Below are 144,179 nucleotides of genomic sequence, written 5' to 3'. Positions count from 1 at the left end.
TAGTTGTGACCAGATTGAGTCTGTAGTAAAAGAGGAGATTTAAGAGTCTGAAGAGATCATGAAATTTTAAACTGAAATAAGTTGAAAAAGGTAGAAGAAGGCAGAAGAAAAAGGAAGGGCAGTTATACAAGGTTTTCAGTGATCCAAATGTGAGGACTTGTAGGTAGGAATAGGTTGTGTAGAGGAGATGTATGGAGAATAATAATGAAGTTTCTGATTTGGACTGGGTTTTATAGGTGTGCACATTAGATGTAAACATACATATTAAGATGGAAAATTATTTCTTTTTCCTTTTTCCTTCTTTTATTTTTGTCTTTTCCTCCTTCCTTTGCCTTCTTTCCCACCATATCTTACATACCATTTAATCTTTCTGTTTGTATTTTATTTTCCACCTGATTTCCCAATAAGAATTTGAAGTGGTTAATAGTTACAGTTGTTCTCTTTGTGTTGTTCTAACATTTCTAATGCTATGTTATCATCTTTTTTTGTTTTGTTTTGTTTTGTTTTTCTCCCATAGTTTTGTAGCACTGTCAAATTGTCTTGGGAAATTAAGAACCCAATCTTGGTTTGTATTCCTAAACATTAGCATTATCTCATATGCATATGGATAAATTGATATTAAAATAATTATCATGAGCAATAACCAATTTATTACACCTTAGTATAACTTACTTCCAGTTACCTCATTAAAAATCTCATACAACAAAAATTTTATATGTAAGAAAGATTTGTATTCATGGATGGTTTTAGATACCATCAAATATTTTAAGTCATAATGTGCAAAGAACAAAACAAACAAAATAAAACAAAAACAGAAATGATCTTAGGAACATTGCCTTGGTAATCAAAACCTTGACCATTTATATGTTTTAAAATCATTGACAAATAAAAAAAAACTTGCATTGTCTAGTTTTTCTTTTGGATTCATTTAAAATGTGATTTATTCATTTCATCTATTAGTTCAAAAAGGGGGAATTTGATTTGCTGTGGCCCAGTGCCACTGAAAAGAGAGATGTGCCAAGAGTGTAACTTACTTGATAGATACATAGTATTAAACTAGATGAAAAAAATCAACATGTTTATTTTTCATCAAGCTAAGTTCAGTGGAAATATTCTATGTAATGTAATATATCATCATGGGATGTCATCTTGAGAAGGTCAATTTAAATAAGAAAGAGAAACTTGCAGCCTAGATGAAAACCACAACCCGCCTCCAAAGAAATATAAGACTATAAATTGTGTTTGAATGGAGGAATGTCTGATAATTGCTTTCATTAGGTAATTTCTGGGATACTATGGCAACTCTAGACTGTTTTTGTTGGGGGAAGTGGGGAGCTTAATTTGGTCTGCATAATGCTAGTTTCCTGCAAGGAAAAAACCCAGTTAAAGGGACATAAACATACTTTAAGTGTCCTCATATGTGCTCCCAGGGCACAAGAACTTTATTTAGCATAACCTTACCACTCATAACTGCAACCAGGGCTGGACTTACTTAGAGAAATATTGGAGATTTTCCAGGTGACTGGTTGGTTAACTGGCCCTCCTTTGGGGATATGGTAGGAGAAGTAAAGGAAGGAAGATCAGTTTCCTGATGTTCCTGAAAACTATTTAGAAATATGGCATGGTGGGAATTTACCAACTTTTCCTTTGGGTATTATTGTAAATAATTGAATGATCCAGGTTTTTCTAGAGTCCAAGTGATGCCAGGAAATAAATTTAGCAGTGGAAGGAACAGATATTTTCTTCTCTATATAATTTGGCACAATGCTTAAACCAATTAACATCCACAGAGAAGAAAGCTGAATAAATAAAACAACTTTTATAAGGTACAATGTCTTTAAAAGTAAAATACTAAGAAAAATTATGCAACATAATTTACACTTGTTAAGTTGTATAATTTAAGGAAACCTTCAGGGTTAATATGATGCATTAAAATTCTGTGATGTCAATAAAAAGTTAAAAACAAAATCCTATATTAATACTTCTTTCACAAGCAGGTGTTGTAAAGAGTTACTCAGAGGTTTTGAGAATAAACAAAGAAAGTATTATGCATAATAATCATGTCATGAAATAAATGTGTTTTGTTTAGAAAAGATCTTTCATCTTCAAAGGTTTTAAAAGTCACAGCAGGATAAAAATGTCATAGTTTTTGTGCACAAATCCTTTCTTGTACTTTAATTTAGAAAGCTATTTTCTTTTCCCCAAAAACATATAAGCACCCTTCATATGTTAAGCCTTGAAGGTGTGAAGTATTTTCAGTTAAATATCTCCAGTTGGGCTACATACTTATTCACAAAGCAAACACTCTTAAATTTTTATACATCAAATATTATATAAAATTTCTAGAAAATTAGTAAATAGTAATTTTTTTCAACAAACATTCAATGAGACTTTACTAAGATACCTGGTATAGGGGATGCAAACCCAGATCCTGGAGATTCAAAGGTAAAAGATGAACAATACCTATTCTTTGCCATGGAGATACTAATTCAGGAATTCAAGCTGTGTAATATTCATTTTCTCTGAATTCTAACTCTATCTGTTGCTATGATTTAGTCATTTTCATCCAGATGTCTTATGTTAACTCAAATTCAAATATACAAAATTAAGCTATATATTTCCTTCATATCTGTCAATAGTAACCACCCCTCCTCTTCATGTCCATATTTTGAAGAAAAACCTTCTCAAATAGCTTAGTTGAAAATCTCACATTCTTTTGATTTCTCTTCCTCTCCTTTATCCTTTTATCTGCTCATTTGATTTCTTTCCTTATCCTTTTTAAATTCACCTAGTCATTCGAAAATCCTGATATTTCTATTTTTAAACTACTTATTTATATTCTATTCATTCATTCATTCCAGAGGAAGTAGCTTGGTAGACAGTATATTGATCCTGAGCACGTTTTTTATTTAATTTTTAGAATTATATATAAAAATTTCAGTATTTTGAAGATATTATAAATTATATAGAATTTAAAATGTTTTGCTTTCCAGTTGTTCGATACTACTATGTAGAAAAGAATATTGATCTTTTCTAAGTTGATTGAGTTCTAAGAGTTGATTTGTAGATGTTTAGGGATTTCATACAAAGACAAATATGTCACTTGTGAATAAGAATAGTTTCTTTGCTTTTTTCTTTTTCTCCCTATGGAAAAGTCTTTCATTTCTTTTTCTTTTTTTTTTTTTTGGTCTTATTGCACTGGCTGTACTTTATGTACTTTATGTACTTTCAGTACATTATTGAGTAGGTGTGATAGGAATGAACATCTTCATAGAGTTCTTAATGTTATGCCTATTCAACTTTCACTGTAAAATATGATGTGATTATAGATTTTTGTAGATGTTCTTTTTCAGATAGAGGCAGGTTTTTTTTTCTATACTTAGTTTTCTTAAAAAATTATTTAAATCAAAGATACATGTTGAATTTTATCAAATGTGTTTTTTGCATGTATTGATTCAATCATGAGGTTTTTCTTTTTTATTCTATTAATATGGTAAATTATATTGGTTGATTTTCAAATGATGAACTGGCTTTACATTACTGAGATAAACCCTACTTGCTCATGATGTATATTTCTTTTACATACTACTGGGTTTAACTTACCAATATTTCGTAGAACATTTTTTTTCTCTATGAAGTTTTATTTTCTTGTAATCTCTGTCTGGTTTTGCTATCAAGCCAATTTGCCTTACAAATTAATTAGAGTGTTTTCACTCTTATTTTCTGAAAGAGATTTTGTGGAACTGGTGGTCATTTTAACTTTAAATGTTTGACAGAATTTATCAGTGATACAGGCTGGGACAGAATTTCATTTTAGAAAGACTTTCAAGTATGAATTCTATTTGTTTTATCTATGTCTTCATGTATTTATCTTATAATTTAGGTTATCTACTTCTTTTAACATGAGTTTTGATAGCTTGTATTTTTCACCAGATTGACACATTTTATCTAAGTTGTTGAGTATATGTGCATAGAGTTGTCTATATTTACTGTCTTTTCAATGTCTATTGATCACTAGTGTTATTTCCTCTTTCTTTTTTAATTTTTTAAAAAGATTTTATTTATTTACTTGGCAGACAAAGATCACAAGTAGGCAAAGAGGCAGACAGAGAAAGAGAGGAGGAAGCAGACTCCCTGCTGAGCAGAGACCACCCCCCCCCAACCCCTTCCGACACTGGGCTCCGTCCCAGAACCCTGGCATCATGACCTGAGCTGAAGTCAGAGGCTTTAACCCACTGAGCTACCCAGGTGCGCCCTCTTTCTATTTTTTTTTTTAAAGATTTTATTTATTTATTTGACAGACAGAGATCACAAGTAGGCAGGGGAGAGGGAGAAGCTTCCTTCCCTCTTGGGCAGAGAGCCTGATGCAGGGCTCAATGCGGGGCTCGATCCCAGGACCCTGAGACCATGACCTGAGCCAAAGGCAGAAGCTTTAACCCACTGAAGCACTCAGTAGTCCCTATATTTTTTTAATGGTAAATTACTTCTTCTTCTTTTTTGGTCAGTCTGGCTAAAGGCTTATCAAGTTATTGGTCTCTTCAATAAACCAGCTTTACATTTCATTATTTTTTCTATTATCAGCCTGTTTTCAAATGTGTTGATTTCTTCTTTTGTTTTTATTACCCCTTCCCTTCTGCTGTTTAGTATTAGATTGCTCTTCTTTATGAAGTTATATAAGGTGGAACTTTTATTATTCATTTGAAACTTTTTCTCTTCCAAAGTAAGCATTAATGGCTATATATTTTCTTTTTCTTCTTCTTCTTTTTAAGATTTTATTTATTTATTTGACAGAGAGAGAGAGACATCACAAGTAAGCAGGCGGTGGGAGGGGGAGCAGGCTCCCTGCTAAGCAGAGAGCTTTATGTGGGGCTCAGTCTCAGGACCCTGAGATCATGACCTGAGCTGAAGGCAGAGGCTTAACACACTGAACTACCCAGGTGCCCCATAATGGCTATATATTTTCATATAGGTTTTTCTTTAGTAGCATCATTCAAAACACTTTTATATCCCCCAGATTTTGATGTCATATTTTAATTTTGGTTCACTGAAAAATATTTTCTAATTTCCCTTGAGCTTTCTTTATTTATAAATTATTTAGTAGTATGATGTTTAAGTTATAATAATTGAGGAATTAATTTCTAGCTTAAATCTGTTATTCTTGAAAACATACTTTGAATAATTCCTAACATGTTAAATTTAATAAAGCTTGCCTTGTAATTTACAATATAGGGTACAAGTGCATGTAAAAAGAATTTCACTCTCTTTAGGTGACATGTTCTATATGGTATTGTTAAAATATTTTATATTTTTACTGATTTCCTTCTATTTCTTTTACCAATTACTGAGATAAGTGTGTTAGAGTCTTTAAGTATAATTTAACCTTTATCTATTTATTCATTCCCTCCTATCTGTTTTGTTTTATATATTTTGAAACTCTATTATTAGGTGCATACACACAAGATTTTCATATTTCTTGAAAATGACAACTGACCCTTGTTGTTATGTAGTATTATTCTTTATTCCTAATGATTGTTTTTTGACTTTTTGATGCTCTGGTTGTTGTTCTGAGGTTTGCTTTGTCTTCAGCTTTTTTTTTTTTCTTTTTATAAATTGCATTTGCAAGCTATGCATTTTTTCATCTTTTTATTTTAAACTTTCATTACCATTATGTTTCTAGTATTTTTTTTTAAGATTTTATTTATTTATTTGATACAGAAAAAGAGAGTAAGCACAAGCAAGGGTTTCTGGAGAGGGAGAGAGAGAAGCTGACTTCCTACTGAGCAGGGAGCTGATGCAGGGCTCAAACCCAGGACCCCAGGATCATGACTTGAGCTGTAGGCAGATTCTCAACAAACTGAGCCACCCAGGCACCTCTCTACTGGTTTCCTTATAGGCAACATATTGCTGAATCCAGTTTTCTTTTTTAACTGATCTGAAACATGTCTTATAATCTATGTGTTAAAAATCATTTAGTTTTAATGTGAGTACTTATATGATTGGATTTATATGTACCATTTTATTATTAGCCTTCTCTTTGTTCCTCTAGTTTTCATTTCATTACTTGTTTTTCTTTTCCCGCCTTTCTTTGAATCTTTTGAATAATTTAAACACAATTCATTGAATTTTTTTTTTTCTTTTACTGTGTATGTGTGTGTGTGTGTGTGAATATGTGTGTGTGTGTGTTTATGTTTTCTCTAGATATTAAAAAACATAATTTGGGAACATTGTAACATACATAGTAATAAATATATATTTGTATAAAAATAATTTTATGTGATATTTCTAAAATATTAGTTGATATGTCTTCTTTGCTTAGAGTAATTACACATTTCAAAAAGTTGAACAAAGAATACTTATGACCACATGCATTTATACTTACAAACAAAAACTTTGTATAAGGCTTTATAATGATGAATTTTATAAAAAATATTTTTAAAGGCACTTTGGTGTATATATTTTAAGTAAACTTTAAATTCAGTGGGCTTGAAACTTTATGGAAAAAATTTTCACATTTGATTTTTAATTTTCACAAAATTAAGATTCTATTAAATTATAAAACTAACCAATAGTGCATTGCATGCTTATATTGTACCCATACAAGTGATCTCAATGTGATCAGTACTATATTTAGCTTGTTTCATTAAATTATTTAAGGAATATGAACTTTAGTTCTTATAAAATTTAGTTCTTATTATAAATTAGAAACACAGAAAAACACTTCAATAAAAAATAAAGAAAAAAGAAACAATTTTGGACTTTGTAAAAAAATCAAGCCCATGTTACAGTTCTCCCATGCTTACAGTTGTTTTCTTTTCCGCATATAAAGTGACCACCAGAACTAGAGCTTCACAGACTAAGAGTAGTGACATTGCTAGTGATCAATGGATAGAAAAATAAGCATTCAAACTAAATATTGATTATTGAGGCCAGAGATATTATAATAGCAAAAATAGTCCAGGACTACTGGATCAAAATATAAAGTAACTTGAAAGAGTTAAGTGTAAACATGTAAAGATAATTGTGCTATTAATGCTATAGACATAATCACTAATATGTTAAGATGATGATAATGATGATGATATAACATAGCCATAATGGAATTTTATATTTTCTATTTCTTATTAACATATAGAAAAGCAAAATGAAATGTTTTTACAATTTAAACATTTATATTTAAATAAAATATTTTAAAAATAAGTAAAAAGATCAGATTTCAAGAAGTTGATACCAGCCAAGAAACTCCACTCATTTTGATACCTTTCATGGTCTATTCCAATAATCTGTCCCTATCTTATAAAGATTTGTGTGTGAATAAGTACTAGATAATAAACAATGGTTTACATTCATTAAAGATACACCAATAAGATTTTGTTACACAAAACAATTTTTGAATTAAAATAAGTGATTTTTGGTTTAAAATGTTTTCAAACACCTTTTTAAAAAGTTTTTATTTAAATCCCAGCTACATACAATGTAATATTAGTTTCAGGTATATAACGTAGTGATTCAACACTTTCATACAACATTCAGTCTGGTAGGGCTTACTGTTTTTGTTTATTTATATATTTATTTAATTTGAGTCTTTTTCAAGTTTTTATTTATATTCCAGTTAGTTAACATACAGTGTGACATTTGTTTCAGGTGTAGAATTCAGTGACTCATCACTTACATACAATACCCAGTGCTCATCACCAATATGGCCTACTGTTTTTTTAAATCATTGCTAAGAATAAACCCATAATAACCCAAAATAATTGGTTCTTTCTACCGGTCTATTTATTTCAGTTATATGTGTGATTTTACTTTTAAGATCCTGTCAGATCCTAATTGGAATGATCATTTATGTTTCTGAAAATGGAAACTTTATGACTCACATAAAACACTCTGGAAAAAGAAGTAATATAACAAACAAATACACCACCATTGCAGGCTAGATATCTTTCCCCCTCCCTTCTAATAGTTTCTCTTTGAGGAGAAGTCTTCTGTTTAATGAACAAACTAGCAGATACTAAAGAGTATACTTTTTCCTCCTGTTGCCTCTTGTTCTATCTGAGTCAAACTTTGTTCACTGAATCACTGTGAACAGCTTGGCACCAGGGAGTATTAACTTTTTGGTAATGCTTCTCTTCCTCTTTCCTTAATAAAACAAATAAAAGACATGCATTGCAGTAGAATAGTTTCTGATATAGAGAGGACTATACTAATAATACTAGAAAGGCTGAAACTCAAGCACCTATGTTCAACTCCATTTTGGTACAGGAAAACTGTCTTCCATGAGCCCCGAGCTTCTCTTCTTGTTCTTGCTATGTGCTGGGAATGCCAAGACTTGACTATGCTCTTTTCCTGGATTTCTCAGGGCTGAGTTTGTAGTGAGCAATCTTTTGGGATGGGATTAAATCTATCTCCAGGCACAGAGCAACCTTTCTTCCATTTATTAAAAAAGGGCTAGAGCCTCCATATTCTTTCTGCAAAGCAACCCACTGTAGGTATAGATATCCTTTATGGACTTTGCTGTGGATAGAATCAGGTCCTCCCAAAAGTGTTGAAGCTCTAACCCCCAATGTGACTATACATCTGGAGATCAGGTCTTTAGAAGATAATTATGGTTAAATGAAGTCATAAGATAAAATTTGGTGCTTATCAGGAGATGAGAAAAATATCTTTCTCTCTGCACCATGTGAGGACACAGGGAGAAGGAAAGCCAGGAAGAGAGCTCTAAGCAGACAATCACCATGCTGGCATCTTGAGTTTGGATTTCCCAGCTGCCCAGAGTATGAGAAGGTAAGTTTCTAGGATTTAAAACTTTTTTATTTTTTTTTTAAATTTTTATTTTATTATAACAGTCTGAGCAGAATAATATGAACCTTTGTGTTGGTCCTGTGGAATTTGAACATCAGGGCTGTGGGGAACTGCCCAAGAAAAAAAATGAAGCTCTATTACTTTTGCTGTGATTAATACAATCTTTTATATCTGACTCAGGAATCTAATGTCTTTAACCAATATCCTTGAAATAATAACAGGTTAACTTGTTAACTTGCAAGGAGGATAAAACTTTGGACCCAACACACTGTTTTCCATTAGGATGCCCACTTTCAACCTAAAGCAATCAGCTAGTAAGTGCTAAAAATGATGATGATGATATGAGGATGGTGATGGTAGAATCCTCCTGTCCCAGCAGCTATGACTACAGCCACGATCCTGCATAATGCACCTTATTCAGCAATTTTTACATATTATCCTAATAAATCATAACAGCAACCCTACAAAGTAACTAACATTAAATAAGGGCTTAGCTTATCCAATTCATATTTTTTAATAGATCATTCTGACTACAAGGTAAACAATGGAATCAGAGTAAATTGAGCAGCTCTTGAAATAGTCCAAGTAAAATGTAGTAGAAATTCCAACTTGTGCTTTTAGGATTATTTTTACAATAAATGGATTAATACATGATACTGCATTGTTTTAAATAGTTTTAAATATTTGTGAGATGCCCAGAGTCCAGTTATAATGCAGAAAATTTAATATACTCAATTCACGTTACTTATTTTACTTCGTTGTTCAAGGTTTCAGAATTTATTGCTCTTCTTTGATTTACTTAGGTTAATCCCATATAAATCAAATTAAGTTAAAGTCCTGACCATGCTATATCCAAAGCTTGAACTCGTATTTTTGAGTGGTGTTATAGTCATCTACATTTACTCTGATGAATGGAATCTGAATTCTCAGCAAGTGACCCACGATGACTGCCAATAAGGTTGATCCAAGTAATTAGAATATATTTATTATAATGATGTAGTTTCAGCCCTTTAAAAAATGTTTTCATAGGAATTTTTTTTTCATTTCCAAAATGTATATGTACTTGGGTATTAGCATACATTAAACTTATGTAAGGAAATGTGTTAATTTCTAGTCTTTCTCAAGGAATCACAGCTATGGCCAAACCCTCCCCATTCCTCTCAAACTGACTAGATTTTTCCCTCTTGTCATATTGTTTTTATACAGGCTGTGGAGAATGAATGAGTCTCTGATTTTCAGTTTTCCACACTTTCCTCAGGTTAAAGGGTTATGCTAATCTCTATTTCTAAGTGACTATTTTCTATTCTCCTTGTGTGGCCAGAAGGCAGTAGTAGGTATTTACAAAGTCACCTGCCCAAGAGGGCTTTGACCTCTTTACACATCTTGTAAATTCTTTCCTTTGGCTTTCTAGAAGCGCCTTCTCCCTGGCCCCCTTGTTTATTCCCCACTTCAGTACTTCACAGTTTAATACACAAGTGTAAGGCTCTTTGAATCAACCACCTGCTCCCTATGACTCCTACACCAAATTTTGCAAGGAACATTTAGTCTCTGTGGTGTTTTTTTTTTTTTAATTGCTTTTTAAGGAGATTTATTTGCAAGAAATCTGTAGAAAAGTTTAGCAAAGAACGGAGTAGCACAAGCTATTCATTCTGTTTTTGTTCTGAAACATGTCACCAAAAACTCACTGATAAATACTAAAAGCAAACCTAATGTTTTAAGTGAAAAAGTGGTTTCTTGAAAGTTGTGTCAATTTCTAGGAGAAAATTATTCACTGATTATATTTTATTTTTATATATACATTGTGGGGATTAAATTTTTCATAGTATTTTTATTAAAAATTACTTTGATAAATAAACTGAAAAAACTTAATGTTAATTTTTGCCAAAACTAATGTTGCTTTATTTATATTTTATTATTTATTATTTTATTATGTTTTAAGCTGTTGAGGACATTTATCATGTATTCCTATGGTCTATAATTTGAAAGGGATCCACTCACTTTAGTATTTATTAGTTAGGGATTGATTCATTATGATCTGCTAACCAAGTCCAATTCAGTTTCTTGTTCTGCCTATTCATTTGTTTTTCTCCTTTGTGGAAATATATATCTAAAAAACAGTTATGAATTTTTATTCTGTAGTCTATCTCTGTGCTCTGATCATCTGCATTAAAAGATCAATAGGATATGGCCTCAGGACAGTCAACTCTACTATTTCATTAACATAGTTTCAAGATGGGAGACTAGTATTAATATTGTCTACCTAATTGGTGTATTGGGAAAACTAATTAGTTAATAATTGCAAAGACAATTTAAATAGTCTATTTTTTCCCCAAGAAATGCACACATAATAAAGGAAATGCAAACAATCCTTCAAACCACAAGCCACACTGTATTTAAAAAGCTAAGATATTCAATCTAAAAGTTATCTGTCAGAATTTTTCTTTAATGAATAATTCAAATTTAATCCATTAATATTAACCTTTTCATTTTAAATATAGCCTGATGTCAAATATATATCAAACAAAAACCCTTTAGAGTTAGTATGCCCTTTGACCAGAATTTTTGCTTCAAGAAATTTATTCTAAGGAAATCATAATGAGTATGTGTTAAGGTCTAATGACAAGAATATAGATCAAAACTGAATGTAAAATAGTGAAAAATAAATAAATAAAATTTTCAACAATAGGGAAAGCTAAATAAATTATATTACAGTCATAAGTCCAAATACTCCTCAAACATTGGAAATCATAGAAATATTTTACTATAAAAATTCATTTAGCATATTGTTAGTAAAATAGTTATAAAGAATCTGATTACATTAAAATATATATTAAGTGATATGATACCTAGTGTCTGCTTTAAAACATACTACTATAAAAATAATAAGTACGAGGATAGATAAATCAATATTGGGAAAGGTGTTTGTGATGGAGTTGAGTGAATGAGCACCAGGGGGGTTATTACACTATTCTTTTCGTTCTATGTGTGCTTGAAATAAATTTATATAATAAAAATTAAATTTAAGTGACTTCTGTTTAGGAATAATTAGAAGTGAGTTTGCAAATTTATGTATTAATTTTAGAAAAAATGAATCAATACTTATTTTTGCTTAATTTTAAAGTGTATGTATGCATATACACATTTATACACATGTAAAGATTTATGTTTCTACTCATAAGTTTGAAATACGATGGGACCATTCATATTCTTTTATATATTTTTATATTCTTTTATATTTTTCCATACATATACTTTTTTATTAACATATAGTGTATTTGCTTCAGGGTACAGATCTCTGAATCATCAGTCCTACACAATTCACAGCACTCACCACAGCACATGCCCTCCCTAATGTCCATAATCCAACCACCCCACCCCTCCCGTTTTACCCTTAGCAACCCTCAGTTTGTTTCCTGAGATTAAGAGTCTCTTATGATTTGTCTCCCTTCCAAATCCCATCTTGCTTTCCATATATTGAAGAGAAATTTTGTATCAGCATTAGTTAAATTTAGAACAGTTGTTATGAAGACATATGGAGTATAGTAACAAATTATTTTTCTATCATATCAGGACTTTAAGTATGAAAACCTTTAGTTTACTAATTACCCACATGGTCAGAAATCACTGACTTTGTCTAGGACAGAGGATTTTAATAAATAATTCTTTCAGGAATTTGTGAATATGTTTTATTGATTGTGGAATCAATAGATCATTTCTAATGAATCTAGCATGTTTAATGAATAAAGGTTTGATCCAAATATTACATCTAAAGCAGTGAGACATTTATATTCCAGAAGGCAGGATCACTTAAACCCTGATTAGTTAACAGACTGTATTCATGAGAACAGTGTATTGATTTCAATGGCTTTATTGATTTTCAGTCTGTTGAACCTAGGCACCTTGCAAATTTATGGGCCGACTTCATTGACTGTGTTTTGATGTAATATATAGTTGTTTTTAGAAAGTACTATAAAAAGTTTCTGGCATCTGACCTTTCTTATACAAGATCATTAACCTGTAATTTTTTATTATTTACGAAGTTCTTTCATAGAGGAATAATAAAATCAGTCATTTTAAGTTCTGCTATGTATAAAAGGGAAAACCAAAAGCTAGGCACTACTGAAAAAATCAAATATATTTAAAAGACATTTTCCTTAAGAATTTAGTTTATTTGAAATATAACTTTCTAGATGAGAGACTTGACTACGAGAACTGAAGTCAGCCCTGCCCATGCCGCGCTCTGACCCCGGTGGGTTAGTTGGCCAAAACTAGCCAAGTATTACGAAGACATGGATCTGGTAAGTATTTTTCTTTAAAGTCACAGCATTTCCTGTTGTGTCTCACAGAATTATTTCAATTCTTTCAGATCAAATTTGCTGAGTTTCCTGTAAAATTTTGATTCTGAATATTTTGATACTGTGAATTCAATTGAAATATGTCACATAGTGACATATATTAACTAATTCTACTTTTATTATCTCCTGTATTTGGAATCACATAAAGTGTTTAAAAATTATAAAAAAAAATGTTTCTTTGACCAGTCATATCATTATCAACGATGTCTAGAATGATTAATAAGATTATTTGAAGTCCCTGTGTTTCACTTGATCTTTCTTCCAAACTTAAAGTTGAAATTTTTTTATTTGCTTTTAGTGGCCTTGAGTATAGATATATCTGTTCAAATTTAGCCTATGATCCCATTAAAAAAAAGTTCTGTATCTATTTTCATTCATGACATCAATACTGGATATCTCAGTAGTATTTTATTTTTTGTATTTGAATAAACTTCTGTTCATTTCATGTCTTTAATATCTTCCAGTAAAATTAATTTCTTCCCCTCTGTGTTCTTACCCAACTAGTTAATACAAGTGTTAAACTGGACAGTACTGTGGTTTGCTGACAGATTTCCTCTTCTGGATTGACACTGATCTATGAATCAATCAAGAAATAAAGACAAAACAAATATCTATTGACAGTCTAATATATGCCAGGATTTTGCTCCATGATTAGCTTAGCACCTAAGGACTTTATTGTTGAATTTTGCTACTTGGGTTAGAATTCAATTGCCTGTTACTAGCTGCATGACTTTGATCAATGATTTAAATTTTCTATACATTGTTTCCCCAAGTATAAATTATATAACTACTAGTTACAAGTAAACACTTGTAGGATTATTTTTACAATAAATGGATTAATACATCTGAACCACTAGAACAGTGTTAGTCATAGTAAACCTCAATACATACTAACTATTGCTCTGTCATACCTCTTAAAATTTATAGTAATATTTTAGTATTTAAATATCATGTAATTTCATTATTTTCAAAATTATATTTATATTTTATGCATGGTCAAATACTAACACAAAGCAGTATAAAATGAAAAGAGAGACCCGTTCCCCTCTTAAACCACTAGTTACAGTCTCCAAAGATAACAGCCACTTACACTTTCTTGGGCAAGGCTCAGATGCAGTCTATGCATATTTATACACACACACACACACATAGCATGCATATACTATGCATATATACTTCCTCTTTTCTTTCTAACACAAATTAGAGCATACACATAGAGGCCGGCCTATATTTTATCATTATTTCACTTAATATATCTTTACAGTTCTTTTTTAAAAAGATTTTATTTATTTGAGAGAGAGGGGGAAGGTTCGGGGGTGGGGAGCTCAGAGGGAGGAGCAGACTTCACGCTGAGCAGGGAGCCTGATGTGGGGCTTGATCTCATGACTCCTGGATCATGATGTGAGCCCAGGGCAGATGCTTAATAGACTAAGTCACCCAGGCACCCCTATCTTTACAGTTTTATATTTTACCATAATAAAGAGGACTCATTCTTACTGATAGCAGCCTTGTGTAAATTTAACTAGCCTCTTTATTTATAGATTTTTAAGTTGTTTCTTTCTTTTTTTAACCTAATTAATGTGATAATATGTGTATATGTATTTGAATACATGGGTAAATATATCTGTTGGACAAATTCATTCAGTTGGACTCTCTGGTTTACTGAGGGGTATCTTTTAAATGTCTTATAGATACTGTTAGATTCTGCCGTTTAAAGGCTTTTCATTTTACATAGTCAGATGTGTCTTTGTATGACTTCTTCTTCCATGATTGTCATTTTTTAGTAATTGCTCATGTTTTCTCTAACACTTTTTCATTTTGTTATTTTATACTTAAATTTTTTACTGTTTTTTACTGTTAGCCTACTGTTACAATATAAATATAATAAAAGTAAATATATAAAATATAATAAAAGTATAAATTTTTATCAATGGTATGTGATTATGTGTATTAATGCAAACATATTAAAGACATTATATTTTAACAGCATATCTATATTGTTTTTTCATTTATATGTTTTTTCATTTATATGTTATAATTTCTATGAGATATTCTGCCGTTTAAAGGCTTTTCATTTTACATAGTCAGATGTGTCTTTGTATGACTTCTTCTTCCATGATTGTCATTTTTTAGTAATTGCTCATGTTTTCTCTAACACTTTTTCATTTTGTTATTTTATACTTAAATTTTTTATTCATTAGAAACTTTCTTTGGCATAAACTATAAGTGAAGAACCAAGCTTTTATTTTCAAAATAAAAATATTAGTGGACTTGATGGTGTTTACTCCACTGTTTTGAAATATTATTTTTATCATTAACAAAATACTAAATATTTTCATGTCTCTCTATTTGGTTCAAGTGATCTGTCTATTCTCAAGCCAGGCCCTTAGTTTTAGACTGCTATAATTCTTTAAATTATAATATATAATTCAGATAATCCCCATTCATTACTCATCATTTTTCAAAATTTTTCTAATTATTCTCACACACCCTTAGTATTAGCTTCTTTTATCTTTCCAAAAAGATGCTGCTGACATTTTTATTAAGATTTAATGAAAGAGTATTTTAATTTTTAATAGACCACTTTAGTTTAATAAATAGAGAGCATGATGGGATAATATAATTATTTTTACTTTTGAAATAGAAAAACTATTTTTACATATTAGGTTTATTAGGTTTACAATTAGCCATCTTACTAAGTCTTCCTGTGGTTTCTAAGGCTTTTTAAAGTTAATTTGTTCATGTTTTCATCTATATAATCATATAATATTTAAATTGATAATGTTCCTCTTGTTTTTCAATTTTATACTCAGATTTTATTCTATTCTCCCTTAAATTGTCTATAGCTATTATAATGTTAAACAGTCATTGTTCTAGAAGTTTCTTTGTGTTGTTTCTGATTTTAATGTCATTTGTCATATAAATGGTTTTCAAACTTTAGCATGCAACAATTTATTTGGAAGGCTTGTGACAACAGATTGCCGGACCCCACAATCAGGAGTAGGGAGAGATACAAGCATTTGTCTTTCTAACAAATACCCAGGTGTATCTGAAGTTGCTGGCTCATAGGCTAGACTTAGAGAATTGCTTAATATTATCATGCTATTACGTATAAACATAATGCAGGAATTTTTGTTTGAAATATACTTGTATTTTGACTATATTAAGAGATCATGTACTCTTTCTTATTAAGAGTTTTGTCAGAAGTAAAGGTGGAAGTTTTCCAAATCCCTTTGAAAACTCATGGATCTGACAAAGTTTTTTTTTTTTAATTTTTCCCAATAATATGATGAATTTCTATAATAGCTATTCTAAAATTAAAACATATGCAAGAAACTGATGATAGCATTTTACTTTTTTAATATGCTACAACTACACTATAATTAACATATTGTTTAGAAACATTCTTTTAATTTCATTAAATTTTTATTCCTTTTTCTGACTTGTGTATTAATATTTTAATTGTCCCATAAATATAATTTGAGAAATTTTCTTTTGTATATATGCTCTGGAAGAATAAAATTCAGAGTAAAATTATTAGTTTCTTGAAGTTTTGATAGAAATCACAGAGAAGATCATCTGGGTCTGCCAGTCTTTGGAGAGACTTTGGAACTACACCAAATTTTGCCCATGTCATTGTTATTTTTTGTTGATAAAATTTGATAATTTTTATATTCCTGGAAAAAGAAGTTCTTTTCTTTTCTTTTTTTTGGGGGGGGGAATTAACAACATACTTTTAAATAACACATGCTCTAACCTGCCTAACTGAACATAATATGAATAAATAAATAAATAAAATTTAAATATTTAATTTAATTTAAAATTTTAATTTAATTTAATTTAAATATTTAAATATTTTAAAATATGTTGAACTAAATGGAAATCAAACTGCAACTTATCAAAATTTGTGGGATAAAAATAAAGCAGTCCTTAAAATTAAATTTATTGGATCAAATGTATATATGAGAAAAGGGGAAATATCTAAAATGAATAATCCAAGACTTTATTTTATAAAACTAGAGTAAAACATATATATCTATACATACACATACATACATATATACCTAAAGCAAGCAGAAGAAGTATAACAATAAATATTAAAGTGGGAGTCAATGAAAGAAGAAACAAGATATATATAGAGAGAAAAATCAACAGAAGCGAAAGTTCAATAATATTGATATATCCCTATCCAGGCTAACCAAGAAAAAGAAGAAATTAAATTTATCAGAAATTAAGGAGCCATTCCTACTGATATCATGGACATTAAATAAGAACAACACTTTTCTCACAAATTTGATAACCTATATGAAATGGGCCAGTCTCTTGAAAGACACAATCTGCCAAAATTCATGCAAGGAAAAATAGGTAACCTGAAAGACCCACATCTATCAGAGGAATCAAATCATTGTCAATAACCTTCCACAGAAGAAATGACCAGTCTCATGGTTTGACTGGTGAATTCTATAAAAAAATTAAGGAGAAAAAAAAATATATATGTATATATATATAATTTTTTCCCCTATAATCTCCTCTAGGAAACAGAACAGGGAGCAGTTTCTAACTTAGTCAGTGAAGGCAACATTACCCTAATAATAAAACTAAGTAAAACCATTATAAAAAAGAAAAGTACATACCTATTCCTTATTTATATTGGTACAAAAATCCTCAGCAAAACATTAGCAAATCAAATCAAAGTATAAAATTTATACACCACAGGCTAGTGGTATTTACTCCAAGTATGTGAGTTGGTTCAGCTTCCAAAAGTCAAATATTCTAATCTATGACACTACAGGCTAAAGAAGAAAAAGCAGATGATAATATTAATAGATGCTAAAAAATCATTTGACATTATTCCAAACCTTTCACATAAGAAGCTAAGCACACTAGGAATGAAGAGGAAATTCTTCAACTTTATCAATAACATATAAAAAAAAAGCCTACAACTAACATGATACTCAGTAATGCTAATTTCTCTATAATATCCAGAAAAAGCTATAATATTTAGAATAAATCCTATATCCATTCCTATTCAACATCATATGGTGAGCACTAGCCAATGAGTTTAGAGAAAGAAATATTCATGTTGGAAAAGAAGAAATAAAACTATTTTTTTTGCAGTTGGCATAATTGTCAATGTAGAAAATCCCCAAAATTCAACAACAAAAAACCCTAGCACTAAGAGTTGTTTATGGGAAAGTTGCAATATTAAAGACTAATATGCAAGTCAATTGCTTTTTTATGACAGCATTGACTGATAGGAATTTGAAAGTAAAAACAAAATGTCATGTATATTAACATCACAAAACTGTAAGTATAATTTGTTAGAAACTGTAATTAGATAAATCCAAGAATGTCTAAATAAATTGAGAGATATTTCACGCTTATGAATAAGGAGACTCAATATTATTAAGATGTCAGTCCTTCCCAACTACACCTATAGATTCAACAAAATTGAAATCCTAGCAAGTTATTTTGTGGATATGAAAAAAACAATTTTAAAGTGTGTATGGAAAGACAAAGATCCAAGTAGTCAACAGAATACTAAGGAAGAACAAAGTCAGAGGACTGACACTACCGTACTTCAAAACATACTGTAAAGATGTTAATAAGAACAATGTGTATTGGTGATCAAATACACAAACCAAGTGAACAGAATGGAGTTCAGAAATAGACCCACACAAATACAATCAAATGATCTTTGACAAAGAAGCAAAGGCAATTCATTGGAGGACACTAAAGGAGTCTACATATACCTTTCCAAGAAGTGTAGGGAAAATTGGATAGCCAAATGAAAAAAAAAAAGTGTATATATTCAGATCTCACAGCTTTTAGAAAAAATTAACTCAAAATGGAATATAGAGCTATATATAAAATTCAAGAGTATAGAGCTTTGGAGGATAATAAAGAAGAATTATTTTTTTTAAAAGACTTTGTTTATTTGTCAGAGAGAGAGGGAGTGAGAAAGGGGGAGCAAGCAAGCTCCCCCAAGCAAGGGGAGCAGCAGACAGAGCAGGCAGAGGGATAAGCAGGCTCTTTGCTGAACACAGAGCCCAATGCAGGACTTGATCCCAGAACCTTGGGATCATGACCTGAACCAAAGGCAGACACTAAGCAATTGAGCCACCCAGGCATCCCCAAAAATTTAAGTGATTTTGGGGTTGGTGGTAATTTTTTAGATACAACAGCAAAATAACCATCCATAAAATAAACAATTTAAAAATTATATTTCAATAAAAATAAAAAATTTTCTGCTAAAGACACTCTTAAGAAAATGAAAGAGAAAACAGACTAGAAGAACATATTTGCAAAAGGCACATCTGATAAATGACTGTTACCTAAAATATACAAGGAACTCTTAAAAAAGTCAACAATAAGAAAACAATTTAGTTAAAAATTGAGTAAGAGATCTGAACAGCATATGAAAGCCGATATCATATGTCATCAGGGAAAAGAAAATTAAAACAACAATGTTTAGGTATCACTAAACATCTATTAGAATGGCTACAATTTTTAAAAAATGGCAATAGTGAATGCTAATAAGATTGTGTAGCAACAGAAATTCTCATTCGTTGTTGCTGGGAATGGAAAATGGCCAATCACTTTTGAAGATAGTTTAGCAGTTACTTGCAAAGTTTCACATAGCCTTATTGTATGATCCAGCATTGTTGTCATGGATATTTACACAAAGGAGTTGAAAATGGAAGTCTGCACAAAACCTGCACACAAATGTTTGCTCGTAATTGCCAAAATCAGAAGCAACAACAATGTTCCTCAATAGTTGAATGGATAAAACAAGCTGATTCTTCTGCACAATGCAATGTTATTCAGTGACAAAACAAAAAGCAAAAAACAAAAAACTACCAAACTATGAAAAATAAGAAGAACCTTAAATGTACATTGCTAAGTGAAAGAAGCAAGTCTGAAATATCACCTACCATATGATTCTATTTATATAGCACTCTAGAAAAGATAAAACTATAGAAACATTTGAAATGCATGCTAGAAGCTTGGGAAAGGAAGTGAGGATAAAACGTGGGATTTTTAACCTGGTAAAATAATTCTGTATCATACTGTAAAGATGGATATAAAAACATATACTTGTCAAAACCAATAGACTAGCACAGCACAAAAGGTGAACCCTGGTGTGAACTATGGGATTTAGTTAATTTTTAAAAATACATATAATTAAAATTCTACATGGGAAAGTACTTACAATACTTTTTGTAAAAGTATGTGTGTATGTACTTGTACATGAATTAAAAATATTCATGCACGTATAGTTAATGTAATCTTAAAGGGGGTTGGGGTTATTTTCTTACACCCTTTCTTATGCTTCGTTCTTTTTCCTGTTATTATTTCATTTTTTGATCACAAAATAGACTAAGCTTATTAAACTACCAAAATAAATGCTAATTTTTATAAAAGATTTATTTATTTTGAGTAAGAGAGAATGCATGTGAGTGGGAAAAGAGGCAAAAGGAAAGGGAGAGAGAGAATCTCAAGCAGACTCTGTGTTGGATTTGGAGCCCCATGTGGGGCTCAATCTCAAGACCCTGAGATTATGAACAGAGCCAAATTCGGGAGTTGGACGCTTGACAAACTGAGATACACTTATGCCCCCCAAATCAAGTAAATTTCAGTATTCAGTAAAATATACTGGGCATAGAGTCAGTTACTAGTTTGTAAAGTGTATTAACGGGCACCTAACAGTGGATCTGCTATGGACTAATTCAAAAGGTATGTTGCTTCTGTAATATTTATCTTCTCCTTGAATGGGCTATTAATGAATGGGCTTGTTCCTACGATCATGATATTAAAGGGAATCAAAAGGCACTCTTTTATATTTTCTCAGTTCAATATATTTATTATTTCTGTGAATAGTCTTCATTTCACTTTTATGTAGCAGTTCAGTTGAGATTGATACAATTATTTTTTAGTCATTATTTAATAGTGTATGATCAGGTGACAGGCTCTTCTGATATTTTCTGGGTTTCTGGATGTGAAATATTTCTGCATAATTTTTATGGCTTGTAAGAAGTGACTTGTTCTAAGAAAGTCAACACTGCCATATTTGTTCGATGCTACTATTTTTATAAATTAATAGCTTTGTACTAATTTTACTTGACAAACCATTTTTTGTTTCATTACACGTAGAATAAAATCCAGATAAAGAAATCTTTTGTTTTCGGCGTTATTTAATTGCTAACAACAGATCAAATAGTTTCATGTGCAGGTGTATTTGTTTTTCATATTTCATCACCCCTGAGGGAGGGGCACAAGTGAAGTCTTATGACATTTCTACAGTGTGTTATTTATACTCCCACTGGATACCATTCTTCCTATTTTACTTTACTCAACTATCTTCTAACACATTTAGATAGTTTAATAGTTCTTACATGATTTAGTAACTCTCTTTTTGACTGAATCGGGACAATTTTAACTCCAGTATTGAGGAAGAACCAAATATTCCCTTTTTTGGCTAACCAGTACACATATGTTAGCTATCTAATGTAGCTGCTTTGTTGTACATATTATGATATCTCCTAAAGAATAAAATAATTAAGTATCTTAGGATGAGGTATTACCATTGTTATGCTGGTAAATTTTTTTTAAAGATTTTATTTATTTATTTGACAGATGGAGATCACAAGTACTCAGACAGGCAGGTAGAGGGAGAGAGGAGGAAGCAGGCTCCCTGCTGAGCAGAGAGCCAGATGCAAAGGGGGGCTTGATCCCAGGTCCCTGGGATCTTGACCTGAGCCAAAGGCAGATGTTTTAACCCACTGAGCCACCCAGGTGCCCCAATGCTGGCACATTTTTAACAACGAGCTCTCTTAAAGGAAAAAAAGAAAAAACAAACAAGCAAACAAACAAACTAACTAAAAAAAAAAAAAAAACATGGCCTTGATTTGTAGTATTTTTGTTTTGTTTTGTTTTTGTTTTTTCAAGATGTAGATAGTCCCATCCTGGCCTATTTTGAACTAATAAAGTGACATCAACTGGTCTCCACAGTTCTGAATATTTAACAATTGTCACTCCCATCTCAGTTTCATCACACATTGGGGATACCTATGTTTCAAATGTAATATCAATACTGAGAGGTTTTGGACTATCCCTATTTAAACTTATCTCCTTTTTGAAGGAGCCACTTCCCAATTAGGCAAGGATATTTAGATAGTCTTGTTTTATGCTACTTAAACTATACAAGCTCTTTCTCATTTTCTCTGTTACCTACGTATTCTAACAAAATCAATCAGTTAGGTTAATTATAGCATTCTCTTATGTAAGGAATTTGTTTTCTAAAAGCATGAATAGAAGCAGAACCTTCATATATTAATTTTTATCTTGGTCCATAAAACAATTGCATGGGAGTTATCATATTCTCATAGATATTATCACAAAAAATTTAAATTTATAGGGTACTATAGGATTATAGGATCCTTAGAGGACTAAGGATACTTTGGGAACAAATGAAAAGTTGGAATTTTTACTTATACTATATTTTATATCACTTTTTAAGATGAAATATGATTATACCCAAGTTGCTCTTCTTCCTTTGAAATATAACCAAGAGTGATTATTCTAGCTTTGCACATTTTCAGAATTTTATCTTTTTGCTTGACTCTCTAGAATTAGAAACATTCGTTAGACTACAAGTCTTAGAGATCCATGCCTAATTTGTTCAGCTTCCGTGAGGCAGAACAAAGCTAATGTTTAACTGGGAATGCAAGGAATAGTAGCTGGACACTGAGCTCACTGATAGGATCTTCAAGGAATAGACTAAAACAATTCCTGGCTGGATGTCTGGTTTTGCTTAGGGAGATGATTGCTTGTACCAGCACAGCCTTCTTTATACTGATCTTGGCTAAGAATGTCACTGCTGTCTGTCACCTTCTATCTGACATTTATCTACTATTTCAGTTTTTGCATTCCTTAGGGCAATGGTGTTGAAGTATCCATTTAATAAAACCCTATAGGTTTTTTAAAAACAGAAAACAAAAATAATTTGGAGGTGTCCCAGTTGGTTTCTGAGATTCCCACCTTCATTTCTGAGTCTAGGTTATTCCTATCAGTCCTTGATAGAGCATGGTATTTCTATTGCATGATATAAATCTGCTCATACGTAACTCTGAACTACAATGATAATCAAACAGCCATGTGAAGAGTGGACAAATAAATGCTGTCTTTCTAAATCTAGTATTTCACAAAACTCTATTAATAAAGTTTCTTCAATGTGTTAGGATAACAGAAAGTCCAGAATTGGTATTATATGAGCAATGAGAAGATATGTCCAGATAGATGCATAATAGCAACCCACAAGCTCATAAAACTTTTTTTTTTTTTGAGGTGATATGGAAAACAAACATTTGTTAACTAAAGTTACCAAGGCAGAACAGAAAAGTAATAGGTGGAACTGTGAGAAGAAATAATCAGGTTAAACAGTAGGAGAAAATATGGTATATCTTTTCAAATATTAGAAAGACATTTATAGAAATATCTAGATTGACCTCTTTTAAATTCAGTTTGAGGAATGCTATCCCTCTCCCCTCACTTCAACCTTATGAAGATGCTAGCTATGAGCTCTCCTTGGGGAATTCAAAAGAGAAAATTTTCTTGACTTTCCCTTGAACCCATGTTCTTACACTGATGTTAGAATAACAGCAGCTGCTCTCTCAAATCATGCAAATCCCAAGAGAAGTGGTTATACTTGGTGATTGTAGCTAACTCATCTGCTCTGGGGTTAGAGTAGCTTCCTCTTCTTCCTATGTCTGCAAAAACTTTTTAAATAAGGTGCTGGGAGAAAGCATAGCTAGGATCTACAGCTGTGTTAGGAGCCCCATTCCTTCATGGTTTGGGGTTAACAGAGCTTGTAACACTTTCCTGTAAGATGGCAATACTCATTTGTCACACATGATGTTTTATTTCATGTACAGGAATTTACAATTCTATAACACTCTTGGCTTCTCTCAGGGAAAGAAGAATGATTTACCTTATGAACAAGTTTAAGAGATAAACAATGCACTTGTTCTTCCTCCCTTCAGCTCAAGGAATATACCTTCTGTACTGTTCCACACTACCATAACTTTAGTAAGTTTTATAAACAAAAAGAGTTAGGGAGGAATTTTATGGCACTGGTTATGTCCGAGAGTAGAGTGTGATATAATGTCTATCAAATTATGCCATTTAACATTAAGAAGACCATCATTGCAAAATATATCTTTGCCATATTCTGTAGCCTAGTCTTTGTTGGTAATCAGTACTGTTTTTCTCTTTATCTGCTTTAATTCTCTTACTTAGCAAATGGTTTAGCCCTCAGAATGGGAAAAGAGTGTGTTATTATCAGAATTTGCATTCCTTAACATGGAAACAAAATTTTGGGGAAATTGAACAAATTATTCCTAACCTTTCAATAAGCACACAGTAGCATCCCAGATAAAAGTTGCCCAACAATGTTACCAATCATCAAATTTATAAAGAATCCTTTTATCTTTATTTAATTTGACTTCTTTTCTAAAGTAATTTCCAAGACTGTTTATGTCCAGAAGTATTTTAAGTGGTCACTGAGTATCACAATTTACATCCTACACACACTATAACTGAATCTAACAATCTGTAATAAAGAAGAGGAAATATAGTATACCTCAAAAAAAGGAACAAAAAGTAACATCAATGTTTAGTTTCTGCAATCATTAAAATGCTATTTAGGAAATAATATGAACAGCTTCATATCACTAGATTTAATAATTTAAATGAAATGGACAAATTCTTCAAAAACTAACATTTTCTCAAACTGCTACAATAAGAAATCAGAAGTATAATTAGTCTCCTATCTGTGGAAAAAAAAAAGTTGAAAGTCTTATTAAAAACACCCATACAAAGGAAATTCTACATCCATGTTCTTTCTTCAGAAAATTCTTCCAAATATATAAGGAAGAAATAATACCAATCTTACACAAACTTTTCCTTAGCATGTAAAATAGGAAGAAAGTTCCTTACTTATTTTGGGTTCTGACAATATAGAAAGCATGATACATAATGAAAAATTGCTTTATTTTACTAATGCAAGTGTGGTTGTCCATTAAAAAAATCATTCAAAGCAATTCAGAACAATATTAAAGAAAGGGTAAGCTCAAAAGGTTTATTAATTTGGAGATATTCAGATTATTCATAGAAAACGTACAAAACTTGCCCTCAAGTAGCTCATGGTTATTTAAGCAGATAAATTACCATCAATATTATGAAAGGGCTATTAATAAGTGACATGAACAAAGAGCTGTGGAAGCTAATATTTCCTGGAGAAATCAAAGACCTTATCAGGGAACAGCATTTAAATCATGCCTCCATTCTTTTATTCAGCCAATAATTATTTACTGAACATTTTATATGATTCAAAATGGATTAGGCAGTAGGGAAACAAATATAAATAGGAACAAGTTTTATAGTAGTTCTCTTTAACTATAATTATCACACATTTAATATTTGTCTTTATACATGGAATATAGCTTTGTGAGAACAGAAATGCTTTCTTTTCTTTTTTTTTTTTTTTTAAGATTTTACTTATTTATTTGACAGAGAGAGCTCACAAGTAGGCAGAGAGGCAGGCAGAGAGAGAGAGGAGGAAACAGGCTCCCTGCTGAGCAGAGAGCCCGATGCGGGACCCGATCCCAGGACCCTGGGATCATGACCTGAGCCGAAGGCAGTGGCTTAACCCACTGAGCCACCCAGGCGCCCCAGAAATGCTTTCTAACTTGTTCACTGCTGCGCACCAGTATCTATTATATTGTCTAGTTCATCAAAGAAAATGCTATAATCATGTTGTACTCCCTAAAATGGGTGTGTACACAAAATATAGTGGGCCATATAACTGATGGCTGGGGACAGGTTATATGAAATCATTTATAAATGCCATAATATATGAAATTCCAAAGTAGGGTTAGTGGTCCAGAGGTGGTAGGGAAAAGAGAATGCAGTAGAAAAATTCATTCTGAGAAAGAAAAATGAATGTGATTAGAAACATCCTATTAGCTATATACTTCTTTGTTTTATTATTTAATGACTGTCAGAGTTGTAGTATTAAAAAAAACAGGAAAAGAAGGGAAACTTCTAAGATGAGTGTGTGTCTGTATGTGTGTATATTCATGTGTGTGTGAGTGAGAGATGGACAGTGCTTACCATTATAATATTTCTTTCCTCTGCTACTCATTTACCCCCAGATGATTTGCTATAGGACCACTGTGCCAGTCCTTTCATAACACTGCTCTTGCCATATCCTGGATGCTAATGCGATGCTAGACCTTTAGAAAATTATGATGTGAATATGCCTTGATACTTTCTAAAGTGGTGATTCTAAACTTCTTTTATGAGGGTCAAGAATCTTCCCTCCAGGAGCAAATAAATAAATAAATAAAAATATACATGGACATAAAAAGAATTCTTACATACAATTTCAGGGAATTTATGAAGCTCCTAAAATCTTGGACCTAAGCATCAAAATAAGGCACTTAGAAATTGTGTAAAGTGGATCGTGGATAAATAAATAGTTGCATTAATTGTGTCATTGAGGTCACAATAGACTCTGGAATTGACACTTTGAAACTAACACAGGGCTGATGGTTCTGATATTTACTCCTTTGTTCTTTCACATTTGACACTCCCAAATCATTGCAACTTGACTTCTGGGACTGATATTCCATAGAAGCTCTTCTCTTTGTATCATCATGTACAGAAGAGATGTGTAAGAGATGTTTCTTTAATGTTATGCAGGTGCATATCTCATGTTGAAATGTAAGGCAAACAAAAGAATATGTTTACTACATAAGAGAATATTCTAAAAAGTATTGTGCGATTATCTCACTAGGAAAAGGAGATAGAGGATTCTATTATTAATGTTTATGTTCAGTGATAATTTATGCTTCTTGAATTTTATAATCAGAAATTACAGTACTTAGTTTTGTCTGTAAATTTTCTTACTTTCTGTGTATTCATTACATTTTGTTATTACATTGTGCATTACAAGGAACCACTGCTTCTCTTAGCTGATCTAAGGAGAAACTGAACCCAATCTTCATATATAACAGCTTTAGTCCTTCAAGACATGTGGTGTCTTAACCACTATGAGACAAAATACAGAAAAATAGTCTCATTGGCAATCAAGTCATGTTTCAAGAGAAATCATTAACATTTTACTGGATATATTCCCCTCGTTGAATATTCCTATTAACTTTTCTGCATTAACTGGAGGAGTTTGGATATGGAACTGTGTTTAAAAATTGACCTACCACAGTGAACATGACATATCTATAGGAATGGTTCTAAAAATAAAACTGACCTTACCAAGTGTTGACAAGTTACAAAGCAACTGAAACTCTAATATATTATTGATGAGATTAAAAAATGATATAGCTACTTTGGAAAACAATTTAATAATTTCTTGTAAATTTAAACATACACTTATAAGAACCAACAATCCTAAATCCTAAGTATTTATTTAAGTAAAACAAAAACCTACCACAGTGAATGGATAAGTAAATAGGAAATATATATTCACATAAAAACCTTTAAGCAAATATTCATGTTGACTTTATTTGTAATTGCAAAAATCTGGAAGCAGTGCAAGTCTAAATCCCCCTCAACAGGAGAATAGATCACCAAACTATATGTGGTATATCCATATACTGGAATATTACTCAGCAATAAAAAGGAATGAGCAACTAATACACCTGACAATATGGATGAATTTCAAATATATTATGCTAAGTAAAAGAAGCCAGACCCAAAAGGCTATAAGTGACAGATTCCCTTTTTAGATATTCTTGCAAATACAAAATTATAGGAATAAAAACAAATCAGTGGTTAAAGATAATATTTTAGAGTAATAGAGCTTTTTTGTATCTTGATGTGTGTCAAAGCATGGAGAACTATACACTAAAAAGGGCAACTTCCCGTGTATGCAAATTACACCTTAATAAAAAACAATCATCTGTGTCTCTATCACATGATTGAAATAAATACTTGAACTTCATTCTGTGTTCTAAAAGAAAATAGGGAAGGTTTCTTGTTTTTCTGGTTATAGATACAATGTTTCTCATAGACAGTTTGATATGCTTAAATGTTAATGCAGATTTCAAAAAATAACTCAAGGAGAGCATTAATACTAACAATATTATTTTATAATACAAATTTAGAATTTTACTGTATCTGTATTTATACTGTATTTAATGCAGAAAATAATATATGTAATGACATTATTTGCACAGTATCTTTTAAGTAGATTTTTCAAACACTGAGGAGCAGATAGAATGCAGAGCTCAATATTAAATTAGCTGTAAGCCTAAAATAAGTCTACAAGAAATTTTACTCTCAGTTTTCGTGAAACTCTAGTTATCCTGCAACATTTACCATAACTTTATGTAGTGGCTGAAGAGTGGATGTTTTCTTAATTTTACAGCTTAAGAACCTGAGAACCATGGAAGTTTAAATAAATGACTCAAGAATATAAACCTCTGAAAAGAATGAAATATGTAAAAAATCCTAGTATTTTCTGTTCAAATCCCATGCTTTTCTCACTGTAAGAATTCTTTTCTTCTCCTTGTTATATATTAAACTTAAAAAAAGGACAAAACATAAATATTTTGAAAATATTTTTCCTTAAACTAGTTTTATCAATTGTATTTTTACCATTTCCAATTAATCAGGAAGTTATAGTACCTAAATATTTACTCAGGCATTAACATTGACTCTATTACTTATACAAGGATAGATTCCTTTGAATTTATTATACTTTCATTGGACATATCAATGTGGTTTACTTTGTACAATTTTAAACTTTTATTTATATCTTACTCCTTTTCTTTTAAATAGCTGTTCTATATTTTTACTACTTATCTAAATACTTCTAAAATGACTTCTATCTTTATTCTTTTATCATTTAATTTTGTCTTTGATTTTTTAAAACATGAGACTGTCAATCTAAACCTCTTCTAGGGAAAGAGTAGGTCTTTCTCTACTCCCGATGTTCTGTCCATACTGCTCCTTCCCTCCTGGTCAGACGAGAAGTGTTCACTGTCCAGTTCAGGATCAATCATTCCAATGGATTTCTTTATGTTCATCTTCCCAGGTACATTGCTCCATCAATGATACCTTCTTTGGACTGTATTTTCACCATCTTGCTCTTTTGCTTTGGGCTAAAATCAAGTTTGAGACTCTCTACTCTTAAGAATAAGGAACAATGATAACAGCAAGAAAATAACAACCACAGAACAAAATAAAACTTTTTCTTTCTTGTCTCTCTTTCCACCTTTATCTATGTTCTTTTCTGCCACCTAAGCCCCTTGTCCAGTTCTCAACCTTGATGGCATATTAATACTATATAGGGATTTAAAATGTTTTAAACTCATTTTTCTTTTCTTCACTACTTTTTCCTTATCCTAGCAAGTATTTTTTTTGAAGATCTAGTTATTTATTGACATAAACTTGTCAATGAAAACAATAAAGCTTAGATAGGTTTAAAATAATGATTTCATTGAGTTATATTGTCATGTTAAAAATATATGAAAGTTTTGTACAATAACTTTTTTAAAAAACCTTAGCATTTTCAGAATTATAAACTTAGAGCCCAACAACCTTTCTTCCCCCTCCATGTTATATGAAGTGTGGTGATGAATCTCCTATGTGGCAGTGCTTCATGGGAACTCACTGAGGATGTAGCTTGTCTGGGCCACATTTCATAGAAGAAAATGCCAGATACTTGTTCATTCCTAGATAATGCATTTATACCAGAAATCAGACCCCACCATGTCCTTTAACTTTGGAGTCAATAATAGCAATAGCAGATCCAACATTCTAGTACTAGGAATGAAGTTGCCTTCAAAAATCAGAGATTTGTTTGCACCGAACTCTCAATATGTTTGACTGGAAAGACAGAGTTATAAAGAGTGTAGGAGGACGACAGTTGAAAGATAAATAGAAAACAAAAACACTTTGCTAAGCTCTTAATATGGGTTTGGAAATCAGTTATTATGACAGTCCCCCCCAAAATCCTACTGATCAATTTAATTTTGCTTTGCTTTTGTGATGATGATTTTGTACTAAAAGTGATCAAATTTGACCTGAACTGTTTCAATTTTGTGATATATCACATCTCCCAAACTATGCAATGCATATTTGAATGGGATTTGATTAAACTAGACAGTAGTGATTCACACTTATTGTGAGATTGCAAAATAGGAAGGAAGTGCCAGTACAATGTTGAAAATCTAGGGTGCCAATTCACCTTTTCACTACTTCAATGTATAATCAGCTGTTTTGTCAGTTTCAAAAGCACATCAGAACCAGGCATTCATAGATAGCAATAGTAATAACATTTATCAATTGATACCTATAAGCAGATCTCATTTGGGAAGTGTATTAGAAAACAAAGGGCATGTTGAAAAGGCTGAGAAACAAAGACTCACCTATTTTCTAAAGAATTACATTTCCCTGGGCAAGAGAGGAGGTCATTTCATACTAGTGTCAAGCTAGAAATTAAGTTTAGGCCATCATGGTTTTAGCAAGACCCTCTGACTTGGGGTCACATGATTATGTAGGAATTATCACAGACGTAGTTTTGATTTCAATAGCTTTATTTTAATACCTATACTGAATCCATGCGTGTATCTTGATCTCTAAATCTATATAGGTATGTAGACACAGTTTTCTAGACCATACTACATAATTTCATTTACTGCAATTTAAGTGAATTGAACTCACATTGGACTTTTGTTTCCCTTTCTTTCAATGAGGTGTTTCAGCTGCATGAAAATAAAACAAGTCTTTCAATTCTTATAAGAGATTATTGTCCATGCACACTGGTATAACTTACTAGGTAATGCCTAGAATCACCAAGATTTATTTATCATATGTATACATCATATTTTTCTAACAAGGAAATAAATTCTTTAGGAAGGCCTGTTTTTTTCTTTTGTTTTTCTCATCTAGCTGAGTATTAGCATGTTGAGTTTCAAACTGTACACATTCTGTAGTATTAATACATTGACTGAGTTCAGAGGACAGTCCTGAAGCAATAGTTAAGCTGAGCCACATGCTATATTCATTTATTTGCTCCATAGGGTGACGTCCTTCCTAATTGATATATTATGTCCATGGGACCTCACTAAATAATATGGGCTCTCAGTAAAATTACTAATAAAAGCTAAACTATTACATTTAAGGATATTTCTACTTTCAGTAGGAAAATCTACTTAAGATCTTTAGAACATAGATTCTAACAGTGGGATTTCAAACTATAAGACAAGTCATTGGGTCCTGAATTTTTCGATAAGTGATACCTTCTGTTCATTGTTACACAGATGTAACTCCCTATCCAGTTATTTATAATAAATATTCTCACTTTCTTTTTTCTTTTCCCCTCTTTCCACTAATACCTTTATTTCACTCAGAGGAAAAACATTTTCTATTTTCAATTTCTTATGATTTTAGACAAACACTGTTAATGTGTCACAAATAGTGCACTAGACAGTCATTATCTGTGCTACCTATAATTTGGTAATAAATCTAGTATTTGACTCCCTCTATAAGTTACAAAATAATAAAATGAAATTAGACAAGTTTTCTGTATATACCTTTAAAGTATTTCTATGTTTGTTTTGGTGATGGTTTCCTAAGGTTTCACATATGTTTGATCTTACTAGTTATCATGAATGTTTCTATCAGGGTAAAAGTGTTTAATAAGAAGTTAAGGCTATATTTCGTAACTGGATAGCTAAATCACTTAGAGGTTTGTTTTTTTTCCCCTGAGTTTTCCCTGCATTTTGAAAAAAACGTATCATTTTCATTCATATTAAATAATTTACAATGATTCAATTTGTTAAATTTATTTAACTTATTATTTAAATGATTGACACATGTTTAAAATTATTCACGGAAAAACAACAAAATTATAGTGATTTTAGAAAATTATTTTTAAAAAATTTTGATATATTGGAAGGTTGAAAGAAATGTTGCATTGACAAAACAGTTTAATTATTGGCATCAAGATTCTTTTCTTGAGATTTTTAAATTTATATTAGTGTGATAAATTTGTTATTTCAAGTGACCAATGTCTACTTTTTTCTTTAGTCAACTTTTCTAAAGTGAAATATAAAAGAGTTATTCAAACTACTGATACATTTTAGCTTTCTTAAAGGTGAAAAACAAATAAAAAAATTAAAAATGGAAAACATGTTTGAATTCTCCACCCTATGACTTATTAGTTGGAAAATACATAACTTCTTTTCTTCCACCTTTCTATAATCTCAAAGGGCTATTATAGAAGCAAAGGAAGCTATGATTTATGTGTTTTTGAACTATAAATCTGAGGTTTCATTGACTTTTCTAAATTCGACAGCAGTCTACATGGAGACAGACATGCATACTCCATGTTCAAGCTGCCCTGACATCTGACTGCTGTTGGTTTTAAGAGTGTCCAGAGAGAGCAACCTTGGTTGACATGGAATTTGGTATTTCTGTGATGGGCACTGTGAACCTGTTCTTCTTCGAAGTCTTCAAAGTCTTCTTTAGCTTCAAAGGTAGTTCTTATCAAACGTGGAAGAAAAAGTGAAAGGATACCATGTATTTCATATGTTGATATGTTGAAAAACTGCCTGCCTAGCAGGGTTTCCTGAGGCATGTCTTGTTTTTGCCCAGACATAACTCTAGGAAGAGGATCTCAAATCTTGATTTCAAAGCATCCTTTAGTGAGAGATAGTAAATTCGAATGTAGAGACTTGTTTGATCTGTCTTTAGAAGTAAAATTAGAGGGGCCCCTGGGTGGCTCAGTGGGTTAAGCCTCTGCCTTCAGCTCAGGTCATGATCTCAAAGTCCTGGGATGGAGCCCCACATCTGGCTCTCTTCCCAGCAGAGAGCCTGCTTCCCCCTCTTTCTCTGCCTGCCTTTCTGCCCACTTGTGATCTCTCTCTCTGTCAAATAAATAAATAAAATCTTAAAAAAAAAAAGAAGTAAAATCAGAGCTGCTTATAGGAATCAAAAGTTCAGGACAGTTGAGTTAAAACTGTGAAAAAGGCTTCAAGAGAAATGATAGTTTTTTGTATTTTAAGACATACATACAGAAAAGTCATTTAAGCTGTGCATCTATTAAGTTAAATCAAATTAGGTTTGGTTCTGTTTTTGACAGGCATAATGGCTTTAGATTTGTTTTGCCATATTATGTTAAAGAATGGAGGTAGAGGGGTGCCTGGGTGGTTCTGTGGGTTAAGTGGATGCCTTTGGCTTGAGTCATGATCCCATGGTCCTGGAATCCAGTTCAAGTATGGCTCTTGGCTCATCAGGGAGTCTGCTTCTCCCTCTCCTTCTACCCCTCCCTCTAGCATATGCACACTCTCTCTTTCTCAAATAAATAAATACAATCTTTAAACAAAGAGGAGTGTAGATAAAATTTTCTTGAGTTACTGTGAACAGTATCATATTTGGACTCTAAATCATCTACCTTGGTGAGGACAGAATGTCAGGAATATTGACTTGATAGTCTGAAAGGAAGGATTAGATTGAACTTTTTTATTTCTTTTACCTTAGGATTCCTCCTTCCTTTGTCTTCATGTTGTTTTGCATTTGATCATTTTTCAAGGATTTACATTTTTGCTCACATGGAAATTATTCTGTAACCAAGCAATATATACAAATATTTAATGCAGGGAATTATTTTTCTTTAGATGGAAAGGCAGAAATTAAGTAGCCTTTTGCAAAATGTTTGGTTTCTTTTGTGCAGCATAGTGATTATATATCCCATCGATATGGAACATAGTTTAGGTGTTTGAATGCTTTGTACCTCACTCTTTTCTACAAACATGTGTTATTAGATTTAAAAATGATTTCTATTTTTCCAAACTAATTAGTAGGATTGCAAGATACTTAATCCACTCATATTATCTTTCCAACATTTACTATTAATCTTTATCTCAATTAGTGATTTATGATCAAAGTAAGTTAAGTATAGAAAGAAATGTATTCCTGAATGCTGCTCTACTTTTAGATGAAGAATTTGTGCTGTGAGAAAAGCATATTTCTAATCCCTAAACAATAAAGCATTTAATAATTGATAATTATTAAATTAAATAATAATTGATAACTATATAAATATATTGTATTTCAGTCTTTAAAGAAATGGTTTAACATTTGAAATTTGGGTAAATTTGTGGATTTCTGTTTTTTGTAAATTTTTTTTTAATGATTGAAGCTAGCATTTGTTAAATGCTTATTATGCCAGATTATCACTACATATTATTTTAATTTAATAACGTGAATGATGGAAATGTTATTTTATCTCGTTTTAATAGTAAAGAAGCTGCAGCTTAGAGAAATTTGGTTATCTTTCTAAATCGACCCAAAATAAATGGCCATTAAGTGATTTATCAACCTTTATTTGAACCCAGGAAAGCTTTTCGTGAACCCAGAGCTCCTAGCACAGTACTATGGGATTCTTTTCTTGAACTCTTCTAAGACTCTTTTGATCACCATTAAACCCATAAAAAGTAAATATATTTAATATTCAGTTATGTATGGTAAAAGATGGTAGTATTTTTGTGTATAAATGCAAAATAATAGAACAATTAAAACTTTTGGCTTTGGAACACAAAATTATTCTTGTTTATCTTTGGATTTAAATTTGTTTCCTCTGTTAGGACCATTAACAAAAATAACTCAAATTCCATTAGTACTTGCAGGTGGGTGTAAAAAGTCTGGGAATATGTTGAAGAATGAAGAGGTCAGAGAGTGGTTAAAAAATTCACTGTAAGATATCCATAAGACACATTAACAAAAATGTATTTCTGGGTTGTTTTTATTGACCATAATTATATGTAGTTGGTTGCTTTTCCAAATGTATAATCTTTTATAGAGGAGTCAGACATTCCCAGAAGGAACTCTTTGACTATTAAAATCAACACAGATTTGAGAGGAATTTGATATTATAACATTATGTTGATTTATAAAGAAATAGTCAACTTGCAATGTAGAAAACCCAATTCAGAAAAGAAAACATTTTTGTTTTTATCCAACTGGAGATATTTGAATCCAAAGGATAAAAATACTGCTAGATAACTAAAAAGTTTGGATTGAGAAGGCAAGAAAGTCCATTCCGATATTTCCTTGATCTGGTGGTTCACCTTTCCTCTGATTCCACATTCAGCAAGCAGTTTTGGGGTTAATATCAGTTTATTAATTACTTTAAAATGAAGACACATGAAAAGATGCTCAGCATCACTCATCATCAGGAAAATGCAAATCAAAACTATAATGAGATATCACCTCATGCTGTCAGAAGGGCTGAAATTAACAACAGAAGAAATAGCAGATGTTGGTGAGAATGTGGAGAAAAGAGAACACTCTTAACACTTTTGGTGGGACTGCAAACTGGTTTAGCCACTCTGGAAAACAGTATGGTGGTTCCTCAAAAAGCTAAAACAAAACAAAACAAAACGAAAAACTATCTTATGACCCAGCAATTGCACTACCAGCTATTTACCCAAAAGATACAAAAATACTAACTCAAGAGGATATATGCATCCCAATGTTTATAGTCATATTATCAATAATAGCCAAATTATGGAGAGAACACAAATCACCACTGACTGATGAACAGATTAAGAAGATTAAGGTAGGGCGCCTGGGTGGCTCAGTGGGTTAAGAAGCTTAAGGTATATGTGTGTGTGTGTGTGTGTGTGTGTGTGTGTGTGTGTGTGTACTTGGAATATTACTTGGTTATACAAAAAAATGAAATCTTGTTATTTGCAATGATATGGATGGAGCTCAAGGGTATTATGCTAAGTGCCATAAGTCAGTCAGAGAAAGACAAATACCATGTGATTTCTCTTATATGTGGAATTTAAAAAACAAAAGAAATGAACATAGGAGAAGAGAAAAACCAAGAAAACCAAGAAACAGACTCTTAGCTATAGAGAACAAACTGATGGTTACCAGAGGGGAGGTGGGGAGGCTGGGGGGGGTGGTTCAGTAAGTGATGGTGATTAAGGAGTACTCTTGTGATGAGCACCAGACATTGAATCACTTAGTTTGATACCTTAAACTAAAGTTACATTTTATGTTAACTAACTGGCATTTAAATAACACTTACCAAACAAAACAAAAGAAAAATAAATACAAACTTACAGAAATAAAAATAAACAGAAAAATAAATACAAACTTACAGAAATAAAATTAAGAAAGAATGTGCCTTGAAGAAAAGTTAATAATCCTGTACATACAACAGAAAATAAACAGCTAGTTAAAATGTAAGAAAAAAAAAGTTAATAATCCTGATCACTTAATAGTTTATTATCTGTAAATAAGTGCAGTTGACTCTTGGTTTTATAGGTCAATCCCTTAACAGGATGGTTAACAAGACTTCTTTTTCCCTAGACTCAATATCCTCTGGACATTAATTTAGGAATACATTTGTAGATTTGCAAGGCAGAGTACCAGAAACTGGACCATTGTGAGTTCATTGTGGGCTGCAGTCTCCCAGTTTATCCTGGCATCTATTCTCTGTCTCTCAGCAGTGACTCTGAAATCATGTGTGCTAACATCCATGTCAGAAGTAATTTGTTATTAATAATAAAGTGTTGAATTTTGTAAATGATTTAGTTTTTACTAATTAAATTGGGTCCAAGTTTACTCATATAATAACACTACCTTGCTTGTGTTTCAATAAGCCATCTTTTAGTTGGAAAGAAATCTGTGGAATTATAACTGATCTATGATCTTTCAACTGTATCCAAACCTTGCTGTATCTAGGGAGTATGTCTTTAATATGCATTGGGGCAGAAAACAAATCAGAATTGTTATTCTAAGTCTTCATTGGCCTCTCACACTTCTGGTCCACATGACAAGCCATTAAAAACATGGAAAATTCTTGGGACTAAATAACATAGTACAGTATCATTATTTTTAAATATTGCTATCTCCTGATATCACTTTTATAAAAATATTTTCATAATGTAAAAAAGAGGGGAAGGAATAAATTCAGAAAAAAAGTCTACATGTAATCTAAATGGTTTCTCTGATTTTGGGTCTTCTGAATGAGTTTAGAAGACAGGTTCTGTGGTTGAGATAGTGGTACATAGGTTCAGCTTGCCCATAGCAACAACTTCTTTCTTTTCTTATTAGTTAATTTGTTTCTGTTAGTGTTTTGATCATACCTCAGATTCCTCAGTGATTTATCAAGGTGGTGTAGATGATGTATAAAAAGACTTTGAGGGAAAATATAAATAAATTTCTCATCCATTATGAAGTCTTCATTAATTTCCCTCTGCAAAACCTCCACAAGATGTTTTCTCCTTTTCTTATGTTACCAGCCACATGCTGTGTTGCAAATCAGCCATTTATGAAATTGTTTCATCTGTCTTTTGAACTGTAAGATCCTCAGGGATAGAAACTCTTATTATTTTTATTGTCTCACATTGTCTTACAGAGAATTTTTCACACAGTGGGCACACATTAAAATCTATTGAGGGGAAAAAAATCTATTGAGGGAATGGTGTTGTTCATATTAATTTAAATAAGATAATTATTAAAGCCTGAGGAAATATAACATAACTGAGTATTTTGGATTTTTTCTGATGAATAACCAAAATCTTGAAGAAACTACAATTTCACTTGTTTGTTTTATTAATTTGATAGTGATTTTCTTAATATAAAGTAATGCTTTGAAATACACATTTTAAGTAATAATTATTAATTTTTAAATTAAATACATTAAATATATGTTAAACCTAATTAAAAATATCCAAAAGAGAGGTAGAGTAATAACATAGATAATTAAATCTTGTAGAACAATCATTTTATTGATTTTAAAATTCAAGAATATTCAGAAAATTTTAGCCAATATCTTCAGCTGTTTCTCTTCAATTTTTTTACTTGGATTGTATTGTGTATACATACATATGGTATACATGTATACATGTATATGTGTGTACATACATATATACATGTGAGCTATATCATATATTTGGTATATATACGTGTGTGTGTGCGTGCGCTTGTTTGTGCTATTGTGAATAATGCTGTAATGAACATGGAGGTTGAGATATTTCTTCAAGATAGTAGTTTCATAGTATATGTCATATATATTATAGACATATCATATATTATGTATATTGTAGTTAGTGGAATATTGTTCAACTATTTTAAAAAAAGGAAACCTTGCCATTTGTGATAACATGGATGCATCTTGAGGGCATTATGCTAAGTAAAATAAGTCAAACAGAAAATGCAAATACTGTATGATCTTGTTAATACAGTGGAATCAGATAAAGGGCTAGTATCTGAAATCCATAAAAAACTTATCAAACTCAACAACAAAGAACAAAAATCCAATCAAGAAATGGACAGAAGACATGAACAGACATTTCTCCAGAAAAGACACCCAAATGGCCAACAGACACATGAAAAAATGTTCAACATCACTTGGTATCATAGAGCAAAGAATCAAAACCACCATAAGACACCACCTCACATAAGTCAGAATGTCTAAAATTAGCAAGCCAAGAAGTGATAGATGTTGGCAAGGATGCAGAGAAAAGGGAACCCTCTTACACTATTGGTGGGAATGCAAGCTGGTGAAGCCACTCTGAAAAACTGTGTGGATGTTCTACAGAAAGTTGAAAATAGAGCTACTTTATGACCCAGCAATTGTGCTACTAGGTATTTACCCCAAAGATACAAATGTAGTGTTCCAAAGGGGCACCTGCAACCCAATGTTTATAGCAGCAATGTCCACAATAGCTAAACTATGGAAAGAGACCAGATTTTCATTAACAGATGAATTGATAAAGAGAATGCGGTACCACACGCACACACACACACACACACACATACACATATACACATTGGAATACTACTCAGTCATGAAAAGAAGAGAAATTTTGCCACTTTCAAGGACATGAATGGAACTAGAGGATATTACACTAAGTGAAATAAGTCAGAGAAAGACAATTATCATATGATCTCACTCATATATGGAATTTAAGAAACAAAACAGAGGATCATAGGGAAAGGGAGGGAAAAATAAAACAAAATGAAATCAAAGAAGGAGACAAACCATAAGAAACTCCTTTTATTATTATTAATTATTTTTATTAACATATAATGCATTATTTGCTCCAGGGGTACTGGTTTGTGAATCATCAAGCTTACACACTTCACAGCACTCACCATATACCCTCCCAATGTCCATAACCCAACCACCCTCTCCACAACCTCCCTCAAAAGACTCTTAATCATAGGAAACAAACTGAAGATTACTGGAGAGGAGGGGGATGGGAATGGGCTTTTTGCATGATGGACATTAAAGAGTTCATGTGATGTAATGTAATGCACTGTGTATTATATAAGACTGGTGAATCACTGATCTTTACTACTGAAACTAATAATACATTATATGTTAACTAATTGAATTTAAATTGAAAAAACTAAAAAATTAAAAATAAAACTGTAAAAACACTTAAAGAAATAAAAACACCAAACTCATAGAAATAGAAAGTAGATTTGTAGTTACCAAGGGCTAATGGTGGAGGATGTGGGGAGATGTTGGTCAAACGGTACAATATTCCAGTTATGAGATGAGTAATTTCTGAGGATCTAATATACAGCATGGTGACTATAGTTAATACTGTATTATATATTTGAAAGTTGACAAAAAGTAGACCACACACACAACAAAATGCAGTAATTATGTGGGGGTGATATATGTATTAACTAACTTTATTGTGGTAATCATTTCACAATACATGCATGTATCAAACTACCACATTGTAAATCTTAAATGTACACAATGTTATATGTCAATTATATCTCAATAAAACTGGGGAAAACAGAGAGATAGACTATAATATTTCTATGTGTCCTAATAGACTATTATGCTTGGATTTTCATTTTTGTTTTGTAACTAACTGACTGTGTGATTTAGGGCATTTAGCATCTCTGAGACACATTATTTTTCTAATATGGATAGGCTGTCAATCAATAGTATGTAGTTCTGCAAAGTGTGGATATTTATAAGTGAGGAAAAAGAATTGTCTATGATACCAGCTCCAATCTGAAGAATAAAATAGAATAAAGAATTAGAGAAAGATGAAGGAAACAAAGAGATGTTTTGTAAAGTCATTGATTTAAAATTTAAACGGAAAGGACATAGTCATTACTATGTTTTATTCTAAAGATGACCTAAAATTGGGATTTTGAACTTAAGATAAAAATCCATATATAGCAGTGATTGCATATCCACTTTTTTTTTCTTTTTGCAAATTCAAATTCCTGTACCATAGACTTCTCTATGATCTTCTCTAGAAGGAACACAGGTTTTCTTGATAATTCTTAGATCTACATACATTTTACTTAATGGAAGAGGCATTCTTCTGTGAGAGTTTCTGTAATGTGAATGCACAGCAAATAATACTGCCCTTATTTTCCACTATAAATTTTGCATCACCAGAAACAGGTTCTTCTATTGACTTTCAACAAATGTTGCTTGAATAATTGCATATCCACAAGGAAAAAGGTAGACTTCACTTTATACTTTGTACCATATACAAAGATGAACTAAAATAACCGTAAGCCTAACTGTAAATTTTACAACCAAAAACTTCTAAAGAGAAGGTATGATCTTGAGTTAGGTAAAGTTTCTTAGACATGATTTCAAAAATGTGATCTATAAGAAAAACAAATTACTAAACCTGGTTTCACTGAAATTAAAAACACCTTCTCTCTGAAATATTCTTTTAAGAGAACAGAGAGAGGAGCCAGGAAATGGGATAAAATATTTACAGGTAATAAATCTGGTAAAGGATTTACTACAGCGCATAAAAAGGATTGCAAGAAATACAATCTAATAAAAAGTGAGTATTTGTGGGTAAATACCTAGTAGTGCGATTACTGAATCATAGGGTAATACTATTTTAACTTTTGAGGAACCTCCATATTGTTTTCACAGAAGCTGTACGAGTTTGCATTCCCACCAACAGTGCAAGAGTTTTTCTTTTTCTCCACCTTCCTGCCAACATTTGTTGTTTCTTGTGTTATTGATTTTAGCCATTCTGACAAGTGTGAGGTGATATCTTATTGTAATTTTAATTTACATTTCCCTGTTAATGAGTTAATGAGTGATGTTGAGCATCTTTTTATGTGTCTATTAGCCATTTGTCTGTCTTCTTTGTAGAAATTTCTATTTATTTTTTCTGCCCAGTTTAGATTGGATTATTTGTTTTGGGGGTGTTGAGTTGTATGATTTCCTTATATATTTTAGACACTAATCCTTTACTACATATATCATTCACAAACATCTCCCATTCTGTAGATTGCTTTTTACTTTTGTTGATTATTTGCTTCACTTGCAGAAGCTTTTTATTTTGATTTTACTTTTATGTAAACCCAATAGATTGATATGTCAGAAGACTTATCTAGAAAAACGTCACTTTGGCTGTGTCAGAGGAATGACTGCTTGTGTTCTCTTCTACATATACATACACAATGAAACATTACTCAACCATTAAAAATAATGAAATCTTGCCACTTGTAATTACATGGATGGAGCTAGAGAGTATAATGCTATGTGAAATAAGTCAATCAAAAAAACAAATACCATATGATTTTTCTCATATGTGAAATTTAAGAAATAATAAAAAAATAAATAAGCAAAGGGAAAAAAAGAGAGGGAAAGACAAAGAAAATCACTCAACTAAAGAGAATAAACTGATGGTTATCAGAGGAGGGGTTGGAGGATGGGTGAAATAGGAGACGTGGATTAAGGAGTACACCTTTTGTGATGAACACTGGGTGGCATATAGAACCATTGTATCACTATACTGTACACCCGAAACTAATATAACACTGTATGTTGACTATACTGAAATTTAAAATAAAATTAAAAAAAATAAATAAATAAAAACAAAAGAAATAAATAAAAAACTTATAGCCCCCCACTTAAACATATGTGATTGAAGAAGACATACAGATGGCAAATGTACAATATGATATGGTGCTCCACATCATTGATCATTAGGAAATGGAAATTAGAACTACAAAGAGACTCACCCACATATCGATTACAATGGTTCCATTCCAAGTGCTCCCTAGACAGAAGTCATCAGAACTCTCAGATTCTTCTAGTGGGAAAGAAATTAACAAAAACCAGTTTGGAAACAGTTTGACAGCATTTTATGAAGTTAAATGCACACCTGCCTTATGATCTAGCTATTCTTCTCCTTAATATTTATCCAGGATACATGAAAGTGTGTCTCCATATGCATGTACATGCATGTTCACAGCAGCTTTATTTTTCAGAGTCTAAGGCTGGAAACAATCGAAATGTCTGTCAGCCAGTAAAGGGTTAAACAACTGGTGTTGTATTTGTATAATGGAGTCTTACTCAACAGCAAACATGAAAGAAGTTGACACACACTACAACGTAAAGGAGACTCAAAATAATTATGCTGAATAAATGAAGCCAGACAAAAGAAGATTACATACAGGATGATTCAATTTATCTACAATTAATATATAAGGATAGAAAAGAGATCAGTGTTGGTCTAGGGATAGGTTGGTGATAATGAAAAGTTAGAATTATAAAAGGACACAAGGAAACTTTAAAGTATTGTAAATATGTTCATTATCCAAATTGCAGTTATGGTTTCATGAAGGTGTATATATGTCAAAACTTAGCAAATGGAACATTTTAAATAAGTACATTTTTTATAGGTCAGTGATACCACAATAAAGGTATTAAAATGTTTCTAAAATGAATTTTAAAACATGATAAAACTTTTCTAAAATGAATTTTAAAACTTGATAAAAATTTTTAAGAATTTATATATTTCAACTTGTTTTGATATCACCTTGTGGCTCACATTACTAGAAATACTATTAAAAAACGAAACAGGGGTGCCTGGGTGTCTCAGTCAGTTAAGCATCTGCCTTCATCTCAGGTCATAATCTCAGGGAACTGGGATGGAGCCCTGCATCAAGCTCCCTGCTTGGTGGGAGTCTGCTTCTCCTTCTCCTCTCCACCCACGCTCTATCTCTTTCTCAAATAAATAAAGTCTTAAAAATATATATATATTTATATTAAATATATAAATATATAGATAAATATATATTAATATATATTAAGTGATATTATATATACACATACATACATACATATATGTATGTGTATGTATATATATATATGTATGTGTGTATATATATATATATATATATATAGCCCCCCACTTTGAGGAGCTTTTCTAATTTTGGTGGCAGAGCAAGCTAATTTCTTTAAAAATGTTCTCATGCTGCATATATAAATTGATTCAGGATAATATTTTAATTTGTTGCTGAGGTAGGAACAGTATATCAGCACTCAATAGGGACCAAAATAAACAAATGATCACACAAATAAAACATTAAGAAGCAGGTGAAATTAGAGCCATGAACTATAGATGACTTTGAAAGCATGAGAAACTGGAGACCAAGACTTGCAGCCCATGCAAAGTTGGGAATTCAAGCCAGAGGATCCTCAGTTAGCCCTGGACCCCGCCCCCGCTCCTAATAGGAAATATGTTATTTCCAAGGTTGCTACAGGGGAAAATATTATTAATAACACTCTTTACAGACAATTTATAGTCATTAGCCTGCTCTCATATGAGTCTGGTGTTCAAATGTACACTAACTGTTTAGTCAGGGAAACCTCAAGCTGAGATATTAAATTAACACGGTGTTAGGTTGGGGACACTATCTGCCATTCAGCAGAGGCCAGCACAAATCGTGTCTTGGTGGAAATTCTCTCGAGTCCCACAGGTTGTGTTCCACCAAATATGTGTTCCCAGTGAGACAAACAATTACCAAACACAGAAGGAAATCTATCCTGATTAAGCCTCAGCAAAACAACACGAGTTCTCATAATGAAGTTATCAGATAAAGCATTAGGTACTATATTTTAAATGTGTACAAAGAAACAGCAGAATGAAAGATAAGCAGGGCACTGATAGACTATCTAAAATGATCAGATTTTATTTTAAAGAAACATATACAGTATATGTGTAAAATCTATAGTTCTTAAATTAAAAAAAAAATCAATGGGGGTGGTGAATAGAAGATTAGCCATTTCTAAATATAATGATAGTAAACTGAAAGATAAAGCTGAAATGATAGTTCAGAAAAGAAGACAGAGATAAGGAGATGGAAAATATGAAAAGGAGATTAAAAGACAGGAACATTAGATAGGCAAATTCATCATATCTAATTAGATTTCCAAAAAAAAAAAAAAGTTGAAGGAGGAGTGAATGGGGAAGAACCAATATTCAAAGTGAGAATTGTTGGGAATATTATATAACAAATAGAGACCATACATAAAAAGCACAATGTTTGCCAAATAGCAAAAAGTAAAAGAAATTTGTATGTATGTACAGGGGGTGAAACTTGAAAATATGAAATAAAACAAGGATATTAAAAAAGAGAAAGATGAGAAAGGGCATATTATATAAAAAAAGAAGTAACAATTTGAATGATGGCTGATTTTTTTAACAGCCATGAGCCAAGGTAGTAATGTTCACGTTCCAATGTTCCCAGAAAAAAAAATAAAGTGCCAGACAAATTTATGACCCCCATACTTTACCTTTCAGAAATCAGGACAAAACGCAACCATTCTGAGATAAGCATATCCTAAGAGATCTGACTACAAAGAAAGAAATAGGGAGTGACATAGTCAGTGCCCAGGAGTTAACCCTCTATGAAAAGAAAGGATGCTAGTCTACTTCAATGATAGTGCTTCCTCTTTTCTACAAATTCTGGAATAAAACTGCCTGTAATTGGAGAACTGAATTTATATCTATTTGATCCTGACAAGTTATTTAAACTTCTAGTACCTACATTCCTTATCTTTAAAATTGGAATAATAACAATAATAATAATAATATCATCTAAGGCATAGTATTTTTATAAGAATTGAATGAATTAATACATGTAAAGAGCTTACAGTAATGTTCTGCACATAGAGCTAGGAAACTATTATTGTGGTGGATATTGTTGTCGTTGTTAATACTCTATATTTCCAAAAAATTTACAAACCAAAATCTCCCTAGTTGCTCTTATAAGGCTGCATTGATAGTCCAGAAATGGGCAGAAAAGTGCAAGAAAGGAAAATTATAAGTCAATCAGACTTAGAAAGTTTCAGAAATCTTAATTAATAAAAGTATAATAAAATTTTTGGCAAATTAAACCTCCTAATATATAAAATACATATTTATATTCTGATCAAGTGACTTTTGTGTCATTAATACACAGATCCTTTAGCATCTTTTACTGCAGTCTACTTATTTATGTAGTTTAAAAGAGGAAAAAGTCTGATCATCTCCATTGATTTAAAAAACTTATTTGAGGCAATAGAATACACACTCGTGCAAAAAGACACTTAGAGAAATAGAAAAAGGCAGAAATTTCCCTAACCATAGGAAAATTTCTAATAATAAACACCTAGCAATTCTTCATAGTTAGTGGTGAATCCTTAGGACTAACCTTTTTCTTTCTTTTTTTTTTTTTCTTAAAGACTTTATATTTATTTGAGAGAGAGTGAGATAGCATGAGACAGGAGAGGGTCAGAGGGAGAAGCAGACTCCCTGCTAAGCAGGCAGTTAGATGCAGGACTCCATCCCAGGACTCCAGGATCATGACTTGAGCCAAAGGCAGTTGCTTAACCAACTGAGCCACCCAAGTACCCTAGAACTAACCTGTTTAATGACAAGACCAAGACTATAGCATCTACTATCACTAATTCTAATCTATCATTATAAAACAAAACAAAGAAAACAATGAAATAAAAAAGAGTTATAATCAATACTGCCACAGTGAATAACTCTAAGAGGCATATCATGTGTAATATGGAATAATGCCTCTAGAAAACACTCCTGATTTTAAGATAGGAAAGAATGAGGTAAAATTGACATCATTCACAGATAGAGATTGTCTGTTTAACAACCCAAGTTATCCACACGAACTGTTAGAACTAATAATAGACTTTAGCAAAATCAATATATAAAAATAAATAGCTTTAGTATCAGGAACAGTAATTAGATACTTTATAATAATATCAATTATAAAACATCCCTTTACTCAAAAAATATGTTTTTCCAAGAGTATTTCTAACAAAAAAATGCAAAATCATCTGGGAGGAGGAAACTATAAAACTTAGTTGAAAGATAATTAATAAATGAAAAGATAACCCATCCTTACAGATGGGAAGTCTCAATACCACAAATATGTCAATTCTCCTTAAATTAATGTTTATATTTAATGCAATTGTTAAAACAATTAACAGAGTTCTCTTTCTAACTAGACAGAGATAACTTAATCCTGAAATTCATACAAAAGAGAACAGTACAGTTAATCTTGAAGAATAAAAGAAGAATATTTGCATTACCAGATAGAAAAGCTTAAGATAAAGATATAGTGGTGTTAGTATAAAGATACACACATACATATATACAGAAATATGTATAGACACAGAAATGTATATTTGTGTCTGTAATACACATAAGAATGCACATCACATGATATGAATTCATTCAGTGTGTATGCACATGTGTGTATATATCTATACATACTGTATATATGTATAATATATAATATATATTATATATAATATGTATATATTCCATATAATATGCAATACATAATATAATATGTATATGTGTCTGTACACACTCTGTGTGATATATATATATATATATATTCTGTTACTTCTGAGCCTAGGTCGTGAAAGGCCATACCATTGGCTTTCCCAGATCTTCAGCTGAATGGCTGCAAATGTTGGGATTTCTCAGCCTCTGAAAACATATGACCGAATTCCTTATAATCTCTCTCTTTCCCTTTCACATTTCTCTTATGTGTGTCTATCAATCATCCATCTATCTATCCATCATTTATCTACCTATCCTCTATCTATCCTCTGTCATCTATCTATCTATATATTTACCTATCTACTTATATATCCTATCAGTTTTGTTTCTATAGAGAATCTAGATGAATAAAAGCCATGAAAGAAATACAGCAAAATATTGAAATTCAAGTGGTCTGGTTTTTGGTTCATGAAGATTATATTCTTTTCTTTATACTTTTCTTTACATTTTAAAAGTAAATATTAATATACTTTAAAAATTTTAAATTATAAATAAAGGCAGTGTGATCATTGTTATGGTCGAAGCATACAGAGCAGTGTCATACATGATGGGATAAATTCTAGGCAAGGAAACCTGGGTATGCAAAGCAACAACACTCTGATGTCTTGTGGCATTCAGATTGTGGAAGTTGCATAGAATCCTCTAGATCTTGCACAACCATTAATGCATTTCACCAAGTGAATGACTCGATCAAGTTTACATTTTGGAAAGATTATCCTCGCAGGGCAGTTGCAAAATAATGGGCACCATTAAATTTTAGGAAGCAATCACACAGGCTTGAACCAATGTAGTCAGTGCAGATGGAAAGAAAAATACCTAATCACAGTGATATTTAGGAGGTAGAATTGAAATAATTTGGTATCCCTGATGTGCCAAGATGGGGGGAAGAGCCTGGGAAGATTAACTGCCTCTTTGTTTAAATTCAGAATGAATTTAAGTTGTCTTCACTAGTATATGGGATACCAGGGAAGGATCAGGTTTGGAGTAATAGAGGATGAGCCCAGTTTTTAGACCCTCAAGTGTGGTACTTCTGTGGGACATTCAGGAATCTACATGTGGCTTACAAGGTATCCAAGCAAACAACATGGTTGCAGTGTAGGGGAAACAAATGGGAGGGGGTTTTGGGAATCTTGCCATCCAGGAAGAACCGGATGAGGGTGATTTAAAAGTGTCCATATAACTTACATGGTAGTTTTGTTTTGTTTTGTTTTGTTTTTAATAGAAAGTCTCACAAGTTATTTCAAACATTTTCCTTAAGGACCTACTTTATAACCTAATCCTAGCTTTGAGCTGCAGTAGAAGCAAAAGCACAGATTGTGTTCCTTCAACTCTGTTTTCAAGGTGTGTCAAATTTTCTGTAGTGGTAATCATGCTCTCTTAGCTCTGGGAAATTGGCACACTTCATTTGCACTTCCTTTCCCTGCCATGAACACCCTATATTTCTCTGATCTCTCCCCTCCTCACCTAGGTCAGTGTCACCTCTGCAAAGGAAGCTTCCTATTGACTCATGATTCTCTCCACTAAGGTTAAGTAAGGATATTCAAGAAGAAGGACATTATCTTGGTTGCTGGGATAATATCCGTGCCCAATATGGTGCCTGATAATCAGTATTCAATAATTATTTTTAAAATATTAAATGCTGTTTATTTAAAATGTAGATCAGGGCACCTGGGTGGCTCAGTGGGTTACAGCCTCTGACTTGGGTTACAGCCTCTGACTTAGGCTCAGGTCGTGATCCCAGGGTCCTTGGATCGAGCCCCACATTAGGCTCTCTGCTCAGCAGGGAACCTGCTTCCCTTCCTCTCTTTCTGCCTACGTGTGATCTCTGTCTGTCAAATAAATAAAATATTTTTAAAAAATAAAATAAAATGTAGATCATGCACGCTGGGGGCTAATAATCAAATGTTAGTGTAGCATGGTTCGCTTGGAATTATTTTTGGTTGCTTTATGCATGTTTCTCCAGTTAAATATAAACACCTCAAGGTCAAGGATGATATCTTTTCCTTTTTTGGGATTGTCCATCCTACCTGACATGTAATTTTTATAGTACTCACTTGAGCAATATTTTAGTCTACAAATAAGATTATCCATTTTGGACTCTGTATCCATATTAAATATTCTACTGCAAACCTAGTTATCTGTTTATTTGGGGACTGATTTCTCCATTAGGGCCTATTAACACCTCAAAATTGGCTTTGTAAACCTGGCAAAACCTGATGATTATCAGCTTTGCATAATTTGTTGGATCATTTATATAAAATTTATTTTTTAAAAAATTATTTGAGAGAGAGAAAGCATGAGCTGGGGGAGGGGCAGAGGGAGAAGGAGAAGCAGACTTCCCACTGATCAAGGAACAGGATGCAGGACTCAATCCCAGAACCCCAGGGATCATGACCTGAGCCAAAGGCAAATGCATAACTAATTGAGCCACCCAGATACCTCTAAAATTTAAATAGAGGAGCAGAACACTTCAAGTTAATGGCTTTATCTGGTTATGATTTTAGAAAGAATATAGAAGTTGCCAACCTTATTTCTCAAATTTTTATGGTTGAAAGAGAGCCCTTCTTCATTAGTTCCTTAATTTTGGAATTATTTAAAGTGCATTTTATTTAAAGCAAAAAGATTTGTTTCATCCAGAATACACGTGGAAGTTGAATTTAAAACCACTAAAAATTTAATACTGAATTTGTGTTTTGCTGTAGAACTAGGGATGGACTGACTTTTTTGATTTAATTCCTTTTTTTTTTCCCCCTAATATATGCCTCTGTGCTTGAGAAAGAGATGGAGAAAAATGAGAGGGAGAGAGAAAGAAACAGAACATTTGACTAATGACCTTTTGAATGGATCAAAACAACAATCTATTTATATCCTCTGGGAAATGTTTATCCCTTTGAAGGCATCTCACAGTCTCTTTATCCTATGTGGCCTTTTTAGGTGTTCCGTTTTAATCCTGATCTAAATAAAGAAAGTAAATGTTGCACAGGATCAAATTTACAGTCTAGCTAAATGAGAAATCCATTAGGTTGGGAATCCTGTAGAAGTTGTATTGCTGTGGCATTGATTTCTCTTTCCCAGTATCAACCTTGCCATATATCCATTAAGCACACCCTCCTTCCTGTCCATCTGTCCATTTTATTCACCTATCATCACCTCCTGGAGAGCCACAGCTGCAGGTATCCCCTATAGCACATCTCTAAGTAGAAATGACTTTGATGGTGAAAGCCTCATTGTGAAGCCAACAGAATCCTAAAAATTCCCATGTGCTCACCATTTTCATCACTGATAGAACCCCTGTAATCACAGAACATAAAACCAACACAAACTGTAATCAATATTAGTAAACAGTGCTAAGATTTCATTACATCACCAACTTAGACATTTAAAGTTTATATTAGGACAGTTCAGATCAAATAAACAAAATCAAGCAGCTTTCCTTTTCTAAATTCACTCACAAGGATCATTTTCCTTTCTGCTATTGACAGAAGGACAAAAAGGCCCAAAAAAGAAAAAAAAAAACAAAAAATGAAAAACACAAGCAAACAACAAACTCAACTTTTTCTTTTTGAAATGGAGTCTTTGAAAAGAATAGCTTAGAGACCAGCCAGTCAGCAAAGTTTTACCTTGCTAGGCTCCCCTTTTTGAGGATACAGACGTGTGACAGAGCTGAGGAAAGAGCCTTCTCCAAGTAGGGGTGGAGATAACAGATTTGTTAAGTTGTGGTCTTTTTATTTGATTACACAGATCTTAAAGAAGAAATTTGGCTTTAATCGGCCCTATAGAAACAGGGAATAATAAAAGCAGAATTATGAGCATGGTGGCCACATACCTATCTTTCAAAGCAGGACACTTCAGAAAATGGCGTGTCTCTTAAAATTATGCCAGAGCAAAGAGCATAAACCAGAACCATGACCATGCCAGGAATACTGGGACCTATGGTCATCTGATTATGAGGAGATGGCAATTAAAAATGGAATGCTAATAGAATCTGTTAGAACTGAAGGACTAGGGTTTCGTTTGGCACACAATGATATTTATTTGACAAATCTGATTAATAAATATGAAGCCAACCTCCTATATTAATGTGGAAGGTGAATAATTTGATTGGAGTTATTAAGACCATTAAAACTGATTGCTTTAAGATTTGTTGTTATTCTGTTAGATTAAAAGATAAATCAATGTCAGCATTTTACTGGGACCCTCCCAACTAAATCAATCAATGACTGACTTAGTGTGTGCCTTCTGTTTCCAGTCATTTTGGTTTCATCTTCACAGGCTGATTTTGCCCTTGAAAGTTCTATTCGTTGTTTTTATGTAGAATGTGAACTATGTCACTTCTGTTATAGTTGTTGAATATTTTCATTCAAAAATATGCTGTTACTTTGCTTGGTGGAATTGAGACCTTGCACATTTTTAAGCCACTTAGAAGAAATGTATGCATGATTTATAGAACAAGCAAACAAAGCATGACCTTTCCTGAACTGATTAACAGTGCTATTCTTCAGAATGGCAGTTTACTATAGATTCCCTCACACTGAACGATTTTGTAAATGTGTATAGGGTATAATACAAATATGTAACATAAAAATATAATGGGCTTGAAATAAAATTTGAACCAAACATTTATATTGTACTACTATAAAAAAAAGCTAAAATTATTTTCCCCAGCCCTATTTTCTAGGCATAAAAAAACCCACTTTATATAAAATTTGAGAACATCATATAAGAAATTATTTTATTTTTAATTCTAACATCAACATATGCTTCATTTTTAGTTATAGATTATTTTCAAATACCATAAATTGATACCTGCCTTAAAATGGAGTAGAATTTAATTTACCTAGAACTAAATGTGGATAGATAGATTTTTTAAATTTTCTTCCGACAAATTTTGTTTCCTTTCCTATGACCCAGAACATTGTGTGAACAAAAGAAGAATAAAATATGAAGTCATTTGAAAATCAATTCTAACCTCTCAGGTTGGCACTATTGCAGTCACAGAAAACACTTTGAAACAGTATCAAATTACAGTTCTTTTTTATATCTGTCTTGCTAGGTCAGGCTCTTTCAGATCAAGTAGGATAGGTTTAGAATGATTTAGTTATCACTTTTAAAAGATGGATCCCAGAGCTCACAACATAGTAATAAAAGCCTTATACATAGAAGATGCGCTCATATACCTGAAAATAACAGTCATTTATTGTTGATGTGGCCATGGCTGTTGGTATTGTTTACTTGAAGTTCCTTGAAGGAAAGGGCCACCATTTCTGTATATCTCTATGCCCCAACTCCATGTGTTGGTAAGTGTTTTCTAAATGGAATGGGAATATATAAAACCAAAATTTCAAAATTTTCAAGTCAAGAGAGTATTACTGTAGTTATATAATATTTTTACTTGTTTCCTTTGGTTAAAAAGCAGAATTATGTGAGGTTCCTCCTTTAAAGGAAATTCTTCAGAAAACCATATGTTCCTCCCCTTCCTTCCCCCACACAGTATTTAACTTCCCACAGCTTCATGCTCATGTGGACATTGAATAGGTATTTCTGGTCAATAGTCACAAACCAAGTATTTTAAAGTCAAGTTGTCTCTCATTCAGGACATCCATGGTCCTATTTCCTTTAATATGGAGTTAATTTTCAGGTTGGACTTTGTTTCAGCCATTCTTTATTGTGTGAATCTCAACCTATTTACATGTAAGTATATATAAGGAAACACTGTTAACATGGAAAAAACTATTCCTAGAAAAGAATCAGGAAGTAGGCAAAAATCTCTTTTTGTGTCCTCCCTGAACATCTTTTTGAGCAACTTCCCTCTGGCCCCCAAGGAAGCCACTATTTCCTCATTGCTTGAGTTTCTTCCTATAGTAGCCCAGAATGCAGGAAATGTATATTGGAGTTTCCTAAGTGATGTTTTATATTTTAAACAAAACTTGGAACTGCAATTTTGAAACAATGAATACTATTTAGCCATGCATATGGATGGCCTCCAAATGAAAACATGACTGTCTCTTAAAATAACAAAACTATTCAGACAAATAGACAAGCTGACCTTTGAAGAAGGCTCAGTTAATATGATCATGTTTTATTTAAAACCTTCTGCAATGACCATCTGAAATAAGAAAGCAAAGGTCAAGTCAAGGCCATATTTTAAATTTTCATTTTTAACCTAAGGCTATTAAAGCCAAATGAAATTTAGAAAATGATCCAATTTTGTTTCAATATTCATATACAAAGACAATTTATCTCTTAAAATAATCCAACCCAGTTTTTCACTGGATGAGTGAGGTGGGATGCTGTAGAGTTTTGAAAATTAATGGGATCCAGATATGGAGATAAAAGTTGGAGCTGCTACAGTAGAACATCTGTACATCTGCCTGTATGTTGTTGCTACTGATCTGCTTTCTCTATTTCCCATATCCTTAAATGACAAACCGTGGAAGCATGTGGTGGTCTCTCTTTATCTCATCTAGGTTATGGCCCAGCTGGTTTTCTTGGGTGCTCAGATAGTTGAATATAACATTATGGCAGCAGAGCAGTGATAAATAAAGCAATTTCTAATAAATTAATGGTAATTTTTTTGAAGGTGGGCTGAGAATCATTTCATACTTGAAAGGCATGAAGCCATTTTACTACCAGCAAAGGACTCCAAGAAATAGGATAGAAAGAAGAAAGAATGACTGGTAATCTTTTTCAAATCACTCTGCCCCAAACTACTTCAAATAACTAAATACAAAGAGAATCCCTAAGAAGGTAAATACATATAAGAGGGAAACATATCTGTTTCATATCAGACAACACACCACCAAAATCACTAGAGGAAAATAATCAAGTCTCTGTCCTTGATAACAATGACGTCCTCCTGACTTTAAACTGTCCTAAAGCTCAGAAAAGAATGTGCAGGGTTTATTCCTATAAGCACAGAAAAGAGTCTTCTTTTTTCATTTGTCTGGCTTTTTGATATTTTTCTGATGTGTCTCCTGTGAACATTCTTTCTTTCAGATATTTCTATTTTCAGAACTAGCTTCTTTCCTTTAAGTAAAATGACTGCAATAAAATGTGTAGAATTGATTACTTTGAAGATTGATATTGTTAAGACTGATGTTCTTTCTGTAGCCATATAGAATCATAACAAAAAATAGATAAGAAAAGACAAGAAAAAGGAAGATTTCACATGCGTCTTTACTGATGATACACCAGGTTTAACTAAAGAGTATGTCCCGTGATAATCTTAGGATTCTTTAATATGACTTGTTATATTTTCTCTTCTAAGTTAGATATCTTCTTTCTCCCCACCCCAAACAATAGGATCCTGTTTTATTAGGGAAAGGATGCAAAAAATCTGTAGCCTAATTTTCTAAAAAAATATTTAGAGGTGATATGAATAAAGGACTTTTTATTAGTCAGAGTAGGCTGGTCCCACTGAGATCACAAACTACTCCCATATCTCAGTGGCTAAACATGTCCCACAAGGGTCAGTGCTGAGTGCGGGGGAGGGTGCTTTGCTCCACTGCATTGCTCATGGATGCAGGCTGGCAAAGATTCCACCATCGTAAATTTGGGCTATGTAGAACTAACTAACTCATTGCTTTGGCAATTTAAGGCTTGGCCTAGCTGTGATAAACATCATTTCCATGTATATTTCATTGACCACAACCGTTGCAATGACCTGCCTATTTGCAAGAACATGGGGAAGCTTAATCTTCCAAGATATTAAGAAAGGACAGCTGGATATGGTTGCATTCTAGACTTTTCTATTCTGCAAACATATACAACTGCCTAGAGAAAGGAATTTGTGCTATGTCACTCTGGAAATATAAACTAAAAAGCTAGACTGTGGCTAGACTGTGGTGAACATTGGTTGTGGGGCAAAAGAATCTTTATTTGATCTTATAAGCAATGAAACCTACCTATTTTTGAGCCTCAGAAGCTGTTCCTGGTACAATTGTAAAACCCTGGAGATGGAAGCACTCTGCTTCTCCCTAAAGTGACTTACTCCTCAACCTAAAGTCCACGCTTGCCTTCCTCCTCCTACAGGCCAAATTTGAAATGCTTTTTGTGACATTTAGAGGGAAATCACCTATCAGGTAACTGCAATGTGCAATATGGACAGAGGTTGAAATTGGGGTATTTTTTTAAATTATTTCTTTTTTGAAGATAGTGAGAGCTTAAAGGTGTGACAGCAGTGGGACTAGCAAGTATCTGGTAAGTGCAGGAAAATCCAGAAATAAGTAGTGACTAAGAGAATAGTTTAGTTAGCATTTGGAAGGATGAATTAGTAGTTTATATGAATTCATGTAAGAAAAGTATAGAATACTGCCTTTAGTGACATACGTATCTTTTTATATAACATCAAGTCCATTCTTCATGTCACTGTCCATTGTCTTTCTAAAACACGATTCTATTCCTTTTTTCCCTGCTAAAATATTAATAGATCCTCATTATATGGAGTGGCATCTCCCAACATGTGCTAATAATATTACTTCAAAATGAAGTTTGATGGCCAAATCCATTGGGAAATACTAGGTCACAGAAAGATAAGCAGTGCCTCTTCCAGAACTGATGGTAAATCTCTGAGCAAGGGAACAGCATATATTGTTTTCCAAAGTTACTTGACCATAAGAACCTTTACTTTTCTTTGAAGATGCATATTTTTGTGTATGTAAATAACATATTGCAAATAAATTTGAACTACTTAAATACAGTTTTGAATTGAATTCTTCAGTTGGTTTCATAGTGAAGTAAAAAGTATATAGGTATTATTTCCTCCAGAAAGATTCTAATATGGAAAAAGCAAACTCTGTTTTGGCAAGAGTAAGAAAGAATAACGTGGCCTATAATGATTGTCCGCACTACACTAGAACTGACAGAGAATTGATAAGAGTTGGTCATTTTTGAGAGTTCTTTAGGACATTAAACACTGAAACTTGGTGGTATAATCAGTACAGAAGTATGTGTTGGTACATTTCAAGCATGACCTCAAGTTTCTTTCTCATGTAGCTATCAAAGAGGTATGGGAATGGTGAAATAGGAACTAATAACAGGTAGTATTTATTAAGTATTTACTATGCCACATAATGTTCCCAATTGTACTTATTTAACTCACATAATTTTGGAATAAATGTAAAGTTTTGTATAGGAGAGAACCAAGACAGAGGTTTAATAAATTGTCCAAGATTTTGAGCTTTTAAGTGGTAAAACTAGCACTTGAACTCAGATATTTGACTAAGAGCTCATGTTCCTAAATGCTATGCTGTAAAAATAAATATATAAGTGCATAAATGAACAGAAATTAAAAAAAATAATAATGTGGTGATGAAGTGGAGTGAAGGAACATTAATTTGGACTTGTACAGTTTGCGGCACCTTTGAGGTATTTAAAGAGAGAAAGTAATTAACATAGAACTCTATAATTCAAAGGAGAAATTTAGAGATACAGATTTGGAAATATCTGGCATAGAGATGGTTAAAGAGGCTAAATGTAATAGTTACAAAAGTTCAAGGAAATGTGTGCCAAAAACAGTTTCATGTAATAAGTGGAGAATAAAATGTCACTGATGATCTTAACAAGAGCTATGATATGTGGGAAAAGAAAGCTAAGGGTGAATCGGATGAGTAATGGGAGTTAAAGAAACAAAGATATTTTCAAAAAAGACTTTTTAAAAATTTATGAATAAAAAAAGAAAGTAGAAAAAAGTGAGAACAAAGTTTGTTTGTTTGTTTAATGGGAAGAATTCAGCATTTTTAAAGCTAAGGGGAACTGTTTTTTTGAGAGGGAAGTAAGAAAAAAATATCCAGTTCTTAAAGCTTCCTGAAAACCCAGGGGAGTACAAAATCTACTAGAAAAGAGGAGGAGACACAACTTTGTCAAGGAAGAACATCCCCTACAACATAAAAGGAGAAGGGTGGAAGATAAATGGGTGGCATAAACATACGCTAACAAGTTAAGTTGTGCGGTATGGTAGGGAGGGGCATCTTTCTAAGTTATTAAGGCAACTAAAATCAATAATATTGAAAAGCATTGATTATTCATTTATAGCAAGGATCATCTCCACTAAATTTGCCTGTATTCAGTCAAATATTTTTTATGCCTCTTAGTAAATTTAATAAGTTTCTCGCTACTAAGTCAATACAAAAGATTTGAAGGCCCCTTTCTTCATGGCTACCCCTGTGGTTTAATTCTAGATTTGCTCCCTTCACTCACTGGATTCTTACAAGCACATCTGTTCTCTCCCTTCCTCAACTTTTTTAAACCGCATTTATTTGAAAGATTTGGGGAGTAGGTAAAATGTCTTCATTCCACAGAGGAAATGCCTTAATTTTTTGTTAGCCTATTTGCCTCTGTTGCTGAGGTCACAAGGAAATATATAAACACGGCTATGACTATTTATTTGCTTTACTATGGAGACATTTCATAATTAGCAAGCCTGTCCTATATAATGCCTTCCATATTGAGAGTACTCTATAATGTTAATTTGTCATCATCAAATTGTTTATGTAGCTTCTTTCTCAAGCCCTTTGGGAAATAATACCCTGATAGTGGTACAATATTAATGAAGAGTTGCAAACTGTATTGCAGTGTTATGAAGAAAAGACAATTTTGAATTTTTAGATTTATGTTTTCAAATAATGCCTCCCCTCTTTGTAAACTCTTACCATTAGATTAGCCCATAGTCAAAAACATGTTTGTGTAGAAAACTAAATGATATGTTCTTTAAATTAATTCTAAGGTCTGTAAAAACTTTAAGCTTTCTATCTTTAATGTGATGTTGAAATGGAAAAAACAGAAGTGTGGAATAGGTAGAAAAATAAAAGGCAATGAAAATAAAAATGACAAATTTAAACTTCTAGCAAATAAAATTGAAGTCAAGTTTTTGTTAACTCAGTAGACAACTTTTATCAGACTCTGTGTTCTAAATATATAAAAGCACACAAGCCCTCTCCCCAGCAGGACCTACTAGGATACTGGGGCAAACGTTTCAGTTTGATTTTAAAATCTTGGATATTAGTTTTTTGTTTGTTTGTTTGTTTGTATTCCTTTTTCTCCTTCACACTTCTGATAAGTAGTGATTACCAGATTTCTTTTAGTCTTCCTGTGATACGATATCTTATTTCTTATATATTCTGTATCTTTGTGGACATCTAAAAGAGCATTGACTAAATATAGATTTCTAAAATTACCATGGTTTTGTTTTGTTCTTATTAAGAAGAATTGTTGTTCTTGAGTAAATTTCTGGAAAGTTACTGACACAAGTGATATTTTAAATTGTTTACACTGAAAGTTAAGATATTTCTCCTACTTTAATTATTTTATTATTTTCAAAAATTATAGCTTACTTGGACTAGTAATAAATGAATTATAGGAGTGAAGAAATTGAATACATAAAATTTCATGTGACATGAGAATAATTTGCTCTGAAAGAAAAGCAAATTAAAGCATGCTGGTAGTAGGGGCACCTGGGTGGCTCAGTGGGTTAAACCTCTTACTTTGACTCAGGTCATGATCTCAGGGTCCTGGGTTTGAGACCCACATGGGGCTTTCTGCTCAGCAGGGAGCCTGCGTCCTCCTCTCTCTCTGCCTACCCCTCTGCCTACTTGTGAGCTCTCTTTCTCTGTCAAATAAGTAAATAAAATCTTTAAAAAAATAACCTGTGGGTAGAACTTTCATCTTTTACTAATAATCTCCTAAAATCACCCAAAGTTTTAAAGTTAGGATACTTTCTAGAATATTTTCATGTTGAGATATATATATATTTCAAGTTAAGAGCGTCTTTAGTTTTTAAAGTCAGGAACCACTACTTATCCAAGGAGAAAGTCAATTTTGTGAAAGCTTTTGGATTTGTCATTTTGTAAAGTGACAATACCACAGATATCTTTTTTTTTGTATCCTTAATATAGATGATCTTATACTACTTCATCTATTTCTGGTTTCTGTGGTCATTAAAGGATTGTAAAGATTAGTGTGCAGTGTGTAGTCATGGAGTAATATTAATTAATCTACATGTTCATTGATTACAATGTAAATACTTATTGATAGCATGTATGCTGGATGTTCTAAGCAAGGTCTTAAAATGCAAAAATTAATAGGCTTTTTCTTTCAAAAGATTATAATTGGTGAAATAAATAGGAGCATGCATATATAAATTAAAGCTGTGGGAACTAGATATTATAGTATTTGTATGGACAAAGTTGTTTCAGAAATCAGGGGAAGATAAAATTCTTTCTAAGGGATCCAGGCCTACCAAAAGGTAAAAATTGAGCTCATCTAAAAGTGAATATAGATTTACCATGTGCAAGAGAAATCAAAGTTAGTTCAGGAACAATATACCATGCTATTTGCTATCTGCAACTGAGCCACTGGTAGGCATATTCCACATGAGGAGTTGTATTGACTGGCTGGAGTTTCATGTCTCTGTATTGGGAAGGAAGGACAAAGATGGAAATGCATTCTTGGGGATACTCTTTGTGAAGGTAAGAACTGTTGATTTTATTCTGTAGATGATAAAGAGTCAACAATAGGTTTTTGAGCAGAAAGTAACATGAACATCTGTTGGTCTTAGGGAAATAACTTAGGTGGCAGTATTGGGGGTGGACTTTTGTAGAAAAATACAATAGCCAGATCAGTTTTGAAGACATTGCAAATGCTCCAGTGAGACATAGTGAGGACCTCAATTAAATTCTGGGTGGGAAGTAGTTTGCAAAAGGGGGTACCTTAAAAAAGTCATTCATATAATAGCTAAGAAGACTATTTCCCGTTGAAGGACAGAGATTTGATTCCTTAATGTAAATGTAATTTGAGAAATACACCAAGTAAGGTATATTGATGGTAAAGGAAAGAAAATAGGGAACTAATACAAGCAAATGGGGAGGAGGTACTAGAAATTCCTGAATGTGCCTGAATGCTTAATAAGAAAGCTGGCTGGAGGTGCCTGGGTGGCTCAGTCAGTTAAGTCTCTGCCTTTGGCTCAGGTCCTGATCCCAGGGTCCTGGGATGGAGCCTCATGCTTGGCTTCCTGCTCAGCAGGAAGTCTACTCCTCCCTCTTCTCTCCCTCTTTCTCTTTTCCTGCACGTGGTTTTTTCTGTCTTTGTCTCTCTCTCTCAAATAAATAAATAAAATCTTAAAAAAAAAAAAAGCTGCCTGTTGTATAAAGGAATTAAATCTGCATTTTATCTATGAAATAAGAATTTAACTGTTGTGAATTTTAGACAAAAAATGGATAATATCACATTTTGGACTGCACCTCTGAGACTGCTTTAAGAAGCCACTAAATAAAATGAATGTATTTTCTGTATTTTAAAACTTAACAGAGAAGAACCTCCAGTTAACATTGGAGAGGAGCACCGTTGGGAGTATGGAATCTTATTTATGATTTATGAATTTTTCTGTAGGCAGAAAAACCTATAGAAACTGGCTTTTGGGGGCGCCTGGGTGGCTCAGTGGGTTAAGCCGCTGCCTTCGGCTCGGGTCATGATCTACACATCTACCACTCATGATTGAAATCTATGAAGCTTTTCGACTCCGGGTAATCCTGGAACTCAACATCAGGGAAGGGATCAGATACAAAAATAAATTTGATTAAAATCCTTAGGGAAGGGGTGCCTGGGTGGCTCAGTCAGTTAGGAGTCTGCCTTTGGCTCAGGTCATGATCCCAGACTCCTGGGATCAGGCCTTCATCCAGATTCCGTGCTCAGGGGGAAGTCTTCTCTCTTTCTCCCTACCCCTCCACCGGGCTCATGCTCTCTCTCTCTCTTGCTCACTCTTTTGCTCTCAAATAAATAAATGAAATCCTTTAAAAAAAATCCTTAGGGGGTGCCTGGGTGGCTCAGTGGGTTAAGCTGCTGCTTTTGGCTCAGGTCATGATCTCAGGGTCCTGGGATCGAGTCCCGCATCGGGCTCTCTGTTCTGCAGGGAGCCTGCTTCCCTCTATCTCTCTCTCTCTGCCTGCCTCTCTGTCTACTTGTGATCTCTCTCTGTCAAATAAATAAATAAAATCTTTAAAAAAAAAAAAATCCTTAGGGAAGTCATTTAAACACGTGGATATCAAGCTCCTATTTTTATATGTATTCTTCTGTTGTTATTGCTAACATAAATGTAATATTAATTTAAGTACACAATATAGTGATCCAACACTTCCATACAACACTTGGTGCTCATTTTAAGTGCCCTCCTTCAACTCCATCACCTATTTCACCCATCCTCCCACCTGCCTCCCCTCTGGTAACCTTCACAGTTTGTTCTCTATAGGTAAGAGTCTGTTTTTTTGCTTTGCCTCTCTCTCTGTCTTTGTTTGCTTTGCTCCTTTGTTTTGTTTCTTAAATTCCACATATGTGTCCATCTTGTTACAGTTCTTTGTGTTGTGGGGTCTTGCTGGGGAAAAGAGGATTCCTCTTATGGAATACAGAGCTACTAAATGCCTAGACCTACACATCTACCACTCATGATTGTCAAATTTTACTCTCTGTATACTGTTGGTCCCTCGAGTTCCAGGCTATCTTTCTATTTCTAGACAGATATAGCTAGAATTCAGTACGTGTTTAACAGTAGGGTTCTTTAGTCCTTATTTTCTTAAGGCTACTTTATTTGAGAGTGAAGATGCTAATTTTTTTTTAAAGATTTTGTTTATTTATTTATTTGTCAGATAGAGATTGAGAGCACAAGCATGCAGAGTGGCGGGCAGAGGCAGAGAGAGAAACAGGCTCCCTGCTGAGCAAGGAACCCGATGTGGGACTCGATCCCAGGACCCTGGGATCATGACCTGAGCCAAAGGCAGTAGCTTCACCAACTGAGCCACCCAAGTGTCCCAAGATGCTTATTTTTATGTACTCTATTTTCATTCTATCGTGGAATCTCAGCACCCTTTCAGTTACTTAAATCTGTTTGAGTGTTTTGTATTGCATATCATTGAGGAATTGATTTTCAGGGTAGTGTAGGGCATTTTCCCCCATAGAGAACGACCTGGCAGCTTACAATTCTGCTTGAGAAGATTCTGCAGTTGAGCTTTCTCAACACACATGCAATTGAGCCTTGCACAAAGAGTTCTAACTCTTAATGTGATGTGTTGCATCATTTTGCACCTTTTAAAATTTCCTCAATGACTCAAATCCTTTGGCCTTTGAAATGTGTTTTAACGGGAAAGATGTAAACAGCTCATTTAACCTGACCTTCAAATGTTCCTTCCTTTCTCATTCCTTTGGTGTGAATATAGCACAGTCTGTTAGTATCGGCTGTAGCTGTGAAGTGGCATCCACCTTCCCCCAGCTCTTCCCTGTCACGATGCCAGTCATGCTCCGTCAATACTGACAAGCAATTATTAGTCTTTGTTTCCTTTACACTGTATATTGGCAAAACAATCATTGAAAGGAATTGTAGAGGTAGAAACCATTATCTTCCCACTATTGTGGTAACATAGCTTTTAGGCTTGCTGAGAATATCCATTAGTTTTGTCCTCTTATCTAAAAATGATTTCTTCTTTGCTTTGTATTGCTCCAGGAGTTGAATATTTCACCAACTTCTGCCACATTAGAGATGGATACTTTTATTTCTTCAATAGCTGGGATCTTTTTCTTACTGGCCTTTGTTCCAGGCTTAAAGGTATTGTTGGTTCATTTCAAGTCCAGTTGTATTAGCTATAATTTGGATTTTCTTGAAAAGAAAAATTGACTCTCAAGAGCTTTATTTTCATCTTTTTTTTTTTTTTCTTTTAGTATTAGTCTGACCTCAATGTACTGAGGCAAATTCATCTGGAGATATATAGACCATGCATATATGCAGATAGAATAAGAATACTTAGCTAAGTGCTTTACTCAAATTAGACCTAAGAAAATTTTGCCTTTGAAGTTTTTATTATATTAGGCCTTGAAAGTCAAGCAAGTTTCTCTAAGTAAAATTATTTCAAATTTTATGATAGACTCTCAAGTTCAGTCATTTCTTAAAGGTTTACCTTGTGGAAATAAATCCAGACCACCCAAATGAGAACAAACAAAGGCTAAGTTATTCAGAGCTTGCTATTACAAGTGAGTCAGCCACTATCACTTGGGTTTTCCAGAGACTCAAAGACAGGCAGGGGAGAGAATAGCTTTATAACAATAAAAAGAGAAGCCTCTAGTGTGGTCTGATTTGAGGTCATTGGCATGGGGAAGCTACAGATGAGCTGTCTAGAAGCAGGGTATCCTGTGATTGTTTGAAGAGCATACTTGGCTTTCTCTGGTTGATCCTGAATTGGGAGCTAGGCAACAATTAGGGAAGCTGGCACTCATTTACCAAGTCCTGACCATTCTGGGCCAACTGCTACAGAGATTATGGTTTGTTGTTTCCAGCAGATTGCTGACAAGTCTGTGGGTTAGTGTTCTATTGCCATATATGGTCTTGCTGTAACCATTCTCTCAATCTCTAGAATGCATCTTTTCTGGAAATAGATTTTTCTTTTTTAATATAAAAACCTAACAATAACAATAGCAATGCTTTGTACTGGGAATTATTTCTATCTAATGGCTGTGTTACAATCAATTTATTCTTTTTTTTTTAACTATAATGAGTCTGTGAATAAATAAAAGTACTTGATTGATAACGTATATTTTATAAATGGGTCCTGTGAAAGAATGTTCTCTTACTTCAGTCATGGCTTTGTAGTCTGCATGACCTTGAAAATGTCATTCAGTCTTGCCAAAATGTATTTTATTAATCAAATTGGGGAATATATAATCATGTTATTTATGTGGTCTTGGTTTTTAAGATGGTTAAGTCATTGTAATCTCATAAAACACAAATGAGAAAAAATATCTAGGGAAAAAAAAAAACACAATTAAAAGACATCAAGGTTCTCAAGATGGTATAGGATTTTCAGGGAAATGATGAGCTAAGTCTTTCCCAGACAAGTAATTTTGTATCATTTATACCACAGGGACAAGAGGAGGAGAGTTTCCATGAACCATGAGAGATGTTGGGTAAGTAGGCAGGAACTGGCATGGGTTTGCTTCTCTCTATCATTTATATATGTAGATAGAATACCATTATTTTTTTAAAGATTTTTTAAATTCTTTTAAGAGGGAGAAACAGAAAGGAGTGAGAGCACAAGCAGGGGTAGGGTCAAAGGAAGCAGATCTTCACTGAGCAGGGAGCCCATTGTAGGGCTCAATCCCAGGATCTGACCTGAAGGTAGACATTTAATGGACCGAGTCACCCAGGCACCCAAGGATACCATTCATTTTAAGAAGAAAGAGTGCCCAACTTTTAGGGGTCATCTGTGAGAAATGGAGAGGAGATTATCAAGGAAAAAAAACAAAACAAAACAAAAAACTTCCTGGTAGACAGTATCTTAGATTCCTTTTTTGTGCTGTGTGTTTTTATCACTTCAAGTTGATGTAAAGGTATATTCAAAATCATTACATAAATCATTCCTCAGCTTCCTTAATTATAGCTTAGATAGGACTATTGATTAATGTGTTTCTAAGGACTGACTGAACTCCATGGTTGGTCTCAACTTGTCTTCCCCTCCTTCCTTACATAAGCAATTACATTTTAATATTACAAATAAGAAAGTATCAATTGAATTTTTTAATTGAAGTTATAAACATCATATTGACCACTTTAGGATTATTCTTTGTGGATTTAGACTTGAGAGAAAATATGAGTAATTAGTCAGTATTTCACAGGGAATGAAATTGTTATCCAAAAATTATTTTTCTACTGGAAAAAATTTTTCTACTAAAAAAATAACTTTTTTTTAACATGGATTATGTATAGTATGTAGATTTGCCACTGAAATTTGAATGTAAGCATAGATTTATTCTGCATTTTTTAAAATATTTTATTTATTTATTAGACAGACAGAGATCACGAGTAGGCAGAGAGGCAGGCAGAGAGAAAGAGGGGGAAAGCAGGCCCTCTGCTGAGAGAGCCCAATGCAGGGCTGGATCCCAGGACCCTGGGACCATGACCTGAGCTGAAGGCAGAGGCTTTAAACCACTGAGCCACCCAGATGCCCCCATATTCTGCATTTTTGAATAGTAAGAATATAACTATACATGCTTACATATATGTGTATTTTCTTTTGGCAAATTGACTTTACTCATCAGACAATGATAAATATTAAGGAATGATTAGTTGAGGCTAAGTTATGTTATAGAGATGTTTTCAGTCACTGTGCTATTCCAAATCTCAAATAAAATGGATTGAATCTTGGTCATAGTGACCACGATCATTCTTTCCAATGTGTTTCATTACAGTACTAGGTAGGAAAGAAAGACATCCCTCTTTGTTGACTGAAGTGCCCGGCAGGTATAAAATAAAGGTGCCAAACTTAAGGCCTTTTAGAGCTGAAAAATTTCCAGAGTGAATTCTCCAAGGATGTGTAGCCCATTGTACTCAGCATAAGGATCTAACATTCATGGTATTTTTGCACTTGGACTGAACTATTGATGAAAAAGAGGAAGCAAAGAGAGGGAAAGTGAGAGAGAAGATACCTGTAGATTCGGAAAGGTAGCCACAAAATGAACAAAATTAAAGAGAGAGACTTGATTTTGAAAATCTCACAGCCACAGAATGAGTCAGTTTCATGCAGTGATACTTAATCTGGACCCTTTCTCTCTGTTCTTAGTTCCTTTCTGGTTCAATCATTCTGGTAAAAATCTTTTTCACTTCTTTTATCTTCCATGGGTTGACAGTACGGCTGGCAGAGCTAGGCGTGTGCAATGAACATGACTATTGTTGCTTTCTATTTAAATGGAAGTAATCCTCAGCTTGAACCCAGAGCACCTCCAAAACACACTCAGAGATTAATTGTGCATGTTTAGGAGTCTTAGAAATTAGAGTTTTAATCTCTGTCTATATATTTGACCTTTTCTTATTTTACATTAAATAAAAAACAGTTTATAATCAGACCAAACTGAGTAGCTTGCAAAAAAAAATTAACAAACTGAACATCAGTTGTGCAGGGTAACATTTCATGTAATCTTCTTGCCTAGACTGCCGTCTTTATCCAGTATTATATAAGTGCCAAATAAACCTGGTCCCTGAGTTCTTTGAATGAATGCAAACTGACAAGCACCTTGGCCAATAATAACTGATAGGTCTCTCTGCAGCATCCTTTCTACTTCTCACTGACTTTCATATTTGGGATAAAATACTATGTCCTTCAAGAGCATATAGGTCCCTTCATATGTCCGCCAGCTCTCTGTCTTCACTCATTCCTTTATTCATTCATTAAATCATTTGGTTTCATTTCTTAAGTGCCTTCTATGTGCTAGACTCTATTCTAGAAACTTGAAGACATCTGTAAACAAAACCAAGATACCTGCTTTCATAGGTTTTATAGTCCAATGGGGGTACTAAAGAAGTAGGTAAAAAGCTATAAACATTTTAAACAAGCATCAAGAATGTCAGAAAGTGGGATACCTGGGTGGCTCAGTCAGATAGGTGTCTGCCTTTGGCTCAGTCATGAAGTCAGTGTCCTGGGACTGAGTCCCACATCAGGATCCTAGCTCAGCGGGGGAGCCTGGTTCTCCTTTGGCGTTTTCTGTCACTTCCCCTTCACAAGAAAGTGAATTATAGGATGAAAAAAGTAGAGCAGGAGGAGTGAGTAAGGACATGCCCTGAGGTGGTATTCATCACTGGGTTCAACAGTTTAACTCACACAAGCCTGGGTGAGAATATGAGATAGAAAAGACAGGAAAAAGGCAGGGAACTAGAATGGATAAGAGAAGAGGCAGAAGGGACAGAGTAGAAACTCTAAGTTGGGAACATGACTGGCATTATCACAGGAATAGCAAGGAAGCCAGATGGAGTGTGTCTGAGACAAGAGTTGAAAAGAAAGGAGATCATGAAATGAAAGTAATCAGCTCATGGACAGCCTTGTGGGTCATTGACTGAACTTTGGCTTTCACTCTGAAAGAGTTGGGGAGCCATTAGAGAGCTTTGACCTGAGGTTTGACACTAACTTAAACTTTAGAAGTCTTGCTCTGGTTGCTGCTTGAGAATTGGTTCTAGTGACCTAGTGAGACAAGAGGGATGCCGGAGGATTAAGAGGAAATTGTGATTAACTCCTGAGGAGACTGAGTGTGGGACCAAGGAATTAGCATTTAAAAATGGCAAAAGTGGTAAGATTCTGCAAGTATTTGAAAGTAGAGTCAGGAGTATTTCCTAATGCAAAAGATATGAAATGTAAGGGAAAGAGTAGAATCAAAGGATACCAAGTATGTCTACTTCTCATTAACTTTCAACAACCATTCCAGATCAAATCTCTGTCAGCTATCACCAGAGATGCCAGAAAGATACTACCTGGTCTCCTTGCTTTTATTTCTACTTTACTACATTTTATTCTTACCACATCAGGAAGAGTTATATTTTCGAAATAAAAATTACTAAAAATCTGCATTTAATTTTTTATACATAACAAAAACCATAACATTCTTAACATGAAGTTTAAGGTGTAATAAGCAAGTAGGATCTATGTACCATTCTCTCCGATTTTTTATTTAATCTCTCACCTCCTTGCTCACGATCCTTCAGTCATCAGTGGCACTCTTACTATTTCTAGAACAGGCCAAACTTATTGCTTCCTTAAGATCATTGCTGTTCTCTTTTGATGGAATGTTCTGTCAGAGTTTTTTATGGCTCATTCCTTCACATGCTTGTTATTTCCTATGTCATTACCTCTTCTGACCCTGCAATAGCAACCCCCCAAAATTCATGTTCTCTTTTTATTGGACCCAAGACATCCCTGATTTAGTAAGGTCATGATCCCAGGCCAATGGATCACAAGAGGAAGTGCGAAGTACCATTTTCCATTAAATACTCCCATATGAGGTTCTTCACTGTCTTTTCACTTTGTGGCCAGCAGGAATGCAAATAACACCACAGTAAATTTACATAATACATTGAAGATGAAAAAGAGTTAGCCAGTCTTATTCTTTGAATAACATGGAGGAGTGTACCCTACCTAACCATTTACCTGCCCAGAACTGTTATGTGAGCAAGAAACACATTTTATTGTGTTTAAGAAATTATGTTTCTTAGGGTCTCCAGTATACTTTTCAAAGTCTATTTGCCTACAGTTGCCCTGATAATGTAAAGCACAATTCAAGATAGCACTTTTTTTTTTTGCCATATTACTAATTAGCATCTGACTTTATCTGTTTATTTCTCTGTTGCTTAAGTATTATTAGTATTTGTATTTCTCTGAGAAATATAAGCTTCATAGAGGCAGAGGTTGAAACCATCAGGACTGAAACATTCTAAATATATAAAGATTCATGAGTCCACAATGAATTTATTATTACTGGAAGTGCCTAGTTTCAACTTCTTTTTAAGAAATCTGAAAATAAAGATTTAAGCATTTTTACTATATTCCCCTAACAGGCACATTTCAAGATAACAAAAAAGCCTCAACTGGTGAGGAAAAGTTCTTCTTTACAGAAGATAAATACAGAGTAAATGATAATATTGGAAAATCTCCATTATGAAATCTTAGGGAAAAAGATTCATGCAGAGACTGCTAATTTATGCCAAAATATTAAATGAAAGGTTTTTAAAATTTGACCAATATATGTAATGATAACAGAATATCAGATTACTTCCTAGTGGAAGAGTAAGCTTGTACAACTTTACAATGAAAATATCAGGCTATCACTACTTTAACTATTTGTGATCAAAATTAGTTTCATTTTTCTTTCAATATAATGAATTATGAGGAATATAGAATCACTTCTGAAGTTTTTTCTTGCCAAAATCTTTATTCTGATTGTCATAAGTCCTTTAGATAAAAATTTAGATGAAATATGTTGTGTAGAGTAATTAAATAAATACTATCAGAAGGAAATAATTTGACAATTCCAGAAGGAAACACTAACAAACCAAGAATTTAGGGCATCCTAAAAGATAACTGGCTTATTAATCTCTTCAGTAAGTCAATGTCATTAAAAAATGATACAATTATGACAGACTAAATGATAACTAGGACAGGATTTCCACTTGTTTCAAATGGTTCAGATTAAACCAAGCACAAAGACCAACTAGAAAATATGGACAGCATGCTAAAAAGATAGTTACAAATGTCACAGAGCTGCCAAGATGATGAGGATGAAAAGACATATCATCATCAAAGGAATGATAAAACTGAAAGCTGACCTCTTAATTAAGGCAATGAAAACAAAAAATAATAAAACGATATTTTCCAAGTGATGAAAAAAATGAATGACTACCTAGGACTCTATCCTTAATGAATGTATCTTTTATTTATTTTTTTTTATTTTAAAGATTTTCTTTATTTATTTGACAGAGAGAGACTCAGAGAGAGAGGAAACACAAACAGGGAGAATGGGAGAGGGAGAACCAGGCTTTCCGCCAAGCAGGGAGCCGGATGCCCTATGCAGGGCTCAATCCTAAGATCCTGGGATCATGACCTGAGCCAAAATCAGACACTTAACAACTGAGCCACCCACTCACCCCTGAATGTATCTTTCAAAAAATAAAGGAATACTGAAGGCATTCCAGACAAGCAAAAATGAGAAAATTTGCTGCAAGCAGAGCTACCTGGAAAGAATTATTAAGAGAAGTTTTTCAGGCTGATGGAGAATGACCCCAAAAGGAAATCTGACAGCTCAGGAAGTCATCAACAGTGGAGGACAGAATGTTTATGTGAATAAATCTCAATGAATACTGATTGTACAAAATAATGATAATGTTTCAAAATAGACATATGAAATTAAATTATGCAACAAAAATAGCACATAGTTGGGGGAATAAAATGACTTAAAATGTTCCAAAGTCTGTATATCTAGGAAGTGAATATGTAGCTAATAACTTACATTTGAATGTAATAACTTGAGAATCTATATTGAATAAATCCTTAACAAAATAAAAATGTGTATGTAAAACTCTAATTGAAAGATTGAAAATATAATGAAACTATAAGCAAACAGAATCTTTAAACCTAATGCATTAGTATTTTCATTAAATGTAAATGAACTAAATGTATCAAAAGAATAACATCATACTGTTTATTTTTAATATGCTGCTTCTGAGACTAACTAAACTTAAAGTTATATAAAGAGATAGAAAAGAAAGGAATGTAAGCATATATTTTATCCAAGTATTGACCAGGTAAAAGCTGCTGTAGCTTATTAATATAAAGCATTATTAGAGATAAAGAAGAATTTTATTTTGCTAAAATTTCAAAAGATATAATTATTCTAAACATTTATGAAAAATATGTATATAGCAAAATCTACAGAAGTAAAAAGATGCACATAAAAAAATCCATAGTTGTGGTTGGAAATTTGGAAATTTCCTTAGTAACTTATAAAAATCAGTAAAGATATGGAAAATGTGAAAATAGTTGATAAACTTAACTGGCTAATCTATTGCTGCATCCCAAACCTTGAGATTACATATTCTTTAGTAGGGTACAGGGGTGCCCTTCCAAAATTGACCACATGGTAGGAAAAAGCAAGTGTCAAAATGTCATATATTCAAAAAACTATATAATCTGTCCTCTTAACACAATTGAATAGGTTAGGAGCCCATAATAAAAAAATAATGAGAAACTACTCATATTTTGGAAACTTAAACAATGTACTTTTAAATAACCTATGGGTTAATGAATAAATCATAATAAAAAATTTGAAAATATTTGACCTTCATGATAATGAAATCATTATTTGATCATTTGATCAAATTTGTGGAATGAAGCTACTATCATGTTTGAGGAAAATTTATAGCTTAAATGCAAAAGTTTACTACAGAAGATAGACTGAAGTGCAATTATCTAAGGAGCCATCTCAAAAAGCTAGAAAAATAATAATTAAACCTAAAGTAGAAAGAAAATGGGAAATATAAAAATTGAAATTATTAAAATAAAGAAAGTGGACTATGGAGATGATAAGAACCAAAAGTTATTACTTCAATAAAATTTATAAAATTGATAATACTTTGTGAGACTCATCAAGAAAAAAGAAGAGAGAAAAGATCACTACTTTTGGAAATGAAAAAGGGGGTGGGGATTACTACTACAGGTCTTACAAACCTACAATGAGAATATCATGAACACCTCAGGCTAATTGGTTTTAAAATTATATAATATATGGACTTTTTTTTACCAAATTTTTTTTACCAAAATTTATACAAATGAAATTTTAAGAAATTATAGTTCCCTATCTGTTAATTAAACTTAATCTGCACCTGCAAGCCTTCCTACAAAGAAATCTCCAGACCCAAATGACTTCTTTAGTCCCAGATGTTTATTGACCAGGAATAAACATTTTCAATTTTCCATGAATGCACCCAGAAAATGGAAAAAAGAGGGAACAATTTCCACTCTAGTTTATGAATCTGATGTAACCTTGATAACAAAATATGGCATAAAATCCTAAGAAAGAAATAGTAAGGGCATATCTATTCATGAGCATTGATACAAAAATGCTGAATAGAATATTAGCAAATTGAACCCAAAAACATAGATGAAGGATAACTTATTACAAAAAAGTGAGTCTATTCTAAGAGTGTAAGTAATTATTTGATATTTGAAAATATCTAAATATAATAATTCACTGTATCAATGGAATAAAAAAGAAAAAGATAATAAAATGATTATCCTAATAGGTGCAGCACTAGTATTTGTTAAAACTCAATATCTATAAAATTTGTTAGCAAATAAAAAAAGTATTTAATCTAATAAATATATAACTGTAAAACACAACCAACATTACTGATAAATTTTGAGATATTTCATCTGAGATCAGGGTGAAAACAGGTTGACTACATTCTTTTAACATTGTATTGGTGTCATAACTGGTGCATAAAAGACAACTGAGGAAATAAAAGATCAAAGAATTGAAAAGGATACTATAAAATAATCATTTAGTGATAAGATATATATATATAAGTTAAAAATTCAGAAGAATCTATGAATACACTGTACCCATAATATAGCAGAGTTTTTAAATTTTAGGTATAAAAAAATAATTTGTATTTTTATACAAATTATTTATAAAAAAATAATTTGTATTTTTATACATATGTCAAACATGATTAGGAAATGAAATGATGCTAACTTCTTAAGTAACATAAAGGAAATCAATATCTAAGGAAAAATCTAACAAAAAAATCTATGACTTCCATGCTAAAAACTACAAAACATTATTTACATTTTTAAAAAAGATTTTATTTATTTATTTGAAACAAGAGAGAGATTGAGAGAGAGAGAGAGCAGGAGAAGGGGCAGAGGGAGAGGGAGAAGCAGACTCTCAGTTCAGCCAGGAGCCTGACATGGGTCTTGATCCTAGGACCCTGAAATCATGATCTCAGCTGAAGACAGATGGTTAACTGACTGAGCCACCCAAGCACCCCTATTTAGATAAATTTAAAAGAAGACCTGAGTAAATGGTGTGTTCTTTGAATGGGGAACATTAAAAAATTACCAGCAGGGGTAGCTGGGTGGCTCACCTGGGTTGTGCATCAACTCTGGGTTGTGGATCAGGTTATGATCTCAGGGTCAGTATATTGAACCCTGGTTTAGACTCCCCGTGCAGTGAAGAGTCTGCTTGAGATTCTCTTTCTCTTCCTCTGGCCTTCCTGCTTGCTTTCTCTCTCTCAAGATAAAATAAGTAAATCTTTAAAAACATTTACAAAGAGTGTCAGTTTGTTGCAGGTTGATCTGTGTACACAATACCAGTAGTATCTCCACACGCTTTTTTTAATGTGAAAGACAAAGGAAGTGCTGTTTCTGAAATACATATGGTCATTCAAAGGACCAAGGAAAGCCAAGATACTCTGTAGAAGATTAAGGAGGAAACTCTCAACATAGTCCTAAGAGATAGGATCGCAGTTCCATTTAGGGAGGAGTGTTGGGATATTGATTGAAATGGGGTCAGACAGAGTTACAGGCACTTCTGAAATGCTAGTTTATTTCTTGACAAGAATGGCAGTTAAATAGGTGAGATCAATGAGTGGTAATTCATTGACTCTGTGCTTATTATAATTCATGTGCTTTTCTGCATGTATATTTCAGTTTAAAAAATGTTTAAATCATTGAGATAGTACAGAGGTGTGTAATGTATACTCCTTGAATTAGTCTTTGTTTGAAAAAAGAACTGCAAAAAGATTTTGATTGCTATTGCGATTGATTGGGGGATCTGAATACAGATTTATTTTTTAAGATTTTATTTATTTATTAGAGAGAGAGAAAGAGCATGAGTGGGGGAAGGGAAAAAGGGAGAAGAAGAGGGAGAACCAGCAGGGAGTCTGAAGTGATGCTTGATCCCAGCACTCTGGGATCATGAGGATGAGGGAACAGAAGCCTAGCTGAGGATAGGCAGAAGCTGATACCCCACAAACCCCACTTGGAATATATGTGATGTTCTTCAGGCACTCTTGGGTTGCCCTGAAGGAAAAACAAATAGTTAATTTATAGAGATTACAATCCTTCAGGACAGGAGTCTCCCTCAGTTTACAAAAGTGTTAGCAATTTACAAGAACAAAGCATTTCTATCAATGGCTTAGTTTCCAGAAGAGAATGTAGATGTCTTTATAATCTGAAGCCCATTGACAGCTATTTGAAGTGTACTGTGCTTCCAGGAAGCGCCCAACAATCTTATTGTTAATGGTTTACTAGAAGGAAAAACAACCTTAACTTGACAATGGCAGGGTTTTAGGTATCCTAAGAGTCTTCTTTAACATAAAAAAATCCTTTGAAACCTTCTTTTTCCTTACCTCCCCCAACCTTACAGTATATAATCAGCCACCCTTCACAACCTTGGTGCAGCAGCTCTTTCTGCCCACTGGTCCTGTCCCTGGAGTTTAATAAAACCACCATTTTGAATCAAAGACATCTCAAGAAGTCTTTCTTGGTTGTTAGCTCAGGACCTCACCCCACCAAACCTTACATTTCAAAACCCCATCAATGACCTGAGCCAAATGCAGATGATTAATCAACAGAGCCACCCAGACACCCTGAATACAGATTTTTGCATTCAATGATAATAAGAAATTACTATTAATTTTGTTAAGTATAATGATGGCATTGTTGTTCAACTGAAACTAATTTTATTTTTTATAGTAATATGTTTAAACATATTTAGAGTTAAAAAACACAATTAACTTATTTTAGAATACTTCTGCAAAATAACTTTTGGTATAGACAATATGGCAAAATATTAACCATTGCTGAAATTAATGTATGGCTATATACTTTTTCATTATGCTATTCAGTATTCTTTTCAAAATGTGTGAAAACTTTCATTATAGTAATAAAAACTAAGAACTTAGACTAGATTAGTTCTTTGTTAAATATTTGCCTCATTTGGGTAATTATTTATTGAATGTGATGAGGGAGCAGGAGGCTGGCTGAAGACAAAGCAAAAGCTGGCGCCTTGTACCCCCCTCTCCACCCGCTCCCCTCTGTAATATGTGTAACATTCCTCAGGCACCCCTGACTGCCATAAAACGATAAATAGTTAACTTGCAAGGATCACAACCCTGCAGAACAGGACTCTCCCTTGCTCTGCAGATGTCCTAGAGATCTACAAACAGGGAGGTTACCTTATCAATAGCACAAATTTCCAGAGGCAAATAACTCTCAGTTCCTCAAGCCCTAATGTCTCCCTCCCCATCATAAATGAAACTGGAGGAGGCTGAGGTAGAAGGGAATGTAAACAATAGCAGGATCATAACACCCCACCAAGAATCTCCCAATTATCTTGATGTTAATGGCTGACCTAAAGACGACATTGATCAAGCCACAAGGGCAAGGCCTCCTCCAAGCACCTTGTAGGCCCTCTTTAACATATGAAAACTCCGTTGAAACCTCCCATCCCTTCACCACCACCCCCCGAACCACAAGGTATATAAACTGCTGTCCCTCAAAACCCTGGGCAGCAGCTCTTCCTGCCCACGGGTCCTGTCCCCGTGCTTTAATAAACCACAATTTTGCACCAAAGATGTCTCAAGACTTCTTTCTTGGTCATCGGCTCCAGACCTCAGCCCACTGAGGTTCTAGAACCTCACCTAGGTTCTAGAACTTCATCAAATGTATGTATGAATGAATGAATGAAAGAGGAACTGAACTAAAGCCAATCTGCAACAAAGGGGAGTTATTACTGCAATTCAAAATAAAATTTTACTAATCAATAGATAGGATTGAGTATTATTATAGCAAAACTTTTAGACAACATGTTGATGAAAAAGAAATGATCCATCTGAATTTTCTCCTTAACTAAGAGGTTTAAGGTAGCACTTTTAATCTCATAAATTTGATTTTATTAAGTATACAGATTTTTTCATGACTGAAGTTGTTTTTCCTTGGAGTAAGGGGCTGTTCATCATCTGAAAGTAGTTATCAGACTTCACATGTACACATAGACACTGTCTATGGTTGAGTCTTGCCTGAACAACTAGTTCCTGGGTTATAGCCTAGAAGTTAGTACAATTATTCTTTATTACACCTGATATCTGGTTACCTTTGCTTGATTTGTCTTTTGTTGTAAAATGCAGCATATTAGATGCTGGTGTAAAGTGGGGCAGGAAAATACATCAATTAATTATTGGTTTCTAGTTACTTGGGGTAATCATGTCTGTAGTAAAGGGAACTTTTAGAACATTAGAGGCACGTTGAATGGAGCACGTTGAGTGGAGATACCCTCGGTGGAAAGAGATTGTTTAAGTCCTCTTGTCCTTAATGGGATGCCTTTTATTAAACTGTAAATTCAATTCCAAAACTTTTCAATTTTTTTTTTTTTAAAGAAATGGAAACTGGAAGAGAAAATCTTTTTGTGACCAAGTCTGGCATGAGGTCAACTTGAATACAACTCTTATAAGTGCTCAGTAAATAAGCAAGACAAACAGACAACTAGTTCTTCCAAAGCTTGTATATATAGCAGATGCTTTGAAATCTATAATTATCATTCACACTAGAGTTTAGGAATTGTTTTAAATTAACATTAACCTTTCTCCAATAAGGATTACTGTCTCTTAGAATATGATGTTTTCTGCAGGCTGCTCTTGTTTCCAGCCAAGAAGCTTTATACAATATTTACATTCAGCCCCATTCTTGTAATTACACCTTTCCTTGAAGCCATTAGCAGCATTGAGAAAATGATTCTTTCATTTGGAATTTGTCTTCTAGCTAAGTCCCAAATTGTTACCGCAGAATAGCCTACATTCTCTCCCTCCACAAGTAGCACATTTAGACCTAAGAATTTAAAGCCTAAGAAATTTTAAAGGCTATACCATGTAAACAGAATCTCAATTTAGAAACTCTTAATTGTCTGTACTAATGGAGGTTTGCATAGCCCAGATAAATTGAAGCCAGGAGAACCTGAAGCTTCACTTAGCTTCTGATTTTAACCCTCATTTTCTCTTTTTTTCTTTTCCTTCCTCTGGCTAGATCTCAACAATTTAAAATGAACAGTAGAATTGAGCTGAATTGGACTTCTTTGTCTTCCTTGCTTTCAGCATCCTCTTCTTGAGTGGAAAGTCATAACAGAATGGTAGTGAGGAGAAGGGGAATGGGAGGAGATGAAATCAGCCCTGGTTGTTTTATACAGTGGATAATTCATTATGGGATAATGGAGATTTCCTTATTTAACTTATAGCAGCATAAAACAATTTAAAAAGTCCTTTATATGGTGATAAAATCCACAGACCGAAGACACCGGTGTTTGTGTGTGCGATTTGCTTTCAGTATTTTGTCTGGTCAGAGAATAAGAGGGTAAGAACACAGAGTGGCTAGAGAACATTGTGTACTTAGCTTTGAGAGCCTTACCCAAACAATGCAATGACGTTTAGTTCCATAATAGATACCAAGAATCATTTATTAGTTATTACTCAGCAGGATGATGAGTTGTCTTAATGCTTCATTCATAGCTTTCCAAACAAATGTTTATATTGCACTATTTACATCATAAGGCAATAGGTGGCATATTGGATTGATTTTTCTGTCTTAATAGCAGAACATTTGCAAAGACGAGCCAGGAAAATTATCCTGAAATAGCTGATTTATAGTATGTTATTAAAGGCTACCAAGGCACTTGCTGTAAAGACTCTATGAATAAATTTATGTTTTTCAAGACTCTTCACACATAACCGAAGTCATTTTCAAGTTTGTGGACAAAGATAGGTACTCTTAGAATGATAAGTACGTGTATTTATTTTTGCCTCTGGACCATTTTCTACTCTCATGCACAAGGCCATATACAAGTCAGCGAGGTTACCTTAGTGAACAATATAGATAAGATCCAAGCTTAGATGGAGTCAGCTACATCTATAGAACACGGAAAATGTGCTTGACACTGATTTAAATGCCCAAATGTGTTAACTCATGCCATTCTCAGAACACCCTATGAGGTAGGTTAGTTATTCTGATTTTACGGATGGTGACATAACAGTAGTAAATGGTTACATATTGTCCTCCAGGGCTGCACACATCATGAAGCCTGGATTCAAATCCTAATAAAGTGGATCACCTATGCTCTTTACCATGCTATTTCTCAGTGTGAGCACAATGGAGCTTACATTCTAGTGTGTTATTGATAAAAAATAAGAAAATAAGTGAAGAAGAAAATAGTCGTTTGGAAGAAAAAAATTTTCTAATTTGGATTCTTTACAATGTTACCAACTTTGCAAACCATAATAACTAACAAGAGCAATGACCATTTGGGAAAAAAACAAAAACAAAAACAACAATAGAAAAAAACTGAGTATTGTTTTAAATAATAAATGAAGACAAATGAGGTGACCTTGGGATACTTCTTGTGATTGAATGAGATGGTTCTCTGCAGATCATGAAAGGGGGAGTTCTGGCTTCCTCGAGATGAATGTATTTTATCCCTCCCTCTACTTTGTATCATGTGACTTTGGCCAGTTTCTCAGGATAGGGAAACTTTGCAAATAAGAGTATTTTTTCCTTTCTTTTCCTAAAGACATGTACAATAAATCTACATTTACCTTCATCTAATCCCAGGCACCTCTACGACCAGGGAGAGGATTGGGTTATAAACCTCTTGGGAAAAAAATGCTTTTTTGGAAATATCTGCAGAACTGCTAGACAGAGTTCTAGATTTCATGAGAGAAACAATTTGTACTGCACTTGTGTTAGAAATAATAGGCTAAGTTGTATTGTATTTCTAACTTCCAAATCCCATTGTTTCAACAAAATAAAAAAATCATATTTCATATACTTCCTCAGGGGTACCTCATATAGTATTCCCAAACTGACAGAAGTTCTAGTATTACATAATTATACCATATAAAATGGAATTTACAGGGTCACCTCAGCAATGGAAAAGATATCACATTTTTTATGCTTGGGCTTAGAAACAGCACATGCCCCTACCACTTACATGCCATTGGCCACACATAGGTGTATGACCTCTTGGAAAGGGATAAAGAAATTGGGATATCAAGCAGATTTGTTGAGAACAACTGTCTCTGTCACAATACACTCTCTAGTGTACACACCAAATATTCCTTTACTCCCTTTTCCACACTTACAACATGCTCTGTCCCCTCCAAAGAAATTCAGTCCACCCAAACTAAATCCAGTCAACATTCTAAGCTCGAAGTCTAGGATCTCTGGGTGTTGTGTACTATTTTATACGTCAAGTTTAGAAGTTGTATATCTAGCTCTAGAGACCACTGAATTCTAAAGGCAAGTTACCTATCTAGTATACCTTAGTGGATACTACAAAGTAGTAATACAAAGACAATATCCATGGTAAACACTATGTGGGAAGAAGAAGGATGAGTGCCACAGAGTAGTCACTGGTACATATTATTTCCAGAATCCCACTGAACAAATAGAATGAGGACTCTTATTCCAAAGGTAGGAAATGTCCTTTAAGGAGAACCTAATTTTGCTCATTTGTCCACTCTTCTTAATGGTCTTTGGTTCCATTATAGGGATATTGTTTCACTTCCTTGGCCCTATCTAAGGTGAGCAGTGGGGAAAATGAGCTAATTGAAGAAAATGAGCTAATTAGGAGCGGAGCAAATTTCTCAACTCACTCTCTGTTAAATGAAGGTTTAGTTTTGAGGAGTCATAGTATTTTTTGGTCCAGATTTTTCTTTTGTATGACAGGTCAATTATCTCAAATATATAATATGTTCCTTATTTTTGTGATTCCAGTCCATTTCAAGTAACAACAGTTACTGAAGTACTAACAGTACTTTCCTAGCTTTAATTCTTAGATCAATTTTATTCTTCTGCCTTCCTGTCTTTGTATCTTTTTCTCTTGATACAAAGAGTTACCTTGAGAGTTTCAGGTTTTTTTCTTAATCATATTTTGCTCTGAGCTAAAAATTTCAAAACAGACTAGACTGTGACATTTAAAGTTAGGACAGTGATTACCTTGGTGAGTAGGAACAGAGAGAATATAAGGAAAATTTCTCAGGGCACAAAATATTTTATTTATTGATCTGGTAATGCAGATCTATTCACCATACGAATATTAATTGAGCCCTATATGATTTATACACTTATATTGATATCTGTCATGCTTCAATAAGATACTTCAATAGATACTTTAAAATTTACTTTAAAAATGTACTAAAATTAGTTAATATTCATTTATTGATAGACTAGCTATCTCAGAACAATACTCCAACTTAGAACAACTAGAATATTTCATCCCAACAATGATGGGTAGAGATGGAATCTTCCATCTTGGCTCACAAGAATGTTGATAGGGAACAGCTGAGGACACAGGAATGGGTATAAGCTTTCATTTCTCTTTTGTAAATGCTTAGAAATGGAATGACTGGGAATGGTTGTAGATGTGTGTTTCACTTGTTCAGAAATTTCCAAGCTGTTTTCCAAATTGACTACCCCTTTACATTTCCAAAAACTGTGTGAAAGTTCTAGGTTGTCCAAATTCATGACAGTTTGCATTCTCTCTCTTTTTAATTTTAGCTGTTCTGATAGGGCACAGTAATATCCCCTTGTGATCTTAATTTGCATTTCTTTAATGACAGACAGTATTGAGCTCCTTTTTATGTACTTACTTGATATCCATTTATCTTTTTGCTGAAATGTCAATTCAAATAACTGCTTATTTTTCCACTGGATTTTTTTTATTGTTGAGTTTTATGAGTATTTATATATTCTGGATATAAGATCTTTATCAGATTTCATTTGCAAATATTTCTGTGCTTATGATGATTATTACCTGTATATGGCAAGAGTCATAGTTGCTCAGAAGGCTGCCTCTAGTAGTATGCTATAAGAAGAATACAGAAACAAAATAATATGAGTAATTTGCAACATGGAGGCCGCATGGACCACTACTGTGAAATGCTCACAATGTCCTTAAAAGCTGCCCTGGAAGACTTCCTAGACAAAATGGTACCTGACTTGGGCTTTATTAGATGGGTAAAATAGTTTGATAAAGTTAATGTCCCCATGCATTTATTTGTGTCATTATTTTCTTAAAACCCAAGAATCTTTTTAAGGAAGGTACAAAGCATCAGGAAAGGTACCCTAACCTTTGTGTGTGTGTGTGTGTGTGTGTGTTCAATGCTATTATAATATGTCTCATGGGCAGAAGCAACCCAGGTTAAAGGACTTCTTGAAAAAGACAATGATGGATGCACCTGGATGGCTCAGTGGATTAAGTCTCTGCCTTCGGATCAGGTCATGATCTCAGGGTCCTGTGATCGAGCCCCATGTTGGGCTCTCTGCTCAGTGGGGAGCCTGCTTCCCCCTCTCCCTCTGCCTGCCTCTTTGCCTATTTGTGATCTCTCTCTGTCAAATAAATAAATAAAATCTTAATAAAAAAAAAGAAAAGAAAAGAAAAAAGAAGAAAAAGACAATGATGGTCTCCAAGTACCAATCCATCCAAAACGAAGGAAGGTGGGACTGAAAACCAAGCGTCAATACAAGAACTGAGACAACTCTAGAAAGACCTGGTTGTGGGCGCTGTTTGTGACTGACAGTAAATTCTCTCCTTACCAGTATGCCTTTAGATCAGGGATGAAGAGTCATTTTCTATAAAAGGACCTATAGTAAATATTGAGGGTTTGATGATTGTATATAGTCTTTGTCACATATTTTTCTTCATTGGCTTTTTAAAAAATTTTTAACAATCTTCTTAAAGTAGAAAAAAATTCTAAGATCATAAGCCATAGAAAAATAGGCTCCAGATTGACTGGCATACATGCTGTCATTTGCCAGTTCCTGTTTTTGACCATCTCTGTTGAACTGGAATTCACATGTCACCCAAAGAGTATAATTAGGGACCGAGACAATTTTGGCAAGGAGCATAGGTGAGTGGGTTTTACCCTGAAGAAATGATTATCTCCTTTTACTTCCTGAGGGACTGTTCCATCACATATAGCCTCACCAGAAGAGGGTTTTATACAAAGTTGTCAGGTGGCTTCAATATCTTTGGGCTCCACAGCAATTTCTTTGGCTATCAGAGTATTGTTTTTAATCTTAGAAAATCCAAGGGCAAAATGATGGATCTACTTAAAGAATAACCAAGGGTACTGTTGATAAAAACCCAAAATATAGAGTGGTAGAAAAAAACAAAACACAAAACACAAAAACCTGAGTTCTTGCTCTTGCCCAGCAAATAGAAGCAGTAATATCAAGAAGAACCGATTCAATGAACCACTTTATTATTATTTTTTAATTTTTATTTATTTATTTGACAGAGATCACAAGTAGGTGGAGAGGCAGGCAGAGAGAGAAGAGAAGACAGGCTCCCTGCTGAGCAGAGAGCCTGATGTGGGGCTCTATACCAGGACCTGGGGATCATGACCCGAGCTGAAGGCAGAGGTTTAACCCACTGAGCCACCCAGGCACCCCATCAATGAACCACTTTAATCAATCATATGAATCCTGGGAATACATGGATAGAAGAACTCTGGAAAAGCCTTGATTCTTTGCATGATGGCCTTGGCATTGCTGGGGTAGTTATATCTGTTACATTTAGATCTATATTTGTAGGAGAGCTTTGGCAAAATATTTTTGTGGGATTTCAAACCACATAATAATTTTATGTCTATGGGACGTTACCAAGAGTTACAAATTCTCTGCACCTTCATAGTTCGCCCATATGCAAAAATGGACAAAATCATCATCATCATCATCATCATAGTACCTGTTTCATAGAGTTGTTGTGATATCTAAATAAAAAATACATATAAAGTGCTTACAGGAGTGGCTGGCACACTCTAAGCCTTCAATCAAGCTTAGATATTTCTGTAAGATGAAAATTTTTTAAAAAGCACTGAATATATATATATATACACCAAAATTTTAACATTGCATTTCTTTGGTTCATGGTTATCAAAAATTCTAATTTTCATCTGCAATCTCTTCTGTACTTTCCAAATGTTTAACAATGGCACATAAAAGCAGTGAGTGATAATATTTTTCATGGAGTATATTATCATCATGATAGTCTGATTGACCTAGTTAAGTATTTCTTCTTCTTCTTTTTTTTTAAAGATTTTATTTATTTACTTATTTGTCAGAGAGAGAGAGAGAGAGAGCGCACATGCACATGCAGGCAAAGTGGCAGGCAGAGGCAGAGAGATAAGCAGGTTCCCCATGGAGAAAGGACCCCAATGTGGGACTTTATACCAGGACCCTGGGATCATGCCTGAACCGAAGGCAGTGACCCAACCAACTGAGCCACCCAGGCATCCCTAGTTAAGTATTTCTGAGTGTAGATCTTGTGTGGTGTGATTGGAGTGAACCTCACTAGTATTGGATTAGGCCCTTTATTATGAAGGCACAATTGCTGGAAAGTTCTGATCTTAGCATATCCTATTCTATCATGACGCGAGGACGAGTCTCAAAAATTCATACCTCCACAATCAAGAGAAGGAGCTGGCAAGTGACCAACAGAGCCCATCAGTCAGTAAAGTAAGGTCGGGTTCTTATTTATTAAACAATCCAAGTACCAGTTCCAAACCACAGTCCACTCAGAATTTCACTAATCCAGTTTTTACATCATGTTCAACATTGGGAGCCGCTGCCATTGCTACTGTTTCGGGCGCTCTGCACCACTGCGGTTGATTTGAAACAGAGAAGGAGAGTCTGTATGATGTCAAGCCACTTAATAATTAATTAGTGCTCCTCTCATGCATCACATTAGGAGGATGCTCTTGCTGGGGTTATGATTAACTTTAGAGTTGCAGGTATTAGAACAACCACCTTTAGCAACGCTGTATCATCAAATGCTGTGTTTAGGTATCATCATGTTTGGTGATTTAATTGCATTGCTGGAAAGTGTTTGCTTTCTATTATACTTAGAACAACATCATTATGGAAATCCTATAGGTGTTTATGGAAAAAAAATGTAAACACATGCAACATAAATGTAGCAGTGTCCCAGTGTTATTTATATTCATGTATATGTATATATTCATGCAATTTTCTAGCTTTTGCTAGAAACCCATTTGTGAAATCTATTTGAAGAAATACAAGACATATGCATATATATTATATCTCAATTTTTGCAACAACAATATTACAAAAGTATAGATAAATTGAAAAATCAGAGGCTAGGTTAAAATCTTACAACCAAAGTAGATGAGAATAACTAAAAAATGACTTTTTATGATGAAAAATGTTAAAGACCTCTCTTCATTCTTCTTAAATTATTTCCTTCAGTATGTTCTCAAATGTTTGGGTTGCTGCCGACACAAATTTTAATAACCCATATGATATTGAAAGTCTGACATTGGGAAATATATTACAATGCATATATAGCCTTGGGGAATAGGTCACACAGAGGTTAGCTCATACCTATAGATTTTTAAAAACCTAATGGTTCTTTATTTTCCACCTAGATTTAATCATAACATTATTTCCCAAGTTTTAATGCTTGCTTAAGACAGAATTAATTTAAAAAAAAAGTTGTAATGCTTATTTAGGACAGAATTAATGAAAAAACAAGTGACGCTTTGTGTATATGATTTTTTTGTATTTCAAAGTGCAAAAATTACTTATTTTCAGTGCAAGCAAAGGTGCATTGTTGTTCAGTGAGAGAATAAGAAATAATTGATATTATCAATTTGTTCCATCTTTATTGTTAGTATTACTATGAATTTTTGTTAATGATCTGAGATTCTGCTAGGTGATAGATTGCAGGGATATATAATGGAAATGAGGCAGTAGAGGCAACTTTTTACTTACAGCAGAATTTTGTTAAAGCATAAATGATTCTTATATACACACAAATTCCCAGACATGTGAGGAGTAAATGAGGTAATGAAAAATAAAATTCCTTTTGAAATCATACAGCACTACATAAATCTAAAGTATTATTATTGCCATCATTATTATTTATTTTTATTATTATTATTTTGATTTTGCCTTATAAAAATCATATCTCCAGAACTAGAGTTAATACCTGTAATTTTTCCGTTCGCCTTTTCCAGAATGTCACATAAAAGAAATCACAGGGGACAGTGAGGGATAAATAAGCAGAGTACAGAGGAGTTTTAGGATGTGAAACTACTCTGTTTGATACCATAATGTTGGATACATATAATTATACAAGAGCATACAACACCAAGAGTGAATTCTCACATTAACTATGGGCTCTGGGTGATTTTGTGTCAGTACCGATCCATTAATTACAACAAATATACCACCCTGGTGGGGGATGTGATAGTGGGGGAGGTATGCTTGCATGGAGATGAAAGGGTATATGAGAAATCTTTGTATATTCTTCTCAATTTTACTGGGAATCAAAAACTGTTCTAGGAAAAATAAAGTCTTAATTTAAAATAAAAAAATACAATAAAAGAAATAATAGAATATGTATCTTTCTGAGATTGTATGGCTTCGTATAGAATGATGCATTTGAGATCCACCCATGTTGTTGGTATGTGGGTCACTTGTTCATGTGGGTCACTGTGTAATTACTGGGTAATACTCCACGGTTTGGACATGCCACAGCTTATTCATTTGCCACGGGAAGGATATTTGGGTTGTTTTTAGCTTTGGTTATTACAAATAAAGCTATTAGACACATTTGCACACAGGTTTTTGAGTGCACATATGGCTTTGTTTCACTTAGATAATGCCTATGGGTCAGATTGTTGAGTTGCATAATAAACATTTCTTTAATTTCATAAAAAATAACCAAAGTATTTTTCAAAGTGACTACCATTTTGCATTCCCACCAGTGGTGTCTGAGATTTCCAGTTGCTGTTTATCCTACTCAGTATTTATTATTGACAGTTTCTTTCATTTTAGCTATTCTAATATTTGTGTGGTGGTTTCTGACTATGGTTTAAATTTGCATTATTCTAATAAAATAAAGATAGTCAACAGTTTTCATGTGCATATTTGCCATTTCATATATCTTCCCTTATTGATGAAATGCCTGTTTAAATTTTTGCCCAGTTTTAAATATTTATATACATCTATATAATTAGCTTGTTGTGTTTAAATATTTAAATCAAGAAAGAGTTAGCAAAATCAGTTTCTGTAAGTTTTTCGGTGAGATTTATAAAAAGAATAATAAAGCAATAAAACATTTATTGTCACCTTTAAATTTTGAAAATAACAGAAATCTCAAAAGAAGGAGTTACAGAAAAATTTCAAAGAAATAGAAACTGAATTTAGTGGTTTTATTTATTCCAGCAAAGTATGGCCCAAAGGTACTAAGAAGAAGACTGCAAAAAGAACAAGTTATAGAAAGTAAAAGCACACTTAGCTTAATATTAATCTCTTAGAGGTATGAAAGAGTAACATGTGGAGGTCGAGTAGCTAAACTAGTTTTTAAACTAGTATTTAAAATCAAACAAAAACAAACAAAATCTTTGGTTTACTTCCTATCTAAGATGTTACTTTCTATGTGTTGAAGATATCTATGGGTTTTCAGAATTTCATACAATTTTCTAGAACGATAGTGCTGTGAATCCCTTTCTTTGGAAGTGCCATGTATTATAATCAAGAGGAGTGATAATTAAGGATATATATCTATCTATATAGCTGTATCTATCTATCAACTTATCTGTAGATATATTTATCTATATGATAGATATCTACCATATTATCATATACATGATAATGTATATACATAAGATATATAGAATGTATTTTATATATCTATATAAAATATATAGATATAAATTTTATATATATATATAATTTATTTATTTGAGAGAGAGAGTGAAAGAGAACGAGGGGAGCTGAAGACAGAGGCAGAGGGAGAAGTAGGCACCCCTCTGAGCAGAGATCCCGCCACCAATGTGGGGCTCCATCCCAGGACCTAGGATCATGACCTGACACAAAGTAGAAGCTTAACCAACTGAACCACCCAAGTGCCCTGAGGAGATATTTTCTAAAATAGTTAAATTGAAATCCAGTCTTTCAGAACTATCATTCCTCATGGAGAAATTCAGTCTCTTCAAATAGTATTTTAGAGGTTTTACAAATAAATTATGATAGCTTAATAATGTTCTTTGGCTGATAAATGTTGAAATGTTGAAAAATACATACAGCTCTAACATGACACACTCTTAAGACTCGTCTCAGGGAACTACTAAGGTAGTTCTCTATTATACCTGATATGTAAGTGTTTGTTAAGCATATGTTTTGTTGGAGCGCCTGGGTTTCTCAGTAGGTTAAGCGTCTGCTTTCGGCTTAGGACATGATCTCAGGGTCCTAGGATCAAGCCTCAAATCAGGTTCTCTGCTCAGTGGGGAGCCTACTTTTTTCCCTCTCTTTCTGCCTGCCTTTCTGCCTACTTGTGCTCTCTGTCTCTCTCCTATCTCGCTCTCTGTCAAATAAGTAAATTAAAAAAAAAAAGTCTTAAAAAAAAAAATGCTACACTAATGGTTTTGTTGTAAGCCTGGAACATATTTTGATTTTCCACTAACTTTACAGGAGAAGTTGTAGTATTCTTAGTATTTTATTTCTTCCAGACAACAAAATTTTCCCAAGACTTTCCTTCCTGAATGGTGTTTGATACAGTTACAATGATGTTATTTCCCAGAACTTATACTGTCAGAAATAAAAATGTGTGGATTTCCAAGTCACACTGAACATACACTTGAATGAGTCAGAATAATGTTGAAAATAAATACACATGGGGAACTAAACAGTGAAAATGGTTGACTGATTTTTTTTAGCCTAATGGATTTGTCTATGAATTATGTAATATCTACTACCATTATTCAGAAGAATCTTCTTTCCTGTTTTTAATGGACATATAATATATAATGATCAAAAATCCTATCTGGATTATATTTCCTTACTTTTAAAATGAGTTAATCTCATCTATTTTTATCCATAAAATGGGAAGCCATCAATATAGCTGGAAATAAGGTCATGCTAACTTGCCTAATAGTTAACGCAATGTAGCAACACTACAAATGTTGTGGGAAAATACCATGCTCAAAAATAGGAATACTTCCAGATGTTTTCTCATAAAACCCATGGATATTTCAGTCATTTGCAGAGAGGAATCACCTGCAATCAACAGGATAAAAAAGATATTCATTACTCTTTAATGTAATTTTGTGGCTTTCTGAAAAGAAAATATCTCTGTTATGTTTATCAGAACTGTTCATCCCTGTGCAAACTGAAGTTAAACATACAAGATTACAATACACACACACACACACACACACACACTACACAAACTTGCATGCATGCAGGCATGTGTGCACACATACTCAAAACATTTGGATGAGTGAGAGGGTATGAACATAGATTATCATCTCCCCTTAGCACTAAAGCTTTCAGCTCATAAACAAAAGCTCTGGTAATGGTTTGTCTCTCTTGAATCAAATTTCTATTTAAAACCTTCCTTCACATAGATCATATGATGATCGTGAACTCCAAGAATGTTGTGAATTATTGCCTCACCGATCATTTAATTGGAACCACTTCTATTTTTAGGAAATAGCTTAGTCACATATTTGGGATTCTACTATGCTGCAGGAAAGTTTTTTGCTTCACAGTAACTTGATCTGACCTAAGTAAACCATTTTGATCTTACGTAGGTGGGTTTTTTTTCTCCTACACTCCATTTCTCCATTGTGAAATCATGGGATTTTCTAAAAATCTCTTTTAATGTTGTTTGAAAGTATTTATGTACTATCATAACAATTCCTTGTTAACAGTAAATCTAGGAATTGGTTAAAGATAAGTGTAGGGAAATTTTTTTAAAAAGACATGTCAGCAAATGGAATGAGAAAGACTTTCCGTTGTTCCAAAAGTTGTGATGACTATGGCTTCTAGAGAAAGACTGAAAGATGATATGTGTGCTATGCATTTTCCCCTTAAAAATTGGTTGTTCTATGAGGGGAACTAAAACTATTCCTAACAAACCATGTAGCTCAAGTATTTTAGCTTTACCCAACTGGTAACGATTTTTAAAGATCTGAAAATCAACTATTTTTTGTTATAGGTAAGAAGCTGACGACTTTCTTGAGACTGCTGTCTGACTGAGATGGAGGGAGTGATCGTTTTGAGAAAGAGGATGAAACCATTCAGGTGCACCATGGTTGCTGCTTGTTCTGAGTTTTCAACCTGTGACATAGGCATGCACACTTCCAATGCGAGTGATAACTATCCATTAACACTTTGTGATAAACTGGTCATAGCACAAAACTTCTTGGGGTAATAGAGAGAACCAGAAGTTCTGTCCCCCCCTGATCCCTAGAAATGTGCAAACAGTGAGTTCACTTTGTTTCTTTAAAGATTTTATTTACTTATTTGAGAGGGAGAGACACAGAGTTAGCAACAGAGAGTGAGAGAGAGCAAGAGCAGGAAGGAGAGGGAGAAGCAGGCTCCCTGCTAAGCAGGATGCCAGGACCCTGGGATCAGAACCTGAACTGAACACAGACGCCTAACTGACTGAGACACTCAGACCCTCCAGTTCAGGTTTTTTTTTTTTTTTTTTTTTTTCCAAGATTTTATTTATTTATTTGACAGAGAGAGAGATCACAAGTAGGCAGAGAGGCAGGCAGGGGAGGGGAGCAGCTTCCCCGCTGAGCAGAGAGCCCGAAATGGGGCTCGATCCTTGAACCTAGAGATCATGACCTGAGCCAAAGCCAGCGGCTTGATCCACTGAGCCACCCAGGCGCCCCTCCAGTTCAGTTTTTATTTAACATCTTCATCCATTGCTTCAATCAACACACCAGAAAGCAGTCAAATGTCAAAATTACTATGTGTTTCCCATCCACATCCGCCCCCTATAGGTGCACAGGTTTGCAAAACTATTATGTTATATTTTATAAGAAAACCACTTAGTGAGTTTTCTGATCAGATATTTTAAGATTCCTGGATCTCAAGGGTCCACTAGAAAGTATTCTAGAGGAATTAAAGGGATGGATTTTTCTATTCTGATAGGGTTTTCATAAATTCACTATATAACATGAAAGAAAAATATTTGCATATTTTAACAAAGAATAGAAATAGAGAGCAAATATTATCATATAAATTATTATTTTTATTCTAGTCAAAAAGTGTAATAGACCTGTTGTTCACTTTTGTTTTCCTCTATTAAGACTTGTGCAAACATTTTAGTGTATGAACAAATTAACTGAGTGGTGCTCAATTTGACAATATATCTAGAGACTTCAAGCTGTTTTGCTTGGGGACCTCTACTAATTTATTTTATGACTAGAAGTTCAGTATAGTGACTTCATTCCCTTTAATCAAAATAATATTTTTCTTCCAATTCATGACTGCAATTTAATTAATATATTTGAGAGGCAGTAGGATACATTTTTCAGAGTTTGAGTATCTGAGGAAGACAATCTTATTTCCTTTGCTAGACCATTCAGTACCTTCCAAAATATTGACATTCTTCAGATCAAAGTATTTTTCTACCTTATATAACATTAAAGTCTTCAGTGTACATTCTTGGTGGACTTAGCATATTTCTTTAGTAAGGAATCTACTTTTTTAACTGCATTGTGTAGAATAAATACATAAATATGCAGATTGACTAGTAGAGAAGAGAGCATGGCCTGATTCAATATAGCATTGCCTTTGAATTCCAGGAAGTAAGAGAAATGGTGTCTCAGTCAGTTTGGGCATCTCTAACAAATTATCGTAGAGGGGATAGCTTATAAACAACAGAAATTTATTTCTCTTAGTTTTGCAGGCTTAGAAATATAAGATCAAGATGCTGACAGGTTCTATGTCTGGTGAGAGCTTGCTTCCTGGCTCATAAACAGTTGTCTTCTCTCTGTGTCCACACAGGGCAGCAGGAGTGAAAATCTCTTTGACAAGGCACTGATCTGTTCCTTAGGTCCCTCTCTGCCTTCCTGATCTAATCTTGTCCCAAAGGATCTCACCTCCTATTACCATCACATTGGAGATTAGGTTTCAAACTACAAATCTGAGGAGATACATTTACCATTTTCTTCTTTTTTAATTTGCATAGTATCTTAATAACTGTTCTATAAAATAAAAGAAAAAATCAAAGCATAACATTGTAATCATTGATAACCTGAGTTTCTAATACAATGAACTGTGGGATGGATGAAGTTTATTTAAGTTGTTATAAATCTATTCCAATTGCCTTTTATTTAGATAAACATATAAAATGTGAGCCAGAGTGGTATTATTATTCTTTTTTTAAATTTATTATTTAATTTTTTATTTTTTATAAACATATATTTTTATCCCCAGGGGTACAGGTCTGTGAATCACTAGGTTTACACACTTCACAGCACTCACCAAAGCACATACCCTCCCCAATGTCCATAATCCCACCCACTTATCCCAACCCCCCTCCCCCCAGCAACCCTCAGTTTGTTTTGTGAGATTAAGAGTCACTTATGGTTTGTCTCCCTCCCAATCCCATCTTGTTTCATTGATTCTTCTCCTACCCACTTAAGCCCCCATGTTGAATCACCACATCCTCATATCAGGGAGATCATATGATAGTTGTCTTTCTCTGCTTGACTTATTTCGCTAAGCATGATACGCTCTAGTTCCATCCAACTTGTCGCAAATGGTAAAATTTCATTTCTTTTGATGGCTGCATAGTATTCCATTGTGTATATATACTACATCTTCTTGATCCATTCATCTGTTAATGGACATTTAGGTTCTTTCCATAGTTTGGCTATTTTGGACATTGCTTCTATAAACATTCAGGTGCACATGCCCCTTGGGATCACTACGTTTGTATCTTTAGGGTAAATACCCAGTAGTGCAATTGCTGGGTCATAGGGCACTTCTATTTTCAACATTTTGAGGAACCTCCATGCTGTTTTCCAGAGTGACTGCACCAGCTTGCATTCCCAACAACAGTGTAGGAGGGTTCCCCTTTCTCCGCATCCTCGCCAGCATCTGTCATTTCCTGACTTGTTGATTTTAGCCATTCTGACTGGTGTGAGGTGATGATATCTCATTGTGGTTTTGATTTCTATTTCCCTATTGCCGAGTGATATGGAGCACTTTTTCATGTGTCTGTTGGCCATCTGGATGTCTTCTTTGCAGAAATGTCTGTTCATGTCCTCTGCCCATTTCTTGATTGGATTATTTGTTCTTTGGGTGTTGAGTTTGCTAAGTTCTTTTTTTTTTTATAAGAATTCACAGCATTTAATTATTTAATTATTTATTTATTTATTTATTTTAAGATTTTATTTATTTATTTTACAGAGAGAAATCACAAGTAGATGGAGAGGCAGGCAGAGAGAGAGAGAGAGGGAAGCAGGCTCCCTGCTGAGCAGAGAGCCCGATGCGAGGCTCAATCCCAGGACCCTGAGATCATGACCTGAGACGAAGGCAGTGGCTTAACCCACTGAGCCACCCAGGCACCTCGAGGTTGCTAAGTTCTTTATAGATTCTGGACACTAGTCCTTTATCTGATATGTCATTTGCAAATATCTTCTCCCATTCTGTCAGTTGTCTTTTGATTTTGTTAACTGTTTCCTTTGCTGTGCAAAAGCTTTTGATCTTGATGAAATCCCAATAGTTCATTTTTGCCCTTGCTTCCCTTGCCTTTGGCATTGTTCCTAGGAAGATGTTGCTGCGGCTGAGGTCGAAGAGGTTGCTGCCTGTGCTCTCCTCAAGGATTTTGATGGATTCCTTTCGCACATTGAGGTCCTTCATCCATTTTGAGTCTATTTTTGTGTGTGGTGTAAGGAAATGGTCCAATTTCATTTTTCTGCATGTGGCTGTCCAATTTTCCCAGCACCATTTATTGAAGAGGCTGTCTTTTTTCCATTGGACATTCTTTCCTGCTTTGTCGAAGATTAGTTGACTGTAGAGTTGAGGGTTTGATCAGGAAGTTTTGATCAGGAAGGGATGCTGTACTTTGTCAAAAGCTTTTTGAGCATCTATTGAGAGTATCATATGGTTCTTGTTCTTTCTTTTATTGATGTGTTGTATCACATTGACTGATTTGCAGATGTTGGACCAAACTTGCAGCCCTCGAATAAATCCCACTTGGTCGTGGTGAATAATCCTTTTAATGTACTGTTGAATCCTATTGGCTAGTATTTTGGTGAGAATTTTCGCATCTGTGTTCATCAAGGATATTGGTCTATAGCTCTCTTATTTGATGGGATCCTTGTCTGGTTTTGGGATCAAGGTGATGCTGGCCTCATAAAATGAGTTTGGAAGTTTTCCTTCCATTTCTATTCTTTGGAACAGTTTCAGGAGAATAGGAATTAGTTCTGCTTTAAATGTTTGGTAGAATTCCCCCGGGAAGCCCTCTGGCCCTGGCCTTTTGTTTGTTTGGAGATTTTTAATGACTGTTTCAATCTCCTTACTTGTTATGGGTCTGTTCTGGCTTTCTAATTCTTCCTGGTTCAGTTGTGGTTGTTTATATGTTTCTAGGAATGCATCCATTTTCCAGATTGTCAAATTTATTGGCGTAGTGTTGCTCATAGTATGTTCTTATAATAGTTTGTATTTCTTTGGCGTTAGTTGTGATCTCTCCTCTTTCATTCATGATCTTATTTATTTGGGTCCTGTCTCTTTTCTTTTTGATAAGTCAGGCCAGGGGTTTATCAATTTTATTAATTCTTTCAAAGAACCAGCTCCTAGTTTCGTTGATTTGTTCTATTGTTTTTTTGGTTTCTATTTCATTGATTTCTGCTCTGATCTTTATGATTTCTCTTCTCCTTCTGGGCTTAGGGTTTCTTTCTTGTTCTTTCTCCAGCTCCTTTAGGTGTAAGGTTAGGTTGTGTACCTGAGGCCTTTCTTGTTTCTTGAGAAAGGCTTGTACCACTATATATTTTCCTCTCAGGACTGCCTTTGTTGTGTCCCACAGATTTTGAACCGTTGTATTTTCATTATCATTTGTTTCCATGATTTTTTTCAATTCTTCTTTAATTTCCCAGTTGACCCATTCATTCTTTAGAAGGATGCTGTTTAGTCTCCATGTATTTGGGTTCTTTCCAAACTTCCTTTCGTGGTTGATTTCTAGCTTTAGAGCATTGTGGTCTGAAAATATGCAGGGAATGATCCCAATCTTTTGATACTGGTTGAGTCCTGATTTAGGACTGAGGATGTGATCTATTCTGGAGAATGTTCCATGTGCACTAGAGAAGAATGTGTATTCTGTTGCTTTGGGATGAAATGTTCTGAATATATCTGTGATGTCCATCTGGTCCAGTGTGTCATTTAAGGCCTTTATTTCCTTGCTGATCTTTTGCTTGGATGATCTGTCCATTTCAGTGAGGGGAGTGTTAAAGTCCCCTACTATTATTGTATTATTGTTGATGTGTTTCATTGATTTTGTTATTAATTGGTTTATATAGTTGGCTGCTCCCACGTTGGGGGCATAGATATTTAAAATTGTTAGATCTTCTCGTTGGACAGACCCTTTGAGTATGATATAGTGTCCTTCCTCATCTCTCATTATAGTCTTTGGCTTAAAATCTAATTGATCTGATATAAGGATTGCCACTCCTGCTTTCTTCTGATGTCCATTAGCATGGTAAATTCTTTTCTACCCCCTCACTTTAAATCTGGAGGTATCTTTGGGCTTAAAATGAGTTTCTTGGAGGCAACATATAGAAGGGTTTTGTTTTTTTATCCATTCTGATACCCTGTGTCTTTTGACAGGGGCATTTAGCCCTTAACTTTCAGGGTAACTATTGAGAGATATGAATTTAGTGCCATTGTATTGTCTGTAAGGTGACTGTTACTGTATATGGTCTCTGTTCCTTTCTGATCTGCCACTTGTAGGATCTCTCTTTTCTTAGAGGACCCCTTTCAATATTTCCTGTAGAGCTGGTTTGGTGTTTGCAAATTCTTTCAGTTTTTGTTTGTCCTGGAAGCTTTTAATCTCTCCTATTTTCAAATACAGCCTAGCCGGATATAGTATTCTTGGCTGCATGTTTTTCTCGTTTAGTGCTCTGAAAATATCATGCCAGCTCTTTCTGGCCTTCCAGGTCTCTGTGGATAAGTCAGCTGCCAATCTAATATTTTTACCATTGTATGTTACAGACTTCTTTTCCCAGGCTGCTTTCAGGATTTTCTCTTTGTCACTGAGACTTGTAAATTTTACTATTAGGTGACGGGGTGTGGGCCTATTCTTATTGATTTTGAGTGGCGTTCTCTGAACCTCCTGAATTTTGATGCTCGTTCCCTTTACAATATTGGGGAAATTCTCCCCAATAATTTTCTCCAGTATACCTTCTGCTCCCCTCTCTCTTTCTTCTTCTTCTGGAATCCCAATTATTCTAATGTTGTTTCATCTTATGGTGTCACTTATCTCTTGAATTCTCCCCTCGTGGTCCAGTAGCTGTTTGTCCCTCTTTTGCTCAGCTTCTTTATTCTCTGTCATTTGATCTTCTATATCACTAATTCTTTCTTCTGCCTCATTTATCCTAGCAGTGAGAGCCTCCATTTTTGATTGCACCTCATTAATAGCTTTTTTGATTTCAACTTGGTTAGATTTTAGTTCTTTTATTTCTCCAGAAAGGGCTTTTATATCTCTTGAGAGGGTTTCTCTAATATCTCCCATGCCTTTTTCGCGCCCGGCTAGAACCTTGAGAATTGTCATTCTGAACTCTAGATCTGACATATTACCAATGTCTGTATTGATTAGGTCCCTAGCCTTCGGTACTGCCTCTTGTTCCTTTTTTTGTGTTGAATTTTTCCGTCTTGTCATTTTGTCCAGATAAGAGTATATGAAGGAGCAAGTAAAATACTAAAAGGGTGGCAACAACCGTAGGAAAATATGCTTTAACCAAATTAGAAGAGATCCCAAATCGTGAGGGGGGAGAAAGGCGATAAAAAGAGGTTCAAAAATGAAGAAAGAAAAAAAAGCAAAAAGAAAAGAAAAGAATTTTAAAAAAAGAAAACAAATAAGAAAAATATAAAAAAGAAAATATATATATATTAGATAAACTAGTTATAAAACGTTAAAAAAGAAAAAGGTAAAATTTAAAAAAAAATTTACCAGAAGGTGAGAAAAAAACAAAAAATGAAAAAGAAAAAAATTTAATTAACTGCAAAATGAAAAAAATCACAGGGAGAAAGCCATGAGTTCTTTGCTTTGCTTTCTCCTCCTCTGGAATTCTGCTGCTCTCCTTGGTATTTGAACTTGGTCTTGGCTGGATTTCTTGTTGATCTTCTGGGGGAGGGGCCTGGTGTAGTGATTCTCAAGTGTCTTTGCCCCAGGCAGAATTGGACAGCCCTTACCTGGGGCCGGGGTGAGTAATCGGCTCCGGTTTGCTTTCAGGAGCTTTTGTTCCCTGAGCGCTTTCCGTAGAGTTCTGGAGGACGGGAATACAAATGGCGGCCTCCTGGTCTCTGGCCCGGAGGAGCCGAGAGCCCAGGGCCCCACTCCTCAGTGCAGCCTCAGAGAACAGCGCCCAGTTACTCCCGTCTGCCTGACCTCCGGCCGCGCTCCAAGCTCACCGAGCCTGTGACCGGCTCAAGGTAACCCCAAGCTGTGAGCTTACTGTCGGCTCTGTCTCTGTAGCCGGCTTTCCCGTTCCAATACCCGCAAGCTCTGCGACACTCAGACACCCCCGATCCTTCTGTGACCCTGCGGGACCTGAGGCCACGCTGACCCCGCTTGGGCTTCGCCCCGGTTTAGCCTCTGGAGCGATGTCCCTCAACGGAACAGACTTTTAAAAGTCCCGATTTTGTGCGCCGTTGCTCCGCCGCTTGCCGGGAGCCGGCCCCTCCCCCCGGGGTCTATCTTCCCGTTGCTTTGGATTCACTTCTCCGCCGGTCCTACCTTTCAGAAAGTGGTTGTTTTTCTGTTTCCAGAATTGCTGTTCTTCTCTTCGATCTGCGGATGGATTTTCAGGTGTTTGCAATCTTTAGATAAGCTATCTAGCTGATCTCCGGCTAGCTGAAGTAGTCTCAGCCTGCTACTTCTCCGCCATCTTGACTCCTCCGGTATTATTATTCTTGAGGTAAATTCTGATCATTTTATTTTATTATTTTTTAATTTTTTTTTAAGATTTTATTTATTTATTTTACAGAGATCACAGGTAGACAGAGAGAGAGGAAGGGAAGCAGGTTTCCTTCTAAGCAGAGAGCCTATTCATGGCCAGATCCCAGGACCCTGGGATCACGACCTGAGCCGAAGGCAGAGGCTTTAACCCACTGAGCCACCCAGTCACCCCAGTTCTGATCATTTTAAGTCATACATTTTGAAAGATATCATTGTTGCTCTTTATCATATATAGATTCTTCACCTATGACTCATTTCTTCAGTAATGGCTTTTTAAATTTACCTTTTCCAAATATTTATGTATCGCTTTTATTATTTTACTTAAGTTTTACTGAAGTTTAAAAGCATAAAATATCCTTTTGAGTTACAACATACAGCTCAAACCCAACAAACCTCCCCTCCTCCAAAAACCAAACCAGCCAAATGTTTTCATCCCCCATATTATTAAAGTCACTTGAAGAAACACATCAGACTTCATAAAAACAAAACAAAACAAAAACAAAAAAACAACACTGACTACATCAGATAAAGTACCTGAAATGAATATTGCAAATAGGAATATTTTATTGAAGATCTAAAGGTGAAAGACATCGTTAGGCAAAGTGTCTGAGAGTAAGAAGAAAGGATGAGAATTAGCAATGTGGATGAAAAAATAATTTTAAAACCTAGGAATCTGTCCCAAAAGCCCCTGCCATAGGGAAGTATAAAGGTGAAACTAAATTGTGTGCTAAATGCCTAAGTGTTCTCTATTTCCATGGGGGCCTAAGATCCAGTTGACTGGAGAGAACTATAAATAGAGTTGAATCTTAACTTGTGATACAAATGGAAACAAGAATATCTTACTAAAACAAATGCAAAGACAGCAAAATTGCATGAAAACAAGGTAAAAAAAGGATAAGTAACTTATGGGAAGTGATATTAATTTTGTGATAAGTAAAATTATATAATACCCTAATTTTTTAAAATTAACATATAATGTATTATTAGCCCCAGGGGTACAAGACTGTAAACAGCCAGGTTTACACACTTCACAGCACTCACCATAGCATATACCCTCCCCAATGTCCATAATCCCACCACCCTCTCCCTGCCCACCTTCCCCCAGCAGCCCTCAGTTTGTTTTATGAGATTAAGAGTCTCTTATGGTTTGTTTCCCTCCCAATCCCATCTTGTTTCATTTATTCTTTTCCTACCCTCCAAACCCTCCCACCCCCCCATTGCCTCTCAACTTCCTCATATCAGGGAGATCACATGATAAGTGTATTTCTCTGATTGACTTATTTGGTTCAGCATAATACCCTCTAGTTCCAACCACATCATCACAAATATGCCCTAATCTTTGATTAAAATTATACATTGACAAAACTGATGTCAGATGACAGAAACATTATAACAATATTTATATTTTTACCTTCTTTTCATAGTTTTCTATGGTCCCTTTTGTGAAGTCCAACCAAACATTGATATTAAAGCTTCATTTCTGAGCAAAATCAGATTTCCTCATTATATTATCCACCAAATATTAGATGTTAAGTTATTTAAATGTTGCCACTTTAATGATTATAAATTTGGTGTTAAACTTTTAAGTTTATATTTATATTATAGACATAAATCCTTAATCTGTCATACATATTATGAATCTGCTTTTCAAATTCAAAATGTATCTATTGACATTAGTCAAGGTGACTTTTAATATAAAATGTTAGAAATTTGTTTCCCATCCATAATCTGCTGAATTTCCAAGTTCAGTTAAAAATGGATAATCTTTATCTAGGTTGCACATTCTTCTCATAAAATGTCTTACAACTTTTTAAATTAAAAAATAGATTTTAGTTTTCAGTTATGCTAGCATGTAACTTTGAGTAAATCATTAACATGTTTAGTCTTAATTTCATAGCTTGCAAAATAGAAATGATGATAATATCTTGGTTCTATTGTAAAACTCAGCTTTATTATAAAGGTTACATCTCAGAGCATATGTAAACAAATCCCGTGGTAGACTATAAACACCATTGCAAAATGCCAGTTATTTTAATAAAGTAATAGGAAGATAATCAGGAATCATAAATAAACGACTTCCAAAGATTTTTTTCAATCTTTATGGAAAAGCTATTAAATTATAATATAATTCCAGGAGGCAATTTAGTGCTTGATATATTTGCTAATCAATTTGGATATTGCTGCCTAAGGATTTATGTTTTGTTTGAGTTGTTATAAAGTTATAACTTTAAAATCTAGTTTACTTTATATGAATTTATGACCTCATTTAAAAATATTCTAAGCCACTTTAATGTTCTCAGGCAGTGGTGAATTTCATGAGTTAATGATACATTGGGTTAAGAAGAATTTCCTGTTTTCTGTTTTGGGTGCTTTGCTGTTTTTGCAGTGTGCCTCTAATTTTATGAGAAAGTTACATGGAAAAAAAATGTGACAGTTGAGGCTGTGTACCAAATGCCTTTGGGATAAACTATCTAGCTTGTAAATAATTTAAAAAAAGTTTTTTCAGGAAGCAAATATTTAAGGGGAGAAGCAAGCAAAGATTTGTTTGAATAAATAAATAAAGATCAATGTTTTTAGTTATAAAAGCAGCAACACTTCTGTTCCTGCTCAGACTTCATTCATATCTTCTTCCTGACTAATCAAAATCAGAAAAGGGAATTTATGGAAATTATGCTTGCGGTGAAGTTTTAGTTTTCCTGAATAGGTTGTTATAATTTGGCCTCACCCTGCTCAATCTTCAGCTACCTCACTCTCCTGCCTGGAGCTCGCCGGGATCAGATTCCAATAGGGAGTCTCAAAACCCCCATAGCCAGACAGATGTCATTTCCTGGGACTGGAATTCCCTGTCCTGACCTTCTTAGCCTGAAAATTCCTTTTCTGTTTTCTTCTGATTCCTCATGCAACATTGGCTTTTCTGTGACATCTTCAAGACTTGCCTCCTCCTAATCGTGACTCATACCTCTCTGTCCCGTGTTTCTCTGCCTTTCATATTTAGCTAAGTTCTAGTCTTTAGCTATGTCTGCTGAATGATTTTTTTTTCCTTTTTTTTTTTTTTTTTTAAGTTTTAGGACGAAAATTTGTGCAGGCTGTTTTTCTTCTCAGTGAGCAAACTTTATACAGAAGCAGAGACACACAAGTAATGAAACAAAAGTAGATACATCTTAATACCCTTTCATTTTCTCCTGCAAATCCATGGAATGAAATTGGGAATTTCAATTCCTGACCACCCTTTGTGCCGTAGGGAAAGACTATCTGTGAAGGGGCAGGATGTTCTCTCCTGACAGTGATTGTTCTGGAGAAAGAGAGAATCTTTTCATTAAGCAAAAGAAGTATGGGAACTTCTCTCTGAGGGATTCAGAATGCACAATGGCAGCCACATGGCTAAGGCTGAGACCTGTTTTCTCAGGCTGCACTGGAAAGAGGCCTTAACTAACCTTTTCCTTCAGAGTGTGAGTCTTAATGAAAGCAAGCGGACTGGCCAGCATGCCTGCTTGCTTCAAGGGTGGCCAGTGGGGTGCCCAGAAATTTACATGTTGAGACTCTTTTGGTGAAAATACTAATTCTTTTAAAAGTCAAAATGAAAGCCAAAACGTATTTACATTTTAAACCATCAGCAAAGAAATCTACATCCAAACTATAGTATTACAAGCGAGTTTCATGAGCTACTTAACTTCATCTACTGTAGAAGACATTCTACAGATTAAAGAAAATTATTTTGTAAAGTGATATTTCTTGGATTTATGGGATCTCAGAGAAAGGTGGTATTCCCAGGGACCTTACAGCAAAACACCTTCTTGTGCTGTATTTTAAATTATTTATTTGGTTGTAGATTTCCCCCACTAAACCAGGAGCTCCTTGAGGTCAGTAGGATGGAATAAAAAACACATGGACTTTGGTGTGACTTGACCAGGTGTTTAACTACTGGCTATGTGACCTTGGGCAAGTTATTTAACTTTCTGAGCTTTGTTTTTGTTTAATCTGTAAAACCTCCCAGAAATTATTTTGCAAAAGCCTGCCACATGTGACATACAGTACGTATCTGTGGAGTGAATTTATGGAATAATTAATTCATTAATGGTTCTACATATGAAAGGATTTTCAATGCTATTTATTAGTATTGGTGTGAGAATGAGCAAAAACATTCTAAATTTAAATTTAAAATGTGTTTTATAAAACCATATGATAATAGGTTGTTCAGAAAAATTTCTGGGCTACTTAACCTCAGTAGTAAGGCAGAGGGGGCATTTCAGAAACATTTAGTTCCTATGCATACTAGGTTGTCTCCAGAGGGGCTCCTGATAGGTTGGAAATTACTTTACAAGCCTTGTAAGTACAACTAATGGTACTTATCTCTCTGTTATTATACTGTATTGAAATATTGTTAATTATTTTTCTCATAGTCTCTGTATCCAATGTAAGACCCAATTTTTCATCCAAATAACTCCATCTGCAAAGAATGGAACTGTAACCTGAGGTTCTGTGAATTTTTAGGGTCCCCAGAGTCTAAAGCTGAACCTGGAAATCACCATGATTTCCCACTATAATTTATGCTTGGGAAATGCCAGCAATAGGAAGATGGAGCATGGTCACAGAAGGAATTAAAGTTGAATTGAGAAACAAAATTAAGTGAGTTCATTATCTTCAGAAGTAAATTTTGTCTCATTTGAAATTAATGTTGGCAATTATTCAATGTGTACTGAGTTATGAAATCACAAAATAGAGGAATCAAGATACACAGGGTAACTTCAGACCTTGTGTGCTTTATAGTCAGCTGGTGTCTGTAGGGTGTTTAATTAAAAAAAAAAAAAAAAAAAGGACTAACTTCAAGCCAGGAAGATATGTTTGCTGACAGAAGCTTGTGGAAAGAGACTGACTTAAAAGGAGCTACTTGTTTGGAGCAAGGAAAAGTTGCTATAAAGACAAATATTGTCAGAGTGCAAGTTCTGTGGTTAAGTTCAGATGAATGAACACATCACTTTGCCATCATAGGAAGAGCAAGCATAGGAAGACTAAGGAGTTTTGTCTGCGAAGTAAAAAGGAATTATTTGTGGAAGGTTTATGAAATAGGGTGAGCACTTTTAATGAAATTTTTATTAAAAAGATGGATTTAGTTTTTACATCCAAAAAACAGAAAATATCCCCTTCTACCACTCCCATTCCATCAGCAGAACTGGTGAAGCATTTTAATAGTCAAGAACTCAGTTCTTATCCCTCACCTCCATCAAGTAGGAGAGGTGCAGAGAGCACTTGAGACTTCACATGGAATATGTTAATCTGATGCATAGTGTCATGCTTTGTTAATGGTTCTGATACATCATGAAATATCTAAATTTCTTATCTTTAGTTTTGTGATGTGTAAAATTCTCCTGAGAACAGAAAAAAGCACATTACCCCCCCCCGCCCCCCCATACCTGTCTGGATAGTCTCCAAAATTCCCACACTGAACCTTTCTTCCTCTTTTTAAAATTTGAACCATACTCATTTTGATATATGCAAAGTTACCAAGGCAATTAGCTGAAACCAATTTGATTTTTAAATTTTCTTATCTGACATTACACAAGGAGAGCTGCCTTATTATTAAACATAAAATTTCACTATTTCTTTACATCTGATGATAAATGATGTATCACTGGGGAAAAGTGTCATGATTTTTTTTAACATTACAAAATTGGATGAAATTTGAACTTCTATTCCTAAAAATAAAATGATTAGATTATAATAATTGTCTCATAAATTTTAGATAACATCCTCAAATGGCAAATCTGTCATTGTCTGATACATAGCCCCCAAATCCTTTTATGGAACAATTAGGAAGCCGGAACTCCATCTATTATTTTTTCCATTATGTCATCTTGCTTGGCGTGAAAATTGAAAGAGCACTGAATATCTGAATATAGCATTCTATGTTGGAAAGAACGCTGAAATGGAAATAAAAGAAGTCGTGTTCCAGTCATTCTAGGACTAAAACAGCCACAAGAGCTTGGGCACGTCATTTAACATCTATGCATTTTTATCACGTATAAAATAAATAAGCTGGACTAAATGGCCCATTTTAGATTAAAAAAAATCAAGTTATCCTTTATTACCTAGGCCAGATACCCAGAGATCAAACTCAGGGAACTGGGAGTCATTCTAGATGTGAAATCTAGAATGATCTACTACTACTTTTAGTAATTTCCTACTACTCTTAGTTTCCAATTAATGGATATAGACCTTTATCTCTTGCCTGCACTAATGGAACAGTCCTTCATGTGTTTTCCCTGTTTCCTTAGCGTTGCTGACCTCCAGTGTACCTTTTGCCATGCAGCCTGAGAGCTCTCTCTAAAACAGAAAATTAAGGATGACTACCCCACTTAAAATGATTTAGCAGCACCACCTTAGAATGCTATTCAAGGCCCTTTATAATAAGTTATCCCTTTACCTCACTTTCTGGTGTCAGTTCTTTTTATTATTTTATTTTTTTTTTAGAAGATTTTATTTATTTGAGAGAGAGAGCATGAGAGGAGAGAGGTGAAAAGGAGAAGCAGACTCCCCGTTGAACAGAAAGCCTGATGTGGGATGTGATCCCAGGACTCCAAGATCATGACCTGAGCTGAAGGCAGTTGCTTAACCATCTGAGACACCCAGGTGTCCCAGGTGCCAATTCTTACCATAATATTAGCCCATCCTTTGACACCTTGCCTTCCTTTCCCCGAAATTTCCTCCCTTATGATGGCGGCTGAGAAGGTAAATCTTGACTCATTGGTTTAGGTTGCTTTCACTCTCTGGGCTACTCTTCATTCTGTGCTGAACAGAAGTCCTAATGAACTATTTCTCTTGAGATTGATCTTAAGCATCATTCTACTCAAGGAGAATTTTTGCTCCTTTCATTACTCCACATCACCTCTTTAAAGGAGAATTTGTTCCTCGGTTGTGCCCTCTGACTTGTACTTATATCACAGCTCCTATTTCATTTGATTGCTGTATGTAGTTATGTATGCCTATAAAGGTGCTTATCTTACTTTAAATTTTATGCTCAACTCTGAGAATTAGAGCTGATGGCTTGACATCTATGTTAAATGCATGAGAATTGCCATTGTAAAGGTAAAGCACTCTTCTCTTAGACAGTCTTTGATAATAGCATAATTTATTGATATCTTATTGACTCCATTTTTTGTATATATAGAAAGAAGAATTTATGGAATTTTAATATCAGATTATGTAAGTACTGGTTAAAAAGTACACAGAGATGTATATCTAATGGTTTGAAGCATTAATATTTCTACTTCATTTATCTCAGTGATCTGGTGTTATAAAACTAGGGGTTAATTTGGAGTTGTCTTAGCACAGGTTAAAAAAAAGGGCTGGCTTATATTCTGTTAAATCTTTTGAAATTTCACTGGTAGATGCTAATATAGTAAGAAGTCTAATGTCTCTTTGGCTTCAATGACATACTTATGTGAGCCAGTTGTATATGTGCTAATTTTTTTAAAAAGTTATCTTCTTTCATGTTTTTTTCTTATGATCTGAGACTCAAACCATATTCTTCCTTTTTTTTACCCTTAAATATTCATTCATTCATTCATTCATTCATTCATTTATTGGAGGAAGGGGCAGAGAGAAAGAGAATCTTAAGCAGGCTCCAAGCCTAGTGCAGAGCCTGAAGAGGGACTCAATGTCATGACACTGAGATTATGACACAAACTGAAATCAAGAATTGGACACTAAATAGACTGAGCCACCCAGACACCTCTCCCCCTATTTAAACATTCATTAAGCAACATCTCAGCCACTCACTGTCTTAGAAACCTGACAATCAAACATGAACATACAGGGACATACACATGCTGTCAGATATTCTGAAGCATTATACGCTAAGAAAGGCAGAGAAATTAAGAAACACTTCTTGTAATATAGTAATTATTACAAATCAGAAGAAGATGACAACATCTCTTTGTGGTAATATATTTGCAGGATTCTTAAGACTGATGTAATTCACCAGGCAGACAAAAGGAAGAAGGTATTTCTGAGAAGAGTAGACACAAAGACTCAAATGTAAAAAAGTACTACCTTAAGTTTATCCAAAGTGCAGAGTTTTAGGGGGAATACTAGAACAAGAGACAGAGAGTTAATTGTTCATAGGTGATTTTGTAAAATCTTTCCTGCTATGCTGAGAAGGATTAGGTCTCCTGATACAGTTTACAGAAAAAAGGGAGTCATTGAAAATATATTAATAGGAAAGGGATGTGTCATATGAGCCTTTTAAAATGGTTACCTTGTCTGTAGTATGGTCTGGAAACTGCAAGAGTAATTCAAGTGAAGATTGATGAAGGTACATTCAAACTTGCTCATAGGAAAGGAGAGGATAGGAGGACCTAAGAGATTTTTTTAAAGTGGTAAAAACAGGAATTAGTGACTCATTAGGTGTAGGAGATGGAGAAAATTAAGGCAATATATTCATTTTGGGGTTAGGAAAACTACAAATGTTGATGCCTACAAGGAAACAATACTAAAGAGGAAAAAAATAAATGAAAGAAGAGTTTGGGTTTGTTTGTATAATATTTGGAATGCCTTTAGGGCATAATAGTTATATTCTGAAGAAAATAAGAAGTATAGATCTGTATGAGCTAATATTCTATTAGTCTTAGTTTAATAGAAAACCCACAATCTGACTTAACCACACAGTTGTTGATTTTCCCCATCTGAACATAAATCTGAAGATGAAAAGTGGCTGGTATCCCTCTGCTGCCCAATTACGTTAGGACCTGCAATTCTTTCATTACTTTGTTGTTGTTGATGTTTTGTTTTGTTTTCTCATTCTGGTCACATAGTGGTTACAAGATGGCTTTTCTCCATTTCTGTTCTACAACCATATTCTAAACAAGAGGGAGAAGGATGGGAGGGCAGTGGTAAAATCTGAAGCAAAATACTTTGGAAAACTCCCCAGAAAGAAGACAATTTCTGAAAAGTAGCATGAAGAGTTCTGCAGATGTACTTTTCAGCAAACAACCAAAGGTGATGGTGATTATTTCTTTAACAACAACAACTGCTGTAAAATCTCTAGAAATTATCTGAAGATAATGTCGCAGATGAATTTTCTTGAATTACTTATTTTAAAATATCAAATAAATCTATAAAAGAGTAATAGTCTATGGCACTTAGCACCCTTCCTGGACACCCAGCACATCATGATGGAAGCTGTACACTTATGCATGTAACTAGGAAGCCGGGTCTCCCTCTCTCCCAGCTCTAGTCAAGGCCTACAATAGCTCTCCAGGAGGAACAGGCTAGAAGCACTTCTAATCCTTCCCAGCACCTTGTTGCAGAAGATAGATTCTGGGCAAGTACATTGTGTCCTTGCCTCCATTCAACCATAAGACTCTACCTTGGTACAGACTGAGAATAGTGGGGCTCTAAATACCTTTGCCCATTTACATTTAGAGTTGAGGTTCTATGCTAGGAAATGAAACTTTGGAGTAGCAGAGACACTGACCCAGTCCAGAATGCTTCTCTTTAAGAAGGACATCACCCAACAGAAGGGGCTACTATCCCCACTCCCAGTTCTAAGTCAGCGACTCAGATATTTTTGCCTCAAGGGGAATGTAGGCTATACAGAGTTCTACAAAGGTCTCCCCAAAGTAATTGATTTAATTCTCCCCAAAGTACTTTACAGAGTGTTGTATAGCTCAAGCCTGATTTTGCTCCCCAAGGGGTGGGAGAATTGAGTGGTAAACAATTAAGAAGAGGTCAATATTTGTAGGTGCAATAGACTAAACTTTAGTCCAGCTAGTTTAACAGGGAGAATAGGGAAAAGTTAGTTAAGAAAGATCATCCTGGGGACGCCTGGGTGGCTCAGTTGGTTAAGCAGCTGCCTTCAGCTCGGGTCATGATCCCAGCATCCTGGGATCGAGTCCCACATTGGGCTCCTTGCTCAGCAGGGAGCCTGCTTCTCTCTGTCTCTTCCTGCCACTCTGAGTGCATGTGCTCTCTCTCTCTCTCTCTCTCTGTCAAATAAATAAATTTAGAAAAAAAAAAAAAAGAAAAAAAAGAAAAGAAAGATCATCCTGGAGTCATAGCAAACCTCAAAGACTGGCAGCCGATTTATTGCACAATTTGTGCTCTAAAGCATTGTCAAGAAAAATGGGACAATAGCTAGCAGTTAGTAGTGGTTAACAGCTAGGTATGATATCAAAAAAGGAACAGATTAACAAAGAGTTTGGGGAATGAAACTGTCAAAGAAAACCCTGCTAAAGCCATTGTTATTCCAGGATGACCATGAACATGTCATGCATATTAGAGCTTTCACACTTTGGGGAAAGTGAACTTTGTTAAAATAGTCCAGCTAAATCACTGAGTAAATACACGAGCCAGTGACAACAATAAGCCCTGCAGAAAGGATATGACCCATGCACAGAATGAAAACAGGCAACAGAAACTGCCTTTAAGAGGGCCTCCCTGATAGTCTTATCAGATAGACTTCAAAGTAACCACTATAAGTATATTCAGATAACAAAAGTAAAACATGTTTAAGGAAATAAAGAAGTTATGATGGCAATGCCCCATCCAGTAAAGAATGCGGATAAAAATATAAATTTTAGTCATTAAAAATAATCAAATTTATAAAAAATAACAAAAAGTCAATTCAGAAGTTGAGAAGTACAAGGTTATAAATGACAATTCATTAGAAAGTCATGAGTCTATTTGATCCAGTAGAAGAGTCAGCAGACTTGAAGATAGATTGACAACAATTAAGCAATATGAAGAAAAGAGAGAAGACAGAATGAAGAAAAATTAAAGAAACCCAGAGAAAATGTAGGACACTGTTAAAATGCAGTGGGAACACTAGTAAGATAGGAGACAGAGAAAGTAACAAAAACATATTGAAGAAATAATGGATGAAATCTCAAATTTGGTAAAAATGTTCATTTATGGGGGTGCCTGTGTGGCTCAGTGGGTTAAAGCCTCTGCCTTCAGCTCAGGTCCTGGTCCTGAGGTCCTGGGATCGAGCCCTGCATCGGGCTCTCTGCTTGGCGGGGAACTTGCTTTCCTTCCTCTCTCTCTTCCTGCTTCTCTGCCTACTGGTTATCTCTGTCTGTCAAATACAAATAAAATCTTAAAAAAAAAAAAAAAAGTTCATCTATGCATCCAAGAATCTCAACAATCCCCAAGCAGAATAAATGCAAAAGATTTCTAAGACACATTATAGTAAAGGTTGAAAAACTAAGACAGAAAATATCTTGAAAGCAGAATGGCATAAGTAATTCAATATGTACAGAGGTCTTCAGTAAGATTAATAACCGACTTCTAATCAGAACCAATGGACACCAGAAGGCAGTGGGATGGCATATTTAAGTGTTAGAAAAAGAGAAATATCAACCAAAATTTTATGTCCAGGGAAACTACATTTCAACAATAAAATGAAAAAAAAAAGTGAGATTTTGCTAGATTTGCTAGATTAACAAAACAGAGAGGAATTATTATCAGTAGACCTGTCTTCCTGCCTTAAAAAAAAAAAAAAGTAATTTCTTTAGGCTTAAATTAAGTGATCACAAACAATACTTCAAATTCATGTGAAAATAAAAATAATTATATAACTGTTATATATGGTAAAAGTAATCTACCTTTAATTACTTGTAAATGATAGCATAAATTTATATTTATTCAAAAAGGAAATGGTATAATGTAATATTTATATAACTGTACTTTTTGGCCTATAACAGTATAGAAATGTATACTTGAGAGCAAAATAATGAAGGTGGATGTGAGTAAAACTCTACTGAATTAAAGAAATGATACCAGATGGTAACCCAACTCCATAGGAAGAAATGATGATAACAGATATGGCAAACAAAAAGTTAATATAAGAAACTCTATAAATACATACTTGTTCTCTTCCTCTCTCAGTTACTTTAGAGGATGTAAAATTATATTAAGTAATGCACTAGTAGTTTTCTAGTATATATAATTTATATCTAGAATATATAAAATGACTCATAATTTAATAATGGAAGACAAATGCCGAATAAAAAATGGGCAAAATATCTTGTCAGCAATCCTCAGTATACCACTCTTATGTTCTATAATTCACAAAAAGGACTCATAGAGCTCAGAAAATTTGCTATGCTCACATTTATGGTTTATTACACCAAAATAACAAAGATTCAGATCAGCAATGTATGACGCTGAATAATATAGTCCATGAGAGGCCAAAGTGGAGTTTCCACTGTCTTTTCTCATTGGTGCCAGATGAACAGACTTCATTCTCCCAGCACTGATGTTGACAATGGCACAAAGTATCACCAACTAGGGATGCTTACCCAATCCTAGGTATCCAATGTTCCATTGAAGTCAATCATGTAAGCATAAAATATGGGTGGGTTATTCTTAATTACTTAGCATCCAGTCACTCCAGAGGTCAAATTAATATCAGATGGTCCAAGTCCAGGCTATAAACCACATTTCAGCATCAACTATCTGGTGTAGCTCATATAAACAAAATCTTTTATCGGGTAGGATATTCCAAGGTCTTAGTGTTTTTGTCCCAGAACCAGTCAAGGATAAGAAGGTTCTTTGTTTTTTGGAATGTGTCAGGTTTGAACATCACAAATAACCCTAGACTGAAAAGATCTGATAGACATTTCTCCAAAGACAATATATATATTCTCAATAAGAATGTGTAAAGATAGTTGGAATTTTTAGCAATCAAGGAAATGAAAATCAGAACCACAATGTGACAGCACTTAATACTCAAGAGGATGCTTATAACATAAGACGGATTATAACAAATACTGTTGAAGGTGTGGAGAAATCGGAAATCTCATATACAGCTGATGGTTATGTAAAATGGAGAAGTGGCTTTGTGTAACAGTCTGGCAGTTCCTTAAAAAGTTAAACATTAAAATAAAATGTTAACATAAACAAAAAGTTTAACAAAATGTTACCATTTGTCACTAAAGTTTGTATATGACCCGGAAATTCAATTTCCAACTGTACATACCCAAGAGAAATTCAAATCTATGTCCACACAGTAAGTTAACATGAATGTTCATAGTAGTATTACTCATAATAGCCACAAAGTGGTTGTGACTCATATACCTATTAACTGGTGAATGGATAAATAAAATATAGTCCATTCACATAATGGGATATTATTATCAATAAAAAAGAATAATGCTACAACATGGATACATGGATTCCTTGAGTATATTATGCTAAATGAAATAAGCCCATCACAAAAGACCACAAATTATCTGATTGCATTTATGTGAAATGTCTAGAATAGTCAATTCCATAGGGAAAGAAAGTAGATTACTGTTTGCCTAAGGCATAGGAAGTTCAGGGATAATGAGAACAAAGTTTTTTTGGAGGGGTTAATAAAAATGTTCTACAATTGATAGTCATGATGGCTGCATAATATGTAAATATTTAAAAGCATTTAATTTTATAGTTAAAATGTACAAATTATAGAGTATGTGAATTATATCTAAATAAAGGTGTTATACAAAAAACCTTTCCAGAAGACATTTGTTTATATCTCATTGGTCAAAAATTTGATCACATGGCCATTTCTTGCTGTAAGTTTGGAGGTAGGTGTGGGGGTGGCTATACTCAAGGAATAAAAGAAACTTTTAACTTAGTGTCATTGATGATCTGATGAAATTTTGTAGAAGGGGAAAGTGAGAATGGATATTGAGTAGGTAAATTATAGTATCTCCAACAGTGTCTAAAACTTTGATTAGCATGGAACCTGACAATCATTAGGGTAGATGATAGATGCTCCCTACCCCAAAACAACGGAAGCTTCTCCTCTCTAATTATAGGCATGAAGGAATATTTTTTGCTTAGAGGACCCCTTTCAATATTTCCTGTAGAGCTGGTTTGGTATTTGCAAATTCTTTCAGTTGTTGTTTGTCCTGGAAGCTTTTAATCTCTCCTTCTATTTTCAATGATAGCCTAGCTGGATATAGTATTCTTGGCTGCATGTTTTTCTCGTTTAGTGCTCTGAAAATATCATGCCAGCTCTTTCTGGCCTGCCAGGTCTCTGTGGACAAGTCAGCTGCCAACAAATACCAGAATATAAGAGTATGATAGTAAATGTGGTTCTTTTAAAAAATATTCCTTCTAGTCATGAAGGAATATTTTTTAAAAGAACCACATTTACTATCATACTCTTATATTCTGGTATTTGTTAATAAGGATGATTTTCTATTTATTTAAAGCATACTATTATTCCAGATACCATGGACAATCCATACACATGTAGCCATGAATATTTACTAGGTGCCAGAATATGTACTAAATAAATACATAATGTTATATATAAATGTTATATTATATGTTATATACATGTTCTATAATACATGCAATTTATATGTAAACATACATATGTAAAATATGTGTATATATAATATATACCTCATAAATACATTTTATATATTTATATAATACATATTATATAAATATACATATATTTATATAATATACCTCATAAATGTATTTATGAGGTATATTATATATACACACATGTATAGATATAATATTTAGGTTCATTTACATAGGGATGCAGTGTGGAAAGCATGTCTCTGGAAACTTATTAGTCAATAACATCGGTTGTTGTCCTGAGTGGGAAAATACTAACTTGGTCAGCACCATCATGCAACTAGTTAGCAACATAGCCTGACACCAGAAATCTTTTCTCTTCCTTAGGTTAGGGTGGGTCTTAGAACTCCGCTCTTTGAGAGAGGAAACAGGGCTACAAACCCTGTATCTCCATCTGCTAAATTTATACGTGAGATTATACTTTTTAAAATCCATATGGTTTCATATTCATCCCCTCCTTAAAACATTCATTTGTATTTTATTATCTTAATAATTATAAATAATAATAAATTCTGCAGCCTGCTATTTTTCACTGTAGTATTATTCCAACATTTCTTCCCATACTTATGTCCTGCTGCTCGTTGTTGTCTTCCCATGTTTCAAATTAGGTTACTTTTGCTCCCTCAGATGGGACTGATGAATTCCTGGGCCTTTCGTTTGTGTTCTCTCTACCTAGAATTCCCTCTCTGACTCTCAACTTTCCAAAATCAGCTCACTCTTTAAGGTGCACCATTTGATTGTATTTCTGTCATACTGCGTTTGCTTAACCTGTCAACATTCCACCTTTCCATCTTGTTTTATCTGCATTTTTACATGGCATTTATGTGAATTTGATCAGGTTATGAATATTTGAGTAAATTTTGCTATGTAACTAAGATTACAAGCCTTTTCACTGTAACCGTATCCCTATTTACGTCTCTAAAACCTGAAGTTGCACAAGGAAAAAGTTCAAGACTTCAAATTGGGAGACTTAGTGAACTATGATTGAGAGATATTATATAATTTTTGAATTTAATTATGCATTAACACCTTTTGCTTCACCAATATCCAGCTACAAATCATGTTTCAATACAAGAGAAAACAGGACATGTAGGAGATGACTGTGGGAATACAAGTGTACCGGGGGTCAGGAGGATCCCGAGGAAATAAACACATCACTCAGTGAACTGGTACAACATATAAAAGTGATCTCATGAGAAAGAGTCTCAAAGTCTGACTACCCTATTTGAACTCATGAGGTTTTTTAAAGCCTGTTCATTTTCAAAGGGAAAGAGTTCCAAACATAGGCTTCTGCCACTTTTAGGGATTAAAATATTCATCCCAGTGAGAGGATAGAGCAGCTTTGAACAAAATCAACCACTTGTGGTTAGCAGAGAGGATGCTGAGGTCTTCACCTTGTTTGCTTCCGGTCCATGTTCATTCAGCCTTCTAAATATTAAACATAGGAAAATTGTCAATTATATGTATGTTTAAAAATCAATTAATCTCTAGCTCCTGGGACCAGGTATTACTTTCAGTAATTTTCCACTCGTTCGAAGTTTTAAAAAATTTATCTACAATGCAGTTTCTTAAGTTCCATTAAACCTAGTGCTTTCCCTGCTCACAACAGTGTTAGAATTCACATCTGGAGAGCTGTAGGATAATGCGAGTCTTTTAAAAACTAGTTATTCTTAAAAAATCAAAACATGCAGCTGTGGTACGTACAGCACTACATTGTTCTTCTGAAACATGAGAAAAAGAAAAACTGTTTAAGTCATATGACGGGTTATTATTTTGGTTAATGTGAAATGTTCATCTGACAAGCTTATTGAGTTTGATTTGTGTACATAGCCCCACAGCACATCCACAGTCTATCCGATCTCCCTTGTCCCTCCAAAACAGACATCGATAAATGTGCCATCTGAAAAAAACAAAAATAAACAACAACAACAGAAACCCAAGGAAAACACCTGGAGTATTAAAGTGTTTTAACCAGTATGATTTGTGTTAATGGTACAGAAGAGAATATTTTTTGGTTCACAAAAACATAACAGGCAATTGATGTGCCATATTGCAGTATGGTTTTAGCTATCAACATGTCAAGATTTAGTTTTGCTGTTAACATTTTACGATTTAGAAGGCTATAAGAATATGTGCAGTGTAGCAACAACACAGGCTTCATTCCCTTTGCTATATTTATTGGGCTTTCATTTTTCCCCCTTTTATAGAAGAAATTGGAAAAGAAAGAGAAGAGGAGAGACAGACAGGCATCCACTCAATATATTTCATTTTCTTTATTATGTCAAGTAGTGAGAAATAAAAAGACAGAGAACTGAGTTCTTAATAGCCTATGCTCAGACCAAAGAGGGTTCCAGACAGGGAGTCACAGTATATTTTTATTGGCTTATTATCTCCAACAGATAACTTGATTATGTCAAAAAATGTACCACTTGATCCCAGATCTTCATCAATTACAAGAGCCCCAAGGTTAAGGATGTATTGTGCATGCTATTGGACTGGGAATTCCTGGTGATGTTACCATATATACAAGTAACGATGAGTGACAGGCAGGGGAACATCATCAGAGGCTCAGATATTGTTCCTCAAGTTTAATTCTATGAAGCAATAGATTCAGATGAAAAGATGAGCCTTTAAGGCTGCAGGAAACAAGGTTAAGTTGAAAGAATAAATTAGGGTTAAATATTAATTTATTACGTAATCAGGACTTAATCTCTAAAAAGGCCACTTTTGGCTGGTCATTATTTTTTGACTTTACCAAGATAATTGGTGGTCCTCCAATATTGGTGGTCCTGAAAATACTGTCTATATCAATATTTATATAACCATTGGGTCTCAAACTCAATTTCAGACATAAAGACTTAAATTAATGAGATATGTAGTATAGGTACACATAACTGTTTCATGACCAAGTAAAATACCTTAGACCCAGTATATACTTTTAAATGATACCCTACAATGAGCCAGATGGAATTATTTTTTAAATAATTCTATTTTACAACTTTTTGAAAGGAAATATTTTCCTTTTAAAATGGAAACAGCTATTCATCAAAAAGAGAGAACATTTTGTTCCTGGCTTAGTTTTTCCATAAAGAACTCAGCCTAAACAGAAGAAAGAAATTCTAGAATCTCTCTGTCTCTCTCTCTCTTTTTTTTTTCTCCCCTGCAAGCAAGATTGGAGTCATTTGGGCTTAAGAGAGAAAGAATATTTTTTAAAAAATGTGTGCGTGTGTGCATATGTTTGTGTGTGTGTATGTGCATAAACCATTAAGTGCATTCTCATGTGTAAAACTGTAACCATTTTCATCAGCAAAATAACCCACTTGTTTTGGTCTTTAGATCTTACTCTTTTCAGCATATGCAAGAATATACTTTAAAGCATGTTACATTGGAATAATTAAATGGTGGCTAGGTCAGTAATCTTCATGTTAGTCTCAAAATTGACCTAACAATAAACAGGAAGACTTGCATGTGTATGTGTGCTTGTCAGAAAGAGCGTTAGGGGATGAGAAGAAAAGAAGGTGCAGGAGAAGAGGGGAGGAAAGAAGAAGGTGAATACTTAGGATCAGGGACATATATTTTTCAATATGTAAGACAACAGATTTCATGTTCTCAAGTTAAACCTTCTTACCAAAGCAAAACAAAACAAAACACAGCAAAACACAAAAACTCCCTCCTCCCCCAAATCCACAAAAGAACACAAGGAAATTTTGGAGGTGATAAGTATGTTTAATACCTTGGATGTGTTGCACATGTCTAAACTCATCAAGTTTTCGCATTAAATTTGTGACATTTTTTATATACCAATTAAATCATAATAATACTAACAAAAAAAGAATGGAATATTTTCTCCTACACAGAGAGCAGGATAAACAGGAAAGTGTCAGCCTTCACTTGGCGAGTCATTCAGCTGAGAATTAGGTGTATAGATTGCTCCACAATAAATTTAAAATTTACATGGAAGAGTAAGTCATTCCAAACACTGGTATGTTGATCATTGCTCACTCAATCACCTCCCTTATTTAGTGGAAAAATTCAAAATAGTTTTTTAAAAGGTAAACTGCAGAATCGTTATATGTTTGAGTTGTCACGACCTTACTGTCAATGTCTATCACCTGAAATGCAGCCCATTCAATGGCCCTGTTATCACAAGGCAAAGATATTAATTCAGCCTCTAGGACAGTGTTTGTATTCTTGTTAAGATGTTGAAGTGAGTATTTCTTATGTGTTAAAGTAGCAGAATTTAATTTCTTGTTTCAAATATCAACATGATTTGCACTGGGCCATGGTTAGTTTATGAGTTTGTGGAGCTTTGAGACTAGGAACTTGGGAACAGGTCTTTTTCATTTTTGTATAAATAAGATAATAAATGTGAAAGTACCTGGTACATACCAAGCAAATATTCTACTTCAAAACCTTATGGGAACAGGTGGGATATAAATAAATAAGATAAAACACTGATACCATGTATTGGGTTCAATTGAAAAAAATATATATATACACACAGATATAAGGAAAAGTGTATTTCAAGTATGGAGATTAAATATATACCTGAATGGATCTGATACATTTTGCCAAGTGCCCCATACTACAGTACATAAAACAGGTCATTGTTAAATTATTTACAAATGATAAGCCATTAGAAAACCAATGTGGTGTAAGAAAATATTATTCCAATGTAAAACAAAATTCTTCAAAGTGGTTATAATGAAAGGCCTAGCAATAGCCATTTCATAAAATGAATTCTATCTAATAGCATAGCAGCCCATAAAATGAAATTATGTTCTCTCTGTATATGTCAGTACTGATGATATCTAATCAATAACTCTGCTACTGTCAAGTTCAGGTTGAATTTGTACGGAGGAAAAAAAAACACGTTACATATGCTACCTACATTATTTCATAAGGAAACATCCCTTTATTTTAACCAAAATATCCTTTCAGAAAAGGTTAGGAGAGACAGTTATACTTTTAGGTGAGTTATATTTTTGTGACTTGAAATATTTTTAATATAGCTTGAAATAGGCTGAATGGAGAATTAAATATTTGTATTCATGTCTCAAAAACAGTTTAACAGCTTTACTTTAACTGTTTTTATGATATTTACATAATAAGTAAGAAAAAGTGGAGAGGTATTTTCACTAAATGTATAGCCATTATAGTCAATCACAAATAACAATTCTGTTATTCCTGAAGATTAAAGAACAGCACATTTTTAAAAAGTTGTAGTCTTTTATTAGAACTGAGTATTTTAATGTATTAATAACAATAATATTATTGTTTAGAGCTTTGTGGTTTATAGTTTTTTTATATAATTATAGTAGTTATTTAATAGTATGTACGATGTATGTACTATGTATGTACTATGTACCATGTATAAAATATACATTATTACTCTGTAAGTATATTAAGAAACTGAGATTTTAGGACTTTAAGAGTCTTGTTAAAATTTAAAAAATAATAGGAAGTGAGAATCATAATTTGTACCTCCATCAACCTTATTCCCTGTAACCATAATGGTATGCCCAACAAACATTATCTCATTAATTACAATGAGAGTGATTTGCTGTTACTCACACACATGTTTTACTTCTTGGTCTCCAAGCACTTTTGACTATCTTCCATTGACTTTGAAAGTTCACTTACCCTTAGACCCAGCCAAATAAACCTGTTTTGTTAAGAAAATGATATTTGATATCCCCAAGTGGAAATGTGTTCTTTCTTTCCCTTTTGTCATTACATTTCAATTTCTTTTGAAGAACTCTCCTTCAGAAGTCCACTCTGTCCTGAAGTTGAGTTACTTTGTGTTCATAGCCCCTAGTAGGAAACATAGAAAACATAATATTTTTGACACTCAAATACCATGTTATTTGTTACAGTTTCTTATACCACACTTATTTGAGAGTTTCTGGAACCACATAATACACATCTAAAATAACACAAGATATGAAAATACTACCCTAGTGTAGAGTGTCTCTTGAATATTCCCTTTAATCTTTCATCTTCACTGCTCTAATTTCTACCAATTTGTCAACTCTTTTCTTTCCAAATGTTGAAGCACTGAAAGGATACTGCCTCTAGTCTCATTTTACCCTCCAATATATATTGTCCAACTTGATGCCAGACTTACAATTCGAAAATATCACCATCTGGCTACAAATGCTCAATAGCTCTCTACTATTCTCAGAAAAATCCAAGATCTATATCTAGTATGGCATATGAAGCCCTCCATAATTTTGCTCCTCTGTTATTTGTAATACCTCTTACCTCCTTCTCTCTATTTCTTTCCCTCTCCAGCCTTGTCACAGAATAGGTCAAGCCCATCTGTGGCTTTGTAAAGTAAACAGCCATTTTCCAGAAAAACCAGGGAAGATTAAGCATTCCAAGCAGAAGAAACAACATGAGTAAAGATAATGATTTGAAGTGGCACAGTATGTACTGTCAAGTGTTGCAGGACTGGAAAATGTGAAGGTTGCTTTTATTTTGAGCCTTCCCTGATCTTGGTTTAATAAAATTAATTATTCCTTCCTTTGTATCATCAACTGTGTCATATGCTGTCATATTTATTTCTCTAGTAAAAATGTACCTTCAGGATTGGATTTGTTTTGTATTTGTCTTTGCAAAACTAGAACCAAGCACAGAGAATGACTCATAGTAGGCACTTACATGTTTTGTTAAACTATTGAACTGTTGAGAAATGATTCAAGAATTTAATAATCAATTTCAGGATCTTAGATCACGAAAAGTTTTAGAAAAATCCTTGATAAAGTTTTAAATATCATAATGCAGCACATCCTGTTATTCCAGCAATTGTACTATGTATATAAAATGCTTACACTAGACTTTGTGACCCCAGTGGCCTCAGGGACAGGAATTTCCATGAATGTTAACTTTTTCAAAGCAATTAAAATTAATCACAAGCATCTCTTGGCAAGTTGTTGTATGGAGAAGTGAGAGGAGGAATCAAACTCATGGACAGTCACAGAGGAAAGGGGGCCCACACACTAGTTCAAAGAACTTGAACCAGGGTGCTAATGTTTCTCTTATTGGAATGGAGGAAGAAGATTTTCTATTCTAAATGGGAAGATTTTGTTTTTTCCCTCCTGGAGTATCTCTGCTTTTAGATTTTTTGGTTTTGCATAAAACTCGAAACTTGATTAGTAGCAGCTGAAACACAGGACATTAAAAACAAAACAAACAAAAAAACAGATTGCTAAATAAAACCCAGAAAACCCAAAATAAGTGCTAGGAATAGGAGTGCCTCATGGGAGAATTTAGATAGTCATCAAACATAGCAAAGGATCCCGCATAACTAGGCAGATACAAAAACCAAGAATAGACAAGAGTCAGGAAATAATATGGATAGTGGCTGTCAAAAGACATACATTCTTATAATTATGGTGTAATAAAAGATTATAATTTGAAATAGTTTGTTAATATCCATACTTTATACTTACTAATCTCACAAAAGGTAAATCACAGAACGAAAACAGAATGAAATAGACTTATATGTACTTACAGACACATATCCAAATTGTTCTATTACGTAAAAAAACGTCTATTTGTTGAATAGTATTTAATTACAATTTTGAATAGTAATAATCACTTAGCTTTCTTGGATCCCACCCAATTATGACAAGTATTTCACATTATTTATCTTACAGTGTATGTACCTTTTCTTTTTTTTTTTTAAAGATTTTGTTTATTTATTTGACAGAGAAATTACAAGTACACTGAGAGGCAGGCAGAGAGAGAGAGGGAGAGAAGGAAGCAGGCTCCCTGCTGAGCAGAGAGCCCGATGCGGGACTCGATCCCAGGACCCTGAGATCATGACCTGAGCCGAAGGCAGCGGCTCAACCCACTGAGCCACCCAGGTGCCCTGTAATGTACCTTTTCTTACCAAGAAGTTTCAAACTGTATTTCACCATTATGAAAATTGCCATATGAGTACATCTTTTTCACCACACTGAATGTGCAAAGTGAGTAGAGAAAATGTCTATTTTTTTCTCATTGTTTTGTGTCACGTGTCTAGCACAGGGCCTGTGGAGGCAAAGGTCAATATTTGTGAAAGGAATGAAGTATATACTGGAAAAAATGAGTACATATTTATAAAAACTATATGACTATGGTGATTTTGCTAAGGACTTTAATTTCCTATAGTATACATTTCATCGCTGTAAAATTTCAACATGTGAGTATTTATGTTTGCAGTAAGCTACTTTGTTAATAAGAAATGTTTATCCTGATCTATATACAGTTAATCCATGATAAAAAAAAATGTTTCCTGTGACTGAAGTTTCATTTTGTTAAAACAGAATCTTTATGAAAAAATTGTAATAGTATGAAATAATATCAGAGGAGAAGAAAATCGGTTTAAGAATTTTAATCAAGTGAACTTCCAAAATGTTCATCTTTGAATAGTAAATTTAAGTAAAGTAAATCCAAGGGTTGAGCTGAAGCTTTATTTATAGGTGTTATTTCATACAAATGAGGATTTAAAACTTCAAGATCAAAAAGTAAGCCTATTCTTTAAGAAATTACAAACAATGTCTTTGTTCTTGTCTACTACTTTCTTTTTTGTGCTATATTTTTATGTATCTAATTATACAAAGGATAGTAATATTTGTAATTCAGTTTGTTTTTATTTTTTTATTAATAGACTTTTTAGAGTGGTCTTAGGTTCGCAGCAGAATTGAACAGAAAGTACAGAGTTTTCCATATACCTGCTGCTACCCACACACATTCAGAGACTTCCCTATTATCGTCAATCCCTACCAGAGTGGTACATGTGTTACGACTAATGAATTTACATCAACACAGTCTTGTTACCTACAGTCTGTCAAATTTACATTACAGTTCACTCTAGGTGTTGTAAATTCCATGGGTTTGAGTAAATGTATAGTAACATGTACCCACATGTTATCATATTATATGGAGTATTGTTTAAAAGTACAGATGTAGTGAAAAGAAGGGCCATATGTACCCCAATGTTCATAGTAGTCGTGTCCACAGTTGCCAAACTTTTGAAAGAGCTGGTATGTCCTTCAACAGATGAAGGGATAAAGAAGATGTGGTCCATATACATTTTGGAATATTACTCAGCCATCAGAAAGGATGAATACTCAACTTTTGCATCAGCATGGACGGAACTGAGGAGATTGTGCTGAGTAAAATAAGTCAAGCAGAGAGAGTCAATTATCATATGGTTTCACTTACTAGTGGAGCATAAGGAATAACAGGGAGGACATTAGGAGAAGGAAAGGAAAAGGGAATTGGGGCAAATCAGAGGCAGAGACAAACTGTGAGAGACTGTGGACTCTGAGAAACAAACTGTGGGTTTTAGAGGGGAAGTGGTGGGGGCATGGGTGAGCCTGGTGATGGGTATTAAGGAAGGCATGTATTGCATGGAGCACTGGGCACTGTACATAAACAATGAATCTTGGAACACTATATCAAAAACTAATGATGTATTTTATGGTGACTAACAACACACATACACACACACACACACGCATACTCAAATTTCCCTGTGCTTCTCCTGCTCATCCTTCTCCCTAATCTGTGCCAGCCACTCATCTTTTTATGATCTCCATAGTTATGCTTTTCCCAGAAGGTTATATGGTCATCATATAGTAAGCAGCCTTTTTAGGTTGGCTTCTTTCACTTAATAATATGCATTTCAGGTTCCTCCTTGTCTTTTCATGATTTGATAGCTCATTTCTTGTAAGTGCTGAATATATCCCATTATCTGAATGGATAGTTTATTTATCCATTCACTGGCCATCTTTATTGCCTCCAACCCTTGGCAATTATGAATAAAGCTGGAATAAACATTCATGTGCTAATTTTCTGGGAGCATATAAGTCTTCAGACTTTTTGGGTAAATATCAAAGGGCATAACTGATTGTATGGTGAGAGTGTAGTTTTGTAACTGCCAAATAGTCTTCCAGGATGGACATACCATTTTGCATTCCCCACTGGCAATGAATGAGAGACTTCTTACTGCTTCACTTCCTTGCCAGCATTTGGTGTTGTCAGTATTCCAGATTATGGCTATTCTAATAGGTGTATAGTGGTATGCCACTGTTGTTTTAATGGTTGTTTCTCTGGCATTTAATGAGGAACACCTTTTCAGATGTTTATTTTCTATCCATATATCTTGTTTGATGAGGTATCTGTAACCATCTCTGGCTTATTTTTAATTGCTTGTTGTCTTATTGTTGAGTTTTAAGAGTTCTTTGTGTATATTTTGCATAACAATTCTCTATCAAATGTGTCTTTTTGCAAACATTTTCTCCCAGTCTGTGACTTATCTTATAATTGTTTGATAGTGTCTTTTGTGGAGCAATTTTTTTTAGTTTTAATCAAGTTCCATTTATCAATTCTTTCTTTTATGAGTTGTGCCTATGGTATTACACCTAAAAGGTCATGGACAAACACAAAGTCATCTAGATTTTCTCCTAAAATATCTTCTAGAAGTTTTATAATCTTATATTTTACATGTAGATCTGTGATACATTTTGATTGATTTTTTGTGAAGGGTGTGAAGGCTATGTTTACTTTTTTTTTTTTTTTTTTGCATGTGGATATCAAGTGTATCAAGTGGTTCCAGCATCATTTGTTGAAAAGACTATTTTTTCCCTCTGTTGTATTCAGTTTACTTTAAAATGTCTTTTACTTTAAAAAAACTGTAGTCATCTAAGTAATACCTGTATCGTGTTAAATAAATCACCTAATTTCTGCTCCATATCTTTTTATTCCCCATTCTGTATCGGGGGTGGGGTTAACTGACCTATTTCTTTTGTTAGTTACCCCTATATTGCTAAAATAATAAGTTTATCTCACCATATTCTAATTTTTAAAATTATCTATATTTTCTATTTTGATACTTAAGAATATAACATTCTCTATGTAAATCCAATTATCAAATACAGATGCTTCTATCTCTTTCTAAAGTGTTTGTTATGAACAAGGCTATTCTAACCACTGTATCCATATCAATTACACATAATAGCCACATAAGGTGGGCGCTGTTATTATCCCATCCAAGTGACTGAGGTGAAGAGAGGTTAATGATTTGCCAATTGTCAACAGCCAGCAGATTGTGGGGTCAGGCAAGTTGATTATTCAAGCTGACTCTCCTTATCATGATCTCTTAATCCATAAAATCTCTTAACTTCTTAGTTGGTAAAATGAAGATTTTTTTTTTATTCTACAAATATTCATTTCTAAATTTAACAGTTGTCTACCATTGCTTTGAAATCTAGTTACCAAAGCCCTTACAATCAGGGAGTTTTTATTCCAGCAGGGAAATGAAGATAAGTAAACCAAGGACCTGGGTATTAAGGGGATATAATAGGAGTAACAGAGCACCTGCTGTAAGAAGTCCTCTCTCAGGACTACACAGAGATCTACAGCAAGAGAAGAGAAAGTTTTTCAGGCACAGAGACAAGCTGATGCTTAGGCTAGAGAGCAGAAAGCAGCTTATGTATTTAGGAATAGAAAAAAATCAGGGTGATAGGGAAAGAAGGGACATGAAAGAAAGTTAGGGTCAAAGAGTCAGAGGGAGGGCATGCTGTTCTTTGCAATCCAGGCACATCAGAGATTATCAAATGCCATGTCTTTTCCATACTCATAGTCTCTGTAGAGGAACACAGTGCTCTACAGCTAAAATTCTTCTTTGCTGAGAGATTTTCCTCTCTGGAAAACTAGGCATTCTGGAAGCACCTGAGTGCAACCTTTGGCAGATGAGTGATGAAAGTATCTTAGGCAGTTAGGGCTTCTATAACAAATTGTAGACTGGGTGCTTAAACAACAGACATTAATTAATTTCTCACATTTCTGGAGAGTAAGAAATCCAATATCAAGATGCTGGCAGATTTAGAGTCTGGTGAGAGCCTTCTTCCTTGTTCATAGAAGGCTGCCTTCTTGCTGTATCTCCTATTTGAAAGAGGGATCATTGCTCTGTGTCTTTTCTAGGCAAATACTAATGAGGGCCCCTCATTCTCAAAAGGCCTGACCTCCAAATACCATCACATTGGGATTAGGGTTTTGACATATGAATTTTGGCGAGACAGCAACATCCTAGTCACAGCAGTATATATTCTAGTTTTCTTAAAAAACTAGTAGTAATACAGTCTGGAACACAGTAGTAAAACAATCTGAAACACATTCTACATCACCTTTCAGAGGTTTCAGGATCTGTTTCTGGGGAAACCTAGTCTTAGAAGCATTAAATCTAAAAACTTGGATTTTATTCTAAGTTTGTTGGAAGAAATAGAGACTTCTTAGCAAAAAAAAAAAAAAAAAGAAAAAAGAAAAAAAGAAAAATCATGACATAAATCACTTTTTACTTAAAAATGTCACATTAGCTTCTTTTCTAAAAAAATGAATTGAAAAGAAGTGATGAGTCCTGCTAGAATATTCCACTAGGATAGGCCCAATATTAGAGTATATTGAACTCAATTCATATACAGGAAAAAAAAATGAATTCATATGTTTTGAGAGCAAGTTGACAAGATTTAAGGTCTTGGGAACTTAAATGAAAGATAATTTTTAGATTTTAGCTTACTGATATTGCTGCCATTTATACAGGATAAAAAATTTGGGAGAGGAACAAGTATAGAGGTAAAATCAATACATTTTTTGACCCATATTAAGATTAAGATGCCAAGTATTCAGCCAAGGAGATATTGCAGGATTCGTCTGGAGCTCAGAGATGTTGGTAGTAGAAATTCAGCTTCAAGAGTTACCGACATACAGAGCCCCAAAGATCACTTGAAGGAAGTGTATACAGAAAAGAAAAATGTGATCAGGATAGAATATTGTGTTTTTCAGAAGATGACATGCTTGCAAAAAAAGACTAAGAAGAAGAATTTGTGGAGTAAGAGCAAAACCTATGCAGTGCAAGAAGAAACAGCCTTTAAGTCATAAGGGAGGACTCAAGAAGCATCAGTAGACATGGGTTTGTGCTTGGGACATGAGTGGTTACCTTGTCAAGGTCAGGCTCAGTTAAGTTTGGTAACAGAAGTCTGATTGAAGACCATTAAAAAAAAGTATCCACTACAACAATGCCAGGTGGAGAAAGAAAACAGAGATTTTATGTATCCCTCAAAAAGAATTTGTTGTAAAGCAGAGCAGGGAAATGGGCTGATCCCTGTGTGTATGCAGTCAAGAGAGATCACTTTTTCTTTTCTCTTTTCTTTTTCTTTTTCTTTTCCTTTTCTTTCCTTTCCTCTCTTTTTTCTTTTCTTTTTCTTTTCCTTTCCAAGATGGGCCTTGGAAAATAGTTGAATACTTATAAAAAATATCTAGTTTGGGGATGTTTTACCCTGTTTTAGTTCTTTTTACTGTTTATATGAGTGTTATGGACTAAATGTTCGTGTTCCCACAAAATTTATGTGTTGAAATTTTACCCTCAGTATGATGGTTTTAGGAGGTGGGGCTTTGGTATAGATGAATTTATGACTGTGGGGTCTTCATTATGGAATCAGCATCCTTCTAAGAGTCACACCAGAGCTTGCTTCCTCACTCTTCTCTGCCGTGCACAGATGCCATGAGAAGTTGGCAGTCTCCACCTCAGATGAGGTCCCTCACTAGAACATGACCATGCTTTCACCCTGATCTCTGACTTGCAAACTCCAAAACTGGGAGAAGGAAGTTTCTGTTGTTTATAAGCCACCCAATCTGTGGTGCTTTGTGATAGCAGCCCAAACTAAGACAGTTTCATTTATTTTTCCTTTCACACTAAGCTGACTGAATTGATAGTTTTACTATAACTGTAATTAAATGTTTATAATGTTTGGTTCTCAGGTTGAATGAATTTTAACACTAAAAAAATCACAAAGAGTGTTAATGTTTCTATGACTCTACATTATTTACCGAGTTCCCATATACGCCTCTGACATAATTTTTTCTATTTTAGCAACTTTCATTAGTGTGAAACATTTGTTACAATTAATGAACCAATATTTATTTACTATTACTGAATTTCAAAGTTTACATTGAGATTGACTCTTCATGTTGTTAATTTATGTGGGTTTTGAAAAATGCATAGAATTATGTATCCATATTACAGTATCACACAGAAGAATTTCACCACCTTAAGTTTCCTCTGTACTTCATTGATTTATCCTTACGCAGCCCTCACTTCTTCACCCACCCTCCCTATACCCCAAGCTGCAGAACTCCTGAAAATCACTGGGTTTTTGTTTTCATTGTTGTTTCTTTTTGTGGGTTTTTTTTTGTGTGTGTGTGTTTTATTTTTTTATTATCTCTAGTTTTGCCTTTTCCAGAATGTCATAGAATTGAAATGTTTCTATGTATTTTTTCAGATTGGCTTTTTCATCTTAGAAGAAAGTGTTTATAATTCCTCCATGCCTTTTTGAGGCTTAAAGGATTGTTCAATCCTTTTATTATTGAATGATATTATAGGGAAGTACCACAGTTTATTTATCCATTTATTTATTGAAGGACATTTTGATTGCCTCTAGCTTTTGATGTTTGCAAATAAAGACACTACTAATATTCACATGGAAGTTTTTGTAGAGATATAAGTATTAACCCAATTGGACAAATAATTTTGGAGTTTGGTATTCAATCATATGGTAAGACTATGTTTAGCTTTTTAAGAAACTACCAAACTGTCTTGCAAAGTAGCTATACCATTTTCCATTGCCTCTATGAATGAATGAGAGTTCCTGCTACCCTACAAATTTTCTAGCAGTTGATATTTGTAAGTTTTATGGATTTTGACTATTCTAATAAGGATATAGTATTATTTCATTATTGCCTTAATCTGAAATTCCCTCATAAAACAGGATACTGAGCATCTTTTCATATACTTTATATCTGCATATATATTTTTGGAGAAATATCTACTCAGCTTTTTTCCTCACTTTTTAATTGTTACATCGTGGAGCTGAAATGGAAATTAAAGCATTTTTACTGATTTTTTTTGTGGACTTATAATTCTTTAAAAATTTGATAATGGTATGACTAACAATTTTTTTTAATTCATTTTTCTTTACACTCAATAGGTTCCTTAAGTATGTGTACTCATGCCCTTTGTGAGAAACTGAATTTATTTTCTTTAGAAAATATTTCTCCACATTACATCTTTTTCTTTATTCTTCTAAAAGTCATATTATTTGAGTGTTGATATTTTAGATTAACCATTATGTATTTCATCAAATTGCTCATGCTTACTTTTTGTCCTTCTTCCAATGAGATTTGAGTTTATATTCAACCTACTGTCCTAGAAATTATCTTATCCCCTCAATATTAATTTTTCCCACAGCCTTTTGTTCTTGTTCAATGAGTATAATATCTTCTTGAAGATTATTTTATTCTAAATAGGCAGTATTATTGTTTACTCCAGAATAATTTTTCTCCCTTTTCATCTTGGTCGCTTTTTCTCCTGTTACAGGATTTCTGAAATGTTTGGTGATGTTGTTTTCTATCTGTATTGGAAAAAAATGAGTCTGTAAAATGCTGATGGAATCTGTATGTGGGTGAGAATTGTTCTACTGGCAGATTTGGTTTCATACTAGTCAGAAAGTCAGTAATTATTATCAGGAAATCCTAAATGTCAGAGGGTAAAAAGTTTTCACCTGGTGTTCTTTACTTCTGGTAGTAGAGGTTATGGAAGGGAGTTTATACAATCCGGATTTCATTTCTTCCTGTTTTCAGCCCTCATTCCACCGTATTCTCCATTACAACTGCAATATGCAAATTTTGGTCTTCTCCAAAAGCTGAAAGGTAGTTCTCCAGCCTAAAACTCTTGCTTATTATACTCTTACACTTTTCAAATATATCAGCCTATTTGTTTATGTCTATAAATCATCTATGTCTTTGTTTATATCTATCTATATATATATATAGCTATATACATATATCTACCAGTCCACCTATCAGTGAATGAAAATCGAGAGTCTGATAAAAAGTAAATTTGGAATAAAATAACATAGCCTAATAAAATTCTTATTTGAATGTGCAAACCTGTAAGAATAATAAGTAGAAATGAAATCAAACTGATTGCTAGGGGAAAAAAAAAAAAAGAAAGAAATCCAGATTATTGGATCTGAAAACTCTCATCATTGATATTCAAGGCAAGCCTGCTCCATGAGTTACTTCATCAGTTACTACTCCATGAGGCACAACAGCATATTAGTTCATAACTGTGAGCCATGGACGTAAATAAATGTGGCATCTCCATGGCTTAAGGAGGGACATTCACTACATTCAGTGCTTTGTCAGAAAGCTACATTGCTTGCTTAGGAGTATGAAGTGTTTGTAAGTTGAAAAGAAAACATCTAAACATGAGAGAGAAATATGGTGGGAGGCACAATGAACTTAATTAAGATCATTTCAGGTCAAAATTAGGTTTTTCTGGTCATGATTATATAAATATTGCAAAGATCTTACTTCCATACATCTCCACACACAGGCACGCAGCACCATTATGACTGTTTTAACTCTTTAACTTCCTGTGGCACACCCGACTTGAGCCATCAGTGAATGAAGGGAAGGTGTCATATTTTTCTAATAAAGCAAAGGTCTAATGTAAGTTAAAGCAAATGTTCCTTTTCTTATCCTGTTACTTTAAGGTCAGCCTTCTCTGCAGAGGGAACAAACATTCATCTGGAAAATTTTAATATCTGTAAACAATAAAAGTCTAAGCTGTTACCAACTTTACTGTTCTTTTGGACCCACATTTTAGGCAGTGACCAATGTCTCACTTCAATCTTTTACCCCTTTCCTCCATCATCATTCTGTCCTATGATTCAGTTTGTCTGTGCCAATCAACTTTTCAAAATAACAACTATCAATTTATATAATTAATTTCTTTTGAGGGGGTAGCAGCTGCAAGGGTTCTTCTGTGTATTTGAGACTTTGTCAGGGATCTTCAGAAATTACATATCTTTAACAAAAGGGAGGTATTACCAATGATAAGGAAAAAGACATTGTTACAAACTGGCAGTAAAGGTATCCCTTCTCAGAAAATATACTTTCTCTGAAAGTACCTGGGAGTTGGGTCGGGAAGATTTCTCAGCTGCAACTTGAAAATCAGCTCACACGGTAATTGATACTTATATATAAGGCTGCCTTCACTAAAGTAGCTACAAGTTGGACATTGCTCATGCATGTCTTACTTTGCAGGGACACCTGCCATCCTCCTCCTAGGCTTAAAATAACAGTTACAACAATAAGGGCAAAAAGAGACAAGAGGGATGCCTGGGTGGCTCAGTGGGTTAAGCTTCTGCCTTCGGCTCAGGTCATGATCTCAGGGTCCTGGGATGGAGTCCTACATTATGCTCTCTGCTTGGCAGGGAGCCTGCTTCCTCCTCCTCTCTCTCTCTCTCTGCCTGCCTCTCTGCCTGCTTGGTCTCTCTCTGTCAAATAAATAAACAAAATCTTAAAAAAAAAAAAAAGAGAGAGAGAGAGACAAGAAAATAACCACCATTAATAGAAACACTATTTGTCAATAAAAAGCATTACTATTAAGAGTCCTACTTCAGAAGACATGGCAGAGCACCTGTGTGTATTTAGTGACACATACTCAAGAGACAGTGAATTACAACTGATTTATTTTGGCTTTGAATTTCAACCTCTGATTTAGACTACTGATACTAGGGGCCTAGGTAAAATTAATTTGGAAATCGATGTCAGTTCAAAGTAGTTGGAAATAGTCTATCTCTTGGGGCTGCCAAGCTTCACACATTTCTGGCCTAGGAATTGAGGAACCTGGATCAGGAGGTCCAGGCGAAGTTGCAAGAGCTATGGATCGCCCCACCTGCCACCCACAACTATAGGTTGAGCATGCAGGTCAGCTGTGCTGTGTGAGCCGCAATGGCCAGGGTGCCTCTCAGGAAACTTCAGAGTATAAAGACTTCCGTTTTACTTCTCATTCTACATTCTCTACCTTGCACATGTATTTCTTGTGGCTAACCCTAACCAGGAATCACGTAGAGAGGGAAATTCTGGAGACATATAGTTGCAGCTTAGCTAAACTGAAACCCTACAAAACCAATGATTAGTAATAACGAAAGTTTGCAAAATTGCCCAAGACGTGCATTCTCCCCTGTTTATGCAGTTGCTATACTGAGCAGTAGCTGAGTAATTAAACTCTCACCATCAGAGGTATCATTATTAGAACCCAGTTGGTGCTCTCAGATGTGAAGTCAAGCATGATACTTTATGGCATAGTACCCTGTGAATTCCTACACCCTATAAGCAGCTAGTGATTCTTTTGAGCACAGCAATAAAAATATACATTTTATATCAGATGAATAATGCACCTATATTTATAAAAGCTAATAAGTCCCCTCACTTTTTCCCCAGTTCTTTTTTACTGCATTTGTGCACGCACGTGTGCATGTATGTGCATACAGGCACACACCTACACAACACATAGCCTGAGGTAATACCATAAATTATCTTAATATTAAAGAAAAAAATGTTCTCGATGAGTGTATTTAAGTAAAGTACTGTGAATACACACAGAGATAACACATGTGCAAATAAAATGAAAGGAATTCAGTTTTTATCTAAAGGTTTCATCGATTTTTCCTAAGCAGGATTGTTAATTACTTGCACCGGAGCTTAAAATAATATGTGCAGTAAGTTTCAGGAGTTATCTTATTAAATGAATATGTTATTTGTATTCTATATGGAAATGAGCTTATGTGTTTTGACTTTATGCATGAGGCTTGGAACCCCTGGGTATCCTGTGGGGACCAGGCACAGCTGATTTCTTCATCTGCAAGGCAGAAGCCTGACAGCCACAGATGTGAGCTGCTCCAGCTTTAGGTGTGAAAGCTGCTTTGTGAAGCCAGAATTCAGGCAATTAAGCAAGTTCCCCTCCTGGTAAGCTGGTAGTTAGCCAGGCCACTGTCAGTGCTGCCCACGCTGCTGCAGATAGAGGGCTCAGTGAGAGGGAACACCTGAAGCTTCTTGCTGGGCAAGAACAAAGACTCAAAACCTAAAATGTTAAGGACCTCCTTTGGAAAGTCACTTGAGCCTTTAGCTCTGAGTTCTACAGATAGATTCAAATAAGCATAAGGAATCCAAAATTGAATAATCAATAATCATGTATCACTCCTTTCAGTTACCAAGCATACATATTATGCATTGCATATACATGAATTGCATACTATATTGCATCTCATTTAGTTTTTAGAACTATCCTGAAAAGTCTTTATCAATATTGTTATTTAGAAACTGGGAAACTGGATCAGAATGGTTCACTAACTTATTATTGGCTCTATAGACTGTAAGAAGCCAAGCCAGTGCTGGAACACAGATTTTCCTATCAGTCTCAGGGTCCACTTTAAATCCTGTCTAAGTAGGTAAGACACACGTGAGTTAGTAAAATAAATAGCCAATTTTACTGGGCTGTCGTGCACAGCTATCTTATATTATAGCACAGGTTTCTTAAAGGTCTTATTTATTTATTTGAGAGAGAACAAGCAGGAAGAGCAGGGAGAGAGAGAAAGAATCTTAAGCAAACTCCATGCTGAGTGTTAAGCCCAACACAGAGCTTGATCTTGCAACCCTGAGATCACAACCTACTATTAGGTTATATTTGCATCACGAAACTAGTTTTACCTGATCTTTATCCCTTCTTTTAGGAGCGGGTAATATTTGTGAATATTTGTGAATTGGCTCAAATTTTCCTAATTTTTAAAATAAAAGTTAAAATTACAAATAATCACTAGAATACAAATAGTTATTGGTTCTTGATGAGGAGAAAAAAATGAAATCTTAAGCAACCACATTATCAGGAATATGGTTTGGTGCTTATATATGTCATTAGCAGCAATGAGATTGCTGTAGCCAACAATGAGAGATAGGTAATGTATTATTCCCTTCCAAAAGAGAAGACAGAGTCAAAGTTAAAGAACTTTTCACACTTTCAAGGAGAAAGGAAATGGTCTGGCTGGGATTTGAACACAGGCCTGCCTGATTCTCAAGATAAAGGGAGAAAGTTTAAAAAAAAAAAAAAAAAAAAGGTTCTGTGCATCTCCTACGGGCATGCACTGCAATCTGTATTTTGCAGCCATTGTTTTCTCTCTTTACAACCTTAAAACTTAGTAACTAACTGTCACATTTTATAAATGAGGAAAAAGGAAACAAATTAACATAAGTTCTCTAGAATCCCAAGACTAGTAAATTGACAGAGAAGAATCAAATATCTGACTTAGGTGCTGGTGTTTGTTTCACTAACAGATCCCCCCATTGCTGAGTATGTACATGGAATGTAAACAACACACAGGAAATAAATGACTTTGTTAAGACAATAGAGTAAACACAATTCATGAAACAGTTAAATATTGCTGAGCCTTCCAATACCTGTTACTAAAACAGGATATAGTTTTGTGAGTTCTTTTTCCATTAAGCTTCAAAGAATACTACACTTTGAGAGTTTTCATCTATTTCTTTTTTTTTTTTTTTAAGATTTTATTTACTTATTTGACAGACAGAAATCACCAATAGGCAGAGAGGCAAGCAAAGAGAGAGGGGGAAGTAGGCTCCCCGCTGAGCAGAGAGCCCAATGTGGGGCTCAATCCCAGGACCCTGGGATCATGACCTGAGCTGAAGGCAGAGGCTTTAACCCACTGAGTCACCCAGGCGCCCCTCATCTATTTCTTTTAATATTCTCATAAACACAAGGTTACACGCAATACTCATCAGAAAAAAAAAATAATCTTTGCAGTGAACAGGAAATGTAGCTACATACAGTATATTATGAATTGCATTCTGACTTACTCTTTTTTTTTTTTTAAGATTTTAATTATTTATTTGACAGACAGAGATCACAAGTAGGCAGAGAGGTAGGCAGAGGGAGAAGGGAGGAACCAGGCTCCCTGCTGAACAGAGAACCTGATGTGGGGCTTGATGCCAGGACCCTGAGATCATAACCTGAGCCAAAGACAAGAGGCTTTAACCCACTGAGGCACCCCGCATTCTGACTTACTCTGAATGAAAGGGAAAAAAAAGAAGACCTCAAGGAGAACCAAATTAAATATATACGCTATTATCAACAAAAGTGTATAGAACAATAGGTTTGCTTAAAAATGTTTTTTGCTTAGAAAAGTCTACCCTGACAATTCCTGCCTAGAGTTATGTCAGCTAATGCTTACACTTCTACTACTCCATAGGACTAAAAGTTGTTTAAATAATATTAAATTAATACAATATTGATGATAAAGTTTAATTAGTAGAAATAAAGTATTCAATCCCCATATCAGAACTTTTTAAAAGTCTTTAGTTTTAAATTACCATGGATGTGCAGTAGATGTGGGTAGAGTTGAAGCACCATGTTTAGTCCTCCCCAATTACATCTTTCCTCATTTCACAGTAGTAAGTGTTAAAATTAACTTTCTTTAACATATCTTTATGCCTTTATTGGATGTGCATATATCTTTTTAAGTAGTTTTTAAGTAGTTACATGCTTTTTAAACTTTATATAAAAGGTAAATATTTCTATAAAATTTATTTTGAATGGTGTATAGTATTAAAAATGTATATATACATATATGGGGGAATTTTGTCGATTCATTTCACTGCCTGCAGTAAGTATTTCAGTATAATAATGCATTTTATTCTCCCTTTACCTATTAATGGAAATTTCAGGTATCTCAGATTTTCCACTATTTACATTTAGAAATAATAATGCCTATGTAAAATTCTGTACAGATTTCCTTAAGAATAAAAGTTTCTCTAGAGAACAGGGCTCAGCCACCTTTTTCTTAAAGGGATAGATGGTAGGTTTTAGTTTCCCTGGCCAAGAGGTGGTATCAAAGATATTATGTAAGTACTTGAATATTACTTAAAATATTACCATTTAAAAATATAGAAACGATTCTTAGCTCATGGGCCATAAACAAATAGGACAACTGGCCGGGACATAGTGGGCATAGTTTATCTATTTTATAATAGAATCCTAATCTAGAGCATATAAAGGGTATAAAAATTTTGGATCACAAGTTCTATAGATATTCAAATGTGTAAGATATTACTTCAAATAGATGAACTCCAAGATAGACGAATCAATTTATCATCGCAACAGCATTAAAGATAATTTGGTGTTGCTCTCCAGTCTCCCCAATATTTGATAAAAACATCTTGCCAGATTTACATTTTGAAAAGCTTTCACTCTGGTTTTAATTTGCATTTCCTTCATTACTGTTAAGGTTGACCATATTTTTATGTTTATTTACCATCTGTGTTTTCTTGCTATTGAATTTCTTGGTTATATCTTTTGTACATCCTTTCTTAGGGAATGTCTCTCTTTTTTTGTGTTAATATGAAGTTTTTTATGTATTTCATAAACTAAGTATGTTTATTATGACAATATGAGTGGCAAATATCTTCCTATTTTCGCCTTCTTTTTATATTTTATGGCAATCTTTATGCACATTAGTTCTCAATTTTCATGTAATTGAGTTTAATAATCTTTCCTATGCCAATACCATAATATTTACTCATTTAAATTCTTCTAAATTTTAAATATTTTCTTTTCATATTTAGATAGCTCATCTATTCTGGATTGCTTTATCTATTTAAGTAAAATCCAAATTTATTTAATTATTTTAATCACATGACCAGTTTTTATAGCACCATCTATTAAAAATTACATATTTTTCTCATTCATTTGCAATGCAATTTGTGCATATATCAACAGATAGTTCATTCTGTTAGTAAAAGAATTGTGTTGTGTGTGTATTTTTTCCCCCTGTTTATTCCTGATCTTGTTCCACGGGGTCATAATTATAACAACTCTTGTTATTAGTAAGACATGTTCTTCTATCTTGGTTTTCTTCCCCAAAATTGTCTTGGCTCGTCTGTTCCCTTTTTTATTTCACATATAGTTAACAATCAGGTGTTCATATTCCAATAAAATCCATGTGAGGATTTTTATCAGAATTATTTTGGAGTTATAAATTATTAGGGGATACTCAATATATTAATCATAATAATACAGCATGTGGTTGTGATGCCTATATTTGCCTTTTCAAAGTCATTTTAAAAATTTCAATTTTTTTCATAAAGGTCTTACATAATTTTTGTTAATTTTGATTGGTACCTTATATAGCTTTAAAAAAGAAATAGAAATGCCAGGTTATAATGGCTTATTTTTATTCATTTTTTTTAAAAAGTATTTTTTAAGTTTTTATTTAAATTAGAATTAGTTAACATACAGTGTAGTATTAATTGCAGGTGTACAATATAGTGATTCAGTACTTCCATACATCACCAAATACTCATCACAAGTGTATGCCTTAATCTCCATCACCGATTTAACCCATACCCCCCATCCACTTCCATTCTAGTAACCCTCAGTTTGTTCTCTATAGTTAATAGTCTGTTTCTTGGTTTTCTTCTCTCTCTTTTTTCCCCTTTGCTCTATGATTTGTTTTCTAAATTCCACTTATGAGTGAAATCATAGAGTATTTTCCTCTAACCAACTTATTTTGCTTAGCATAGTACTCTTTAGCTCCATCCATGTCATTGCAAAAGGCAAGATTTTATTCTTTCTTGTGGCTGAGTAATATACCATTGTGTATGTATAACACATCTTCTTTATCCATTCATCAGTTGAGGAACACTTGAGCTGCTTCCAGAATTTGGTTATTGTAGACAATGGTGCTGTAAACATTGGGTGCAGTTATCTTTTTGCATTAGTATTTTTGTATTCTTTGAGTAAATACCTAGGAATGCACAGTATTTTTAAAGGTACACTTTGCAATTCTGGCCAGTGTTTAGGATTACAACTAATTTTAGAATACTGATTTAGTGTGTTAAATATTAATATATTCTAATAAATGCCTATCCTCATTTAAATCACTTATAATTTTTGATATAATTTCTTAGAATCTTTGAAAAAGCAATCATATTGATAATACAATTTTGTTTACTTTTATTCCAGTGCTCCTATTCTTATGTGTTCATCTTATTATTTGATATTATCTAAAACAATGATCCTTAACTGGTAAAACTTGCTTCCCAGGGAACATTTGGCAATGTCTGAAGATATTTTTTGTTCTCACAACTGTGAAGGGTGCTAGTAGAATCTAGTAGGTAGAAGTTAGTGATGCTACTAAATATCATGCAGTATACATGACAACCCTCTACAACAAAAAATTATCTAGCCCAAAATGTTGACACTGTTGAAATTGAGAAAACTTGATCTAAAGCCTCCAGTACACAGCTGAATGCAATTATTATAATACTTCTTATTTTCAAAGGAAATGAACTTTTTAACATATTACACTAAATATCATGTTTCCTAGAGTTTTTTAGATGTCCTTCATGAGGAATATTCATTAGCTTTTATAGATAATATTCTATATTGAAGAATTGTAAGTATTTAATAATTAATACAGTAAATTGCATGAGTGATTTTCTAGTGGTTAAACTCTCCTTGTATGCCTGGAATAATCTCAACTGAATCATGATGTAATATTTATTTTATAAATTACTCTATAAATATATTTTATTTTATATAAATATATTTTGCAAATATTTGGTAAGCTCTCGCTGTAAAGTATTCCCCCCTTATCATGCATCATACATGTGCCTGGAATGCAATTCTCAGTCAATAGCATTAAATAAAATGCATTTTAAACAAAGCTTATACTGAAACTGCCATATGTATAAGCCAGAGTAATTATGTGACTGTGTGTAATAATGGAGTCATTATGGGCTATTTTCATTTTACTTTCACCTGTTCCACAGGTTAGTTTTTCTAGTAACAGATGTTAAAGCAAGAATTTGAGATACATTATTTTATTAGTGATCATTAGGTATGAGGAGAAGAGAGAAAAAGCACTATTTGGCCCAAGAAAAAGTAAAACTGCAATGCAAGCCCAGTAAAGCCTTAGCTTCCCATGGAGAGAAACTCTGGAGTGAACAGTGTCCATCAGAATGCCTCATGTTGAGTCAAAATGGCAGGGCTTTTATAACCCTACCTTGCTCAGTCACCACATGTCATAAACCAGGGAATGGCATAGGCTCATGAGAAGGGTTCTTTGCACTTGAGATAGACTCTGAGGGAACTGAGACTGAAGGCTCTATGTCAAATGCACTCTCATGAACTGGAAAGTGAATTCTACCTTGAATGGAGATCTGGGTGGCTTATCTCTGGGTCTACCACACCTTGTGTACCTGAGAACTAGAGTTCGTGGTATGGACAAAGGTTATAGAGGTATAATAAGGAAGCTAAGTAAATCTCTTTGGTCTCAAATTTGAATCAAAATGTCATGTGAACTTGAGGTATTTTATCTCTGGATATTAAATAAACCTCTTGGTTTTCAAACCATGAAACTAAGGAAATATTTTCTGAAAATATTTGAATTCATACTAGGATATCCAGTAATTTTCATTTATTATTATTTCTCTTTGAAGGAACTTTTTATTTGAAAACAATTTAGATTTTGAAAATTATGGTAGAGATATTACAATGAATTCCTATATTCTCCTTGTGCTGTTTTGTGGGTTAAGTTGTGTATTCCCCAAATACTTTCCAGTCTTAAACTTTTGAATGTGAGGGATAAGGGAGGCAATTCTTGCCTTTTCTTGATCTTAGGAGGAAAATGGTCAGTTCCTCATCACTGAGTATAAAGTAAGCTGGAGTTATGTTTACAGATTTTTTTCTTTTTTTAATCACATCGAGGTAGTCTTCTTCTATTCCTAACCTGCTTTATCATGAGTGGTACTGGATTTTGTTAAAAGCATTTTTTGGGCACTAATTAATATGATCATAATGTTTTTCTTCTTTAGTTCTGTTGATATACTAGATTGTACTGATTAGTTTTCTAATGTTGAACCAACCTTGATTCCTGAAATAAATCTTTCTTGCTTGCAGTATGTAATTTTTATATACATTTTTGGACTTACTTTGTTAGTATTTTGTTGAAAAATTTTTGTCTATGATTAGAAGAGATACCAATCTCTAGTTTTCCTTCCTCATAATACCTTCATCTAGTTTAGTATTAGGGTAATAATGCTGGTCTCACAGAATGATTTAGGAACTATTGCTTTGGCTTCTAAGTTCTGAAAGGGATCGTGAAGATCTGGTACATTTCTAAACTAAAATTTTTGATAGAATTCACAACGTTATCATTTCTACTCAGTGATTTTTTGAGGAGAATGTAATTCAGTTATAATTCTGTAATAAATATTAAGCTATTCAAATTACATTTTCCTCTTTTGTGAGTTTTGATAATTTGTCTTTAAAGGAATGGTCCATTTCATCTAAATTATTGAGTTTTTGGACATAGAGTTGTTTATAGTATACCTTAATTTACCCTATAGTGTCCATGAACTGAATATTAATAACTTCTCTTTCACTTTCGGTATTAATAATTTGTGTGTTTTTTTTTTTCTTGCTTAACCTAGTTAGAGGTTTATCGATTTTATTGATCTTTGCAAAGACTAATCCTATGGTTTTGCTGATTTTCTCTTTTCTTCTTTGCAGTTTCATTGTTCTTTAATCTAATTTTCATTATTCCTTTTCTTCTGCTTAGTTTTGGCCCAAATTTCTCTTTTTCTTTCAACTTCTTAAGTTGAAAGTTTGTTATTGATCTTAGATTTTAGATCTTTCTAGTTTTCTAACCTTTGCATTCAATGCTATAAATTTCCCTCTAAACATTACTTTGCGGCATTTCACAAATTTTGACAAGTTGTATTTTAATTTTCACTTAATTCAAAATATTTTTAAATTTCCCTGAGATCTCTCTGACACATGTGTGATTCACAGGTAGGTTGTTTATTTTCCAAATCTTTGAGATTTTCCAGCCATTTTTTTCATTGTAGATCCAGTTTAATTTCTTTGTGGCATGAGGACATGATTATACAAATTCTATAAGGTTCAATTGTTAAGGTGTATTTTGTGCCAAGAATATGGTGTGTCATGGTGAATGCGACATTTGAGTTTGAGAAGAATGTGTCTTTGCTGTTTTGGGTGGAGTCTACTATAAATATTAACTATATAAATTTGAATAACAGTTCTGTTCAGGTCTACTATATCATTATTAATTTTCTTCCTGTTTGATCTATCCATTACTGATGCTAATGATTACTGGCAGTAACTAAGAAAGTGGATTTGCATCTTTTTCTTTTCAATTTTATCCATTTTTACTTCATGTGTTTAGATGGGTGGGTGAGAACACATTTAACATTGTTATATCTGACAATTTTACTTACTTTGAAGTATACCTCATTTGAAATTGATATAGTTACTCCATATTTCTTTTGATTTGTGTTAGCATGGTATATCTTCTTCTATCTCTTTCTCTACTTTTAACCTATCAGAGCCTTTTAAAAAAATTGTGTTTTTTATAGACAACTTCAAATTTGGGCCTTTTTTTTTTAAATGTACTCTGATCATCTCTTTCAATTTGTGCATTTAGATCACATTTAAAGTGATAATTGATATATTTAGATTATTGTCAACAATATTTTTGTTTTATATTCATTGCCAGAAACTCCTTTCTCTGCTCTTAATTAAGCAGTTTTTGTTATTCCATTTTATCTCCTCTTTTAATGTGTTACCTCTTTAAACAAATTAGTAGTTTCCCTAGAGCATATAATATACAATTAATAATACACATTTTTACTAATCTAAGTCCATTTTTTTCTAAGTCCCTTTTTAACTAACCTTATTCTGCTTTGTATGTAGTACAAGTGCCTTAAATAAGAGTATTCCAAGACAGTCGTGTCCTTCATTTTACTTAATCATATGCCATAATCACCCAGTATGTTGTCACAGTTATCAGTTCAAATAAACATCAATTAATGATTATAAAAAATAGAAGGTGTTCTTTTACTTTTATTTTTCTGAAGATCTTCCTTTGTGGCATGCCTCTCAATTTATGTCTACCTGTTATTGTGTCCCTTCCAGTGCATTCTATCAATTTTTTCTAATATTCAATATTCAATATTTTTCAATATTCAATGTTTTTTCCTGATATTAACATTGTTCTGTGGGTTAAGAATGTGTGTACAAAGTTTTTCCAGTGCATATTTTCTCTTTGTAAAAGTAGTAAACACTTTTCGAAGGGAAGATATCCCACATGTTTAATTCTTCAGTGTCTCCTCCCACTCTACTCTTCCCACAGCTTCCTACTCCAACTCCATCAAAGTTCTGACCTCTTTCCTTGGCTATGGCTTCATCTTTCCTTAGGGTGCAAAAATGACTTCTTCAGACCTTTGGCTAAGTTATACTCACCTGTTAATAATAACAGCATCATCTCAGACTCTAGCAGTAGCAGTAGAGAAATAGATCTCCACCTTCACAAGAGGAGGGAAGATGCATGAAAATGTGCTGATTTTTGTGACATAATCTTTACAACTATTCTTTTCAGATGAATCATTTCTTAATATTAAAAAAGTGCAGAGGGGCCACAGACATTTAAGTAGGAAAAAGCCAAAGACTGCCTTAAAAGTTGAAGGCCCTGCAAGTGAGGTTGTAGGTATTAGAGGGAACAATGTGCTGCATGGTTTAAGACCCAATTCACTATCACCTTTCATCCACGTGATGAGCAGCATCAGGTACGTGACTTCTAATAAGTCTTGACAGGGTCAGGGTCCTGGGGTTGAGTACAGAGATCTACACCCATTCAAGGTACACATTGTGGAGAGCCTTCAATTTCTGGGGAAGTTTGGAGATTGAGAGTTAGTAAACACAGGGATATTATTTGTTCTTGGACTCCTTGAGTTTGACCAAAATTAGACAGAATCAGACTCCATCAGAACCAACTTTAATTTCTTTATGGTGTCAGCTGGGGAAGCATAGTGCTTAGCCGTTATCCTTATAAGTACATTTTGTGCTAGTAAGTATCTTCAGGGAAGCTTGGAAGTAAAGAAAAAAAAAATGGGGACATCTGACCTACAACCCCTGCCAAGGACAGAAGGCCTTAGTTAAGAAGAAAAGATGTGAAGAATAAGACCATTCTGTCCCCTAAGGTTAAATAACTTGTTCCTGCCTTTATGAGGTTAAAGTTGGACCTCTGGATCTCAGAAATGCACCTCACTAGAGTTCAGAGTTCATAATGCACTGCTAAGTACATAACAGAAAGTCAGTTAGTATGTATACAATCAAGGGAATGCTATGTTGGGATACAGTGGAAAGTTACAGTGAAGCCTCCATATGCTACGTTACACATATCCTATAGCAGAAAACCATTAGAGAATGTGTCCTGTATAAAAAATTCATAAGTGTTTTTCTCAAACCACTGTTTTTTTATTTTGTAGTAATTATTATCTAAGACTGTGTTTCTCTTTGCCTTTTTATCCTAATTCAAAATTTAGAACTAAAATTAAGCCTTACCTTATGCAATATACTAATGCCTAGGACTATTCTTTGGTTTTATTATTATTCTATTGTTTTCTCACTTATATGGCTTTTAATTTTTTATAAATATATAGAGATAGATATAGATATATTGATATGTATATTAATCTGACATTTTCTTTTGCACATACATATCCCCAAAATATTTTCCCTTATTTTAAGACTCTAAAACATGTCAGATCACTCAACCATTTCAACTTTTAGAGTAATTTAATGTTGCGAAAGAAATATAAATCAGAACTTAATTATATGCTTATAGAGATCACTTGACATAATCTGTTAAAAAAAGAAAGGCTAGAAATTTAGCAAAAATACACAACTGTTAGTGTTTGATATCCTAAAAAATAGAACTAAATGATTAGAGTGAAGAGGTCATAAATAGGTCATAAACCTGTAAGAAACATGTTTTAAAAACTGCTTAATGCTCATAATCATGGACTTGTAGGTAAGGATAACATTTCTAGGAAAACCTCATACTTGAATTCAAAAAGCATTATGTCTTAAATATCATAAATGGCAATGAACATGGTGTGTTCTTTTTAGATTACTGAATAGATGTTGTCTGGGATGATGGTAACTGTGCAAATTAACAAAAAGAATGGTTGAAATGTGAAGAGTGGGAAATGTCTGTTGAATTATAAATAGATACAGGTACTTAAATTAATAATGTTAATATCAATGAAATATTTCATTTAATCTATATCCTCCAATTTATATCTTTATCTCTCCCTCTCAAAAATAAATATAGGGGGTGCTTGGGTGGCTCAGTCAGTTAAGCATCTGACTCTTGGGCGCCTGGGTGGCTCAGTGGGTTAAGCCGCTGCCTTCGGCTCAGGTCATGATCTCAGGGTCCTGGGATCAGGCCCGCATCGGGCTCTCTGCTCAGCAGGGAGCCTGCTTCCCTCTCTTTCTCTCTCTGCCTGCCTCTCCATCTACTTGTGATTTCTCTCTGTCAAATAAATAAATAAAATATTAAAAAAAAAAAGCATCTGACTCTTGATTTTGGCTCAGGTCAGAATCACAGCTCCAGTTATGAACTGAGCTCCACAGGCTCTTTACTGGATGTGGAGTCTGCTTAAGATTCATTCTCTCTTTCCCTCTCCCTCTCCCCCTCTGCCCTCTGCTCTCAAAATAAATAAATAAAAATTTATATATTTACATTGGCCCACAACATTGTTTACTGATTATTCCAGTGGAAAAAATAGTGAGAAAAAGTTTATTATATCCATATATTTGGGATGATATCCTTGATTCTTTGTATTACAAATTTTTTTAATATTCTACTTTAAATTGTGGAATACAACAAATAAAGTAATAAAAAATAAATATTAATATTTAACTATTATGGACTTTGTAACAGTATACACTTACGTAATGGATATTTCTGTTTAATGTAATATCACAAGTTACTTAAATATTTAAGGTGCAAATATAGTATTCTTAAGCAATGCATTATGTTCAGTTTGTGTGACTTGGAAAAGACTAGGAAGGATAGTTCAAAGGCTTCGCATTGGTTTTCAGTAAATAGATTGTTTTTGGTTCATGTTGGTGAGATGGAGACGAAGACAATGTTAGAAGATCAACATCTGGTTCCTATGCATTTGTAAGGTTCTATTTATAAATAATATAAACAATTTAAATTATTTATGTATTATCTATTCATGTCTATATATCCTGTAAACATTTTCCACTCACTATTACTGATATGGGTCATGACTGAGTTCCTTTCTGTTTCTCCCTTCCTCTCCCCTGCCTCCTTCCTTCCCTCTTCCCTTTCTCTCCTTCTTTCCTTCCCTTTTAACATCCATGTGACCTTTCTCAATATTGTTTTTACTACAGTCTTATTTGCAATGATTCAGTAGTTAAATCATTTTCTCTTATTTCCTCCTTCTTTGCAGCTGTGACATCAGGCCAGTGAAAATGAAATGTTACAGTTGACAGTGTTTAATATTATTTGTTCCTATCACTGTTAACACTTCTATTATTATCAAAACGTTTAGATCAGCACTGTCAGTTCCAAAGGACCTGCTGACATGCCATGGGAAACTTTGATAAACAGTTATGTTGTATTTTTTCTATATACTTCATAGTCCTTGTTTGAAAATCATTTCTTCTTCCGCAGGATATTTATTTTGGAGGAAAAAAATTAAAACCTTGGTTTTTAAAGAGCTCATCAATTTCCGTTTCTTATACTTCACTTGAAGTTTTAATCCTCTGTTTCTAACCTCACAATTGGTTGCTTGGAGGTGATTATGATGTCACAAATATAGGGTTATTGTAATTCAGGGCAGGGAATAAGTCATAGATGATTTTCTAAGGAACAAAGATGTCATTTTCATGTAAATATGTCAACCATTTCAAAGTGAGAAAAAAGAATGAAAGACATAAATATGAGATCTAATAATACCGATTATTAAAAGAAATGGCATAAGATCAAAATTTCATATGAAACATTAATAGCTTTGAAAAATTTGTATAAACGCTTCATGTTTCTTTTCAAATCTTGCAGTTCTTTGAATATATGTGTGTGGGTCTGCAAATTTAAAGCATGTTTATATTGGTATACCCTCCTCAATCCAAATACCTAACTGAATGCTAGAAGTGACTTCAAACAAAGACTGATTTCTTCTTTGGTTTGCAGAAACCAATGTCATTTGGTAATTGTACTTCCCATCCTCCACTGTGTTTGAAGGATTGATATCCCAAAACAGTAGAATTGTCATCAAATTGTTTATCCTACCTGATTACATATTTTCTGGGAGATTTTATCAATTGCTTTTTTTACTAAGTAATTTAAATCTGAAGAATTATTGAGCAGATTATTAATATCTTCTGAGAGCCTTCTTCTCCTTAGAGGGTAGAGTGGAAGGTATGTCCAGTATGTATTGTCCAGTATGGGGCACAAAGTAGATTTTCACTTAATACTTGTCAAGTTATGATGGACAACAGATGCTTTTATGTCTGAAGAAACATGCTGCCTTGACAAAATTTGAATGGTCTTAGCCACATAACTGTCATCTTTGAGCACCAGTCAGCCAACTTCTTGAAACAATGGCACTGACCTGCTTGTGGAATCGACTTCAGTAGTTTATGACCACAGCTAACTTCCAGCTAGTACATTTTTGGGGTTTTCTTATGATCACCGGTGACATCATCATTATCAATTCCAAAGGACACTGTTCAGGAATTCTAGACCCTTAGACCTCATAATTAGCCAATTCTTTTCCTGCTATGTCTTTTTTCTAGGAGTCTTTCTCCTCTGGTTTTCTAGCTCTTTATTTTTTCCTTGCAAGTCTAATTTGTGTGTCTTATTGTCAGCTATCCCTCAAATTATATTTAACTATTTTTTCCTTTCCCTTCTTCACCCTTGTTTGTAAAATTACATCCACATTCATATCTTCAAATACCTGTTCTATTTTGAGGACTACGGCATCTTCATATAAAGCTTTATCCATTTTCTTGAGATTTGCCCAGTACAATTGTGATCAACTGAGTTTTGCTTATCCAAAGCAAAGAGTGGCCATCTTATAGGCCACTCACAGGTGACTATGTCCCAAATTCTTCATCTCCTACTAACCAAATCTATTTTTTTCCTACTTTGGAACCTAAATATCATCCTCCTTTTTGTTTGTGCCCAGTCCTAACAATCCCAATGAATGGACCAGTCCTGCCAATTCTAGTCCCCCAAATAGTCTCAAATCTCTTCTTTACCCTCACAGCCATAATCACTGCTACATTCTTATATTAGGTTGCTTGGAACCTGCAACACTTTTCTAGTAACCACTTCCCAATATTTAATATATCCTTTGAACTACAATACTACTATTCCAGAGAGGCAAATCAATTATATCACCTTCATGTATGAAATCCTTAAACTCTTTTCCGTCTGGGCCAGGGGCCTTCTGATGGAGTAAATGTTACAGATGTAGATAGATTGGCTCGGAAGGCTGGCTTCTTCCCTTACTTAGCTGGTGAATTTAATAAATTTATTTAACCTTTTTGTGCCTTATTTTCCTAATCTGTAAATTAGATATTAATATTGGACTGGGAGAAAAAATGAATTAATTTCTACAAATCTGAAGCAATACTGATGGCACCTGGTAAGTACATGATAAAAATATTCATTGTCACATATAATTACCATCACCATCATTAGTATCATCCTTCTAATCATCAAAGGGAAAAGAATGGCATGGTATTCAAGACTTTCGTATCTACCCTTGTAGCCCTTTTCAGTTTCACACCCTAATAATTCCCCATAAATGCCTTTGAAAT

Source organism: Mustela putorius, unplaced genomic scaffold (assembly GCF_011764305.1).
Source record: "Mustela putorius furo isolate JIRA1106 unplaced genomic scaffold, ASM1176430v1.1 tig00003863_pilon_pilon_pilon, whole genome shotgun sequence".
Taxonomy (NCBI): Eukaryota; Metazoa; Chordata; class Mammalia; order Carnivora; family Mustelidae; genus Mustela; species Mustela putorius.
Note: the sequence above shows the minus strand (reverse complement) of the source record.